The sequence below is a fragment of the Vulpes vulpes genome, chromosome 15, assembly GCF_048418805.1.
Source record: "Vulpes vulpes isolate BD-2025 chromosome 15, VulVul3, whole genome shotgun sequence".
Classification (NCBI taxonomy): Eukaryota; Metazoa; Chordata; class Mammalia; order Carnivora; family Canidae; genus Vulpes; species Vulpes vulpes.
The window spans coordinates 80,307,830-80,431,256 of NC_132794.1; the positions used below are offsets into that span (position 1 = coordinate 80,307,830).

At 46.8% G+C, this 123,427-nt stretch overlaps 1 protein-coding gene across 3 annotated transcripts; it reads left to right on the forward strand.

Annotated features, from left to right (window-relative positions):
- The first annotated feature begins 14,715 nt into the window (after positions 1-14,715).
- On the forward strand, positions 14,716-89,572 carry CXCL12 (C-X-C motif chemokine ligand 12). Of its 3 annotated transcripts, none has more exons than XM_072739406.1 (4): positions 14,716-14,916; positions 19,007-19,124; positions 21,294-21,380; positions 26,582-29,812. In XM_072739406.1, the coding sequence occupies exons 1-4, from the start codon at positions 14,856-14,858 to the stop codon at positions 26,595-26,597; spliced, it is 282 nt and encodes a 93-aa protein (XP_072595507.1). In that variant the 5' UTR covers positions 14,716-14,855; the 3' UTR covers positions 26,598-29,812. The 3 variants fall into 3 exon arrangements, with proteins under 3 accessions (XP_072595507.1, XP_072595506.1, XP_072595505.1); XM_072739405.1 differs by having other exon boundaries at positions 14,740-14,916; positions 24,004-29,812; XM_072739404.1 differs by lacking the exon at positions 26,582-29,812 and adding an exon at positions 89,419-89,572 and having other exon boundaries at positions 14,762-14,916.
- Positions 89,573-123,427: the final 33,855 nt, after the last annotated feature.

Genomic DNA, 123,427 nt, shown 5'->3' on the forward strand with positions numbered 1-123,427 from the left:
AGGGGTCCTCTGAAGCCAGGAAGCCCTGATATGGCCCCTCCTCCTTGTCTCTCTGCCTTTTTGCCACATTTAACTCCAAGGATTCCACATCCTCCTCAGGGTCCCAGAGAAAGTGATTTGTATGAACGACAAGGTAAACCAAGAAGGTTATATGGCAGAGCATGATTGATTCCCTGGAGCTTTATTGTAATAACTTTAATCTTCTGGAACTCATCTGGTATGAATTTAGGAACTGTGCGGCATTTCGCTGAAATTCCCCCTTAATGCAGCCCTCGCTCAGCTGGCCTTGGTGGTTACAGAGTTTGCCATGTTTATGATTTGGCCTCAGGCCCCTTATTAATGGGCCTTGAAAAGAGGGTGTGGAATGTGTGGGCGTCTTTAGTTTGCTTTTCTTGGGGAGGAAACAAACAGAAATATCTACCTTGAAGCGCTTCTTGGCTCTGTCTCCCTTGAAAGAGGAGTAAATCAACTTGTGTCTCCCAGGCCTCATTGGGGTAGAGAAGCATCTGGCCCCTGAAAAGTCTCTGAGCTCCTGGTGTTGGCAGAGAAGAGGGCGCAGGATTTCTCAGGTCTTTATGACAAGAAACGCAGATCCTTCCACTGCTGAACCCACCAGGGTTGATTTAAAAAAAAAAAAAGCCATAGGTTTTGAGGACCTGCTTCCTCTACTTTATAGCCTGGTCAAATCTGACTGCACCAGATATCAGGTGATGTCCCCCAGCAAACTTGTCACCTAATCTCTCCCTCCACATCTACCCCCAGTCCATTCAGCCAGTCCTTCTTGGAGTGGCCTTACAGAGAGGTCGTCTGTGCTGTGTATCCCCTGGGCATTGAGGTATCCAGATCAGAAAAGCAAAAGCTGGACCCCAGGATTGAAGGGTCGAAGAATACTTTCTGAGATTCACTTTCAGAGCCTCCTCTACAAAACCTCTGCCTGATGACAGGCTCCGCATTAGCGGGATGAGGAGTCAGTGGCTCACATTATCCTCTCCAGCCAGAGGGCACTGGGAAATAATAGAAAAGCCAACGAGACTTGCCCTTGTCACCGGATACAGCTGTGTAGTGAGTGACTAGCTGACTTGGGGAGAACCAGGACAGCCCACAGTGCAAGGAGTCCACCGCTTCCCAGTTTCCAGAGCACTTTCACATCTACCTGTTCCTCGCAGCAAAAACGGCTTTGGTTAGCTCTGTGTGGGGGGATGTTGGTGCAAGACTCAGGGCTGCAAAGTGACTTTCCCTGGAACCCGGAAGGAGCTGCTGCCTCATAGAGACAGGCAGTGTGGCCCCCGCAGGCTTTAATCAGACAGCCCAGATTTGAATCCTGGCCACTCACCAGCTCTAGGGCTGAGCAAGTTACTAATGTTTCCTAAGCCCGTTTCTTTCTCAAGCTAACAACTTGCAGTGCAATTGCCTGCTTTGTGGAGCACGTGTCAGTTAAAGCAGACGATGGCCATCTACTTCCCAGGAGGGTCCCACATGCAGTGGATTCTCAATAGACCTACATTCAGCTGCCCACTCTTTCCACCACTGTTTCCACCACTGAAGGTGTCCCACCCATAGGAAAGGACAGTGGTAACCAGAAGAGCATGGCTAATCCGTACACTTGCTGTCATGTGTGTATGAGTGCTAGCAACACACAGCCCTGGCTCTCAGGGCACCTGAAGGCTGTTGTCATCCATGCCTTCCTTGTCTGGCACTGTCTTCTGCGTGCTCAGGATTAAGTGGCCCTTTGGGATCTGGAGTTTCCCAAATTCGCAAAGCAGATATGCGAACCGACACCACTCTTTACCCATCCTGACCTGGCCCAGAGGAAGGGCATTATTGTCTCTGACCACACATGCCGAGTATCCTACTAGGTTTTGAAGAAATCCAGCAGTAAGGAATGGGGAGGGAAAAAAGCCAGCGGCAAAAGCCTAAGTCAGATGGTGAACCTGGCCAGGTCCCTGCTCCAGTTTTGGCTAGATCCCTCTCTGGCCTGGGTGGCATCTGCGTCCCAGCAGCTGGGGCAGGAAAGGAGTGGGAGGGGAGCTAGCATGCAAGGGCCCTCCAGCAGCATCAGCACAGCAACCGCACGACCCAGATCTTCAGCACCACTGGCTGAACTGCTGTCACCAAGATCCATGGGTCCTGGACCCCTCCCTGGGCAGCTGGGGCTGGGCTCAGTGCCTCTCTAGGGGCAGTGGGACCCAGGGAGCACTTCCTGCCATTCCCCATGCTGCCACTCCCCTCTCCCTGCTCCCTGAAACCAGACCCAGGGGCAAAATACAGGAGGGGGGGGTCTAAGTCCTCTTCTGTGGAGCAACTATTCTTCCCCCACCCTCAAATATGTGGAAGGGAAGAGAAGGGGAAGGAGGGACATCTAGTCTTCCCTACAGTAAGTCTGCCTTCCTTTCCTGGGTCTGTTTACAAGAACCAGTAAATTTCCCCACCTTGGCCCAAGTTAATTCAGTTGGGTTTTAGTCATTTGCGACTGTAAAAGACAACTCATACAAAAACCCCTGTAAAAGGCTTGTAGACACTCTGCTCTAACAAGCTGGTGGAATTTTTACATCCCTGCTGTTTTCATTATTAAAGTTTCTCAAACTTACATTTCATGTTAAACCAGTGCAAACTGATTGCCTGAAAGGCTTTGCAAGGGGCCTGTCCTCTTAGCTCATCCTACTTGGCTGCCCACACCCCGGAGCCTCCTGTGTGCATGGAATCCTCTCCCAGTCCCTACCCAGGGACTTAACTGGCCAAGTTCTTCTTCCAACACAAAACTCTTCCCAGCCATGGCTTGGCAAGTCAACGGAGGGGACTGCAGTAAGTGCTGCAATGGGCCAGCAGGCTCCCCCTTTGGGCCTGAAGGACTCCTTTCTCCCCAGCCCTGGGAGTGCCATTGGCTGATGGCCACCCATGGGTCACCCCATCAGAAGCCACCCTCTGCTGGAGAAAGCAGCCTCACCCACAGTTAGACCTCTTCCCAGGGCAGAGGCCCTGCAGGTAGGAGTGTGAGTGCCCTGCTCCCTCAGGCACGGGGTTCCCATGAGGTTGGCTACAGCCTTCCTCAGGCTACATCACAGGCTAACTCCCTCTGGCCAATCCTGCTTCCTCCCCTTCATTTCCACAGGCGTCAACCCTGGGAACAAACCCGAATAAATGTTGTGCATGTTAATAAAACACTTGGATAAAAGATTTAGGCTCTGATTCCAACAGTCCTGAACTCAAATGTTGTCAGCAGCTCCCTTTTGCCCCTAGAACTCAGCAGTGATCCAAAGGGGCTAACCGTGGGGGGTTCAGGTCATCCTGGGCATGGTCCTGTCAGAGTCCAACAGCCAGGAGAGCACCTGGAGAGAAGAGCAAAGTGACACTGAGCTGCAGGTAGAGGGACAGGAGGAGAGCAGGAGGCATTTGGATTCCTGGACAGGCCCCTCTAGTGAGTCTGAGACAGCTGGAAGGGCTACTGCAAGCAGATGGGAGCTCTGCAAAGCATGTCCTCCTGGTGGCAGTGTGGCGCAGGTGAGAAAGATGGGCCCTGCTCACACTGCACAAAGGAGAGCCCACCTCTGCCTTGGCAGCTAGAGATGGGCAGCTTGCCAGCTATGGGCCTCAGCATCAGGGGCCACGGCATCAGGGGCCACTTTCAGGTTGGTCCAGCAGCGGGACCAGTGTCAGCATGTCCTCCAACAACTCTCGAGGCTGGACATGAAAGAACAAGTGAGTGGAACTGGAAGCCCCCAGGGGTGCTCCTAAGAAGACCACCCTCCCCACCCCCCCACACTCCCCCCAGCAGGGGCAGGGGATTTGTGGGGCCCAGTGAAGAGGGGGAGAGGTACTGTTTCTCCCAGATGCAAATCCCCCCACAGGCTAGGAGGGTAGGGACACTGAAGACTGAGATGAATTCCTTCTCCTTGGTGGGACACTTAAGGACTCTGGGACCTGGTCACAACCTGCCTTCCCCATTCAGCCCATGACTGCCCCTCATGCATCTGCTACTTCACCAAATTCCCCTCCTTGCTGACTCCAATGTGCTCCCGGTGGCCACACACTTCCTTTGCTCCCCTCACCCTCCTCTACACCCACCTCAGCTCTTTTTTAGTTCTTATCAATCTTCAGCATCTAGCTGGGATTCGTGCTCCTCCATCCAACCTTTGAAATTGCCTGAGATTTGCCTGTGTCTTCTGCCTTCACCCTCCACCCACTCCCCTCCTGACTCCTGGTATTCTTGTTGTAACTCAAGACCCCATCTATCCATCCCACTGAGATGCCTCCTTCACCTACCCTGGAGGGGTTTGTGTGGCAAGAAGGGAAAGGAGAGCCCAGGACTGGTGGTTCAGTGTAAGTTCAAGTCCCATCTTTTCCATTTACTGGTGACAAACTCCCCGAGCCTCAGTCTCCTCGTGTGACAGAGAAATGTGCAACAACATGCAGGCCCTAGATGCCATGGCAGGTGCTTTCTCCTGCCTCCATTATTGCTAGGGCTCTAGGGACTTCTCCTCCCTGAAGTGGAAGAGCTGTTTGGAGTCTAGGTTGTCTGCCCTGATTTCTACATGAAAGTTGCACCCTTGGGGTCCCCCACTGGGACTTTCAGTCACCCCCTGAAAGGGAATGAGGAAGAGCCCAGGTGGCCACTGAGAAGAGAGTGTGCTCCCACCACAACACAGCAGAGTGGACGCAAGGAACCTTTGGGAATGGTGCCAGGTGCCGGGAGGGGCAGTCTCCATGCTCAGATGTGGCCACTGGGACTAGAGACGTGCCATCACTGAGATGACTGGCTTTGTGAAGTCACTTGTGGAAAACAAATACTAGGCTACAGAGAGAGGGGGCAGGGAGGCTGCTCAGTGCCCAAGGATAGTAGAGATGAATCTCTAGATCCTTCCCCCAAATAGAGAGGCAGGGGGACTTCTGGCTAAAAGCACAGAGCCTTCTGTGGCTGCTGGCTGGGCTTGCCCACCATTACTCCACCCTTCCTGGGCCAACCTTCCAGGGGGTGAAAAGCATGGGGCTCACACCCTTCATGCTATGCTCCAAAGCATCCCAAATCTGCAGCTGCCTCAGCCAAGTGGGTTCTGTCCAAAGTGCCAAGTGCTGGGCGGAGACTGGCTGGCTAAAATGCTGAGTGCATCTCATCCCTCCTTGGCCGTCATCAGAGCTGAACTTAGCATCTGTTAAGCAGTTCACTTGGTCCTTGGTCATTGAAGTCCCAGACAAGGCTGGAGAGGTGGAGGGGATCTGCAGGGGAGGGGAAGTGAAGGCTCTTTTCTGGGCATACTGGGTGTTGCTACCCTCTGGGGCCCTTCCCTGATAGGTGTGCACCATGTCCTTCTGAGCCCAAAGTGGGGAGTGGGCACTATGGGGCTTCACTGGCGGACTGCCATCCACTCCAGCTCCTTCTTTTTTCTTGTCTACAAACTAAATACATCTACCACCTGTCAACCTGGAGGGATGGAGATCAGAGTTTGCACACATGATACATTTCAGCCTGAATAAACAAGTTCCTTTTTTTTTTTTTTTTCTTTTTTGGTCCTCTTTCATTCCCAGAATGCATCCAGCTGTTCACATCCCTGGCTACCTCCTGACCCCAGATGTACTCTGAGACGAGAAAAGGAGCACACATGGGCTGTGTGAGTTCACAGTGGGGAATTCACTTCTTCCCCAAGTCGGGAAGGCAGGAGGAGAGTCTCCCTTCTATGGTCTGGAAGGAAGCACCTGCCCTTGTTCCGGGTTGGAGGGCAGAGCAGATGGCAGCCCCCCGCCCCCATCCAGCCCAGTGCCCTGACTGTTCTCCCTGGGGATCCTGGGTGTAGGGGCCGGTCCCAGTGAGACTGACTGATGGGCTATACACAGGCACTCGCCTCCTCCAACCGTGATGAGGCGTCTAGAAAATGCCCTGTCTCCCTGGACCTCAGTGGGCTCCAGCCCCTGCAATTTCTTTCTGACTCCTCTGCCTTCTCCTCCCCCTACCCCAACGCCAACAGACAGCCAACCCCTGAGCAGAGACCAGCATATCTTCACCTCTCCGTCCCATCACTTCCTAGGCCTGCAGACAGGCTGCTTCTCACCAAAACCATGATTGCCCCAGTCCCAGGGGTTGAAGCTTACAGAAAATAAGCTCCCCTTTAAAAGTCTGTTAAGGGGCCAAGCTGAGAACAGCAAGGGAAGGAAGTGAGCAGGGTGGGCTTAAAACCCATTTTCCTTGACATAGGATCTGACTCGGGGACCGGGTATATACAGACACACCTGCCCCTGTGTTAAGAGCGAGGCGGCAGGCAATGACTATTGGGAGCCAACTGGTTTTCGAATGTCTTGGTAAGGACAAAGCACTCTGGGTGGACGTACCTCCACCCCAGAATGAGCTGTTTCTTCCAGACAGCACTCTCAGCCATCTCAGGGTCTGCTTCACTAGCCTTTGGAGGTCATACACCCAAGGGTATGACCACCCCCAGGACCCTGCATCCTCACCCACCACCTGAGCATGGTCTTTCAACTCTTTGAGTCCTGGATACCTCCTGGGCAGAATGAGGAGGAAAATCCCTGCCTCACTGCAGTCCAGAGGGAGAAAGAAATGCATCTGAGGGCTGCTCCATAAACCAACAAGAGCTATAAATTGGAAAGGAGTAAAATAACAATAATAAAAAATGCTGGTGTTCTCGCCCCTACCCAGAGCACAGAGTGTCACCCTCAGAGTTTCTGGCTCCGCCAAAAGGGCAAAGCAGATTGTGGCCCCTCTTCCAGCTCCATTAACCAGCTACATGCCTTTAAATTGTTCTGTTCTAAAAGCCTGGCATTTAGGTATGATCTTAGTCATGAGGATTCCAGGTCTGCTAGGGTCTGCACAGTCAAGGCAGCCCCTCTTCAGGAGCCCAGACAGCCATGTCTAGAACCCCCAGGAAGGCATTGGTAAGCATGGAAGAGTGGAAGCCAGTTCCATGGCCCTCCAGGTCACTTGGCCTATGGTCCTCACCATATGCTCCCAGCCAGCCTGAGCCTCTGAGGCTCTGCAGACCCCATGGCAGGCTGTGGACACAGCCAAAGGGACCCAGGCCTCATTCTGGTCTTTGCAGTCAGATCTTCTATAGGTTTATTAAACTGCCTCCTGTTGACTTTCTAGAGAGCCTAACAGTGATGTTATAGACCCTTACTGCACATCAGCAGATGCACCCTGCAGCAGCCTACAGGAGGGAGCATGCACTTCTGCATCCAAAGAAATCAAAGGCCAAGCACTTCCACACCTAGATCAGGGGCATGAAGGGGAACATGCAGGCCCTCATGAGCCCTTGCCAGAGTCTAGACAGCACTGCCAACTCACATTGTATTGGGACGGCCCTTCACTCTCTAAGCATGGGTATCTACACCTGAAGAAAAGGATACACACAATACTACCCTATAATACTGCTGGGGGACTCGGTGAGCTGGCCGTGAGACCTGTCAAACGTAATTGTCTCACATCTGTCTGAAATTCAGCCATACTGTGGTTGTCACCACACACACAGGACCTACCAGCTAACTCTGGCCATTGCAAGAGGTGTTGTGGTGCTTGGCCCCTCAAAAGGGATATGGTCCTCATAAGTTGAGGCTTTACATTCTCTTCAGACTTCAAGATCTCTGCTAGGTCTAGTGGACTCTGTCTACCGAGGTTGCATGAGACAGTCATCCAGTGAAGACTATCATCACTACATGGTGGTATACCAGAAAGGTTGGATATTCTGGAAGCACTGGGACAAAATACAGCTGACAACTGCACAAACCAGTGGCACTGTTGGGCAAGGTACAAACAGGGGCCATTGGTCTCTGTTGACAATGGCTTGGGTGTGCAGAGACCCTCACTCCATCCGGCCAAGACAGTACAATGTGCTTTTTTTGGCACGCTCCAGGCAAGGATGCCTGACTCCTCTTGAGTTATGAGCGCTCAGGGTTTGGGCTTCCTGCTCAAACCTCAATTCTAGTCAACTGGTAGACAAAATTATACCCACACTGACCTGCTGAAGAAGCCGCAGAAGTAAATATTGCCTCGGGTCAGAGCCACTCCTGGAATCTCAGTGCTTTGTTGAAAGCTGTGGAGGCAGGGGCAATACATCACCACAACCCGCCTCTGTTTACAACCGGGTAATGCCTTTTATGACCGCCTCTCTCTATCCCTGAATATTTGTTTTATTGCCCCTGTAGGGAGATTTTTCCATTTGGCAAAAATCTTCAGATGGTTTTACTCATGTTAACAACTGGTCATTAAATACAGAGGAGTAAACAGAGAAATAAAGGTTCGTTTCTTTGCTACTTTTTCTTGCTTTTTCTCTCTCTTTTTAAAAATAACTTATGGAATAAAATTATGAAATGAATAATGGGGCGAGAAGGGGTGTTCGTATGTTGCTCTCAGCTTCTTCCTGGGTGGGCATTCCCCAGGAAACCCTCCCTGCCTCTCAGAAAGGTCATTCCTTCAGTGAGGGAAAAGCAAAGGTTTCATTCCGTTTCAAGGTGAGGGCTTGCTCTGTGATCTCTGGATTTGAGGCCCTTGATGCTTGATTATTCTTCCCCTGTGGCCCAGGAAGCAGGAGGCACATCTGCTTCTGGCAGAAAAGGCATCTCAGGGCTAGAGCACCTGGAGAGGATTGGTGGGGAGTGATTGAAGGGGAGAGCCAGGTGGATGGATGGTGGGTGGGATGTTTGGCTGGTTGGCTAGATGGATGGATGGATTGGTGAGTAGATGGGTGCATAGATGTGTGGGTGGATGTTGGATAGAGGATGGATAGATGGGTAGGTGGTGGAAGGGCAGATGGATGGATGGAATGTGGGATTACAGATGTATGAAGGAAATATAGCACCTCTGGGTGGCACAGCCTAGGGCTCTGAGGCAAAACTTGTGTACCCTACAGGGAAAAAGGGAGCATTAATGAGCAATCAACCTGGCTGCAAACATAGAAACTTCATTCTGGGAATCTAAGAAGAGAAAGATTGCTTAGAAGCTGGAAGCCAGTGAGACTTGATGGATGAAGCCCAAACTCCCAATAGACATCCTGGGTCTGCATTGTTAAAAACAAAAACACCTAGTTTACAAAATTTTTGTTTGATAAATTATCCCCAAATAAAACCTTTCAATATCCCCAGTCTGCTTCTGAGAAGTGGGGTGGTCCAATGAGTACCTTTAGAGGTGTCCCAGCTGAGTCCATCCCTGACTTACATCCCCTGAGCAAGGCAGCCAGTGGGGCCTGCCTTTACACTTGGCCTGGAAAGCCTCTCTGGGCAGCCTCCGTGTGCGGTCTTATCCAGCGCATCTGTGCTACAAGACTGTAGACTCCCAGCCACGGGGAGGTAAAGTAGAGAAAAAAAGTACAAGTCCCTCCTTTGAAAAAGGAGGGCCAGTGAGACAGGAATCCTGGCTTCTCTGACCAGGGGACCAGCTGTGCAGGCAGCAGGCCCAGAGCCTCCTCCATGACCCACAGCAGCGCATAACCTCTTCACCTGCAGATCCCTCCAGAGCAGGATACCGCTCATGTGAGGCTCACTCCTGGCTGAGGGCTCCTCTTCTTCCCCCATCCTCAGCCCCTGCCATCTGAAACAGAAGGAGGGGTACCAAGAGTGGGCTTCAGGTACCTCTGCCAGGGCCAGAGGAAGAGGAGGGCTGGTGATACTGGGGAGAAAGCTTATCTCTTCTCACCTCAGGCATGACCAGACTGTTGGAAAATGAGAGTTGGAGTCAGGGTAGTATTAAAATGTTCATGGCAGAAAGGAGAGAGAAAGGGGAAAAAAGATCATTCCCATACTGCTTTAATGCACCGTTTCATACCATAATAAAACTCTGTAGTAATAAAACTCAACAAATCCCCTCACCAAGAAAGCGGGGATTCCAGAACTTGCCTTCCCAATACCCTTCACTCCCTCTGCCCACATGTCCTGAAGACCCAGGGAGAAAGCCCCAGAAAGAGGGCTTTCTGGGTTGTGAAGAGTGTAGACTCTGGAGCAGGGTTACCAGGCTCCGCAAATAAAAATCCTGAACATCTAGTTAAACTTAAATTTCAGATGAACAACGAATGATTCTTTTTGGTATAAGCATGTTCTGGGCAATATTTGGAACATATATACAAAAAAGGGAAAAGATTCATTGCTTATCTGAAATTTAAGTTTAACTGGGTTTTCTGCATTTTGCATGGCAAACCTACTCTTCTATCCTTCACCAGATACAGTCCTACTCCAGAGCCAGGCTAAGATGATTTAAATCCTTACTCTGAAGAATGGCCGAGTGATCTTAGCTCCCACAACTGGGGACTGAAACCATCTCAAAGGTAGGTGTGAGGATAAAAGAAGTCAAAGGTGTACAACACTAAGTAACTCATGTGTAAATGTTATTTATCCTTAAAGGGCTCACACTTCCCAACCCCTAGGGGTTTACCATAGAAGCTGGTGCACACTCCCAATTCTAGAAACTGATGGAGCTCCAGATGCTGAGACCAATCTACCCACAGCCAAGGGTAACAGGAGAGAGGGGAGGGGTTAGGAACAGCAGAATCAATCTGGACCTGACTCCACTGATTCTGGAGATGGGGTGCAAGCAGAATTGAGTGGGCATGAGAGAGCTAGCATGGCTGCTGAGAGCACAGACCTGACCTGAACCCTCAGAGCCCCTGGGTCTGACTTTCCCTAGAACATTAGCTCTGCTCATCCAATCTTCCTGGAGGATGTTCCAGAAAATACCACCCCGATTTAGGAGTATCCACGAGGGACTCTTTGGACAGAAGATCTGGCTTGCTGGATGTGCACACTTACCTAGGGTAAGCCTTGGCTGCATCTGTGCCCCACAGCAAGCCAGGACCCTGCAATAGAGCCCTGCATTGGTGAGCCCTGATTCAGCCTCCCTAGGGTCCTTCCCTCCAGGGGGAAATCAGGCTCTTGGAACTGACCCCTGAGGCCAATCTGGGATCCAGTTGAGGAAAACATGGCCAGCCTAAGTATAGCCCCAGCCCTGGGTACAGGCTTCCGAGAGGCTCTAGATTTCTGCCATGCAAGTGTCTTACATCCCTATGCACACTCCCATGGTGTTCCAGAATCCAGAGATGGTAGTCCAGAGAGTTGTGCCTTTGCCCCTGGCCAGATTTACCATGTTGGTCAAGGCCTTCCACCACTCTGAGCTTTGGGCTTCTTGTCTTCAAAGCTGAGATATTAGGGCTTATTTTATGAGTTCTGTCTTTGGGAGAACAAAATGTAACAAATTCAGAGAAAGTAAGCTGAAGTCCTATCTTCCTGAGGGCCTTCTCTGAGCCAAGCAGTTGCAAACTTAATAAATCCCAACACCAACCTTGAGAGTTAGTATACCTATTCCACAGATGACAGCAACTAGCTCTGAGGATTTGTCTTTTTCCCAGAGCCTCCTAGTGCCCAGGGTAGGATACCTACTTTGGAATTCTAATGTGAGGTGTCAAAAGTTAGGAGAGTAGAGGTATGTAGGTGGGGTACAGCACAGACAGTCATCTTCTGGAATCCTTCTCAGCAGAGAGTCTGCTTCTTTCTCTCCCTCTGCCCTGTTTGTGCTCTCTCTGTCTGTCTCTCTCTCTCTAATAAATAAATAAAATCTATTTTAAAAAATTAAATTATATTAAATATTTTAAAAAATGAGATCAATCCTGACTAATATATGAAATGTCTGCTTTAATGTGATAGTTATACTTTTTTTCTTATTATTTTTAAAAACAAATATATAAATCTGTATGTTTTAGAAACAATGCTTTCAGAATACCACCTAAAGTCATCCTGTGGGTTACAAGCTGGATAACAATGATTTGGTGCAAACCTTTAACCTTTACTAAGGTCCTTCCCTGAAAGGCCATCGAATTGTGAAGGAACGAACAACCGAGGCCGAGGGGCAGGGGGCCACAGGCAGGCACCTCAACTGGGCACTCGAGGTCTAGAACTCATAAAGCGAAATCAATTCTTGGAGATGCACCTCCACAGCCAGACCCCTGCCTGCCTCTTACCTTAAACTCCACATGACTGTGGTGTTTCTGAAGAGCAGTGACTCTGCATGATAAGCCAGGAGACACATGGAAGATCTCACACAGAGGGGCACCTTGCTTTGGGTGTTGACGAGGAACTGAGTTTCCCAGCACAGAAAGAAAGGTGGAGCCTTGTCAGTAGAGGTAGTGGCAAAAGCAGAGGACAGGGGAGAAAGGGTGGTGGGGTCTGTTGTCCCGAATTTGGAAGCCACCCCCCCCCCCCATGGCTGAACACAGAGCTGAGGATAAAAGGCACAGTCTAGTCTAACAGTCTCTGGCCCCTAGAGAGTTGGTCAGTACAGTTTTAAATTCAAATAGCTTGGGGAGCCTGGGTGGCTCACTGGTGAGTCTGCCTTTGGCTCAGGTCATGATCCTAGGGTCCTGGGATAGAGTCCAGCATGGGACTCTCCACAAGGAGCCTGCTTTTCCATCTGCCTATGTCTCTGCCTCTCTCTGTGTGTCTCTCATGAATAAATAAAATCTTTAAAACAATAAAAAAAATATATTTTTTAAAAATTCAAATAGCTTGCCAACTGAAAACCTGTGGAGATTTTACCTAAAATGCAGATTGCTGGTATCCCTATTCAAAATCCTAATTCCCTCCCCTTCCCTCTTCTCCCTTTACCCATAGCACCTAAGAACCTTCTATAGATTGTGTTTAATTACTTATGTTTTGTGCCATATCCTCCTCTCCTCCCCCTAGATGTAAACTCTGGGACAGGAGGCTTGGGGTTTTCTTTTTCTTTTTCTTCCTTTACTAAAGTACTTCACTTAGCCAGTGTCTGTCACTTAGTGGGTGCTCAATAAGTATTTTAATAAATTAATAGAGGAAGCAGGGGACTCTGATGTGTCCCACACTAATGTCTATCCTGGGGTGGCAGGATACAGCCAGGCAGGAGGCCTCGGTTCTCATTTGCCCCAGCCCACGCGGGCACCTCCAGGCACTCCCTGAGCTGCGTGAACAGAACCCGCCTTGAGGCAAAGAAGCAGCAAGCAAGAGACTGGCATTTGCTTTAGCGGGATTTGCAGGCAGGTTCCCGCAAGAGTGTAGGTTCCAGGCTCCAAGTCATGCCAACTGCTTCTCCATGTACCGCGGAGCACCGCGGCTTCCCTGGGCTGCGCACAGGTTTCAGCCGAGGGCCTGAGCCTGGGTGCACCCAGCCCCCGGGCGCGGCGGGAAAGCGGGGAAGGACGCCCAGGGCGCGGGAGACTTGGCCAGCAGAGGGCGCGCGCGCTCAGTCGGCCCGCGCGTTCCCGGAGGCGGCTCCGGCCAGTGGCTAGTTTCGGGATCACGCCTCGCTCTCCTGAGATGGGGTGGGGGGGGGGGGCTGAGGAGCGCCTGAGGACTGTCCCCCCCCCACCCCATGGCTACTCCGTTCAAGGAAGGGAGCAAGCCCGTGCGTTTCCCGGCTCTACGCCCAGTGCCCAGAAGTCCGCCTGGCCTGGGGTGCACAGTGCAGCTAACTGAGCGTGAGAGCAGTTTTGGAAGAAAGGCACAAAGGACACCCATCGTCGCGACCTGCGTCCCGGAGTTCCTGCAGCTTCCCGCTGACTGCCCCCTCCTGTGGGCCCTGACTGCAGCTGCTGAGCCCAGGCCCCGCGGGCCCCACGCATCCCCCTGTGGCCGGGACTTCCCGGGTACAGGCCTGTCCCCACCGCGTGCTCCTTGGGTGGGGCGGGGGATAGAATCTGGTCCGCTGTCCCGCTGTGCCGTTAAGGGCAGGAGGAGGTGGCAAGGGAGCCCTGTGGTCACTAGTGAGGTCCCCAGGCGTGCTCCCCCCGGGCCGCCTGCCTGCGTCCCTCCCTACCAGGCTGGGGCTGCGCGGGTGTCCAGGTTCAGGCACGTCCTGCCGAGAGTTCAGACTCGTTTCCTGGACCAGAAAGGCTGACGCTGGGGGTACTGCCCTGGGCTAAGACGGAGAGGGGACGTGGGGGGGCGGTGGGGTGGGGTCTCTCAACACTCTGGGTCGCACAGGGCCTCCGCTGGGAGAGGGCGCATTTGCGGAAATCTAGATTATTCTCGCTTCCATTTGCCGAGCACCGGCCGGCCCTGTGCCAGACCCAGTGGCGAGCACGTGGCGAACGAGGGTCTCGATCATTCCCCCAGGTACTGCTCGGCGGGATGGCAGCTGCGGTCAGCCCATGGCCCAGGTGAGCCAGCGACATTCGCGTTACGTTCACGGAGCAGCAGAGCGGACTGACCTTGCGTCCGCCGCGGCGCGCGGTGCTGTCCGCTGGCAGGGTCAAGCCGGGAAACTGAGGCTTGGCCACCGAGCGAAAGCGTTGGCTTGGGGCGGGAGTGGTTCTGCCCACAGCGGTCCCCTCCCTTGGGCAGAGCTTGCGGGGAGCTCAGCACAGCGGGCCCAGCCGGTGGGCACCCCCGGGCGCTGGGCTCCCGAACCGGGCGCTCGTCGCTCCCTCGGGCCTCGCGGCGCACTCCGGCGAGTGTCCTGACGGTCGGCGCCATTCCGTTCCCGCCTCTGGGACTCCATCTCTCCACCTGCCAAGTGGGCGCAACGACCAGCCTTTGTCGCAGCCTCACTGCGCGTCGGGGTCCTCGCTGCGGATGGAGCTTGACGGAGCGGGGCCCCGCGGGGCTGGGGCAGGTCAGAGGCCCGAGCGCCCCGCCGCCGGAGCACCCACGGAGGAGCGGCCGGGTGGGGGGCGCCCCGGGTGCAGGGGGGCGCCCCGGGCCCCAGCCGCCGGCGGGCTGCGCCTCCAGGCCCGCCCCTCGCCGCGCGCCCCGCCCCGCCCCGCCCCGCCCCGCCCGCCCGCTCTCGCCTCTAAAGCGCCCGCCGCGCCCGCCGCACTTTCACTCCCCGCCGCCGCGTCCGCCCGCGTCCGCCCGCGCCCGCCCCGCGCCCGCCCGCCCCGCGCCCGCCGCCCGCCGGTGCCATGAACGCCAAGGTCGCCGCCGCGCTGGTCCTCGTGCTGACTGCGCTGTGCCTCAGCCACGGTGAGTGCGCCGGCCCCGCGCGGCCCCGAGCGGACCCAGTTGGCGCCGCTTGGCGCGGGGGAGGTCGAGGCAGCCCCTTCGCGGGGCGCGCGCCCTCGGGCGTGGCGCTGAAGCCCGAAGCTTAGCGGCCGGCCCCCGCGCCGAGGCCTCGCGCTCCGCAGCTCTCTGCAGCGGAGCCCGGGTCCGGGACGGTGGGCGGCCGCCTGCACGGGGGCGGGCGGGATCCCTGGCCGGGCGCGCGCCCGGGGCTCCGGGGAGCAGAGCGCAGTGGGGAGCCGCTGGTCCCGGGCCGGGCCGCCCCCCCAGCCCCCCCAGCCCGTGCGCTCCAGCGCCCCCCCAGCCCCCCCAGCGCCCCCAGCCCGTGCGCTCCAGCGCCCCCCCAGCCCCCCCAAGACCCCCCAGCCCGTGCGCTCCAGCGCCCCCCCAGCCCCCCAGCCCCCCCAGCCCGTGCACTCCAGCGCCCCCCCAGCGCCCCCAGCCCCCCCAGCCCCCCCCCCAGCGCCCCCAGCCCGTGCGCTCCAGCGCGCCGCTCGTTTCTCGAGGCCCCGCTGCGCCGGGGCCGGAGCTGCGTGTGCGAGAGGGCGCTCGGCGAACCTGCCTGGCGCAGCCTGCCTGGCGCCGCGACGCACGTCTGGTGGCGGTGCGGCCGGGAGCTGCTTCGCGGCGCCCCCCTAAGCGAGGCCGCCCCTATCTGGCACCCACCCGGCGAGGCTTCGCGGGCGAGCCCCACAGCGGCTGTCGGCTTTGCGCCCCCCGCCCGGCCGCGCTTCTGCACAGCTCCGCGGCCCGCAGCGCGCAGCAGACCCGGGCGTGCGTCCAGCCTGCTCCCCGGCCTCCTCCCGGGGTCGCGTCGAAGAGAGGCCCAGGGCCGCGGGGGTCGCTCCTGCCGGCTCCCCTGCCCCCAGACACACCTGCAGGCGGGCGCCTTTGTCACCGGCCAAGCCTTAGCTCTTCCCTCTGAAGGAGCGCTGCAGAGTTCAATCGCCAAGGCCTTAGGCCACTGGGAAAGGTGGTGTCCTGTTTCACTGGGAGAGGGAGAGCCCGTTTTTGTTTTTTTTTTTTCTTTTGGAGCTTAAGAGAAATCTCGCTGTCCTGTCACAGGACACCACTGCTGCAAACCAAAATAAACTGTTGTCTTTAAATACATAAAACAAGCCATGTTAGGCCGCACTGTCCTTTCTTAGCTGCAAAGTTGCCAACAAACCCTGCAAAGGGTTGAAGGACCCTGGGAGTGCTCTTGGGGCAGCCACGGTCCATGCAGAGCCTGAGCCCCCACAGTGCTAGGCTGGGTTCCAGCTGCTGACCCTCTGCATCCTCACAGGCAGTGGACTGGGGGCCAGTGTGGGTAAGGTGAACATGCCTGTGTCTGGGCCAGGGAGCACTGCAGGGACTGCCAGGGGCTCACAGCTGGCTGCCTGGAGAGTTCTCTTTAAAAGTGTAGCAGGTTAATGGGTGCCTGGATGGCTGGGTTGGTTGAATGTCAGACTCTTGATCTCAGCTCAGGTCTTTATCTCCAGGTTGTGATTGTGAGTTGGGGGCAGGGGGTGTAGTAAGTTCCTGGGCAGAGGTGCAGAGGGACTGGATGGAAGGCATTTAGTCCACGGCCTAGCCTAGAGGTATGCTAGGCTGAGTCTCCATACTGACCCCCTAGGTCCTGGGGGACACTCTGGTTTGAGCATTAACAACTGAGTGGTGGGAGTGGAGCTGTCATCCTGCACTTTGCTAGGGAAATGGTGCCGCTCCGGTTCCCTGGGGAGCTGCAGAAAGGAGGGGAATGCAGGGACCCACCCTGGTCCTTGAGCCCTAGGCGTAGCTGACCTGGAAGGAGCACTGAGGGAGTGGGGGGTGGGGTCTCATTAACAGACTCATCCTGACCCTGAAAAGGGTTGGTTGCTTGCCTCTCTGAGTTGCTCTTTTGGTAGCCACATGGCCAGGACAGGGTCCTGGACTCAAGGCTGGTCTGCGTCTCCTTGCATTCGTAGGCCGGAATATACTTCTTTGCCCTTCTTGAGCCTGGGTGCCCATACTGAGTTCCAAAGCTACACCTGGAGACCTTGGTCAGGGGCTGGTGCAGGCACAGGCTTCTGTCCTTCCACTGGTGACCTCAGACAAGCAGCTGGGCCCCTGTGTGCCCTGGGGTGGTGAAATCCAGGCTGGGCTTTGTTCTGAGGCCTGGTTGGAGAGGCAGGCCAGGACTCCCTTTTCTGCATTAGAGTGGAAGGTTCTCTCAGAACTGCTCTTGAACAAAGGCAGGTTCATCAGGTCCCAACCCCTGGTAAACATCTAGACCAACCAGGTGCCTTGCCTATACAGAGTCACATCCAAACCAGTTGGAAAAGTTAGTAATATTGACAAAATAAGCTGGAGGAGAGGACACCAGGTAGACATAGCACTGTATTCTCTAGGTAAGTGACAGAGCCCTGGGTGCTCTGTCACTTTAAAAGAACCTGTGGAAATTCCCCCACTTGACAGTCAGGCAACTAACTAACTGGGTCCTGGGAGTAGGAATAAGAATTGCCTTTGAAGGAAATGGATAATTCCCAAGGGGTGGGGTGGGGAAGAAGAGAAGAGAAAAAAAACCTGTATTTTGAGCTCAGAATCAGCTCTGATTTCTGGCCTGATCTCCACCAGTGGAGCCAGAACAGCTTCCCTGACAGAGGAGAGCAGCCTCCCCAACCCGCCAAAGCATTTCACACTGTGTTCCTTTCATGTGCTGCTGCACTGGGGTTGGGACCCTTTATGTCACCACCCAACAACCCCAGTTCTCCAGTCCCTGCTCAGCTCAGGAGGATCCAGGAGAATTCCAGGGAGACCAGAGGCAGGACACTCAGAGGGGAGGCTTTACCCAGACCCCCTCGCCCCCAGCCCTGGGGTCACTTTCCCAGGCGATCTGGTTACAGGGCAGTATGGGCAGTACAGTAGAAACTGCCGCAGCGGGGAACTGGGTGCCATTGCTGAAGGCCAGGCCCCAGCAGAGACTTTCTGGAGTCAGTTCAGGGATACAAGTGAAGGCTGCTGTAGCTGCTCTGCAGTATCCTGAGTGTGAGCACCCTGAAGCCAGGCTTTTCTCCTTACTGGTTTTTAGGGAATCAGGTTTGATCCCAGGGGGCTGGGCAGCCTGCTTTTTCCCTGACTTGGTGGCTAAATAGGCTGGTCTTTACAGGCCCTGCCATCTCTCAACTCAATGCAGCCTGTAGAAAAATAAAGAAATCCCTCACTCACAAGGTTTAATGTAGCTTCCCTAGCTCTCTTGCCCCAAAGTGCAGGACTTCAGGACCAGCAGGAGGCTCTTGGGAGCCCTGTAAACAGGCAAACTTTTTTTTTAAGTCTCTGGACTAAATATTCTCAAATATAGATTTAATCCCTGATGAAAGGATCCACAAATTCAAATAATTTGGGGTATTAAGTAGGGCTTGGATAAAATCTGCAGAAAAGAAAAGAAAAAAAAAACACGAATATCCCAGCCCCCCAAGGCTTGCAATTCTAGACTTAAATGGTGAGTGGTGGTCCGCAGGAGCCCTTTGCTTATTTAAACTAATGAGTGTCAATTATGGCATTTTGCAAATTGGTGGATTGGCAAACAAAGAGGTAATATAACCCAGGAGGCTGCAGCATCTCTGCACAATGAAAGCCACATTTGACCCCAGCCCTGATAATCTCCCTGCCTTCAGGGGAGTGCTGCGGAGAATGTGGGCCCTTGCCCTGTCCTCTGGGGACTCCCAGGTAGGAAACCTGCCAATGGGATTCTTTTGTGGTTGCCCGGGTTTAAGGTGAGTGTGAGGAGAAGGTGGGGAGGGCAGCACTCCCAAGGGAACTGTGGTAGCTCCTGGGACCAGAGAGAGCCTGGAGGCTCCTGCTTCCCCCTCCTCCTTCCCTGAGTGAGGAGAGCTTTCTTCGTTGGCTCTGGAGGAGTTTATTTTGCAGAGAGTAACTGGGAACCCCAGTACCTTGGACTGAAACACTTCTGTCCTGGGATTAATATATGTTATCCTAAGACACCTGAGCAGGGGCTGCTTGACCCATACGCACACGTATCCCCAAGGTTTGGCAGGATCATAACAAACTGCACTGCTGTCACTACCTCTTCTAGGCAAACCAGTCAGCCTGAGCTACAGATGTCCCTGCCGATTCTTCGAGAGCCACATTGCCAGAGCCAACGTCAAGCATCTCAAAATCCTCAACACTCCGAACTGTGCCCTTCAGATCGTGTAAGTCTGAACATCATCCTCCAGGAGGGTTGCATCCCATGGGTGTAGTAGCACCTAACTCAAAACTTGTAAAAGCTGGAGAACCCACACATGCAGAGCAGCTAGCCTGGAACTTGCATAATTAGCGGCATCTCTGATTACCAGGAGGCCTTTGAGGATTCCACCAGGCAGGAGTTTCAGTGGCCAAGCTTACCCTTGGCACCCTGGTTCTTGCCTCTTTTTTCCCAAATTTCCTCCTTTAGCACAGGAGACGGCAGTACAGTGGGATGCCTCCAGACCAGAGAAACCAGGAGTTTCTTTTGCTGAAATCCAGTAAATGAGGCCGCCCTCTGCTAGTCACGGTGGTCTGTCCTGCCAGTTTCTAGGCTTTGGTGTTCTAAATTCATCCTTTATCACATAGCAAATCTCACAAGACCCCAATTCAGTTTAATTTGTCTTCAACCTTTGGGCAAAACTCAAAATTTTCAGCTCACTTAACTGTTTTCTCAAACACAACACATGTTTTTTCTGATATTGATGGGAACTGCTGATATTTGATGTCACTCATATGGGAAATGAGACACACAAGAATTACACCTATATAACACATAAAAACCTCTCTCTGGGGTTGTCGGAGGCTGGGCGAGGTTCAGGAAGAGACCTTCATGTGGCTGTTCATTGCTTGGCCCTCGTGTGCTAGAGTGCACCCCTGCTCACACACAGTGAGTGTGCTCATGTGTCCAGATGCAGGGGTGCAGAGTCTCAGGTCTCTTGTGAGGGAGCTCACCTCCTGTAAAGTCCCAGTGCTGAGAATGGGGTGGAGACCCAGAAGTTGAAATGAAAGCCGCCCCCTCCCGAAGCATTTGCCACCTAATACCAACTGTTTTTAAGTTTGATTTTGTCTTTTTTTTGGCTAGTCTTTGCTGCCTTGAATGTGTTTGTCATTTACAGTATGTTTTAGGCCACTAGAAGGTGAATGTGTTTTCACTGGCTTTGCTTACAATAAACTGCTCTCTCCTTTGAGAGGTGTTGTATCAAATACTGAATTTAGTTCCATAGACCTGCTTTGCAGTTCACATTGCACTAGTCCACTTGCTAGGAATGCCCCCTGAAGTTCAAGAAACCAGATAGAATGTGGGGGTGTGGGCAGACGCAGAACCGATAAGCAGTGACAGCCAGATTGAAACCCATTGCTCTGAACCACACTCTTCCTCTGCACCTGTCAGTCATTTACCAGGAAGGCCGCATGATGCCCCTGGGTGTCCCCGGGCCACAATGCTGGCCTTCGTTGTCCTTACAGACCTGTGAATGGCTGGGCAGGCTGCTGCTTGAGGTCTTTATGGAGAGGGGCCCAGAGAGAGAAGTCTGGTCTGCCCCCAGGAGTTGTTGGGTGGGGGAGTGTGAGTGTAGTGGAGAAGTGGGAGGAAGGTGCCAAATGAATTTTTAAGAAACAAATGCAACTGTGGAGCATTCAGTGAACTTGTAAAATCTCTCTGAGAACCATTCTCTGGCAAATTACCTACACCAGCCCTCCCTCCACCTGCATTGTCCCTCCCTCACTGCCCTGTCACCCCCCACTGCACTGTCCCTCCCGCACTGACCCATTACCTCTGTTCCCCAGACTGTTGTAATACCTCTTTACAGATCGCCTATTCCAGGTTTACTCTTCATTCTCTCTCCCTTGTATTTCAAGATGATTCATCCAAAGAACAAATCTGCCTTTGTCACTCTCCAGCATAAATCCCCATAATCTTGCAGGTGAAGTCCCTCAATCCAGCTCCTACATCTGGCCACCTGCTCCTTGGGCATCCCGTCTTCCTCCACCTCCTTGGTGCTGTTACCCCTCTAATGCCTTTGCTCTTGCGTTTCCCTCCCCTTCTATCTCACTCACCCCACTCCTTTGCACCCTTCAGAAGCCAACTCAGAGGTTCTGTGTGGTGCATGCACTCTCCCTGGGCTCCCCCTGCAAACCCACCTTTCCCCTTCCTGTATCTGTACAGTGGGACTTGCCCACTGCTAGGGATTTGTCTCCCCAGCTCGCCCCAAGTTCCTTCTAAACACCAACCTGCCAAGCTAGGCACTTGGTGCGGGAGAGGATCCTGACATGAGTTTGAGATGAGCCAGTGCCCAGATCATGTCCCTGCCTCCTGCCATTCGGCTGCACACCCATAGCCTCTTCTGTTTTGGCAGGGCAAGACTGAAGAACAACAGCAGACAGGTGTGCATTGACCCGAAATTGAAGTGGATCCAGGAATACCTGGAGAAAGCTCTAAACAAGTAAGCACAACAGCCGAAAAAAGACTTTCTGCTAGATCCACTTGAGGAAAGCTAACAGCGTATGGCAGATATGGCAGATGGAAAGGCGAGGTGCTGGGGAGGTGGGCCTGGATGGGGAGGGCCAGGTACACCTGGGGGGGGTAGCACGCTGACCTGGGATCTCAGCCTTGAGGTTTGCCCAGAACATAGACACCTGCATTTATAGTGTCTGGTACGATCCTGCAGCTTATATTCACCAGTGCTCCAGACCCTTGCACATTGGCTGTTTTAGAACTGGGGTTTTTCTAAGAAATTACATTGTCCCAACAGCATTACCCACTGTCTGCTCTCTCCTGATCATCACAATCCCCATCATTCCCATTATCTTTTTTAAAATCTGTGATTACTTCAAGATCTGTATTTGGTTTGTTTTGGAGCTTTTCTTCCTTGCTCCCGGGGTATCTGGGCACAGTCAGGTGATGGCCAAACATGGAGCTCAGAAAAGTGTCCTTCCTCCAGACTCACAGGCTTGGAGGAAGGCCATGGACAGCTTCTGTGGGGGGTGTCCCTCCTAAAATGACAACCCCAGTGACTCAGATACTGGCCAGCGTCAGGCAGCGGCCACTGCCTCCACCTCCTCTTTCCAGCTGGGTGATTGGTTCTGTAGGCTCCATGTACTACTGTCACTAGGGACTGTGCTCAGAGGCCCTTTGCCGGCCATTCCCAGGCCTCTCCCTGCCTCCAGTAGCATGCTTTCATCGTGCTTCTGCTTCTCATTTCTGTACATGCTCAGTGGGGAGGAGGGTGATTGCTGGGGCTCTGCCCTGTAGCCTCCTCCTCCCTTTGCCCTACCCTCCTGTTCAGGCCCTCTGTGAGAATCTTCTCTGGCCTCCTCCAGAATGGGGCTGGCCCTGTCCTGGAGGGTGGGAGATCATGTCTCCACCTTCTGTCGAAAGGCTGGTCTTTGCAGAATCAAATGAAATTTTCAATCTGAGAACTTGTTTGGAGGAATTTGGTTTCTGTGATTGCCTCTGAGGCTTATATAGGCCACGGAGGCTCTACAAACTCTGAGGTCTCTGAAATCAGAAATGAAAAAAAAAATGAATAAATGAGCATCTTGCCACTAACCCTTCCTCCTGAAACCACAGCAGGGTTTCAGGTTCCAATCAGAAACATTGGCAAGGTGACATTGCCACGCATAAATGTGATCCACAGATGGGCCTGGTGGTATTTGTAACTTTTTGCAAGGCATTTTTTTATATATTTTTTGTGCACATTTTTTTATGTTTCTTTAGAAAAAAATGTATTTCAGAATATATTTATAGTCGAACAATTCATATATTTGAAGTGGAGCCATATGAATGTCAGTAGGTTACATTTCTCTATTATCTTGAACTACTGGCAATTTGTAGAGAAATATATATGATCTATAAATGTGATTACAGCTTTTTAATGTTAGCCACAGTGTATTTTTTCACTTGTACTAAAATTGTATCAAATGTGACATTATATGCACTAGCAATAAAATGCTAATTGTTTCATGGTATCAAGCTCCTACTGTATGTGGGAATTTATTTACCTGTAGAAAAATTCATCAGCTATTAGACATGGGGCTCAGATGCATTTGTGGAGTCGATGAAGGTAAGGTGGCCTGCAGGTCAGGTGCCTTAGAACCCTCCTGCTGACTTCACATGTGAGCATGGGCCTTGATCAGGAGCCGAATAGAGCTGCCACTCAAGTTTTTATGCCTTTTTTTTTTTTTTTAACTCAATGGAAACAGCAGTGCTAGTTTTCTGAAGAATAATATTTGACTCACTAATTCCTCTTCCTCTTCCTCCTCTTCCTTGGTTCTCCTAACATCCCCATGTAATCTCCAGAGACTCAACTCTCATAATATCCAGCTTTTACATTTTCCCCATGTAAAAATCCCATAATTCCAGGCCATGGTTAATAGCAAGCTTTCATGGGAACAGGTGGCCTTACCCCATAAATCATTAAATACCATTCAGCTTGAATCATTAAAATGTGACAGTCATGAGCCAGTTGCTGTAATCAAATTCTGCTAACCAGCTCTCTCCCCTGCTCTCCAGAACAATCCCAGTCATTCCCAAGGGTTGTCCCCCGGCATCCAGAAAGGAGAAGGTGGGATGAGGCCCCGCTGCCTTTCTCCTCTCCTTGGATGGCCGCCTGAATCTTGAGTCTTTAATCTCCAGAGCACGATTTGATTTGAAATGCAGGTATTTTTTTTAGCTAAAGCAGAGTTCAGCTCCACACTGAGAAGGAAGGAAGCCAGAGGAGATGGGATTGAGGTGAGTTAGAAGGCCAAGTCCAGCCTGGTCCTGGGTGTGCCTTCACACCCTTTCGGATGTGAATGCCGTTCCCGGGCCAGGCTGGCAAAGTGGCCGCAGCTATAACCAGTTCACAGATATTCTGGAAAGCCAGCTAACATTTTTCTTTGAATTGGGGAAAATGTTGGATCTATTTTAATGAAGTACTGGTGGACAGTGCTTTGCCCAGGGGCCTCCAGGACTAAGACTGAAGACAGGGTTAAACCGATAGCCAGTCCAGCATTCAGTATTGTGCAGACTGAAACAGAGCCCTGTTTATTTCAACATCATTAATGGTTCTACTAATTTTATCTAAGGGGGCGCAGAGAAGAAAAAATGGGGAAAAAAGAAAAGATAGGAAAAAAGAAGCGACAGAAGAAAAGAAAGGCTGCTCAGAGAAGGAAAAACTAGTTATCTGCCGCTTCGAGATGGACCGCAGTGCCCGCTGCTCTTGTATCTCCCGGCGCTTTGTAAATTTGCTCTAAGCCTCCTCCCCAGCAGACCCCCTGCCTTCTGCGCAGGGGCTCAGACCTCCGTGGAGGAGCAGCGCTCCTGTGGCCACACGGGCTCCTGTCTTTATGTGCATTTTAAGGCCCTTCCTGGTCTGCTAAGTTATGAAGAAAGTAGGTGTGCGGAGACTGGGGTGCGGTCTGGGACGAGGAGACTATGCTCAGGACTCTAGTGTGGCCCGGGGTCGCCAGCACTGCCCCAGGCTGCCGAGCTCCCCACTGCCCTCCACTCCCTCTCCCAGAGGGCCCGGGATGCTCCAGAGCTCTCACAGCTCCACACACTCAGTCTGCCTTCCTGCTGAGGCCAGGGCCGGCTGCCCGGCCTGCACCGCGCCATCGCTAGCCCGTGGCGGGAGCCTAGGCCCAAAAGGCCTGTGCCTCCTGCCCTTCCCCTGACCACTGCCAGTGCCACACATCACCACCTCTGTGGGGCAGAGCTGGCGATGGACGGGCCTTTTGCAGGTGATACCTGACTCTTCTTTCCCAAGTGCCTGCTGCCTGGCTCTTTACCCGCCACGCATGGGGGGCGGGACCTCTCCATACCGCCTCCCTAGGCCTGGGTCTGGGCCAGCAGCTTTACCCCTGAGCAAGGGTGGTGTCTGCACACCGAGTGGGAAAAGGGGGGGTGGGGGATGTGCTCCACATTCCCGGGAAGCAGCTGTGGAAAATACTTCTCAGGGAGCCTGTTGGCCAGGCAATTCACTTTATAGATTCTTGAAACGGGTCCCTGACATGGAAGAACTGTGTGAAGGGCCTGTCCCCACCCATCTGCTGGGAGAGGCTCTGTGACCCTGTGCGATTAGGTCCCAGGACTCAGCTGTGTCAGTCCTCTCTCATGAGCAATGTCTGCTTAAAGTGAACATGTTGTTCTAGAAAGGTCTAGAACTTTCCTCATACCCTCTACAGATTTAGGTCTAAGATTTCTTGCCAAGTCTCTCTAATTTGGACCAGAAGGAGAGGGATCACGTAGGAGAGCAAGGCCCTGATTTCAGTAGTACTTTGAGAAAAGACACCTCGACTCTGGACTGTTCTCCCCATCCTCCCATCTCTCATAAACACTCACCCTGCACCCCAAGCCCCTGGTCATAATTCAGCATGTGGATCCAGAAAGATGAAGTGGTGGAGGATAGAACAGATGGAATCAGAAGAAAATCCAAGGTCCCTGCCGCTGGTCAGCCTCACCTGGAACACTGTGTTCCCTCATGCTTTCAAGCCCTCCCCTGTGATAGCAGCACAGAGCCCTGTGGCCATTGCTTTTCTCCGTTAGAGAAGTGGCCTGCTAGGGCGCTACAGCCAAAGACCTTTCATTCCCCCTTGCCATCCCTTTTATCTGGCTGACCCTCAGCCTGCACCCCTCTTGCTGGCACCCTCCCTGCCCTGGAGGTCACTAGCATGTTTGCGGGTCTGCCCAGGGCTGCAGTCTTCCTTGGAAGCCAGCAGCAGTCCTGGACTGGGAACCGTGGCAGAGTGGTCCCCCTTTTACAAAGGCACTCAGGAACTGGTCAGAGCTGTACCCCCATGCTTCCCATCCTTCATACAGCAGGATCATGCATCTCTGCACCTAGAGAGTGGTGGCAGTCCATCCTGGACACCGTGGAGGGCTACTTGCCATCTAGCAATGGTGGGTCAAGCTCTTGCTGCCCTGAGGTGACAAACTGCTGTCTGTGGGGCTCAGGGAGACAGTGCTCCCACTCCTGCTGGGGGAGTGGGGCTGCAGGGATTCAGACAGTTGGCCCCACCTTCAGAAAAGCAAACCAGCTCCAGTCCTGTCCTTCTATGACTCGACTGGCCACAGGCCCTCACTGTGTCTGATAAGCCAGCGTGGTGCCAACCTCCCTGAAGACAGGGTGGCCGTGGAAGAGAGAAGAGCCGGACTCCATTGTGGTGGTTGAAACTAGGCCATGCGCAGTTCCGGCACTGACCAGGGCCACCCCTGCCATGCTGGCCAAGAGATCCCGGGGCCAGTCGGGGGTAGATGGAGGTGGCTGGTGAGGCCAAGGCCTCGGATGAGTGAGCCACACTCAGGCGGGGGGCCACCAGCCCTCCGTCTGTGCTGGGCTGAGACAGTGTGACCCGCCTGCCATGTCATGTGACCGCTGTGCCATGCTGTCTGTCAGTGTGCCCTTGTTTGTCTGCTGTGCACCCTGCTGGCTGTGCCCGTCCATCTTCTCCACTTCCCACCTTCCATCCCTCCACTCAGCCCTGGCTGCCTCTCTTGCCATCCTCCCCCTTCCCAGGGCCTCGGAAGGGAGGTGCACGGCGGCGGCTGCGATTTGGAATTCAGGAGTGGGGAACCCTGCTGCAGCAGGGCTTGGCGTCTCAGGTGAGCGGCCTGGCCGCTGTGGGAACCCGCCTTAATGGTGTCTCCCTCTGTTCTTGTTAACAGGAGGTTCAAGATGTGAGAGGCGCAGGTGGGGTCAGACGCCTGAGGAAACCTTACAGTAGGAGCCCGGGTCTGAAAGCAGTGTTAGAAAGAGCCCAAGGCAGCTCCCCTGCACCCAGGCAGGGCCCAGTGCATTTCCAAGGGCTTCGTTTTGCACAGTTTGCCTTACTTTCACCATTTGATTATGTAGCAAAATATATGGTGTTTATTCTTCATTTAGTTTGATTATCCTGTGTCACTGCTGACAGATAGGAATTTAGACTAAGGCCGTTATTTTACTTGCTTTCTTATCAAATCTTTCCCATGGAGCCCCTCGCCTGGCCAGAGGTTCCTGAGCATCATATCTCCCTGAGCTATGTGCAGGCTGGGACCCCAGATCATCCTGTCCTAGGATGAAGAGCCACCAGGAGGCATTAGAGCCAGTGGGCAGGGGCAAACCCTAGTGAAGACTGCCCTGGGCAAGGGGCGGAGGAGGGTTAGGTTTAGAGGGCCAGGCAGGAGCCTTGCCCTTCCCCAGAGTGCCAGCTGGGGTCTTTCCCTTCAGTGAGCATCACAGAGCCCCCCAAGTTGAGGCAGGCAGGAGTATGAGGCCAGGGGTGAGGGAGATGCATCCCTCATCCTGAGCTCTTCTCTACATCCCATCACGTTCTTGTCATCATTCTCTCTCTCATCCATCATCATGCATATCCACGACTGTCTCCATCACCCCGGAAAAAAGAGTCTCTCAAGACCAAAGCTTTAATTTTAACTGGGCAGCCAGAAGCCAATCAAAATGTCTTGTGTGAGTTCAGAAAACACTGTGTACATCTGTGTCTTGTTCAGAATATGGTCTGTTGTCCAATCCTGTGTTCTTGTTCAAAGCCAGTGTCCTCGGTGCGTGTGCTGTCAGCTTCTCGTATGCAAAGGCTCAGAGTCAGGAGATGTCTTTTGACCAGGTTTCTGATCAGGCCTATAGTCCTCTCGTGGGGGACAAGCTAGGTTTCTCCACTGATCACAAACCCAAGATGGATCCACAGAGCCCAAGGGAATTCGTTTCGCAGCAATGTTGACCTGTGAGGACACCAGCCCTTCATGCTTCCACAGGTGTCCGTATCAAAACTATGGAGAGTTTTGTCTCCGTTTCACCGAGTATGTGATTGTTTTGGGAATCACAGGAAAAGAATCCTCAACGCTTTTTTGGTTTTTGAAAACCCGATCCACAAAATGATGAGTTCTGGATGTGAAGATTCCTTCTCAATTAAAATCTAACTTCATTTTTTTGGCCTACTTGGCGATCCCATCACCGACTACCTTCTATTCTATGGCCTCCAGACTTGGCCACTGTTGTTATCTTATGCTTCCAGAATGTCCAGCAGGGCATTCCTCTTAAAAAAAAGGGGGGGGGGGTATTTGGAAAGGTAGATGAAAACCCCACATGTAGAGTGTTTTCCTTTACTGAGACCAGTTTGTAGAGTTGCATTAAACAGTTTAAAAAGATCTCTTTTTGAACAGGTAGGCACTTAAGGGGTTTTTTGCTTATTGTGCTTTGTTTTACATTTTATCTCTTTATACTTTGTCCCTTTGGTTAAATATCCCAGGAAGAAATTTTAAATTACAAAAGTGGAAAAAAGAGGCATAAATAGGAAATGTATTAATTAACAGGACACTGTAAATAACATGCAGAAAGTATATTATGGTAAAATAATGGTGAATTGTAGGTGTTCTTAGATGTAATAATCTTTGGGTTATCAGTAACATGCTTAAAGCATTCGTAAATATTCCTTTATAGGATCTTCATGGTAGAAAGCCAATCCGTCAGGCAAACAAAAATTTTTATCTTCAAATCAGCTATATTGAATAAAATCGAGTACAGAAATCTTCGTTAGTTTTTAAAGGATACTGAACTGGTTTCAGACCCTCTTTTGAAATTAACCTGTCACTACAGGTCTCCTGAATTATATGTGAAAGGATAGCATTTTCTGTGGCATGGGCATTTCCTGAGCAATCCAAGATATTAAAAACTCTCATGGAAAATGTGTCACCATATTCCCCTGGAACCCATGAACCAGAACCATTAAATCTGTTACTCCAAGAAAATAAACGTGGCCCAAAATCTTGGTCACAGTTAAATAAAGAAGCCTTTGCTTCTCTGCAATAGGGGAAAAAGAGATTAAGAGTAGAAACTGCTGGGAAAGTTATCTGCGTAACAATTGCTCTCCTTGCAATCTGCTCTGAAATAGAGACTGCCCAGCTAAAGCAAATGTGCATTTAAATAGTCTATTTGCAAAGGAAAAGGCTCTCCCTATCCGCTTTTGCTTTAAAAATACAAATCAAGTGCATCCCAGATTAGGGGTCATCCAGCTATTCCTAGCTGTTCAGTGCTGCTCCACCTGACCTTCCCTTGGGCTCCATGTCACCCTCAGGGCAGTCCTTCTCTGCCAGCCTTTGCATCAGGACCCAGGCAGCTGCGGGCTGGGGTGGGGACCTGGACCCACCAAAGTGCTATGTGTTTATATCCCAATCTGTACCATGTGGTGTTTGTACTGGTCTCTGTCAAGCCCCAGCCAGTTGCTGAGACCCCAGCGAGGAGGCTCAGGAAGGGGACCCTCTGCATGTGGGTCTGTCCTCCAAAGAGAGGAGGTTCAGCTTTGAGCAGAGGACCTGAATAGCCAAAGGTTGCAGTCTCCCCCACCCCTGAGAAGTCCAGAGAACTTCTCAGCGTTTTCATTGGATCCGATTTGACCTTCCTTTTCTGACTGCGGTCTGCTGTTATGGCCATAGGCTGCTCATCACCTCCCTGCAGGCAGTGCACCCTTCTGCAGCTGGGTGAGAATTGTGGGGGTCCCTGTACACATCCTCCCTGACCCATTCCAAGGGAGCTCCATCCCAAGGAAATGCTTCCATAAAATCTCAAGTCCCTTAAGCAGACCCCTGACATTGCCAAGTTGAAAAAAATCCTCCCAGGCAACTTTGTGAGTCAGTAACCTCGCTGGCTTCTCGGTCTCCGGGCAGTGATGGGTTCAGTGTTAAATGTGATGAATACTGTATTTTGTGTTGTTTAAATACATCTCCCAGATAATGTGAAAAGGGTCCAGGAGAAGGCAGCTTCCTGTACGCAGTGTGCTTTTTTTTTTTTTTTTTTTTAACAAATAACAAGTCCTTTTGAGAAACCACCATTTCTACTCTGAAGTCATATCAATGAAAAGATGTATATGCACTTACAATTTTCCTAATAAAGACATGTATTCAAATGTAGCAGCCAACAGTTTGAAATTAATGTTGCCATTCAGAATTTTCCAGACTTGCTTTTTCTTCCTCCAACCCAACACGGAGGGATCACATAATCCTAGCCGCCACACTGGTTGGTGGAAAACAGGCCCTTGCAATCATGCTAATCATAAGGAAGAACTCTGGGGGCATGTCTCCTAGTCACCTGATTCCTAGCACGGGGAAAGCTCTCTCTTTTCTCCGAAAGTTGGTTTTGCTGGAATCCTTTCCTAAGGCAAGCCAGTCCTCTGCTCCAGAAGGGATTGGTTTGTGCAAGGGCCCACATATTTGCCTGTCAGCTGTGGGGAAGGAAGCCTCCATTCTCTGCTTCCACGGTCTATCCCTGAAGGCAGTGTCAAGACCCAGCCGCCTGTGTATTTTCTGCCCTGCGCTGGGGCCCTCCAGGAAGCTTACTGAACCTCTCAACAGCTGCCTGCCCGCACTGTCCCGGATACTGGGACCAGGGGATGGGGTCTGATAGGGTTCTGTCCTCACAGAGGTCAGTCTGGCATACTTTTCTCCTATATCCTTCTGCTTCACGATCAACCACTTTGGAAAGGAGGGGCCAGGACACGAGCCCCAAAGTCGGTGCAGATTGCTCTGTCCTCCAGACCCCCTTGCCCAATGACTCAGACACGAACATGTTAGTCCCATGCTCAGAACCTCGATATGGTTGCTCAGTTGCAGATGCTTTGGAGGAAGAGAGAGTATTCCAGGAGGCCCTGGCAAGGGACAGCATGGTGTCCTGGGATGAGCACGGTGTGCACATTAGCAGAGCAGGGCTCCAGTCCTGTTCTCTCTGCTCATTCTGACCCGAGATGCACCACTTACCCTGAGTCCCAGCCTCCACAGCTGGAAGCCAGAAGCTTAGTACCCCCAGTGATTGGGCAAACTAGACTCAGGAAGCGTATGTTCTGCTCCTCTCTTCACCTGCTGTTGCCTGGGGTCCACCTGCCTCTCCTCAGGCCTCAGCAACGCTCAGATACCCAGAGCTAGAAATGATATTGAAGGATGAGCTTCACCCTCTTAGCTGACAGGTGGGGAAAAGCCTCTTGCTTGGATCTTGTAGGTTCCCTGAGCCCCTGTGAGTGCTGGTTCCAGCACACTCCACCACTGTTCTAGCACCAGAAAACAAAACCCTCTGGGTTAACTACCAGGTCCTCAGAATGACATTGACTCTTCAGAATGATGTAGCATAAAACAGAAAAAGTCCACGGCCTACCGTGCTTCACAGGGTTGCTGGCCCCCTGTCCAGTCAGGCCACAGCAGCTGCACCAGGCCCTGTGGTAGGCAGTGTGGATGCTGTGGGGATCAGGACAGCTCACCCCCTGATTTCACAGAGCCCACAGTCTGAGGGACTGACTCGCAATTACATGAGTCTTTTGGTAAAGCACGGAAAGTGGGGGACTGTGCACATCCTGTGCTCAGAGCATTGTCAGAGGCTCTGAAAAGCTCTGATGAAGGCAGGACCCCAAAGTAGATTCTTTTGGGATGACCTACTGACCCCCAAGGCCTGGCATTCAGAGCCCGTGTGATGAAATGGGCGCTTATTCTCCCAAGGGTGCTGCTCCCCTGGGGAGCCCAGCAGGAGGGCAGGGGGAGCTAGATTTTAGGCCCCTCATTCTGCTTGGCGGCACCCTCGCGTTAGGGCACAAGCCACAGGATGCAGCTGCGAAGAGCTGGGCCCCCCATGGGGAGAGGATCCCAGCAGCTGGAAGCGGCATGAGCAGGGACCTCAGTACAGCTGATGAGTGAGCAAGCCCGTGTTCTGTCCCAGGAGTGCTGAGCTGTGGCTCAGCTGAGAGCCTTGCACTTGGCAGTGGGGGTGTGGTTAGCCAGGATACAGAGAAGCAGAGGGGAGCTACAGGGGCATGAAACAGACTCAGAGAAAGAAGCCCGGGTGGGAGGCCAGGTGGCCCCACACAGACATGAGCTGTGGCCACCTGCAGAGGGGCCAGAAGCAGCTGGGAAGGTCCCTCTTGAGGTCCATGTGGTCCAAGTAAATCCCCCTCAAGAGCAAGAAAGAGGATTTCTGCGCTACACCCAAATCCCTAGAGGCAGTTAGGTTGGCAAAGCGGGCCCCGCAGGCTGGGAGCAGGCAGGGTCAGGGCATGGGCTGCTGCTCACACAGGATTTATGTTGGAGAGACTTCACCAGCCTCCCTGGCCTCCCCAGGGGTCTTTCCCAAGCCCTTTCCCTGGCTTCAGCTAGCACTCCAAGGAAGGACCATTTAAGCCTGTTCTTACTGCCTGCCATGTTGGGATTGATCAAGGACCCTGAGGCATCCCCTAAGCACCCGCCACACACAAAAGGTGCACAGATTCTGTTTAGGGCCTAAGTGCTCTTCCACCCTTGAAGGCACCCACCAGCACCAACCCAACTTGCCCTACATCACTTGTCATGAGGTAATGTGGAGAGCTTCCCTGAGAACAAACTGGGAAAATGGAATTCTCAGATGGAGTCCATCCCTATGGTATCCACAAGAGGCTGCGCGGAGTCCTCCTGGGGATGCAGGGAACCATGTTCCCAGTGCCCCTAAGAGGGCTTGTCAGAGTGGGTGTTTCACAGACTGTTGATGTGTGAGCAGGTTGTGAGGCATCAACAGGGTCTAGGCCGGCAGCCTCCCCAGACAAGCCACAACCAACCCCCAGCGTTCCTACCTGGGCCTGGAGCTACTCTCAAATTTCAAGGAGGTTGTTCCGCTAAGCTTTCAGGAGTCAGCACTCATTTTAGAGCAAATGAGTTGCAGCTACCTCTTGACCCATGAAACCAAACAGAAACAAAGCCCCAGCCGAAGCCCCTGACTCTCCTGTGCCTTCTGTCCTTCCCGGTAAGTGCAGGGGGCCCAGTGGAGCACCTGACTGGGAGAAGCCCTGGACTCACAGGGAATGTGGCTCTCGGCTGCCCATTGCTGCTGACCCAGCCCTAGGAAAATCAACCCAGTCCGCGCACGATCCCCACCACTGTCGGGTCTCTCTGAATTCATGACACTAACTAGAAGTGGATCCTCAGTGCTGCCAGGACCCTACTCATTTTCCTGTCCCATCTGCCCCTCCTCCTCCCAGGTGCTCCCTGCATACTTCCAGCTCTCCCTTTAACTCTTCATCCTCCACCCTCCACACTCAGCTGATGGTCTGGCTTCTAAGTCAGAAGGAAAGACAACAAGAAAGGGAATTCATGAGCTCCACCTCTGTTTCATGCCACCACCGTCACCTGGCAGAAAGCACTCTGCCCCCCTGCTGTCCTACACCCAGCCCTGGAGCCCAGCTTCTCACCTGCCCAAGGACACCTCTCCTGACACCCCGTCTTACCTGCACCATAAATCTTTCACCCTATGTCAACACACCAACAAGCTATAATATTTCCCATCAGAAACCAAATGAAGCAAAAATAAAGCCAAACCTGACATGGTATCTTCCAGCCCTTTGTCCCCTACCATGTCTGCAGTATTCCTCTGCTTCTTGTCACACGAAAGTCCTCAGAAAAGTGGTCTGTATTTCCCGTGTCCACTTTCTCTCCTTCCCTCTCTCTTATCTTTCTTGAAAAACCCATTCCCAACGAGAATTTTGACCCTACCATTCACTCCACTAGAACTACTCTTTGTCAAGATTATCACTGAGCCATCGGGAAATGCAATGGTCAGTTATCAATTTTCAGCTTCCTTGGTCTATCAGCAAACCTGGCAGCATTGGTCACCCTCCTTTAAACACACTTCCTGGTCTCCTCCTCATCCTCCAGACATTTAAATACAAGGACACCCCTCGGTCAGTCCTGGGATAGTCCTCAGATGCTCTGTGTTCACAGCAGGTGACCTCATTCACTCTCCTGGCCTGGAACACCATGCAGAGGCTAAGGAACCCAGGCTGACCTCTCTCCTGGGCTCCAGGCTTGGACACCTGCTCCTTCTCTGAAAGTGATCAATTTGCAAAATGAAACTCCTGTTTGCCACATTTCTCCCAACCTGTTCATCCCCCCACCCCCATTTCTATGAATGACAACTCCTTGCCTTCCAGTTGCTCAGGCCAAAAGTGAATAGCCATCTTTGATTTATTTTATTCCCTTACAACCCTGAACTAAACCATTAACAAACCCAATTAGTTAACCTTCAAAATATACCCACAATCCAATCACTTCTCACTGCTGCCATCTTGGTCCCAGCCCCCCTGCAGTGTCCTCTCGAAGCAGCAAGAGCAGCCTGCCATGCTGCCTGGCCATGCCACCCCTATTCAGACCCTCTAGTTTTTAACTGACAGAGGTCGATGCCCACTGGCGCCTGTCACCTCTCTGACCTCACCCCTCTCTCTGCTCCAACCACAGTGGCTTCCTCTCCCTGGATCAGGCCAGGACTGCCCCTGGCAGGGGACATTCGTACTGGGTAGCCTCTGCCCAGATATCACATGGCTTACCCCTTCCTTCATTCAGTCTCTGTTCGCCATCACCTTATCAGAAGAGACTGCAGACTCCCCAGCTTGCACAGCAGCCCTCCCCCGATGCATGTGGCCCCTTTACCGTGCTGGGCTTCCTTCCCAGCCACAGAACCTTCCGCCATGGTTGCCTGTGAACTGCCTGCTTCTCCCCCATGAGAAGGTTAATACCACGTGGGAAGAGAGGGGCTTCATCTGCTTTGCTCACTTTGTGGCTGGCACAGAGAAGATGCTAAAGAAATATTTTTGGAATGACTGCCAAATACATCAACAGGTTGTTAACACATGGGAGCATCTCTGAAATGAAAATAGCAGTACCCACCTTACAAGGCTGCGTCTTCGTTTCCACACTCAAGGGCACATTGTGAAGTCATTATTTGGAACCAAATCCACCTCCACTCTGCACCTATCAGTGGTCACACACACACACACACACACACACACACACACACACACGCTGCCTCTTATCTAGAATCCCCTGTGCTTGACCCTGCCCCCTAGAGTCTTCAGAGCATGAAAAACCAATCTGTGTCCCAGATTGAAGAATCATCCCTGTCCCCAGGGGCACCTCCTTCTGAGTGTTCCTCACTCCTGTGGGGACCTGCACACATCTCCTATGCAGACTATAGGGGTGTCAGTGACTCTACTGCTGTTTCATCCCAGGCCTGACCTGGGGCAACGGATGGCTGGTTAGTCCTCAGGGGAGGAGGTCAGGGAAGGAGCCGAGACCTCAGGGAAGGCTGATGGCAGCAGGGGCAGTGTTCCATTCTCCTGGGCAGCAGCCCGGCTCTGCAACACAGCGGGGGAAGTTGCTCGGGAGGAGTGACTGGTCTTGGTCAGTTGGAAGGTGCTTAGATGCAGCCACAGGCTCACCTTGTCCTGCCTGTTCTAGGCATTTCCCTGAACATCAGCCCAGGTCACATGGGCTTGGAGGCCGTGAGGAAACAATCATTTGGGGCATTCCTGAGCTCCGGGGGGAGGCGAGCCTCCTTCCGGCCACTCTGGGAACCCTCGAGAGCCATATCCAAACCTTGATACCTGGGAATGATGCCTGCCAGGGACCAGCTCTTTCCAGTTCTCTGTGGGAACTGGAGGCTAATGCATTCACTGTACTTCTCCTTATGTAGGCAGGACAGAGTTCCCAGTGGGGACAAACAAACACCTAGATCAGGTGCTTTCCATCCTGATGGCATTTCCGGAGCAGACCCTGCCTGCCAGCCCACAGAGCTGTTTTTCAGATACTTTCTTCTTTGGGGTTCCCTACCATCCCACAAGATTACAGCCCTGTCCCATGTGACAGACACAGAGACAAAGTCCTAAGTGACCACGGAGTCTCCACATCTCAAAGCTGGGATCTGGGGGCCCAGACTGATGCTAGGCTATTTGGCTCCTGTGCACCTGGCAAGCCCTTCCTGCAGTTTGCAGAGCTCCCCAGGCAGAAATGGTAGGCAGGGGCTGCTGGGCTCAGGCGGGGTCTGACCTCTAAGGTCCACGGGTATGTCTGGGGCTTACATGAGAGTCCATCTAGAGGAGGTGCTCAGTGGGCTCAGGCTATGACATCACTGGAGACTGTCAGAAGCAGGCATTAAAAAAAAGAAAAAGTGAAATAGCACCAAAAAAGAATAGTATAGAAAACATTGGCATATGTCATACCTACTAGAAAAGTTAGTACACACACACGTGTGTGTTTTACAATGTCAAATCCAATTTTTATTGTAGATTATCCTCCTAAAATGTACCACCCTTGTGCACATAAAATCCGACGATGAATGTGGCTTGCCTCCCTGAGTAAAAGGAAAGAAGTTACAAGAAGACACCAGATTTCTTTGACTTAATGATTTTTTAAAAAAAAAAACACAAATGTTGCATACATTAAACAGGACACATATGATAGCATTTTTTTTCCTTTCCTAAACAGCTGTACAAGTAAATGATGATATTTCAGAACCAGAGCAGCATGGCTGTAATCGCTACCCTGGATTGAGCTCTGTGCTTCTATATTGACACTGAAGGCTGTCCTTCACGGGGTGCCTCTGCTCCTAGCACAGACGAAGCCAGGGAGGCCCAGAAAGGTGCTGGGGAGCACCCGGAGCCTAGGTGCATGTGCTGGGCTGTAGCACTGGAATCCATGCACAGGTATCTCTGACCGGAGGCTCTTTCCTTGCACTCTGGAAATGGCTGGATATGAGCTGTCCCAGGAAAGGCACAGTGCTTACTCTGTGCTTTTCTAGAACAACTGAAGCTGCCAAGGCCTGTGTTCTCAAGTGGCCTTGTGAGACAGCCTAGTTCCAATGTGGCAGGGCTCATCAGGCCCCTGCTCATCTGCCCAAAACTGCTCACTGTGGATCTGGGCTGCAAGAAGCAAGGGCCTGGCACCCGGGGTCCTAGAAAGGGAGGACTTGAACCTGAAAATTCTTAGAGAGGAACCTGAGGGGGTCATTTCTTGAGCAATCAAGGGTACCAGGGATACTGTTCAGATGCCCTTTCCAAGTCCTTAAAGAATGCAGTGTCCAGTAATCTATATGCACCTAGACAGTCCCAGTGGCTGCCTGTTGTCCTAGCACCGTGACTAACAGTGCCCTTTCTCTCTCAGAATGTCCTATTTCAAATGATAGATCCTATGGCCACCTCATCAAATAATGAATAAGTGTGTGGAATCTGCTAGGCTCGTGCCAGAATGGCAAAGGGTCCTGCTTCACCCAGCCCTCTTCCTCCTCTGTCTCCTGCTCTCCTTCTAGCAAAGCCTGGACAAGTCTTGGCTCCATGTCCTCCTTCCTTCCCTGGCCTTCCTCTCTTCACCCAAACCTGGAGCTGCTTTCTGGGACACCCAAATCCCCAGCCCGGCCTCGGGCTCCTCATCCTCTCTGGAGGTCAGGCATGAGACAGGGAGGCCAGCTGAGGAGTGGAAGGAGCACAGGGCCTGTGGTCAGTGCCCACCCCATCACTGACCACACATGAGACCTGGGGAAGTCTCCAAGCCTTCCGGAGCCCGGGGCTCCTTATCTGCAGTTCCTCCTCTGTAGCTCACTGCACAGGGAGAAGGGACAGCTCTGGACGACTCTGGGGGTAGCTGGGCTGCTACCGGAGTGCAGGGAAGGATACCAGCCTCACATCCATTGCAACCCTTCACATGCCAGGCATGTGACACACTGGTGCTCCATGCTTCCTGCAGGGGAGCTGGAATTCCTGATTTGCAAATGAGAAAAGTTGAGTTAAGCACTTTCCTAAGTCATGTATATAGAAGTAGCAGATTTTTTTTTTAATTGAGCTATCCATATCACAGTTATCTTTCCTTCTCGTGGGTCTCAGACTTACCCTTGAGGGGTAGACGGGAGGTGCCAGGGGATGGAGGGGTGATGGTGACTGGAGGGAGTCTCTCCACCATCTGCTGGACTGGGGGCTGCCCTGGAGTGGAGGGGTGACAGGAGTCACCCTCGAGTCTGGCACACAAGGTATACACAAGTGTCTCCTGGGTGTGACATATTGGCTGACAGGCTCTCATCATGAGCAGCCATGGGTGCAGGAGGGTGGATGTAAGAAAAACATTCTTGAGCTGGAAAAGGGAGTTAGATTCTGCCCTGACCAGTCAAGAAAGGTGCTGGAGGCTGATACAGAGTAGCAAGAATGATAAGCATAAGAATGATGCCAGGTAACATTCCCTAAGTGCTGATTATGTTCCAGACTCAGCTGGCTGCTCTAGGTCCATGAGCCTATTCAACCTGACATGCTCAGGGGAACCTGAGTGATGTCTCAGGGCCTCCTGGGATCAATAGCAGACATGGGCTCAGAACCCCTCCTCTCCGTCTCCACATGGCTTTGGTTTGAAGGCTAACATTTGGGATTTTGTGGATAGGTAAGTTGGGTGCCAGGGAGAGCAGTGCTAAGTTAGGGTTCCCCTTCCTGGCTTTGCCATCACACCCTGCCAGAATACGGATGTTTCCCTCCTTTCTCGGGGCTGCCTCCCATTTATAATCTCAGCAAAGTGCCAGAGCCAGATGCTCCCGGCCATGCTTGTCCCTTCTGCTGTCTGTGTGGAGGATGTTCCTTTGCTGGAGGCCATGCTGGAATAAAGGATTTCAGTCCTCTCCTTTCAGCTCCACCCCCCCCCCCATCTCCCATTGTGCTCCTGTTGGGGGTACTTGAAGTGCTCCAGGGCAAGACATTGTCAATGAAGTCAGGGTTTAGGAACTTTTCCAAATTCCTGTACTTAGGGGGTCTGGGCTTGGCTGTAGGGCATTCAGCCCCACAATCCACCCACCTTGGGCTCAGTCTGCCACCTCCCTTCCATTTGCCACCTTCAGGGTCCCCCAGCTCCGAGCTCAGCCCTCCCACCAGATGCCCCACTTCTCCAGGGCTTCGGGCCCTACTCCCCTTGGCCCTAGATCCATCAGCAAGAGTCACCGCTCTGCCCAATTTCCTGGAAATATCTAACTCCTAAGTCTCCATCCTTGGGTCACAACTAACTCAACACAAGGAATTCTAAGTACTTGTTGACCAGAATACTGAAACAAATGCCAGAGGTTATGCAACTGCCATGTGCTACAGCTCCCAGACCCACAGCTTCAGAGTGGTTGGGCCAGCCACGTCTCTGGGCTGGGCCAGGGGATCCTGAGAGCCGCCCATCCCTGCGAAGTTTTGGCACACGGGGCACCTCTGATTATAAATCTGCTGCCGAGGACATGGTTTGAAAATCATTTATGCTCCTTTACCTGTGAACTGAAAATTTTGCAGGATTTTACTGTTTCTTAATTTTGCTGATGGTTCACAAACCCCAGATCTCCACAGTTTTGAACATATGTGTTCTTGGGATTTGAGCTTCCAATCATCCTTCCTTCCCAATTGTTCTAGCTTCAGCAAATTCATTCCCCCAGCTGTCCTGCCAGGGGGCCCCAGCACCAGCAGTGCCAGTGGGGCAAAGGCAGATCCCTCCATGGAGCAGACAGATGGCCACCTGGCCAAAAAGAAACTCATAAATACATAAGATTTCCAAGTAAAATAGGACAGGTGGTGCCCTCCTCTAGGGTCCCCGTATACCCACTCCTTAGCCTGGTCCCCACTCAGAGGTTGTTTTGAAGGATATAACAGAAATGTTCGATGCAGCTTGGAAATAATTTCCATTTCCTCTTTTCTCCCCCACACCAGGAGCTATTTTACAGAGATCAGATCAAAGTAGAACAAATTTGTGACATCCGCAGCACAAAAATGCTCCTTCTCCACACTTTTTGTTCACACGTTCATACCCTCCAGTATCAAAGTGAAACAAAACAAGACAGAAAAAGGCATCTTCAGTGGGTTTGGGCTTGGAATTGTGGCAGGAACTAAAGACATTTATGAGAAATCTCACCTTAGAGACTTAGCCAAACCCAAACACTCAAGCAGCCAAGGGGGCTACACCAGCCTTTGGGAGCAGCTCCAGCCTCTCTCTGTGACTCCTCAGGTATGTCCTCCCATGCCTGGTGCAATGAAGGGTAGGTTCATGGACCTTGCATTTCCCAGAACCCAAAATGGAAGTAGTCTGACTCTCTGGACATGGCCAGTGGAGGCCATCCATGGTAAGAAAAAACATGCAGAGATTTAATGAGAGTCTGGGAGAAAAAAAAAACAAACTGAAAAAATAAATGGAAAACAGAATTTATAAAATAATATCAAACATTTCATTTTAAACATGTGAGGGATGCCTGGGTGGCTCAGTGGTTGAGTGTCTGCCTTCAGCACTGGGCATGTTCCTGGGGTCCTAAGATCGAGTCCCACATTGGGCTCCTTGCAGGAAGCCTGCGTCTCCCTCTGCATATGTCTCTGCCTCTCTCTCTCTCTGCATCTCTCATGAATAAATAAATGCAATCTTTAAAATAAATAAACAAACAAACAAACAAACAATGTGAGAAGGGCTTATGATGCCCTTCAACTATTTAAGATTTTGGAATCCATTGACTGAAAAGGATCCCAACAGGAGAAACGTATTAGATTCTGGAGCAAAAACGTCAGCCTCCTCTTGCTTTGGGTTCCCCATTGTGCCCAGTAAAGAGTGAGCTTTTTATAGGCACTAAATAAAAATGTTCTGCTTGGATCTCACCACTCCTTTATTTGAAACCCTCCAAGAACTTCCGAGGGCATCCCCTCCACCCACCTTTCCCTTCCCCATCCTCAATCACATGGGCTCCCTCCTGCCTCCACCAGGGTCCTCAAGTGCACCTTTCCTTTGTCCAAGTCCTCTTCCCAGACCTTCCACCTGCTCACCCCACCCCCATGCCACCTATCCTTCAGCTGGATCCTCCCCTCCCCGGGATGCCTCCCTGATAGCCATGCACCCGGTTTCCTTCACACCCCACAGGCCTCTGCATCATCTCTGAGGCAGACACTTCCCTCCAGCGCACCCAGCCGTCCCTGCTAGGACACCCTCTGAGGGCAGCTGGCCTTTCTCAGGGTCCCCTCCCTGAAAGTCCTCTCCCATCTTCCAGCAAGATCTAAGTCTGTTCATCTTCTCTCTGGGGAAAGCCTAACTCACTACTGCAGGGAGGAAGGCAACAAAGCTGTCACATTTTAACTATTGACAAAGCAGGGCCCTGTTTTTGTTACTTGTTACCCATATGCCCTGAGGATATTTCATTGATGGAATTATCATTTGAATAATGTGGCAAACTCATGTTTTTCTAAACAAGTAGTTGCATTTGCAATATATGTTAATATATTGAACATAAAGCATAGTATTCATTTTATTAAAAAAGAAAAAGATTTCGTTTAGCAAGCTTAATACAGAATACTGTAACTCCCCACGATTATAGACTGAAAGCATTTAGGAAAACTGGAATATACTATTTTTAGCATGCTTGTGCAAAACCCCCAAAGGACTTACTCACAAGTGTCTATCTTATTTGGCACTCTCTTGCCCATCAATATTTAGAAAGGAGATTGTTGCCTTAGCGTGTTTTCAGTGAGTATATGAAATAAAAGAGAAGGTAAATCTGAGAAGGGGATTTAGTAAAAGAAATACAGAAAAGCAGATGTGAAAAGTTAAGTGGAGAGGTGCAGAGCATTCCTGGGGCAAGTCCTGGGCCAGGGGCTCCCAGTGAGAGCTGCACGTTACAACCCTGATTCCCAGGCTGGGACCAGAGAAATCAGTCTTGGGAGTGGGATGCAGACAGAGTAATTCTTTGTTCTGTGGGTAACCTCATGCTGCAAAATAACTGCTCTGGACCAGTGGTTCTCAAATTTAAGGGATTAAGAGAATTGCCCAAGAACTTCTTAGGACGCAGATTTCTTGGCTGTACCCCCAGAGCTTCAGATTCAGCAGGTCTGGGTAGGGCCGAAGCAGGCACATCTCTAACAGGTCCTGGGGATGTGATGCTACAGGCCCGGGACCTCAGGGTAAGAGAGAGCCTGTGCTCTGGGGCTTGGGGCACTCAGCCTAAAACGTTAAAGTATTGGATGATGAGCAAGCAGTGACCATGTACTGTTCCAGGAGCAGGAGGGCAAGAGAACTGTGAGATTTCAGGATTAAAAAACACACTCATCCTCTAGAATGTTAATCCTGCCTCTTGGTCTCTCCCTCCATGTGCACAACTCCCCTCTGCTGCAGGGAGATCCCTGTCTCCTAGGGGAGTCCAGGACATTTCTTTCAGATTCTCCCTTAAATGAAACTGAGATTTTTGTGCTATATCTTCTGTTCATGGCTCTCAGCATACCTGTGAGAGAAGGCTGTGTCATCCAGGTGATGTGAAGACTAGGGGAGTTATCATCTTGATTTCTTATTCAAGTTTCTCCCCAGTATCTCTTTGGATGGGGTACAGTACCCGCCCCCCAGTTCTGGGCCCATGCTAGCCCCTGTCTGCATGCTCCAATGTTTCCAGAGCATCACCTGCTTACACTCCAGTGCCTCATCTCTTTGAACTCTGGTATTTATTTGCATTCAGATTAGTTAACATATAGTGTAGTATTGGTTTCAGGAGTAGAATTTAGTGATTCATTAGTTGCCTATAACACCCAGTGCTCATCCCAACAAGAGTCCTCCTAATGCCCATCACCTGTTTAGCCCATCCCCCTATGCACCTCCTCCCCAGAAAGCCCCAGTTTGGTCTCTACATTTAAGAATCTCTTATGGTTTGCCTTCCTTTCTGTCTTTATCTTGTTTTTCCTTCCCTTCCCCTATGGTCATCTGTTTTTATCCCCAAGGAGGTAAATCCCTGTGATGCCTTCACTTCACTCTGACTAGACTTCCACAAAACCAAATAGGGTGGATGGGAAGGGGAAGAAGTGGCATATGAACTTGGGCACCAGAGGGCATAGAAAATCTGATCCCATCTCTGCCACCAGCTGTGAGACCTTAACAAAGCCCATCCGTGTCCCTGATATCGAGTCACCACCAAATGCCTTTGTGGCCAGAATCTGAGGTAGTGACTTACTACCGAAGGAAAGCTCTCTCGATTTGGGGTCCACCAGCTCTTTGAAGCATCTTTTTTCTCAGCTTGTGGAATAAAAGGCTTTGTGGGGCTGGTGGGGTTGATCCTGCATTTTTCTCAGGGCTGGGGACCTGGTCAGACTGCCCTTCTGGGGGCTAGACAGTGAACCCAAATGCCCAGAAACAAGGCATCTGGGACCCATATGGTGTGTTCTCTCCTCTCCAGGCCTCACATTCCACCTGCCTTGGGACCTCAAGAATGAGATTAGATAGATGATAGATGATAGATAGATAAATAGATAGAGAATGACTTCACCAAAGAGAAAGAAGATGAATCTACCCAAGCTCCAGCCACTAAAATCATTAGGGCTGGGCAATGCCAAGGTCCAAATGCTGATGTCAAAATGCTGAGAATCTCCCATGCATATCTTCCATCCTGCAAACTCATTGATTCAATTACTTGCTTGCACATCAAAGGCATCTCAAATTTGCATAGACAAAACTGAAGTCTTGATTATCTCATTTGCCTTACCCTAGTCAAGTTGAGTAATTCCCCTCCATTTTCCTACCTCGGTAAACCATGGGGTCACCCCAAAAACCCAAAGTCACCTGTGATTCCTCAGCGGCAGCCCCACCAACCCACCCACCCTCGTCTCCATCCAACCCATCAGCAAAGCCAGAGGGATTGTGTAAAAACCAACTCAAACAAACAAACCAACCCAAAAAAACCCAACTCAAACTCAGACTCTCCTAAGAGCTTCCCATAGCCCTCAGCCTCCATACCTGATCACACCTGCCCTTGCCTGTCGCCTCACCTGGCAACACAGAGAGCTCTTGGTGAATGTGCAGAGAGAGAGGGGCGAGCTGGGAGGGGTAGGAGGGGCATCCAGAGGTGGAGGGCTGAACTAGTGCTGGAGCCTTGAGGACACAGGCATTCTGCCCATTTGCCACTTCCAGGCTGTGGACCCAGCCTCCCTCATTAATGTCTCCATTGCTCTCATTCCATTAATGGGACTCCCTGAGTGTAACCAGTACCCAGGAGTATCATTCTACTCAATTCCCCATGGAACTGAGGGCAGACAGCTGCAGGAGCTTCAGTCTAAAGGAACAATCCGGGTTTAGTACATATCCTGGAGACTCAGGCCCCAAGACCATGTTTAGAGACATTGCCACCAAAAGAGGTTACTTTATGGGTTGGACTCTGGGGGACTATGTGGACTATCTTCTGTCACCTTCCAGACCCAGCCCCACTCTCTTGGGCCTAATCTCTGATGCTCTCTGCGTCCCCAGCAGGAGGTCAGGACAGTGACAGTGGGAGAGGTAGGGTCAGGAGGTTAAATTCTCTGGAATCTGTAGACCAGGTCAGTCCTGGTTTCTGCAGTTGGAAGTCTGGAACTGCACCCAGGGTTACTTCCTGACGTTGTACCAGGTGACTGCTCCCTCTCCCTCCTCAAGGGGAGGTAACTCTGTGTCCTGCCTGCACCTTTCTAAGGAGTCTCCTTATTAAACTCTTCTGAAATGACCCTACCTTGAGTGTGCCATCTCTTGTCTGCTGGGATCCTGATTGCTACACTCACTATCCCATTTTAACGTTACATTTCCCCATGATGTCTGCATTTCATATAACAAGCCAGTGTCACATTTTAGTAAAAGTGAACAGCAAAGATAGAGAACAAGAAAAAGTAGCATTCATTGCACCGCATGGTCAGGGTGGGGGTGAGGGGTGCTCCCTGACCTGGCTCACTCTGGGCCTATGTTTCAGCCCCAACGAGGACACAGGGCTGACCCAGGCCCCTGCATCTAAGCATAAAAATACCTAGGGGTGGATTCTAAACTCAGTAGTTATGATGACACCAAAAGGATTTGCTGAGCACGGCTCAGTTCTCACTCTGGAGTGAGGCGTTCTAGCCTTAGTCTACATTACTTCCATAGCTAGACCTGGGCAGACCTAGGCTCCAATCAGGCTTAACCTGTGTGACTTCAGACAAGTCGCCTAAATCCTCTGTGCTCCAACCTTGTCATTGGCAAAGTATCACCTGCGGGGAGAAATAAGCGAGATCATGTATTTAAAATGTTTAGCATAATAAGCCCCCAGTAAGGGCTCAAACATGGAGATGATCTACATTATAATTATAAATGCTACTTTATATAGAGAGCAACCTATAAGCCCAGTAAGGTAGGTTTATGGTATACCCACTTCTAGTCTCTTTTTCAGAAGGGGATTATGGCAAGGGGGCATCTGTGTCCCAGTCCGGCCTGGGCTCTTTATTCTGTCCATCCTCTCCTGTGTGACCCAGACTGCCTTAGGCCCAACTTGCTCTGCCCTAGAGTTGTGGAGCCTTCCTACCCAGGTCTTTGTCACAGTTGGCAGAAAATCTACAGTCTGCACATCTGTGATCAAAGTGAATTCCATGTACAGAGGCATTACCACTTGACGTCTGAAGAAGAAAGATCCCTTATTGGGTCCCTAGGGCATCAGTTGCCAGCTGGATGGTCAGTGGGAAAGCATCTTGCTGTAGGTCATCTGAGGGCTCTGTGACTCGCTCAGGGTGGTGTGGGGGCCCTTTTAAATGTTTGCTACTCAGGTAAAGTTTTTTCCCAAATGTGATTCAAGCTCTGTGCCTCCATTGGGCCCCTACTTGAATAATTTCTCATAACGGTACCTTGTCCTTGCTGGCCACCCAACCACTCTGCCCACCATTAAAGACTCCACCAAAGCCTTTGTGAGTCAGAGCAGTGAGTTGGATGGCCACTGTGAAGGCATCAGCAGATGTGAAGGTAGGAGAGTAGGCCTGAAGCTCTATGTGCCCTGGCCTGAAACACCAGACACCCATCGTCCATCTCAGATGGGCCAATACTTGCTAGGAAGTCTTTCAGGATGGCACTCAAGGGACAGCTGGAGCACCACAGACTTTGCCTCTCCCTTGCATCTGTCCACTCCTTTCTGCTCAAGTGTGGCCCAAGTCCACAGGAAAATCACGAAGACCACATTTGCAATATCTGTGTAGCTTGGGTTCCATGGTCTCCACCATATAGCCCTGCCTCTAGCTACATGACACATAATGAACAACAGGGTTCCCTATGGCACCACACCTTCTACCCACCTCTATTGGGTGTTCAAGAGCTCCTGCCAGCTAGTTTGATCTTTAAGACATATTAATTCCAATCCTTCTTCCCAAGTGAAATTCTCCAATTTTGTGTGTGTGTGTGTGTGTGTGTGTGTGTGTCTGTGTGCCTTTGGAGTAAAATCCAGACACCACTCCAGAGCCCAGCAGCCCAAGGAGCTCTGCCTCTGGTTACCATCCAGTGTTCACCGAAACTACCCCTCTCTCCATTTTCTGCCATCCAACCTCCTCAGCTGCTTCTGTGTCCCCTGGCCAAGTCCCGCTGGCTCCCCTCTCAGGACGTTTGCACTGACTATTTCCTTTGCCTGGAGCACTGACCCGTCCATGTTCCCACAGCTGGCCCCTCTTCACCCTCAACTTAAGGTAACCCCCTTAGAGAGGCCTGCCCTGATTGTACCAGGCAGACCACCCTCTCCACGTGAGCGCCTTGCCCCATTTAGGCAATAAGGGTGCAAAGGCATTTCCTTAATAATTTGGTTTATCATCTGTCTGTGAACATAAGCATCTAAGGACAGTTGTTTTCTGTCAGTGTCAACAGGGCCCTAGAACAGTGCAGAGCACATAGTAGGTATGTCATGAATATGTGAGGACTGGATGGATGCAGGATTCCTCAATGTAGAGACACTGGGTCCCAGTTCCAGGACAAAGGAGCCAGGAGAACCCAGCAGCCATGCTGCCCTGTGGGTCCACTGTGCAACAGGCCTAACGGAGGCAGAAATGGCCACCCACCCTGTCGAGTGCAGGCCCGGATGCCCCCGATTAGGCAGACTGGGGTCCGAAAGCAGCACATGCTCAGACACATTCATTCAAGTGGGGGAAGCATGGGGGAGGCATGGGCACTGGGGATTCCAGCAGGCCTGGGACCAAGGGGAAGAGGCCAGGCTCGACACCGACTGGTGGGATCCTGGGCTTTGGAGCTAGGCCGCTTGCCCAGACCACAGCTGGCTGGGCTCTGCTGGGCCTCCCCGGGGAAGGAGAGCTGTATAAACAGGAAGTCCACTGCCTTTGATAAGTCTTAAGTCCTTGTAGGTCTCTTTGTCCCAAACATTTTCTCTACTGGTTTGAGGCCTAGGCTCTGGTACAGGAAAATGAATTTCACACTTGTCCTTCCTGACTCAATCACTGTGCAGGAGGGGCCAAGGGAAGAGAGAGACAGAGGAGGAAGGGGAGGTGGGGGGGGAACTGAAGACAAGAGAGAAAAAGATGAGAGATGGAAAGACAGAAGGACAGGGAAGGAAAGGGGAGGGTGAGTCATGGAAGAAGCAGCGAGGCAAGAACTAAGTGATCATAAACTTCCTCTAAAGTCACCTGGCTAAACAGAATAGACTTCTGAAAGCTAAAGGTATTTTGAAGGCACTCACCTAACCTAGGAATTTCTGTGCACTCCTTGCTTGCAAAACACCCAAGTAAGAGACACTCTCCTTCTGATGAAAAACGAGTCTCATCAGAAATTCCTTCTTCTAGCACATACTCTCCTCCCAAGGAAGGCAGCCAGAGCTGGGGCAGTGGGAGGGTGGGTAGGGGGTGTCGTGTCCCTCCCCCCCCAGGAACCAGCATGTGGTCTTGCTGGCAGCAGCAGCAGCCCACCCTGGGCCCTCGGAAAACAGACACCAGATCAGGAGTTTCTGCCACGCTGGGCCGGTCATGCTGGGATTCACACGGGTCCTGGCCACTCGCTTCTCTGAGAGAAGGCAGTGTTGATGACCAGCAGTGAGACCACACTGCTAGCAGCTATCTGCGTGGCCTCCGGGGGGCCTTCAGTACTTTAAACCCCAGTTTCTTCATCTGTAGAATGGAGAGAATGAGAATAGCTGAGAATAACACTGAGAATAACCTCTCAGGAGGAACAAGGCAAGGGCAAGTTACCTGGAAACAGAATGCGCGTGCCACCCGGAAATCAGACAGCAATGTTGTCTACTTCACATCGCATGTCCGAGGAGGCAGGTGGGTAAGGTCACATGGCCACTAGACTTTCCACTTGTTCCAAGTGTCCAGCAGAGGGCAAAGATGTATCTTCCAGGTTTTCAACAAGAATTCATTGAACATAAACAGGGCATTGGCTGGCACTTGCTGGAGTCTGTGCTCTATGCAGGGACTGTTGCGAAGAGTAACAATGGTCACTGGTTCTCAACCACTTGCTTCATCCATCTATCTCCTTTTATTCTTCCCACAGTCCTGTGTGGCGGGTATTATTCCCATTTTACAGATGGAGAACCTGAGGCTCAGTGAGGTTGAGTCAAGTCCAAAGGCCATTTAGTCATTAGGTGGCAGGGCCCTCTAGCACTGGCTAATTCTCCAGCCTCACTGCAAGGACAGATCCTTGACTCTGAGGACCTTGGGGAATGGGTAGAAAACAGACATGAAAATGAGTAAGATGTTGTGAGATGAAGCTGTGGGAGTAGGAGAAGAATGCTGTGCCCAACCTCTCAACCACCCATGCCATGGGACAGTCCCATGGGCTTGGCTCTGGGGTAGAGAGATACAAAGTGCAAGGGAGGGAAAATCCTGGCTCCTCTGAGGACAGACAGGGAATATGAAGTGGCAGAGGTAGGGTTCATAAAAGGACATGCTGGGGGAACAGGTCAAGCTGTACCCTGAAGTATCTCCCTCTATCTGACCTCAGGAACTACTCCAGTGACCTCACATCAGTGTGTGCACACCTGTAATCCAGTACATTGGAGACTTCCCTGGCACCTCCACTAGGATGATGGTAACAGGTGAAGCTGGCTCATGCTGACCTGGTCGAGATGTGTGCCAGCACTTGTCTCACCACTTTACTGAATAGCTCTTACTATTATCTCAAACAACTATAGAAAGGGGGTATAATTATTAGCCCCTTTCACAGACAAGCAAATAGAATTTGTGATAGTTCATTTTACGTGTTAACTTGACTAGGTCATGGTGCCCAGTTGTTTGGTCAAAAACTAATCTAGATGTTGCCGTAAGGATATTTTTGGGTGTGAATGACGTTTAAATCAGTAGACTGATTGGAACGAGTTAGTCTCCATAACGTGGGTGGGTCTCATCTAATCAGTTGAAGCACTTAAGAGAAAGGCTTGAGGTCCTCTGAGAAGGAAAGTGTCTGCCTCCAGGCTGCCTTTGGGCTCAAGACTGCAACATCAACTTCTGTGGGAATTTCCAGTCTGCCGGCCCGTCTTGTAGATTTTGGGCTTGCCAGCCCCAACAATCACGTTTGCCAAAGCAAACTTCCCTTCCCATGGGCCCCATTAAGAAAGCTGGTTACCTGCCATGGATCAGCAAAATAGCCCAGAATCTTCTCTCTTGGGTAAGCTGATAGCTGGCACTTGCTCAGCAGTGAGTCAGAGTCCATCAGGTGAGGTGCTCAGGTGGTAGGGTTTTTGCTACCTGGCCAGGCTCCCTAAGGAGACCACAGAAACCCTCCTCTACTCAGGATCAGAGGCTGCAGGGCCTGTGTCCCAGGTCTATGACTCTCTCTTTCCCTTCTCCCCAGGTCGTGGAGTTCCCACGGTGCCCAGGTGATGTCCCAGGTCCTAGCAGCACACCCAGAGCCACCAGCTCTTGGGGGAGGGCAATACTGAACTCCACACTGTATTTCCATGGCCAACTTGGTCTTGCAGAATGACTCAGAGGTTGGCAAAGACATAGGGTTCTATAAGAAAGGAATTAGAAAGGACCTAGTGAATGAGGCCATGGCATTTGTCAAATCATTCTTCAATGAATTTCAAAGATCTCTTCTAAAGTGACCACCTCCTAGGAGCACAGGCTTTCCTTGTGGGTTCTCTGGGAGGCTCATGTGCTGTTTCCCAAGAGCTTGGATTGCTTCAATCTTTCCTGGAGGCCTCTGTGCCTGAGCCAGGCAGGGCCTTGGGTTCTCAGCTTGGCCCAGGGTCTGGGCTGCCTATGAAGATCTCCTTAGATAGCCTCAGTGAATAAATTGCTGTTTTCAGATATCCCAGCATCCATTCCCTCTTCCTAATAGCACAGAGGTTCCATTTTGCAGAATCTTCTCTCTCCTTCCCTAATCCCACCCATGGCATTTTGCTGGCAGGGTATCTGAGAATTGAGGGCTTCCTTCCCAAGCCGGGCCAAGGGATGCCCTGTGGGAGATGGAACCTTCAGGAGTAGAGAGGCAAGGGCAGAAAATGTAGAGGGATGGGGCTCCTCCTAGTGCTGGTATCTGGAAGAGAAATTTGGGGGCTACTGAACCCCCAAGGCAATGCTGGTCCTGGTGCTATTTTTTTTGGGGTTTTTTTTTTGGTCCTGAGCTGATTCTCCATTGCTCTTTCCAGCTATGCATCTAACACAAACAGCCTCAGTAAAGGTTCCTGTTGCCTGAGCGGGGTGGGGAGGGGCAGGGATGGAAGATACACCTTTCCAGTAGGTATCTGAGACCTGAATGACTTTGAACATGGAGGCTAACAGAAACTTTTAAGTCAACCAATATATACGCCGGGGATTATACACGTTTAAACACACAGGTGTGTTTTGTTTAAGAATTTAAAAAATTATTTAATTAAAATAATTAGGAAAATTACTCTCGTGGCTGCCAAGCAGGGAAACCTGTGTGGGCCCCAGCGGGATGGAGAGCTTAGAGCTCCTGAGACTGAGGGTGTTGCAAAGGAGATCATCCCAGGAGCGCCGGCTGCAGGCATGAGGGCCGGTAAGCTGTCCCGTCCCCTCCCAGAGCTGCACGTGAAGCTGGGGAAGAGCATACCGGGCTTTCGTCCCACCCTTGACTGGCCCCCTAGCCCTCTTCTCCCTCCTCCCTCCACTCTCCACCTTGCAGGGCTCAGCTATACCAGTCGTCCATGTGACTCACTCTTAAATCTGTCCCATTTCACTTCCAAAATTCAGTCTCACATTTTCCATGGCCACCTCCAGCTGATGCCCCACTGACACAGCAAACTTTCTAAAATCTGTCCTCTACTCATCAGGTGATATACAGAGATAGAGAGGAATACGTCAAAGACAAGAAACAAGAGAAAACGTGCTTTGGAGAAGCAATGTCGTGTTTCTGCCGTATTCCCCTGTCTCCCTACACATTGCCTGGTTCTTCACGTGTGGGCGGCGCTCGGTGGCTGCTCCCCGACCACGGACACCACCACCCACCCACTGGCCATCATGCAGGTTTGAGGCCAGGAACCCTGAAACCTCTGCCGCCCTAACTCGTCTTCACTTTCTTTGAACCACATCAGCAGGAGTATCTTCATTGTCCCCCTCTTCGGATTTTCTCTTCAGTTCCCCTTTGCCTGTTGAATCCTCCTCAAGCCAAGGTTTTATGTTATTTGACACGTACACACATGGCCTCCTGCGTGTGCCTGGCCCCATGCTCATCAGCTCACACACATCAGCTCCCTCGCTGTTCCAGGTCACCCCATGAGGCAGACCCTTCTCTCCCTGGCCCAAAGCCCTCCACCCGGCCCTGGGCCCCCTCCCCACCCCATGCCATAGGACCAAACTGAACTGAGAGGGAGCACAGCTCACCAGCCTTGGAGCAGGGAGCAGGTGCCGACACCACAGCCAATCACTGCCCTGTTCTCTCTCGCCTAAGCACCATTCACTGCTCCCCAAACCAGGAAGCATATGAATAGGCCCTTCAATCTGATGGTCCAGGACTTTTCTGGTCTGTGCGCACCCTTTCCGGTGGATCTCCTCTTTACCTTCCAGTTCCCACTGCCTTCTCCCTGGCATCCAGATCAATGGCTAAGAGGCAAGTCATCCTTAGAATCCACTGTGCACCTTCCTTAAAAGAGAAGGGTCTCTAGGGAGGAGAGCTCACCAGCCCCTGCCCAAGGTCAATACACTCAAGACCTTTCATAAGACATACAGAGCAGAAATCAATAATTGCCCTTCAAATGTGCACTATGACTTTATTCCCAGTTAAGCCATTGTGGTATTTTAAAACCTCGCATCCATCATCCTAGCTCATTAAAAATAATTGTGAGTTATAACATTCAATACAATAATTAGGAGTTCACAGGCAGGTTCCTTGAAGTCCCTGAAATCCAAGTGCCCTCCTTCCCTAGTTTATTGAAATTTGAAAGCACGTCTTGTTCTTCAGGTTCCAGGTGACCCCGTGTAAAAAAGCCACTTTTTCAACCTAGAAGATAGTTGGTATGCATCTGACTATAAGAACTATTGATTAATTTTAAAAAGTGTAGGATGTTTATTTTTTTTAACCACTGAGAGTGCCCCCACCCCCTCCAAAAAAACCATTAGGATTCTTCCCCCAAAGAGCCCCAGGGACAACTTAACAATGTATAGGAAATCCAGAGGAATCTGTGTTAGTTGGATGCTTCTGAGCCCTACCTGGAAGGAAAGAAAGAGCAGAAAGTTAAAAAAAAAAAAAAAAAAAAAAAAAAAAAAAAAAAAAGTTATGCCCCAAAGCTGTGCAAGTAACCAAGGTAGGAGAGATGGTAGGTCTGGCTGTAGGTCTGGGGGGCTCCTACACCTCGGTACATGCCCAGTTGGCACCCTATGCAGAGGGACTTGACTTCCCATGGGTTCAGGGTCACCCTGTCCTCTGCCACGGGGACCTACAGTCCCTGTGGGCATGGGAGTGTTGGTCCCTGAGTGGTGCAGAGAACTCACATGCATTTGGAGGACTGCAATGTATCTATATGCCCTAGGATCTCAGAACCTTCCAGTCAACCCTCAGAGGCAAGGTCACTGGATACCTAAGACTTTCAAGTTGTCTCTAGTCTTCTCCTCTACAGGGGGCGTCTGGGAACCTGTTCAATCCCAAGACACTCTCTTTGCATTTTCGTTTTGCTACTTTTTCCCATTTTTCTAGGTTGGCCAAGTTAATTTGGGGATCTTGGTTCTGTAACCCAAGGCATTTGAAATTCCTCCCAGCTTCATGCATTCAAAGTCTTGATCAGAGTGTCTACAGTTGGCTGGTATCTCGAACGCCTTTTCAGCAGCTTGCCATTCTGCCTGTCTTAATAAATGGCACCAAGAACTGAGTCTGGACCAGAATTTAGGGCTCTGAGATCCCCCCAGAGAAAGGTGGAGTCAGGATTCTCCTTCATGCGAACTGTTTAACAGTCATCCCTGCCTCTCCCAGCTGGATTATGACTCGTTTATGCTCAAGTAGAATGGAGCATGACTTTGTCTACTGCATTTTTTCAATTTCATCGATGTTTTCATATGTTAAAGATACACCGCGTCTGTAATGACAGCTTTCCAAAAGTGTTTCCCAGAAAAACTTCAAGAAATGAGCCCAGATGAATCCTTCTGTGTCAGAATGTGGCGAACCAGGTTTATCATCCCTACTTTCCCACTTTTTTCCCACAAAAGTATCATGGCTCTTTCCTTCCTAAAGAAATGCATTTCCCTCCAAAGCAATCTTATTATTTTGTATATATTCCCAGTGTCCTTCATTACAGGTGGCTCTGGGCCAGCACAACACTGACTGAAATCCACAAGAAAGCCCTCTGGATTGGAAAGGATCCCTTACTAACTCCAGTAATTATGACATTTCTTTCTTTACATTAATAAAGCAACCCCTAATGTGTTCTCAGCTAAGTTAATTATCAAATTAGAATTCTATAGCCTGTACATTATTGGATTCTTTAAGCTTTAAACTGATCCATCCTATAGGCCTGGTTTGTTGAGGATTCAGGGGCACATAAGAAGATGAAATGAGGGGGACTGGGGAGTTAATGCTTGACAATTGAGACCTCTTGGGATGGTTCAGAGAAGGCCAAATTCTGGGGAAGAAAAACAAAGAAAGATGAGACAGGAAGAGATGAGAAGCCTTATGATTTGGTTTAATGAGGACTGTTTGGGGAGCTGTGGCTTTCCGCCATACCAACAAAATCCTCCCTTAGCTAATCTGAGGGCTACATCAGAATTTTTCTCCTAAAGATTTTAGTATTCCAGTTATGTACTACTCTCTATCAAATGTTCCCAAAATGCAGTGACATAAAACCACTCCCATTTCACTATGCTCACAGATTACATAGGTCATGAGTTTGAACAAGGCAGAAAGGAGTAGCTTGCCTCCTCTTCATGATCTCTGAGGCCACATCTAGGAAGACTTGAATGGCCAGGGGTGACGCTAACAATGTGGGGCTGCCCTGAGCTCATCTGGAGATGCCTTCACTCAATGTCTGACCCTGAGCTAGATGGCTGACAGCCTGCGCTCTGCTGTGCCTGCTGACCACAGTGCCTCCTCCTTGCCATGTGGTTTGGGTGGCTTGCAGCGCAGTAGCTGGATTCCAGGAGAGGGTTCCTGTGATGATTAATTTTATATGTCAACCTAGCTAAGCCATGGTACACAGATATTCAAGTGCTAGTCTAGATATCACTGAGAGGCGGGTTGTTTTTTTTTAATTTTTAAAGATTTTATTTATTTAAAAAAAAGATTTTATTTATTTCTTCATGAGAGACACACAGAGAGAGGCAGAGACACAGGCAGAGGGAGAAGCAGGCTCCATGCAGGGAGCCCGACGTGGGACGGGATCCCAGGTCTCCAGGATCACCCCTGGGCTGAAGACGGCACTAAACTGCTGAGCCACCTGGGCGTCTAGGGCTTTTTTAAAGATGAGATTAACATTTAAATATAAATAATAGTGAAAGGGAATAGAAGGGAAGGGAGAAGAAATGGGTAGGAAATATCAGAAAGGGAGACAGAACATAAAGACTCCTAACTCTGGGAAATGAACTAGGGGTGGTGGAAGGGGAGGAGGGCGGGGGGGGGGGAGGGTGACTGGGTGACAGGCACTGAGGGGGGCACTTGATGGGATGAGCACTGGGTGTTATTCTGTATGTTGGCAAATTGAACACCAATAAAAAATAAATTTATTATTTTAAAAAAATCAGTAAACTGAATAAAGCAGAGTACCTTCCATAAGGTGTATTGGTCACATGCAATCAGTTGAAGGCCTCAAGAGAAAAAAGACTAACCTCCCCCCAGAAAGAAGGGATTCTGCCTCCAAACTGCCCTGAAACTCGAAAGTGCAGAACCTTCAACCTGCCCTTCTTCAACCTGCCCTTCTACTCTGATTGTGGATTTGCGAGCCTCTGCAATAGTGTGAGTCAATTCCTTAAAAATTTCTCTCTCTATATATATATATTTTTTTTTCTTTTTTCCCCCTAGGAAATCCTAATATGTAGGGACCAGAGAGAGAGAATCTCAAGGGAACTCACTGGAAGAAATGAAGGCTGAAGTACCCAGGCCTTCTTTGGCTGAGCCCCAGAAGTCACAGAGCATCACTTTCCTGTGCTCTATTAGTTAAATCCAGATTCATGGCAGGGGCAGGGCGGGTAGCCTACCTTTTGACAGGAGGAGTGCCAAGAAATATGGGCCAATGTCTTACAACTGCACACTGTAAAATTTGTAATAACCCTTTGAGAACTAAGACTGAAGACAGGGTAAAGTTTCCTGACAATTGTCTAGGAAGCTGGGTGAAGAAGCACATCTGTGCCAAGAGCCCTAATACCATGGGATGGCCTCTGTATGCATTTCCCTTCTAGAGACAAGATGAAGACAGTCAGGGTCACATTAGTCTTAGGTCTCAGGTAAGACCAACTGCCAGGTGAACTGCTGCCTTGCCTTGAGTTTGGGAGAAGCCTGTAACACATGGACCATGGATCTAAATATCTGATCGACCTAGGCAACTTGGAAGAGCACATGGGGACAAACCCTGACATTCTCATATGGGTTAGTTGGTGGGGTGGGTGAGCACATGAGCCACAAGATGACTCCTCTCAGTGTGTTTCCTGTATGCCAGGTTGTACTCTAAGTTCTTTCATTGTCTCCTTTAACTTTTAAAATAAGTATGTAAAGTAATTATCTGTCGTTGCTGCACAAATCACCCCAAACGCTAGTGACATGAAGCAACACCAATCGTTTCATCATTTATTCTTTTGGCTCTGGGTGGCTAGGCTCAGTGATGAGGGTAGGAGTCACCTTGAGGGTCACTTACTCACAAGTCTGGCTGTCGATGTGGAACTGGATGGGACCTCAGATGGGTTTGTCATCTGGAACATCTGCATTGGCTTGCTCATGAAGAGCGGCTGGATTCCAAGAGAGAATATCCCAAGAGAACCAAGCAGAAGTTCTATGACCTCTTATGACCTCACTTTGGAACCAGGTAGCATCACTTCAACTGCATTCTATTTGCTACAAGTGAGTCACTGAGGCTAGATCATACTTAACAGGGGGAGTGTCAAAGCATTTTCAGACAGGTCTAAAAACCACTGTACATTCTACAAATGAGGAAACCAAAGCCTTAATAGGCTGAGTTGACCACAGTGGTTCACACAGATAGTAAGTAGTGGAGAGACCTGAAACCAGCCTTGCCAGCGTCCAAAGCCTGTGCGTTTAACCACTGTACTGCCCTGCCTCTGTGTGAGCCTACGTTCTAGCAGGGCACACAAGACAGATATGTAAGGACAGAAGTTTTTATAAGCACCAGAAGAAAGGGGCTGATAGGCTACCCCAAAAGCAAGGAAGGATGAACATATCCTGAGGCAGGTAAACTAGAGCGGAATGGGGGAGGATCTACGTAAAATCAGAATGTACAAAGAGAGGCGCCTGGCTGGCTTAGTGGGTTGAGCACCCGACACTCTATTTCAGTTCAGGTCATGATCTCAGGGAGGAAGGTGGAGGGGTCCAGGCATTCCTGGCAGACACAGAATGAGTGGATATGCAGAGGCAGGAACACACATGGCAGCCCTGACTAATGACTGACTGTGCAGAAAAAGATGCGTGGAAGAAATGCAGTAGACATGGACTGCCACCTGATTAAGAATGTGCTCGAATGCCAGGTCGAAGCCTTTTGCTTTCATTTAGAGCTATGCTTTTCAAAATGCAGTCCCTGGACTGGCAGCACGGGCAGCAACAGCATCATCTGGGAACTTGCAAAAAATGCCAATTCTTTACTCTACTTCAGCCTTACTGAATCAGAAACTCTGGGCATGGGGCCTGCGTTTTAACAAGCCCTGTAGGTGATTCCAATGCAGGCTTGGGTTTTGAGACCCTCCCAGCTATCTGGGAATTTCTTGGCAGGTTTGATCGGAGCATGCTATGATCTGTGCTGCTCTTAAAGCAGATCACCCTAGTTGCGGTGTGCGGGGCAGGCTAAAAATAAGAGAGCAGACTTGGTCCCCAGGAGAGAGGTAATGCACAACTGGATTAGTGTAGGAGGAGAGCCCTCCCTCACAGCCTCCCATACAGACCTCACAGGCACAGTTGGTGACCTAAAATTTCTCTAAATATTTGAACCACGTGGCCCAAGAATTGGACTACAAACTGAGGACCCAGGGGTTAAGTTACAGACGCGGTTTCCTGTTATGCAATCAAGCTACTCTCTGCAGTTTGCCTGGGGAAGAGCATTGCTTGATCGAGCATTTTCTCTTGGCTTCCCATGCTTCATTACAAAGTCTCCTGGCTCTGCCTGAAGCCCATTGATTTTTCTAAACCACCTCCGCAGAAGGGATTTCATAGTATGATGTATCATATATGGTTGAACATTAAATGAGATAATTCCTGCAGGCTCCATATACATATTAGCTATTTTTATTATTATCATTCTTCTTAGCACCATCATCATTTTTAATCATTAATTTATTCAAGATACATGTGCTGTGTACTACTGTGTATAAGGCACTGAGAACACAGTGGTAAATTAGACAATCCCCGGCTCCTCTAGATCCTCCACTGTGCATTCATCTCTGAGACAGGCCACAACATAGATAGATCTTAGTGCTTAAAGAATTGACACTGAGCTCTAAGGTTTTTATCATCTTGGAAATCCACATCTCTTGGCCTGTTAATTCATCTGCAAATGGAACGAAAAGACTTGCCTTCCTTCACCAGATTGTGTGAGGATCAAATGAGGAAAAGGATGGGAAGACTCCTCTTGATTCTTTGTGACTAGAAAAGGCTAGGCCCCCTCAGGTGCTGAGAAACTAATACTTCTCCCTCCTTTCTCCCCCAGCCCTCCACGATGTGGCCACGCTCTCCTGGTGCCTCTCTCTCCCAACCCTAGGCCCAATTCCCCACTTCAGTGCTGCAGATTTCATGGTCTCTTCTTCCAGGCTGCTACTAGCTGTTCCTCTGCTGCAGGAAAAGCCAATTATGCAATAAATCAATTTGCCCAATGACTAATTCAGCAATAGCAAATATGACAAATATCAGATTTGTCAACTTTTTTTTTTCTTTTGGCTCTTTATAGAGTGTTTGGCAGTTCTTACTGAATGTGATGATTTTATCAGCTTATCAATAGTAAGGGATGTTCCGTTTGTGCCACCGAGGGGATCCTGGAGGTTACTGAGGCACAGAGCAATTCTCTGATGGAGAAATAGCAAAGGACAGTCAGCACGTGGTCCCCCTGAGTAGCGAGGGAGGGGGGGGACTTAGGGAGACCAAGTGCTGACTGGAGGGAGGGACTGGAGATATATCAGTAAAATATGGAGACCCTCGGTCCCCAGAGCCCTATCTCCTACATTCTCCTTAGGCCCTGCCCAACCATCCAGTATAAATCACTGGAGACATCAATAAATGTCTTTATTGATATAAAGACATATATATATATATTTAAAAATCATTTTTAAATGATTTTTAAAATGTTTTTGGTCAGTCTGCAAAATAGAAAATTAGCCATTCCAGTACCAAATGTTCCAGGCACTGATCAGGATGTGGTCAAGTGGCTTCTAATGAATCGTTGAGGTCCAGACAGACTCTCCCCAGTGGATTTCCAACTACTTATGAGCACAAGTGGCAGAGCTTGGTCTTTAATGCACTGTGGTCAGAGCTGTCTCTGACAGCTGCCTGCCTGCTGACCTGAACTGACAGCCCAGCACACTTACCAGTGTCCCAGCACAGGCCATCAAGTGAATGGAACAAGGGCTGCTTTCCAGAATGCAGGTTGTAGGACTCGTTGCCACCTGAACAGGTCTGATCTGGAAACATTTTAAGTAACATCTCTATTTTTTCTTGCTAACTTTCCTCAGTTATCACGTCCCTTACCAGTTTCAACAATTTTTCTTTTCTGAGCCAAGAATGAAGGTCAAAGAATTTTACCCATTAGCAGATGTTCTCTGTGTAGGCTCAGCTTCCAGGAAAGGCCCAGAGTGGCTGGATGGCTGACCTTTATTTCCTTTCTGCTCAGCACCAGTGGCTGGGCTAGTCGTCCCCAGGGGCCTGCACCTGTGTGATACCTTACTGTGGTTCCCCTGAGCATGCGTGCCCTGATGCTGGAGCATCTCTCCACCAGGAAGAAGATGGAGTTCCCAGAGTGGAAGTGACCACCAGGGCCCAGTGGGCTCACTCTGGGTAAGGCTGAAAGCATCCCACCCTCCCCCTGCACTTCCTTAGGAGGAAAAGAGGGGTGTCTGGTAGAGAAGTTCAATGCTGGGGTTCTGTCCTCACATTCCACATGTGAACTCCATGGGAGGACCCTACCCCTGCCAGAGTAGTGGACCGTGGAGGTAACACCTCATGGTTTTGTTCACCAGGAGGAACTTGCCTAAGGCACATATCAGTAAGAGACAAAGCTGGAAGCGAAGCGCTTCCTGTGGGATTCTGAACCACTCTATTCACGGCAGCTGGGTCTTTCTGTTGGGTCTCTCTAGGCCCATTGCCCCAGCAGGGGAATCGGCTGAAACTCAAACCAGATCAGATGTCTCAGGCTCCATATCCCATTCCAGAATCCTCTTGTCCTGAAGACAATTCCCAAAGTCCCCAGTTCTGCACATATGGCCTTCATTACTGGAGTTCTGTGTCTAAAGGCTAACCACCTAGTTGGGCATTTCACTAAACCACAACACCACGTGCATGTTCCCTCACATGCTGGGCCCTTTGGACAAACGGTTCTTCTCTCATCTCAGGACTACCTCTTGCCAAGGGTATGAGTTTGCAAGAGCCGCCGTAACAAAACGCCACAGACTGGGGGGCTTACACAACAGATATATTTATTCTCTCACAGTTCTGATGGCTGGAAAGACCGAGATCAAGTTGTGGGCAAGGTTGGGTCCTTCTGAGAGCTGTGAGGAAAGGATCTGTCCCAGGGCCCTCTGCTTGGCTTGCAGACAGCCGACTTCTCCCTGAGTCATCACATGATCTCCCCTTTGTCGTATCTGTGTCCTGACCTTTGTGTCTTGGCCTAGGGCCTACCCTAATTGCCTTACTTTAATGACTTCAAAGACCTTATCTCCAAATACAACCACATTCCAAGGTCCTGGGAGTTAGAACGTCAATGTAGGAATTTGGAGGGACACAGTTCAGCCTATAACACCAAGTCCCAAATAGGGGGAGGAATTGCCCTGGTTTGAAGATGCCTGAAGGGACTTGGGATGCTAAAGCTGGGGCAATGCTGAGCAAACCCAGACTGTAGGTCCTTTCAGGCCTCAGTGTGAGCGGTATGATTCTATTGCATCCTCCATTCTCTGTTCTCTGCCTGCTTCATAGGAACTCCCTGACCGTAGGGACCATTGCGTACTTATCTCCACATGCACCTAGCCTATATTAGGTACTTGTATATGCAAAGGAATGAATGCATGTTCCCTGAGTCTGTTCTGGATCCTTCCTTGCCTCGGTCTTCTTCCTGGAATTCCCTTCCCCCTTCCCTTTACTTGCAGTTTCTTATGTTCAGCCCCCAACAAAAGCCCAGTTAAGATGCAGAAAACCATTCCAGATTCTTCAACCAGAGCTGACAGAGAAGGTTCCTCCTTCCTTTGTGCCTGGCCCTCCTGACCTGCTGTCCTCTGCCTGTGGCTATGTCTCATCCTCTCCAAAGGCTTGAGTACAAGAAGCTCACCCAGCCATAAGGAGACATGCTCACCTTGGTTAAAACAATGCCTCCTGCAAAGCTCATCCTTGACTTAGTTCATTTTGATCCTCTCAGAATGTGAGGAGTGAGGTCCAGAGAAGTCACACAGGGGGCAAGGGTGGAGTTGGGAGGTTGATTTTCAGGTTGCAAATGTGCTGTGGTGGCTGGACTCCCCTGGACTCTAAGCCTGGTAGGCAGCCCACCTACTCCTCCTGCCTTGCATCTTGCTTCCTCATGGGCACCATTCAAAGCCCTCACTAGTCTTGGGCTCACTGGGGGTGGGGTCACCATCTCCACCAAGTATTTTTCATGATCTGGGCACAGTGCCTGCAAGATCTCCCTAGAGTGTCCTGGCTGATTTTGGTCACCTGCTCTGTGCCCACCTGTGACAGGAAGGTGATGCAGCTGTCTTAGGAACAAGAGAACTCAAGGCTCTTGAACTATAGCTAAAGACCTTCATAGATATATGAAGATATATGAAGATATATAGCTAAAGACTTCTTCTGTGCCAGACCCTATGCAAGGAGGCTTCTATGTATTCATTCAACAGACTATAATCCAATCAGGTCGGTTCTCTTGTTTTACTGCAGATGAGGAAACTGAGTCACAGGGAGGTTAGACTACTTCCTCAAAGACCAGGTATGGTGGACTCAAAGTTACACCCATGTCACCTCTCCAGCCCTCACAACATATCTTAAAGTTTCTGTTCCACTCTAAACCATGATTGACATAGAAACCCTCACACTGAGAGTTTACAAGCACACACACCTACAGGACAGGGCCACTGACACCCGTCCAGCACTAGCGCTGTGTGGATGTATGCCAGGCCAGCAGCTCACGCAGACAAGATGCACCCTGCAGGTCAGGTGCACCTGCACACCACTGCCCTCATGCCTGCCCTCGACCTTCGCCCTGCCGTGCCCTCCCTCCCCTTCCCCTGCACAGTCTCTCTATTCTGTGGTCACGCCAGCCACACTGTGGCCTGTTTCACCGCAGCTGTGGCCAGGGCCATGGGATTTAGCAGGGAATTAGTCTCTAATTGTATCTTGTGAGTCATGAACATCTCCCGGCTAATAATAACTACAGTTAACCCCTGCACAACTCTCAGAGCTGTCTTACCCTAGAAAACCCAGTTGATCTTTTTCATCGGAAAAGCAGGTGGTTTTGCAGATTCTTGTCTTCTTGATAATCCAAAGGCCAGGCAAAAGGATGGAGGGTAGTGGCTTCTTTACTGTGTGACCGGAAACCTGACGCCACCCTCAGTGTGGACTGGTGGACTCTGAGCAGCTGCCTCTGTTTGGACTTTCAGAGAAAACACAGATGGGACAGACACATACCCACAGTGCGGGTGATTGCAGAAGGCTTAGAACAGAGTCCTTGCAAAAGAATCGGGAAAGGGACAGCGAGGAAAGAGACAAAACAAAGTGCAGAGTGATGGGCACTGAGGGGGGCACTTGGCGGGATGAGCACTGGGTGATATGCAATATGTTGGCAAATTGAACTCCAATAAAAAATTTAAAAAAAAAGACAGAAAGGAGGCAGCACTGCTCAGTCGGCACATGGAAGTGATTGGGGCATTAGGGGATCACCTTACAACTTCGGGAAATTAAGCAGGTAGTGCACCTGAGGGGGGCTTGAAAATAATTATTCCCAGTTTATTATTTGGAATGGCATTGTTGATAGCTGAGCAAGAAGAAGAAAGTAAATCTTCCCTTTCTGATCTTTGGCCTCCTTGACGACACCAATGTTGGGAGTGTAAACTGGGTGGTGAAAACAACTGGATGGGACAGTAGGGTCTGACAGTAAGGCACGTGTGCTCAAAGGAAAGATGCAAATCTCTTGCCTAAGAGAAGCTCAGAGATGTAAGACAGAGCAAGAGTGTCTCAGTGTCTTGATTTGCCATGTGTGGAATGGATATATGAGCTTTTGAGAGTTAGGAACTGGCTCCCTGTCATCACACAGATGCAGGGGCAGGGCTGGGCATGGGATCCAGAGGTGACCTCCCAGCCCCATGCTGGGCAGGACCCCTGGGACCAGGAAGAGCTCCTCATCTTGAAATGCCTTTGGGATGGTGGCTGACTTGACCTTGAGCATCTGAGCTCAGCCTCTCTTGGACAACTTGGCACACGTCTTTCTCTCCAGCCCAACCTGTGATCCGCCTTGCACAATGCAGGACATAAGAAAAAGATTTTTTCCCCTTTCTGAAGAATAACATCAGGCTTTGTTTATCTATTTACCTTTTTCTCCCCTGTGTTTCTTTCCCTGTGTTTCTTTCTCTGTTTCTTTACTAACAACAGATCGGCACCAGGCATGTAAATTTCCAACAGACGGCTCTTAAGTATATTATTTTATTCTTCTGTGATTATGGAATTAAACACAAGTTCACCTGTAGGAAGTCTTGAAAAAATAGAAAAGTGTAAAGCAGAAAATAAAACTTTAAATTTCCATAATTTAGATACACACATGCTAACATCAAAGCATATCTTCTTCCGGTCTTTAGTAGACACATACCTTTGCAAATATAGTTAACAAACTTGGGTCACCATTTATACACAGTTTTTTATATCTTTATAGTCTCAGTTATATACAGTTGATTTTTTACTTATCATTTCAACACAAGTATTTTCCCCACATTATTCAAGTTTCTTTGGAAAAAAATGCATCCTATGGCTTTCTCACAATTCCATCCTATGAAGGGTTGTAATTTATCTGACACATCCCTTCTTATAGACACCCCTGCAATGAACAACACCATGCACAAACCACTGTGTGTCCCCCAGGGGTTTCTTTGTCATTCCTAGAAAGCAAGAGAGCGGGGCAAATGGCATAAGCTGCTTGGGGGCCCCTGTGCACACTGCACCCCAGATTTCCTGAAGATGTTGCAGGTGGGTTTCCATGACTTGCTCACAACTCTGTAGCTTGAGAACATTTTGGGCCTGTGAAGTTCCTTGAGTACTTAGCAATCTGTGCTGTAGGTCATTCAAAATGTCATAAAATGAATAAAGGAAGGTGGAACAAAAACATGGAATGTGAGAGAGGACAAAAGCAAAGAGCACACGTCCAGAGTCTGGCTTAAGGACAATGAACACTTTGTCAGGGTTGGTCCTCCCAGGGCGTAGACATGCAGATGCGCCCATAGTACTCCAACGGCCACATTTGTATTCAATGCCTAGAAGGGCGCCTATCTCCTTGTAGCCAGGACAGCTCAGTAAAATTAATATTAAAATAAATCCCAGCAGGGGCTCTCTGCTTGGAAAATGCCCACGGTTTTCACTTTCACTTTCGCTGATTTTATCAGCGTTTTATCAGGAGTTTATCTTTCCGGCATTACGTTTCGCTTATCCACTTGTGCAAGTTTCAGACTCCAGCTGAGAGACATCTCTCTGTGATCCGCCCATGCCCCCTGGTTTTCCTTTCTGACCTTATGGAGACAAATCCTGCTCCTAGAAGGCCACTGCTTCCGTAGTTCCCCTCGCCTACTACAGCAGTTCGAATTCCTCCAAACCTGGGAGTGACTCAGAAGTCTGGTGTCAAAGGCCTCACATGGGAGCTCTACTGTGCCAAGAGTCAACATATCTGGGGCACACCAAAAGGTCATCTAACATCTAGCACCAGAGGAAAGGCACAAGTAAGAAAGCATCCCATGTCACTGTTTAATTGAGAAGGAAACAGGGGACGCAGACTAATGCTGGAGGCCAAAACGGGATTTGTCAGTCTCACTTCACCTGGGCTTCTGCGTCCCAGGCTGAAGCAAGACACACTGACAGATTCTCTTTCTTCTGATGAATACGCTCCTCATTACAGCTGAGAAAGGAGACTTTGTATGGCATGAAATTCAGGATTTGGACCTGGGTGGCCCCCAGATTTATTATTCAATCTGAACCAGTCCCACATGGAAACAGCAGCACCCACCTGTAAGTAGGCCCTCACACCCTCGGACTTTCCACAAGCAAAGTGCAGAGATGGAGGTACCTACCTGGTTGACCTTGATTTCTTTCCTGTGGAGGAGGAGTCCTGGAAACCTGGAAAGTATGACAGGAGGTGACAGACCTCAAAAGCTCAGGCCAGGCAGAGACTATTTGGACCATCAAACCAAAGTGTTCATCACCAAGCCAGGTCGAGAAGGGAAGGGTTCAGCTATAAGCAGAAGCACAGATATTGGGGAGAAAATATCAGAGCAGAGGTTTCAAATGGGGATGGGGAGAGTTAGTGGAGGGGGGAGTGGAATGGGGAATTCCAGAGGTGTTAAGGAAACTGGAGCTAGTTCTTCTTATTTATTTACATATTTTGAGAAAAAATTCAAAGTACAATCAAAAGCTGAAAATCAAAAAGTAAACAAATGCCTATGATCCAAGATTAACAATTGTTTTCAATATTATTTTGTTTTTTAAGGAGAATAGATATTCTCAAACTACTTTTTTAAAGATTTATTTATTATTTTTGAGAGAGAGGGAGAGAGAGAGAGAGAGAGAGAGAGAGAGAGATAAGGGAAAGGGCAGAGGGAGAAGGAGAGAGAGAATCTCAAGCAGACTCCCCACTGAGTGCAGAGCATGACTTGGGGCTCAATCTCATGACCCTGAGATCATGACCTGAGTCGAAATCAAAAGTCAGATGCTTAACTGACTGAGCCACCCAGGCATCCCATGAACTAAAACATTTCTTAACCACTTACCTCTGTCTTATTTCTTTTCTTTCTGTCTGTGGCAACAACCACTGCTGTAAGTGTGGTGTGTTTTCCAGTCATTGCTTTTTACATTCTTGCAAACATATATCTTCATGACCAATATTGTCAATAGTATTGGGGTGTCTGTGTGCATAATTTAAACAATAGTATTCCATATGCTTCATTCTTCATCTTGCCTGTTGTCTCAACAGTATTTTGGAGCTCTTTCCACACTGACATATATGAGGTAGTTCATTTCACTTAACATCTGTGTATAGGTCCTATCATATGAATGGACCTATCATATGAATGGACATATAAAGTGATTTATAGAATTTATACTCCTATCAGGAGTGAAAGAGATGTCAGGTTGCTCCACATTCCTCCAACCTCTGTCTTTTTCATTTTAGCCATTCAGATACGTGTATTTCACTGTGGTTTTTATTAACACTTGCATGGTTGCTAATGTTGTTGACAATTTGTGTATGTTTGTCATTTGGATATTCTCTTTTGTGAAGTATCTGTTCCAGTCTTTTGCCCTTTTTGTGTGTGTTCAATGCCTTATTTCTTACTAATTTGTAGGAATTTATATACTCTGGATATAATCCCTTTTCTGTTTTGTTTTATGGCAAATATCTTCTACTGCTCCATGACTTGCCTTTTCATTTTCTTAATTGTACATTGTAATGAGCAGGCATTCTTAAATTGAATGAGGTCCTATTTATCATATCAGTCCTTTATTTTATGATTGGTGCTTTTAGCTTCCATTTAAGGAATATTTTCATCTCCAAAATCATGTAATCTTGTCTTATTATTTTCTGGAAACTTTATTTCTTATATTTATAGTCATAATTCACCTGGGAAATATTTGTGTATGTGTGTGTCTATGATGTGAGATAGGGATCAAGGTTCATTTTCTGCCTAAAGGAAATTCCACTGGCACCATTACATGAAAATCTATTCTTTACCATTGTCCTGCAACTCCATTTTATCATAAATTAAATACTCAAATTTAATCGAGTTTATTTATGAGCTATTTTTCCATTTATCTGTTTGTCTATTCTTTCCTGATATCAAAAACTCTTAATTATTGAAGTTTTGTAGGACTTGACACTGACAAGAATGATTCCTCCCACTTAGTTCTTCTATTAAAATTACCTTGGCAAAAAAAAAATAATTAATTAATTAATTAAAATGACCTTGGCTACTTCGGCTTTTTCATATAAATTTTCTTTCAGCTGGTGAATATCCATCAAAAACCTTACTTGAGGGGGATCCCTGGGTGGCTCAGCAGTTTAGCGCCTACCTTTGGCCCAGGGTGTGATCCTGGAGACCTGGGATTGAGTCCTCCGTCAGGCTCCCTGCATGGAGCCTGCTTCTATCACTGCCTGTGTCTCTGCCTCTCTCTCTCTCTGTGTCTCTCATGAATAAATAAAAAAAAATCTTAAAAAAATAAAACCTTATTTTATTTTTGTAGAGATTGCCTTAAATTGTAAGTCGATTCAAAGGAGAATTAGAATCTTTACGATGCTGAGACTTCCAGTCCATGAACATGGTAGATCTTTCCATTTATTTACATTTTATATAAATTTCTCTCCATAATGTTTTAGGCATTCTTGTGTAGAGGTTTTGTGCATCTTTTATTCAATTTATTACGAGATCTGTGGCATATATTAGTTAAGTGGAATGTTTTTATATTTAATTATCTAATTTTTTGTTACATATAGATACATAATTGTTTTTTAACCTTAGCTATTTCTCTTTTACTGTGTTAACACCACTGTATTCATTTACTAAGGCTGCCATACTAAAATATCACAGACTAGATGGCTTAAACTACTAAGATTTGTTTTCTCACAGTTCTAGAGGCTATAAATCCAAGATCAAAATTAAGCAGGTTTCCTGACTTCTCTCTCTTGGCTTGTAGATGGTCACCTACTTGCTGTGTCCTTACATGACATCCCTGTGTGCACATATCCTTAGTGTCTCTTTGTGTGTGTCTAAATTTCCTCTTCTTGTAATAAAACCGGTCAGGCTGTAGGGACTACACACAGATTATACTTCTTATAAGAAGACCATACTAGCAGTCTCATCTAAACTTAATCACTTCTGTATAGGGTGCATCTGCAAATACAGTTCAAGCACTGAGAGTTTAGGCCTTCAACATATGAATTTGGGGGTACATAGTTCAGTCCATAACAGCCACATTGGTATAGTTACAATTACTATAGTGTTATAATATGAATTTCACATGTTTTAATGCATTGCTTGCTTTTCTTCTTCCTTTTTAGAATTATTTAAACTAGTCACTTAGTTTTAATCTTCCAACAGAAAGGGAAGCAGGAAGAAGAAAGGAATATGTGGATGGTTGAAAGCAAAATCTGGTGGAATACTGTGAAGTGCCAAGAAGTAGTACTCATGGCCAAGGATAGAGCTGTTAAGCATTCTGAGTTCCTCAGATTTCTCTTTTTTAACCTCTTATTGCAGGTAAAATAAGGCAATGAGTGACTTGGGTCCAATGGATGGGAGACCCTACCATTTTCTGGAACAATCTGAATGTGGGAGAGGGTTCCTATTTCCTTTAGTTCGAGTCATACTCTTCCCAGTGGACCAAGTAGTAGAGTTTCTTGTAGTTTCCCCATGGGTCTTGTACCTTTTTCACTTTACTACTCTACTCATAGCAGCCATATAATAACACTAAATTGGGATCTAATTTAATCCTTTCAATAACCTTCTGAATTACTCATTCCCCATTCTACAGGTGAGGGAACTGAAGTTTATGGAAACTAAATAATTATCCCAAGATGTCATTAGTTGGTAGTACAGCTGAAAACGAATCCCAAGCTAATCTTATTCCAGATCTCATCTTGCCCCCTGACTTATATCCTCTCCTGGCTAAGTAAGGGTCTTACAGCACTAGGTCCATTGTCCCGGGAACAAATCTGAAGGAAAAGGACTTGCCTAAGGGTTTTGAGTCATGGGGCAAGAAGGTGAGTCCAAGGATTTTCTAACAGAGATTTCTGTTAGGCTAAGAAGTACACTATGAGAAAAGTGTATATCAAGGCAGAAATTTGGGAAACTAAGTAGTAGTCATGTTGGTAAGAAGCAAATGCATGGGAAGCCAATCTAGATGTTCTCTGATTTCTTTCCTACTATAATGTCCCTCCAAAATTATCTGCCTAGAATCTTGGAATGTGATCTTATTTGGAAATGAATATGTAATTAGTTAAGATGAGGTTATAACGAATTAGGGAGGATCTTAAATCCAGAATGACTGGTATCCTTATAAGGAGAGCACACACAGAGGTGCATATAGAGAAGAAAGCCATGTAAAGAAAGAGGTAGAAATTATGCTGCCACAAGCCAAGGAATGCCAAGGACTAATGGCAACTACCAGAAGCTGGAAGAGAAAGAAAGATCTTCCCCTAGAGACTTTGGAGGGGGTATGGCTCTGCTCATACTTTGGTTTCTGACCTCTGGCCTCCTGAACCATGAGAAAATACATATCTGGTATTTTCAGCTACACAATTAGGGGCACTTTATTATGACAGCCCTAGAAAACTGGAAGTGGGAAGAGGTATCTCTGATGAAATAATTGAGGTGACATCACAATACTTCTAATTTCTTATTCTTTTGATTAGTTGACTGCTTCTTGGTATCTGAGATGTAAATAAAACAAAAATCTGGAGCTAGCGCTGCTTCTTGATATCTTCATTTTAGGCTGTGATGGACTTCTCAAAACGAACCTTGTTTGGCATACAGTAGACTGCATATATGAGTTTGTTGAATGTATGAATACATTTATGAATGATGCACATGGGAGATAGGAGAGATGATTATACCTCTTTGTAGAAGTCAGGCTCCTTCATATTTTTCTTTGATTCAGTTGACTGTCAGGGACAGTCTAGTCTGATGAATTATAGGGAATGGGCTGGAGAGTCAGACAAACCAAGAGTCACCTGCTATGTGACTTTGGGCCAGTAACTTAGCCTCACTGAGCATTGTTTCCTCACTTGTGAATGAAGAGAACAATGGCTATAGTCATCAGGGCACCTGGCCTACCATCTAAGTATACATGGTCAAAAGCGCTAGAGTGCTGAAACACCCTCACTCCTTTTCTCAAGTAGGAGATGCATAATGGTAGCACTTGTAACAGCCTTCTATAAATAGGAAGCTCTTGCACATATTTTGTGATGTGTATATGCGTAGATATGTGTGATGTGTATATTCTTAGATGTAAGATGTGTACAAAATAGTGTGTGTACATCAAATGTCTTTCTTCAGATAAACCTGAAAAACTGTGACCACCCTTGGAGCTGCTGAATTAGCTCTAGGAAAAGCAAACTTTCTTAATAATCCTCCTCTGACAGTGGAGCATCAAAGAATTAAGTCACTAAGTCAACACTTTAAACCTATAACATTTCCTCATTTTTCCCAGGACTGTCAACACAGCTGTTATGCAGCTTAGGTGTAGAGAGATTTCTTTTTTTTTTTTAAGATTATATTTACTTATTCATGATAGACATACACACACAGAGAGAGAGAGAGAGAGAGAGAGGAAAGAGAGAGAGAGAGAGAGAGAGAGGCAGAGACACAGGCAGAGGAAGAAGCAGGCTCCATGCAGGGAGCCTGATGTGGGACTCGATCCCAGGACTCCAAGATCACGCCGTGGCCAAAGGCAGGTGCTGAACTGCTGAGCCACCCAGGGATCCCCAAGTAGACAGCTTTCTAAACAGAATGGTAAGTCTATTGGTTCTGGTTTAATAGACACAGTATTAGATGTTTTCCAGTTTTGGCTACCATATTCAATAAATCATCTTCTCTGGAGGAAACTAAAAAAGGAATTAGAAAAAGAGAGAGAAGCAAAAGATATCAGTCTTTGGTAATGATCCCAGATGCTTCTCTCCCAGAGAAGAGCTTGGAAAGATTAAGTGGATGCTAGTGCTATCAGTGGACACAATTAACCTGTTTCAAGATCGATATGCCAGTGTCCCTAAAGCTGAGCTATGACCCTGGGGAACATGTTCCCAAGATATTTTTAAGGAAACACTTGGAAGTCTGACTCCTGAAGGTGGTGGCTCCAGGTATCTTGGAAGCAGATGTTGGCAAACAATTACTCTGCAGGGCCCATCTCCAGCCAATTTCTTAAGCTTCACCAGATCCTACAACCAGAGCAAAGGGGCTTTAAGGCCCTGTTGGCTAATTTTAAATCCAGATACATACACAAACCATTAGATGACATCGCATCAGTGTTTTTATGACTTGGTAAATCCATTCTTTGTCTAATGCCTTACATACCTTGGACAACTATTTGGGTGGCTGGGAGAAAAGGAAAGCAAGAAATCCCAAAAGCAATGCAGCACTGGCACAGAAGCTAGGTCTGACTCCAATGCAGTCCCTTGGAGGTGGCAGACACTCATAATCTGGCCTCAGCTCTTCTTCTTGGTCTTATTTCCCATAAATCTATGCTTGCCTTCCTGGTCTCCAGCCACGCTGAATTCCTCGCCTTTCATGGATGCACATTAACACTCATATCAATGTCTTTGCACTTACTTCCTTCAATCTGGAACACTCTCTGCTTAGAATAGCTTTTACTCTCTTGGCTGCCTGCCAAATTTCTAAATAAGGGCAGCCACTTATGAAAATTTTTCTCCAGCCCCCTTTTCCTATGTCCTGGCTTTTCATAGTTCTTCTTTCAATAAAGTGCTTTCCTGTCTCTAATCGTTCACCTGGATGCCTTCCTCATCAAACTATCACATTCACCTTTGTAGCTCCTGATCTGGGAGCACTTTGGGGCCCTGGTGGCATTTGACAGGGATAGTTTAATGAATGGAGAAAGTAATGAATGGACAAACCCAATAACAAAATATCTGTGAGAGCCCCCAAATCTTTGGGATGAGGTGAGCTATTATCATTACATATCACACACATCGTTACATAGCATGCTCAAGAAACCATCAATGAGCCAGGTCTCTCTGAAGCAGACTTCATGCTTCTCTCTGAGAGGGCAGAAGTCCCAGTTTGGTTATAAATTATCAGAAATAATCAGCCTTTCAGTCATTAGCTGGTACAGTCAATTATCCCATATATCCAAGGAGGGACTTTAACTACTAATTCAACTACTGGCTTAGCATGTGACTTTGAGCAAGTATCGGTTGTTCTTTCATCTCCCCACTTATACATGAGCGATAAAGACTTTGATTTTTAATTTAGGGACTAATGAGACTGAGTTTGTGAAGGCTCTGAGCATCTTGAGGGAAAAACTTGCCACAGGACTTGTGACCATGCACTCTCATCTTGTGTGGGGCATAGAAGTGGGTGGTAGAAGTTGTCACCATTCTTCTCCCTCAACTAAGGCAGATAATCTGGATTCAAAGCATCACTATGGGGAAGGTTGTGGTTAAGAGACACATTTCTGGCTAAAAGAAAAGAATTAGCATTTTGGGAATTTTCACTAGCTTGGGGGTACAAACTGAAGCCAACACAGCTTTATAGGGCTAAATTTGGAGCACCCATTTTGCAAACTATAGGAAATTCCATCTTCCCTCTTGGGTACCTCCCTCCCATGATGAATTTGGGAAATTCTTTCTTGGCCCCTAAAGGTTGGTCCTGGTGATTATTGTTATCCAGAGATTCCATTGCTGTAGGCACTGAGTTCTGTCACGGGCTCCTCATGCTGAAGGGTGGACAGAGCCATGCACCCAATTATAGGTGCTCTACTCCAGAGAAACCTGGGGCTTGGATGCTGTGCTTTTGCCTTAATCACATGTGGTGCCTGGAATGAGCCTTTCCCAGAAAAAAACAAAACAACAACAACAAAAAACCCTCATGATATTTAGATGGCAGCTTCTCTCAATTAAAAAAAAAAAACCCACAACTATAAATGAATCAAGATGGGATATTAAAATATGGTTCAAGTAACCCAAAGGAAGGCAAATAGAAATAGACAAAGGAACAGAAAATAAGGAAAACAACAAAATGATAGACTTAAGTCCTGTCATATCAATGAGTACCTTAAATGCAAATGATCTAAATACCAATCAAGAGGTAGAAATTGACAAAGTGAATTTTACAGTGTGGTCAAAAATACACTGTCATGAGACATGTACATATACAATGACATACAAACATCAAATACAATGACATAGGTAGGTTGAAAGTAAAAATGGATAAAAATATACCATGAAATCGTTAATTAAAAACAAAACAGGGACGGCTATATTAATATTAGATACTGTAGGCTTCAGAGGAAAGCAAAGAATGAGACAAAAAGGGACCTTGCATAATGGTAACAACATTTACTCACCAGGAGGACATAATGATCCTAAATGTGCATGTAACCAATAACACAGCCTCAAAATACATGAATCAAAAACTGTTGGAGGTGAAAGGAGAAACAGACAAGTCCACAGTTATAATTGAAGACTTAACACTTTACTCTCAGTAATTTATAGAACCACTAGACAGAAAACCAGAATAGAACACCATGATCAACTGACAGGATTTGCCTGACATTTATAGAGTATTCTATTCAATAACAGCAGAAGGAAAATCTCCAACAACTTGAAAATTAACACACTTATAAATAGCCCATGAGATAAAGAGAATGTCTCAGTGGAGATTTTTAAAAAATACATAGAACTGAACCAAAATAAAAATACAATGCATCAAAATACATGAGATATAGCTAATGCAGTGCATAGAGGAAAATCTATAGTCTAAAATTTTGAGTCTAGAAAAGAGGAAAAATCTTAAATTGATAATTTAAGCTCCGACCACAAATAACTTGAAAAAAACAAAACAAAATAAACCCAAAGCAAGCAGAAGAAAAATAATAATAAAGAGCAGAAATTCATGAAACCTAATACAGAAAAACAATAGAGAAAAATCAGTGAAAAAACAAAAAAAGTTATTTGAAAAAATCAATAAAATTGATAAGCCTCTAGCAAGACTGACAAAGAAAAAAGACACAAATCACCAAATGGGTAATGAAACAGAGGATGTCATTACAGATTCTGAAGCCATTAAAAGGATAAGAACAAAATAACACGAACAGCTTTACTCTAATAAATTCAATAATTTAGAAGAAATGGACCAATTCCTCAAAAACCTAGCTAGCAAAACTCAATGAGGATAAAATAGACGAGTAGCCCTGTAACCACGGAAGACATTGAGTTTATAATTTAAAAATTCCCAAAAGAGAATCTCCAGACTCAGATGGATTCCCTAGAGAATTCTACCAAACATTTAAAGAGGAATTAACATCAACTTTACACAACCTCTTCCAGAAAACAGGGAGGAGAGAACTCATCCCAACTGATTTTACCAGGCTAGTATTACACTGATACAAAACCAAAACAGTACCAGAAAAGCAAAGAAAGAGAGGAAACTACAGATGAATACCTTTCATGAATTCTGATGCAAAAAAAAAAATCCTCAACAAAATATTAGCGAAGCAAATCCAGTAATGTATAAAATGAATTACAAACCATGACTAAGTGGGATTTATTCCAGGTATGCAAAGCGGGGGTTTAACATTTGAAAATCATCAGTGTAATCCACCATATCAGCGGGCTGAGGAAGGAAAGTCATATAAGTATATAAATTGATACCAAAAAAAAAAAAAGCCAGAAAACAAAAAGTGAAATTCCATTTCACCAGAAAACAAGTGTGTGTTGTATTCGTCTTGTCCAGCTGTGGCAAAGATGGAGACGAACAAGCTTTGGCCCCTTGGCCTTGGAGAAACAGGAAATCCTGGGATATAACAGAGAAACAGAGATGAGTGGAGATGGAGCCCTTGTATACGGTTCAGAAGGCTAAGTCCTTTGCCTTATGCCACACTGCCAGAAATTAAGAATGAGATTGTTGGACAGCAAATCCAGAGATATGTTCACAAGGATACCATGGAATTATAATCTTGATCAAATTCTTTCATAAAATTACATACACATACATACATGTGTGCAGACACATTACCATAGAGATGAAAACAACATGTCTCAGGACAAGATTATAAACACGGTAATGTGAAATTCTTGCAATAATTTCAATTAATTACTTTCATTCTTTTAAGATTTTGGAGAGAGAATTGGCATCACAGAACTCTTTCAGATGCCTAAGTTTTCAAGGTTGAAATTGAAGTTCAGAACAGTAAGGTTTGTTGAAATCACAAAGCTGCTTAAATGCACAGAGCAAACTAAACCTAGTTTACTGTCTGGCAGAAAATGCCTTTTACCTTGATTTTATGCAGTTCACTAAAATGTTACTTATGAATGTACTATGTGTATTAATTATATAAAGAGAACCTCATATCCCTCAAAAAATGTTAATGCCATGTAAAAATCCAGCCTCACTGTATCATTAATTGAAATTATAAATCTGACTTTTACTATAAACTGTCTCAAATTCTTCTAAAATTATGTGGGAAATACTTCATAAACACACAGAATTAGATCTCATAGATTTGGTCTCTAAAATGAATATTTCAGCAAATATGGTAAATGTCCATAAATATTTTAATAACAAAATCTGGTTAGAGGATGTGGAAAGGATTGGTTTGGAGGGACTGTCTATGTTATTTACAAAAGCTGTTCATAAAAATGGGAACAATGTCTTATTTTTTCCCTCAGTACTTCTCCTCAAAGCAAACAGCTGTTCAAAATCCTTCCATGAACTGTTCTTTTCACAGGGTTTTTGAGCATTTGGAGGAAAAAGCATTTTTTAAATCTTATCTCATTAACATAATGATGGTTGGTTTTGCACCAGGCACAATTCTAGGCCCTTTCTACATATTTTTTTAAATCCTCATAACACTTTTTCCAAGGTAAGTATTACTCATGGCAATATCATTCTAATTTTATAGGCGAATTAACTCACTGGCTTACTCAGCATCACAGCGAGCAGCTGGGGAAGCTGGGAGAGCTGGGGCTGGACCCCAACCAATTCCGATACAGAATCTTGGGCTGCTCCTCACTCTCATTGCCCCCCCCCCCCACCAACATGCTCCCCAATCACCTCCAGGGATGGAAATCAGTGTGAAGTTACCTTCAGGCTCCTATAGACGGAAAGTCTGAAGGGACTGCTCAGAAGGAGAGGAAGGCCAGTGCACTCTGCTGAGGTCACATCCTTGAGCTGATGTGAATGCCTGGAATTTTGTAGAAATCTCAGGAGCAGCTAGAAGCCAAAATGGTAAAGGCTAACTGTTACCCTGGAGTGCAACTGAAATTATGCCCACAACCAAGCAGACCCATCACACAGGGCCAGCCAGGCTCTTCCAAAAGTCCATGCTAAAAGGAATGGCTGTTTTGGCAGGCATGATGGCCCCACCAACCACCCCTCCAGCTGCACCTGGTTTTGGATCAATCCTCAATTGGCATCCATTATTTTGCTTCCATTTTCCAAAAGTTAAGGAGAAATTAGAACTAGACCTAGGAGGAGCAAGTGTGTGATTAAAAGGAAAATAAAATGGCTCATTGAGGGAAAGGTTAAAGGAGGTGAGTAGACTGATGGGAAAATCACACAGCCAAGTGTTAATATCAATCATGGAGGAAATCACTGTTGACTTAACTTTGGATCAAGGTACTCAAGAGGTTATGGTTCTGAACAAAAATGGTAGCACAGATCCTGGATTAATTGCACTTTCCAGGTGACCCTAAGGAAATCATCTGACATTCGTTATGCTCAATCATTCCTGACCTGGAGTTTGGGAGAATCAAGGGTGACACTAAAAGTGCTCCATGAATCATAGTAACTTATATCTATTGAGGATCATCAAAGAATCATGGCTACCTCCTATTTGTTATCACCAGAGGTGACCCCACTCAGAAAAATGAATTTTTGTTCGGAAACCAGGAAACCAGACAGACATTGGCATGTGCTTGTGCCTCTGGAGGGAATGCCGTCGGCTTGGCTCTAGGCCACCGGGGAGTCAATGGATATACATAGAGTGCCAGGATGCAGAGTAGCCCCAGAATGTGGAACCCAGGGCCAGAATGTGGAACCCTGCAGTAATCATAACCGTTTCCATAGAAAAGCCTCCTAAACTGGATGTGTCACAGCTCTGAGCAGGGACAGTTACAGTGGGGAGGCTGATGTTGGATCCAGACTCAGCTGGAGCAGGACCATCCTGGAGAGCAGGTCTGATGATGAAAGAAAGATTGAGGAGCAGACAGCATGATTTGTACCAGGACTCCAGGCCTTCTCTGTAACTTTGGGGCTTTGGGGGCTCCTGGTGACTCACCTAGTCTTGCTTTGCTTAGAGGCTTCCAAAGTGCATTTCTCTTCCTATAGTAGGGACAGCATTGGCCATCTTGGCAATGGGAATTCCTAGGGTTAGAAAAAAAGAGAAAGAAAGCCAGAGGAATTAGTTGTCTATAGCTGATTCTCTCTGTATTTTCCCACCATGGTCCACTTGGCAGGTAACAGTCAAGACTTATTCCCATGGATCTGCCTCTAGTGCAGCCTCTATCTCTTGCTCTATCAAGAGATGTTGGGGATTGAGAGGGACATTGTTGAGAATAAAGTTGAATAACCTGTATTAAAAATTAACTGTTTTTTTCATAATTGCCCTAACTTGAGAGTAACCAAGATGTCCTTCAGTAGGTGAGTCATTCAGAATTAAAAAGAAATGAGCTATCAAGCCATGAAAAGACACAGAAGAAACTTAAATGCAAATCACTTAGTGAAAAAGCAAATCTAAAAAGAAAGCAAATACATACTGTATGATTTCAGCTATATGACAGTCTTAAAGAGTCAAAACTATAGAGAGAGTAAAAAACTATAGAGACAGTGGTTGCCAGAGGTTGAGGGGAGGTGGAATTGCTGGAATTGCCGAGGGGAGGTGATTGAGTAGATATCGCAAAGTGAATTGTTAGACACTTAAAATACTCTGTATGAGATGATAATGGTGGACCCATTATCATTGTGCACTTGTCCAAACCTGTAAGGATGCACAACACCAAAAGTGAACGCTGATGTCAACTATGGACTTTGGGTGATACTGATGTTTCAATATAGGTTTATCGATTGTAATAAATGTACCACTCTGGTGGGGATGTTAATGATGGGGAAGACTGTGCATGTGTAGAAGCAACGGATATATGGGAAATCTTTGTAATCTCCACTCAGTTTTGCTGTGAATCTGAAATTGCTAGTAACAAGAGTTTGTTTTAAATTAACTGTCTACAGGTAAATGCTTTCTTATGCATTAACTAATAATATGCATGATGCACCTCATCACCCATCAAGACAGCAGGGTTTGGATGGGGCAGGATCCATTCTCACGTATTGCCTCAGGTACGGTCTCTGACTGAAATTAGCAACTAAAAGAAGTGCTAATGAAGTGGACAGAATACGTGTTTTACCAGTAGGAGAGCTGCCACCTCGGTGGTGACAGCAGAGGCAAGCTGATGTCTCAACATACACAAAGTGGCTATGCTGGAAGGTGGGCACATAGCTCTGCATCTCCTGCCATTGGCTCAGCAAGACTCACCCCACCCCACTCGGCTCAGGAGGCTGAGGAGGCAGGGCTACTAGGAGGACAGTCCATATTCACTAATGGCAAAGGTTAGCCTCTGAACCTGAATAATAAACTTTCCAGGACCTGGGGGAGGAGGGAGCAAGAACGGCTTTCTAATATGACCAGAAAGCCTCCTCTGGAAAATGCATTTTATGTTGGACTTAACAACATTAAGGTAACCTTGGTAACCTTCATATCATTCCTTGCTTGTGGTAACCAAAGGAAGCCCTGTTATCTACAAGGGAAGCTCCACCTGGAGACAGTTGCATAACCATTGTGGTCACAACATCTGCACTCCTGTGGCAGTAGAATCTAAGCCTCACATTTCAGGAATGAGAACTCCTCATAGGATATCCAGTCATCAGATTGAAAAATGATTTCTTTTCTTAGGTGACCACGACCAGATCTTTAAAAAGTGAGCAGAAATTTCAAACTTAACACAATATGGTGTTTAGTGACACTGAAAAATATATCAACATATTTTTAGTAATGGCTTCATTGACATTTAATTCACATATCATAAAATTCACCCTTCTTAAAATGTACAATTGAGGAGTTCTTAGTATATTCATAAGGTTGTGAGATCACCACCACTATCTAATTCCAGAACATTTTGTCCCTCTCAAAAGAAAAACCATGGGGCAGCCCGGGTGGCTCAGTGGTTTATTACTGCCTTCAGCTCAGGGCCTAATCCTGGAGACCCAGGATCGAGTCCTACGTCAGGCTCCTTGCATGGAGCCTGCTTCTCCCTCTGCCTCTCTCTCTCTCTCTCTCTCTCAATCTCTCAATCTCTCTCTGTGTCTCTCACGAATAAATAAAATCTTAAAAAATAAACAAAAAATAAACCCACGCCCATTAACAGTCATTCCCCATCCCTAATCCTCAACTACCTTCCCCCTTGGCAAGGATTTTCTATCTCTATGGATTTACCTATTCTGAAAATATAATGTAAAAGCATCATAAAGATGTGGTCTTTCGCTTCTTTCACTTCGCATGTTTCCAAGGTCCATCCGTGTTGTACCCAGTGTTAGTACTTCATTACTTTTCATTGCCAAGTAATATTCCATTGCATGTATATGCCATGTTTTGTTTACCCATTCATCAGTTAGTGGACAGTTGGGTTGTTTCCACTTTCTAGCTGTTATTAACAATGCTATTATGAACATTCAAGTACGGTTTTTGTGTGGACGTGTTTTAAATTCTTTTGGACATATACTCAAGTGTAGAATTGCTGGGTCAATGGTAACTATATGTTTAACTTTTACATAAATTGCCAAACTGTTTTCCCAAATGGCAGGACCATTTTACATCCTATATCATAGTTGATATAGGATATCATATAGGATATTATATATAGGGATCCCTGGGTGGCGCAGCGGTTTGGCGCCTGCCTTTGGCCCAGGGCGCGATCCTGGAGATCCGGGATCGAATCCCACATCAGGCTTCCGGTGCATGGAGCCTGCTTCTCCCTCTGCCTGTGTCTCTGCCTCTCTCTCTCTCACTGTGTTCCTATCATAAATAAATAAAAATTAAAAAAAATATATTTTAAAAAAAAAGGATATTATATATATATGTATATATTATATAATAATATATATGGGCTCCAATTTCTCCACATCCTTGTCAACACTTGTTATTGCTCATCTTTTTTGTTATCATCCCAGTGAGTGTGAAGTGTTTTTTATTCCATTCTCAAATATGTTGAACATAATTACATATGTTCATTAGCCATTTGTGTAGTCTATTTAATAATTAATTAACAAATCTCTGCCCACTTTTATTGGGCTATTTGCCTGGATACCAGACCCTTATCTGATATATGATATGTAAATATTTTCTCCCATATTGGCTGTCTTTTCACAATCTTGATGGTATCCTTTGATGCACAAATTTTTAGTTTTCATGAAGCCTGACAATATTCTTTTGTTTTGTTGCATGTGCTTTTGGTGTCATGTCTAAGAATTCATTGACAAGGGAAGCCTGGGTGGCTCAGTGGTTGAGCATCTGCCTTTAGCTCAGGGCATGATCCTGGGGTCTGGGATTGAGTCCCACATTGGGCTCCTGTGAAAAGCCTGCTTCTCCCTCTGCCTATGTCTCTGCCTCTCTCTCTCCCTCTGTCTCTCATGAATAAATAATTTTTTAAAAAAGAATTCATTAACAAATCCAACGTTATTAAGATTAACTCTATATATTATTCTAAGAATATTATAGTTTTCAACTCTTACAAAGAAATGTATAGTTTTAATTTTTACAAAGATACACTTGTATCTTTGATCTGTTTTGAGTTTATTTTTCTATATGGTATGAGGTAAGAGTTGAACTTCATTCTTTTACATATGGGTATCCAGCCGTTTTAGCACCATGTGTTGAGAAAATTATGCTTTCCCCCACTGAGTGACCTTGACACTCATAAATTAATAGTAAGTGTGAGGGTTTATGTATGGACTCTCAATTTTAGATCATTGACTTCTTTGTCTATCCTTATGCCAATATCACACTGTCTTGATTAGTTTTTTAAGTTTTAAAATGAGGAAGTGCAAGTCATCTACCTTTTGTTTTCCTTTTTCAAGATTTTTTCAACTATTCTGAGCCCCTTGCAATTCCATATAAATTTGAGGATCAGCCTGACCATTTCTTCAAAAAGGAAGTTGTGATTTTGATAGTAATTGCATTAATCTGTAGATTATTGGAAGTATTGACATCTTAATAATGTTAAGTCTTCCAATCCATGAATATGAGAAATATGGGAAGTCTTTCCATTTATTTAATTTAATTCTTTGTTTCAATGATATCTTATTTCTTTTGTAAAATTTGTATTTCTTTTGTAAAATTTGATTCTATTAAAATGGAATTGTTTAATTTTATTTTCTGATTGCTTATTGCTAATAAATAGATATATGACTGATTTTTGTATATTGATCTTGAATACAGAAACTTGGCTGAACTCTTTTCTAACAGTTTAATGGTTTTTAGTGGATCCTTTAGGACTTTCTGTATAAGATCATAGCATCTGCAAATATAGTTTAATTTTTTCCCAAGTGGATTCCTTTTATTTCTTTTTCTTGTCTAGCACCACTCTGTTAGAACCTTTAGTGCAATGTTCAATTGAAGTGGCAAGTGCAGACATCCTTGCCTTGTTCCTGATCTTAGGGGGGAAATATCTAGTATTTTATCACTAAGTATGATGTTACCATGAGCTTCTCATGGATACCCTTCATCAAGTTATATAATTAGCTTTGTACGTGATTCCCACAACTAGTTAGTTTCATTTGCTAGCCATCACATACCTCAGAAGCTGTTTGAAGCTTTGTTGGTGTCATCAAAGTTTCAGATGACAACTTTCCCTATTATATCTATATACTACATTAATACCTGAATAATTGTGTTCTAGCATTTAATAGATTAACAGACAAATATGTTCTCTTTGACACATTCTGGTAAACTTAAAATAGCTTAGGCCAAATATCAGAAAACCTACCATGTTCTTATTTGAAAAGGCACCTGCAAAAAAAAAAAAAAAAAAAAAAAAAATGAAAAGGCACCTGCCCTGGCTTAGCATTAACCTCTTCTATAAAATGGAAGGAAATTGCCTTTCCTTTGAATTTCTAACCAGGTATATAACTGGCAAATGAGAAAAATGGATATGAAAATGCATGGTAATCTTAGAGTGCTGTGCATCTCTGAGAGTGATGACATTGATGAGGAAGACAGACCAAGCAGAAAATATAGAGGTCCAATTTGCCCCAGCCTGGAGCTGTGCTCTCGGTTTATGGTTTTCATATTCTGGCTGCAGGATGCATGTGACCAGTATCTCCATGAATGGAAACAGGACATCAAGTATGAGAAAGGATACCTAGAATAGGTAAGTTTTCTGGAGGCAGAAGAGAGTATAACACGACAACACTACAATAATGAGAAACAGGGAGAGAGGGCTCCACAGGTTTGCTCTCCTTCACATCTGCAGAAAGGAAGGCAACATTCATCACAGCCCTTAAGGGCCTGGGGCCGCTTTATTCCATGGCTTCCATTGCAATGTGCAATGGGGCCACAGGTTAGAAAGAAAGGGGAGTGGAAGCACTTCTTTGATTCAGAACATAGAGAGTACCTGACTCAGGGTGTACAGGAAGGGTAGTGAAGAAAAACAATGCTTGCCTCCCCAGCCAGGTTATTTCAGAGTGAGTACATGCTGCTCTGCTGCCAAGGCGGTTGACTTTGTGAGCCTTAAGTTTACCAAAAGCTTTCTTGATCCTGGTGTTTCCTGGAGTGAACCCTCCCTTTGGGGTGATTACCCATGATGGGACCCAAATGTAGCATTTTCTACTAAATGATTTGATGACAAAATTATAAACTCAAGTTATAACTGAGAAAATATTTCTAAGAGTAAATCTGGAAATTGTCAGGGGCATGCCACTCCAGCTATGACACTCACAGCTGCCTTGTTTAAAAAATGGAGCCAAGGGTGCCTGGGTGGCTCAGTCGGTTAAGTGACCAACTCTTGATTTCAGCCTAGGTCCTGATCTCAGGGTCATGAGATAGAGCCCCATGTCAGGCTCTGTACTAAGTATGGAGCCTGCTTAAGATTCTCTCTCTCCTCTCCCTCTGACCCTGCCCTCCACTCTCTCTCTCTCAAAAAATTAATTAGGAGCCAAAGGACTTCTTAAAATGATGACCAAAAGTGAATTGTTTAAGGGTCTTGGTTCAGTAACAGCCAACAGCCTTAGAGAAGAGAGACTCACTTTCCCTTGTCTGTCATCCTTGGAGCACAGGGACCCAGCTAGCAATGTCCCCTGAGACAGCACTGGGGATGAAGGTGCCTGTGGGGTGTGTGCTGGGACACATATAGGCTGGTATATGCACCCTGGACCCTACTAGATACAGTCCAAAGTAAAGGACCACTTTGTGTCTGTGAGTGTGCTGCAAAGTAAAAACAAACAAAACAAAACCCAAATTCATTTTTGTTGATCTCTGAACCTGAACTAGCAGAGCAATCTCACTACAGAATAGATGGTCTTTGTTGTAAAAGAGGAGGAAGTTGTTATAACTTCCAGGAAGTTATTTGGAAACAGCAAAAGGAAGAGATAGTTAAAAGATGTTGTCTAGGAAATCAAAGGGAATGTGGATGTGAAGGAGGCCAGCAATGAGAATGGATGCTTTTTAGGGGAGGGAAGGAGGAATGAGGGGACAGTCACATGGACCACTTACAAGAAATGTATTCAGTGAGAAACTCCCAAAGCCATGGGGTCGCTGACTACTTTGTAAAACAAGGCTGGTGTACCTTCAGTTTTGTTTACTACATGCCACTGGCATTTAACCCCCACCCATCTGAAATATTTAAAGGTCAACTAAACCCCTACTAACTTTTGAGGTTGGTCTTGGGAACTCAGATATGGACAGCAAATGGAGGCATTTAGGGGTCATGATCCCAGGCAGCAGTGTCCAAAAGAGAGGTCAGAAGTTCTGAAGAATCCTAAAGTCATCAGCAGCAAAGAGCTGTGGGAGTGCCTGCAGGAACTACGGCTGGTGGGAGGGCCCAGTGATGGTAGGATGGGCCAGTGCTGGTGGGTAGGGCCATTACTAACAGACAGGGCCAGTGCTGATGGACAGGGCCAATGCTGATGGGCAGGGGCAACGCTGAAAGGGCCAATGCTGATGGACAAGGGTTGTTGGAGGGCTAGGGCAGAGGGTGGTGGGAGCCTCTTCTGGTGGGAGGGATTGGGGTTGGTGGGAGAAGCACCTGCCGATTGACTAGTCAGGAGTAATTTTAAGGCCAATCTCTTTGTCTCAACACAGAAAGAAGGTGAGGCACAGGAAATCTACCCAAGTAAACTTTCATAAGTGTCATTCAAACAATGAAGATGGAGAACTGATTCAAACAAGAGCAGAAAACTGGGAATATTGGTGCTAGTTCAAGGTTGAGAGGCTTCAGGTAGTGCAGAATTTGCTCAGAATTCAGCGGCAACACAAATCGAATGTGAATCTTACTTCTGTCACCTGTGAGCTGAGTAATCTTGAGCAGAACAGACCTTCACTGGACCCCAATCTCTTTACCTGAGAAATGGAAATAAGAGCAATGATCTTGCTGGTAATCATACCCCCTCATCTCCTGCCCTCCCTCTCCTGGGGGAGAAGCCACTTTCCCCATCACCATGGCCATCTCTGGAACTAAGAGAGCCAGAGGATCTGAATGAAGGAGGCCCTGTCTAAGGGGGCACAGGCTACCTCTCTGGAGGTCCTCTCTTCCTGAACCAGTCCTCTCCCCTCTCTGTCGTGCCTGCCAGGAGCCCTTTGTCAAGCTGCGTGGACCCATGCCCCCTCACTCTCCAGCACCATGCAGACCAGTACCTGTAAGATGGCAGCTCAGAAGTAGGTATGTGGTGGATTCCAACTCAAACAGGGATTATGTCCCTTTTTTTAAGCAACCTGTTTGGAAACATAGGAAGTGGACAGGGGATGAATGAGGTGCAAAGAACCAATCCCTATAAGAATAAGACACACCAGGGAACAATGGTTATGTCTTGGAATGCATGAAAGGAGTTTCTGGGATATGTTCTGGACTCTCAGCACTCCCTGAATTATGTATGGTGCCAGGATTGGACAAACTTATTTTGGGATTAGAAGACGCTCTGTAAAACAGGGTGTAAAAGGACCAACTCTGGACAAGCCCTCATAGCAGAGATGCATTTTCCCAAACCAATACATGTTCCAGAACCCAAAGGTTACCTTGTCAGTCTTCCATTTAAAGCCTTCTGTGGTGCTCTTTTCACAGCTCAATGATGACCATTTCCTCAGCTGGTGTTCTAGACCTTTTTGGTTCAACCTTTCCTGTCCCCTGCCCCCATCTTTCCACTCGAGGCATTCTGAAGTCCTCTCCTACTCCCCAAAGGGGTTGTGAGCTGTAATGCAGCTCCCTGGGGTGTTCTCACTGCCTAGAAAACTCAGGCTAATCCTTCACCAGCCTTGTGCTTTTTTATTCCTCTCCTGCCTCCAGATTATGAGCCGCTCAAAGACAGTAACTTGATTGAGGCTCCTGGGAATGGCAATATTTTGTTGAACGAATGATTGATTGTCATTGGTTATTGTACACATATGAGCAGGCACACATGCACACACACACACGCACACAGATGTGTACATAGACACACACACATAAATATGTACTCACATGTCAGTGTTTACTGCCTTTACTGTGCCAGGCCCTTTGCTGAGCATTTTATGTACATTTTCCCATCCTAAAATCAAATTCTCCCAATTAAAAGCCAAGAAATTAAGTAATTGGCCTAAAGTCAAAGAGTGGTAAGTGGCAGAACTAAGACCAACCAGATTCACCAGATTCAGAGTTGTTTTAAAGTTTGGAAAAATTCAGGAATCTTTTCACACAAATTGTAGAGACTCAATTGAGTGCAGGGAATGTGTGCAAGCTTATTTGCCATGTGGCTTTGAACCTGAGCTTCACATTCTTCTATCTACAAAATGGGGATAATCCTTTTGAACCACAAGTCTTTTGTATGGATTAGATAAGCTAATGTAAGTAGGTCCTTAACAACCCTTCTGGTCAGGGCTGGAACTTGGTTGAAGCCAGCCAGGCACCACCACACCAGGTGCCCAACACTTAAGAAAATACAGGCTCTTGGGAGCCAATCTCCAACCAGAATGACCTTGAGCATGAACACCTACCTATGCCCTCCTTTACCCTAGTCCTGGCCCTGCTTTTGGCCCTTGGGTGAAGAGGAATTATTACCAGTCCCTCTCCAGCTTCTTAATCAAGCTGACTTTTCTTAGGCATCTGGAGGGGATTGTTCTAGCTCTATGAGGCACTCTTTCCATGAATCATCTCTCTTACCTTGTTATCATACACATCTCAGTATTATTACTGTTCTTATTAGAGCCACCACCACCCCCAGGACTATGTTCGAATCTTCATGCAGTTTCCACACACAGTGGGAGTGATTTGCCGTGGGTCTGGCTATCAAGTTTTGCAGTTGCCCTAAAGGGAGTCCTTGTGCAAATAGAGTCACTCAAGTAGTCTCTCCAGGAAACACACTATCCTTCCCACTTCTAGAACAGTTATAGCTTTCCTCAGACACCAGCATCCTTCTCAAGGCTTTGGCAGCAGCCACACTGGACTACAGATGTCATACTTGTGCCCAAGGCCCTGTACTGGGCCCAAGGCCTTTGACTCCTTTGTCACTGTTGGACAGCCAAGTCGTTCTGGGGTCACATCTGGACGGCTGGCCAGACCCTGATTACCAGGAAGCTGCTTAATGACATCCAGGGAGAGTAGAATTTGCTTCAGAGCCAGGCTATAATGGAGCAGCCCCTGGCTGCTTGGTGGGGAAGTTCATGCAGAGGGCAGCGCCAGGTGCCCTACAAGTTTCTGAAGTGCCAATTGTGAAATAATCCTGCCACATATGAGCCTCTCTATCCTGTTCAATTGTCTAGTTGCCATGTCAAGCAGAATAAAAAAATGAAGCAGGTAAAATGAATGTCTATGATGTATTTGCTTTAACTTGATACATCCAAAATATCATTTCAACATATCAATATAAAAAATTATTAATGAGATGTTTTACATATGCACAAAAATTCAATGTGCATCTCACATTTGTGGCACATTTGAATCTGGGCTGACCACATTTCAAGTATCTATAACCACTGATGGCTCCCACATGGAACACTGAACTAGTTCTAGACTCTGTATGTCTGTTCAGGATCACCGTGCTGGAGTCCTGGGAGAAGAATGTGATGGACTCACAGACACACCTGATGTATTAGCTGTCATGTAATGGTGTGTTCATCTCAGTAAGTGATTTGAGACCTCAGGCTTTCCTACCTATAAATGAAAATGGCATATCTACCTCCTAGGTATATTACAAGAATGAAGAAAATTATTGAATTCAAAGTCACAAACACATAGTCAATGAGTGTTAATCATTATTGCAGTACTAGTAGTTATAGTCGTACTGTTATAAGCATCAAGTTACAGGTGTCAGAGACAAAGAGTCAATATTGTGAGTTAGGAACCATGGCCCAGCCATTCATCATACAAGCAAGAAAACTGAGGCCCAGAGAGAGGTAGTAATCCTCCAACGACACAAAGCAGGTTAGAGTGGACTCTTGATTTCTAGTCATAGATGCTCCCACATTTTTCTGCCTCTCCACAGTCATATCTTAGGCCTCAACCACCACTTTGATATTTTTTAAAGTGAGATGAAATTCTGACTTTTATATGTATATATTATAATATATAATATATTATGTACTAATATATTATATATTATAATATGTAATTATATATATTAATATATATTATAGTACATATTATATATATAAAATAGTAACTATCTTGCATAAGGTCCTTGTCATACATATCATACACATAACACACATATTTGAGCACACACCAAAAAGATGGGTGTTAAGTTGTATTAAAAACAAAAGGTTTAAAAAAGAATAACAGTGTGAAGTCAGTGCAGGACAATTTATGACTAATATCAGGAAGTCCTTGTTAACAATACCATCTATTATTAGATGAAAATAGCCTCCCCAGGGACATCAGGGAGGCACTATGACTTGAGACATTTTGGCCTAGACAAAGTACTGGTAAGCACAGGAGAGAAATAAAGCACTATCTTGGGCTCATGAAATTGGGCCTGCATCAGGCTCTGTGCTTAGAGGGGAGTCTGCTTGAGATTTTCTCTCCCCCTCTGCCTCTTTACCCACCACCCCATCTTTAAAAAAAAGTACAGAGATTATGGCATGTCAGCTTCTGTGACTTCCCCCACCTGTGTGTTCCGCATCCCAGTCGCCAGACCTAGGAAGTGACATCCCATCTTATGCACTAATCAGACTCTACCTACAGGGTCAGGTGTACTTCAGGGTATCACAGTGTGAGAGGGTGTTTGAGGAATGGATTGTGTCCAGAAGTGAGGTGAAATTACCTCACACTGGGATGGGTGGAAGACCCAAGAGCGTTTAGAAAGAGGGTGGTCATGAGAAGCAAAACTGTGCTCACTTGGGATGACTTGAGAGGACAGTGTCAGGACAAGTGGAATGAGCAACAAAGGGCAAGTATTGGTTCAACACAAAGAAGATATTTCCAGTGGTCTCAGTTGACAACCGTGGGATGGATTGATAATGAGCCACCTGTCACTGCAAGTGTTCGATCAGAGGCAGAACAGTTTTTTTCTCCTGTATGGCACAAGTCGGGATTCACACATGGGATGAGTGACCAGTGGTTTATGTTCTCCCAAGCTTTGAGTCTTGAGAAAAGCAGCCAGCTGGCTAGCCAGACAGGAGACGCCATTGCCAGCAGAGGGCGCTCTTACAGGCGAACAAGGAGCTGGAGGCCTGGGCACTGGCTGGTGGTGCCAGGGAAAGTGAGCGATGGGATCCAGAGTGAAGGATGGCTGGGGCCTGATCACGGGGTGAGAGAAAACACGATAGATGCAAAGGGAGAAAAAATGTCTTCGCTTGAGCTAGGGTACCACTGTGTCTACCACTGGCATGAATGGGAAGGACTGAAGCTGAGGTCAATGGGGGAAGTGGCTGGAAGGTGCCATGGGAGGGCTTGGGGCCCTCAGCTTCTCCCTCTTGCTCTGCGCCATATGGCTGGAATGCTGGCTACACCACAGGATTTGCTGCTCATGGTTGCACTTTGGGGATTTTCCCTTGCACTTCTCTGAGGGTCACTCCTCTTTGCAGGCGAACCTTTGCCCTCCCAGTGGGGCCCTGTGCACCCACTACAACTCCTGGTCTCATGGTGAGCACCTACAGGCAGTGGGCGCCAACAGGGTTTTCTCTCCCTTGCCCTCCAGGAATCGGCTGCTCAGAAATGAACCTTCCAGGGCTCTGGGGCTAGGTGGCGAAGACAAGCCATTTGGCCCTGGAGACAGAAAGCATCTTTTTGGTGTTACTGTCTCTGGTTTCCTTAGTGGCTTTTCACCTTTACACACTCTGAGGTGAAAATGCCTCTGCAGGTTTTCACAGGGGGTAAGCTTAGTTGAGTCCCACCTGGATTGTACTGTTAAGCCCAAGCATCTTGCTTCCCATGGGTTTAGCCAACTCAACAATCTCGAGTGTCTTCCCCACAGGAGAAAAAGAGATGAAATGAACAGAAATGAACAGAGCCCTAATCTCAACCTTCCAGGGCCCAGTGTCTGGTCTTTCCCAGTTATACCGGGCAGCCAACTTTTTACAGAGACATCTGGACCTTTCATAAAGCTGAAACGTGGACGTCTCCCTCTGCCCCCTGGCCCACTGCCCCCCATCATGTCACCACTGGGCAGCACTGGGGTACTTGTGGTGATGCTCCCATGTGTGGGCTTTTGTCTGTGGACAGAGCATCCCCCATCACACCCCCATGTCACCCAGAATCATCAGTGAATTGTTCACCCCAAGCAGAGTGAGGGCAGCTCTAGGACAGCTTTATCTGGGGCCAGGAGGCCAAATGGGGAAGTGGAAAGCTGAAATCACTCCTTGCATACACACCAGCTCGCTTGGCCGGGGGAAACGGGAAGCTAATTGGTACCCTCCCTCCTCCTCTCTCCTCTCTCTTGAATATAAAACCATATGGATTATTCATCTAAAAGTTCTCTGATTCTTTGGCCCACGTGATGTTTTCAGTGGATAAACTGTCTGTTTATGATTAAGAGAGGCCACAGTTCATTAGACTTTGCTTGTTATAAACTGATTTTATTTCATTTTTCTAGGCAGCCAGCCGCCCCCAAGCAAGCAGCACCACAGCGTCATGCGTACCTGCCCAACCTGCATGGTTGTTTATGTTCCACCCTTAAACTTCCCGATGGCAGATCCTGGAAACGAGACAGTGGACCAGAAAAGGGGACATGACATCCATGTTGTGGGGAGCCAGGGCAGGCCTCCAAAGCAAGTCTCCTGCAGCCTGGGTGGGGGTGGGACATTCATCAAAATCCAAATAATCCACACGGCTTCCATCATAACAAGCAATCTCTGGATGTAACACTTGATTCTCAGAGGGAAAAAAGTAAACAAATCACCCAGCTGCAAAACTATACTTTTTAACAAATTATTAAGTAAACAATTTGGAAGAGTTCTGCCAACCGTTCACTGGGAAAAATGAAAAGGACTAGTAGGTTCCAGATTTTTTTCCTTTTTAACAGCAGAGGACTCTTCTGTTTGTTTGTGTTATGAAGATGTAATCGAGCTAGGTATGTCCAGAGCACAGGCTGTCGCTCTGTTTCTCTTTTTCTGGGTTTGAGGCCTTTACTCTGTGTCACGGCTATTTCATATTTCTAGGCTTTAACTGATGACAAATGACCGGTCAAAACAACATGAGCGTACACAGACAAAACATCAGATGGGACTCTGCGGCTTTAAGGAGGACAACTGTTTAGAGGTCCAAAAATATATCCCCTGTTTGTACAGGGCTTAGGAAGGGTTGGGAGTAGGACTTAGCTCATGCAAAGCAAAAGCACTAAAAGTTGATAGATAGGGAGACCTGGGTGGCTCCATGTTTGAGCGTCTGTCTTCGGCTCAGGTTGCGATCCTGGGATCCTGGAATTGAGTCCCGCATCAGATTCCCTGCATGGAGCCTGCTTCTCCCTCTGCCTATGTCTCTGCCTCTCTCTCTGCATCTATCATGAACAAATAAATAAAATCTTAAAAAGAAAAAAAGTTGATAGATAGCCAAAGTATCAATTATTAAGATGATACGAGATGTCTCATGCTCCCCTGGGTGGTGTAGGCGTATTTTCTTTTTTGGAGCAGACTAAAGTCAAGCTAGAGTATTGCTTGCTCTGCAAAGACTGGGGCCAGCAGAGTTACTCATCCTGTGTACTCCCAGGATGTGCTGCCCCCTGGACAGGCCCTGTGTGTGCTTCTGGCTCAGAGCAGCTGCTCAGCTGATGATGGGAAATGCTGGGCAAATAGCAAAGGTAGAAATAGAAGATTTTATCACCACCTATCAATGATGGTTAATGGGCTTGATGGCTTTTGAGAGCCACTACCCGGTGTGGCAGTATCTAGCAATGAGTACTTTCTTTTTAGTATTATTTTACTGATGTAGTAGTATTTTACTGATGGACACTGGATGTGTTTGGACAGAAAAAAAAAAAAAACTATTTCAAAAGATATATTAACATCATTTTTTTTTTCTTCTTCTTTAACTCTGATGCTTGGATATCTTACGGCCTCGCTGACCTGGACGCCCTGTCCCTCCTGGAGTTAGCCACTTCCTAGAGATAGTAAACGGTGTTCCTTTGAGCATGTGTGTCAAATGCAAACCAATACAATGAGTGCAAAGGCAAAATTCTTAGCCCACACCCCTCCTACCCCCTTTAATGGTTCTCATCCTCTGGGCCACTATGCACTTGCCCTAATCACTCCAAGGACAAGTACCAGACAACAGGGGACAGTCCCTATGTCCACAGCCTACTGAAATTATTCAACCTACCCAATCCTTCTGGTTCCCACAGAAACCACAAGAAAGGCTCTTACCCCTTTCCCACCACCTCTTCTTCCTGGTCAACCTCAGTGCTGCCCTGTTTCACCCTGTGTGGGTATCCCCTCCGCTGAGAACTAGAACAAATTGTCTTGTCAAAGGCAGTCATCTTCTGATCTGTTGGCCTTACTCTACCTAAATAAGAATAAAACAGATATTTTAAAACAAAGAGATGTGAGCAATGATGTTCCTGGAAGTCAAAAGTGGCAAGCCCATTATTTATAACATCCCGAGAGATTTCTCCTTAAAATGTTTTTTATGAGAAGACAGGACATATCTCTGTACCAGAAGTACAGCAAATTGGTTCTATGTCATTTTTTAAATGGCAATCCATAATTGACAAATCCAATGTTAAAAAGGGTTTCTGATACAAAGTGACCATTTCTTCCGAGATCCATCCATAGCCCAGAACTAACCTACAGAGATTTTTCACTTGCTGTTGGCAGTTGTTTTGTGGGTACCTGGGTAAGTCTCTGGAACACACGTCATCTCTGCTGGGCCTCACCCTCTTTGTGCGGCATCCACCTGCCCAGGCTCATTCCACGGGAGACCTACGGGGTCTGGTTTTCTCACAACCAACCGCTTCCCTTCCGACCTCGCTCTTCAGAATGTGCAGCATTATGTCATTACTTCTGGCACTTCTGTTGGTCATATTGTACCTTTACCATATCCATCCTTCTGCTTCTGGCTCTATTTATTTTTCACAGCCTCTGTTGCCACTGCACTTTGCAAAGTAAGTGTATTAGCTTCACTTTTTCTTCTTCCTCTCTCCACTCTTCATGTCAGTCCAGCTGCCCTGCCTCCTGCGGGCTTGTCGTGCCCACTGATTCCCACCCCATCATCCGTGTGTGTGCTGCGATGGCCAGACCAGGAGGTCTTGAGAAGGCCAGGGGGGCGATTTGTGCCCCTGACTCTCTGCTCTCCTAAGCCAGCCAGTCGATCTCTTGAGGCCTCTGAGGCCTCACGCTATTTCTTTTAGAAGTTTACAATGAGCTGAAGCAGGATCAAATGAGACCCCAGGGTGAAACCATGGGTAAGCCCCCAGCCGCCGGCCCCACGCCAGCTGCATGGAGTTGCAGGCTTATTGCAGTCTGTCCTCCAGGGTGCACAGTGATTGGGAGGGTGACCTCTTATCCCTGGGGGTCTCCTGGCACTGTCACTACCAGGCAAGAATTGACGTCCTCTGGGCCTCTGGTTGGGAAGGGAACCCTTTACAAGGGCCCCTTCCTTGTCAAATCCCAGCACCCCAGTCTCGTAAGTGCTCCTGCGCTCATGGTTTCTGATGTGTCTATTTGAACTCCATTCCTATTTCATGACTTTTAAAGGGGCAGAGGGAGTTATTTCATCATTATCCACCCCTCTGGGGTAAAATGTTCTAATTTACTGATAATAAAATTCAATCCCCTCTTTTCCTTAATATCCTTTGCAGTCTCATTTGAATCCCTTTACTGGTCTTGCAGTAAAACCTCCACTATCCCAGAAATGTTATTTATACATGGCCTTGGCTCACACTGATATACCTTGATCAGTTCATACATAGCACCTCCTTTTGTCTAGCTTTAGTTTTCTCTGTTTGAGAATTGCTCTCTATTTTTGGACTCTAAGCCAAAAAATGTTACAGTTGTTTTTTATTTTCTTCCAAATATTTATTGTCAATAAACTAAGCTGCCTTAGGCAGGTGACACTTTTTGTCACCACCCTGTTCAAAGAATGACAGTCTCAGGGCAGTAATAATAGTGATTATGCCAGCAGCCAGCTTGATGGAGCACCCCTGTATGTGGCAAGACTCTAGGCAAGGGGGTCGGTACTTGTCTGCTCCTAAAAACCACCTTGTATTCTCATTCTATAGATGTGGAACTGAGACTTGAGAGATTCAACAGCTTGAGGTTAAAGTTTTGCTCCAGGCCACCTCATAATTCGGGTGGGAGGCACCTTCACATCTCCTCTGCTGGCCCCCCAAGTGGGGTGGTTTAGAGACCCACATGGGCAGAGCCCTGGACTGGCATCACTTATGGAGTAATACTTGGCTTCCTGTGCCTTATTAACACTGTGTCACTATGTAGAGGAAATGATCATGCTAGATGGTGATGGCAGTGGAAGCACCTCACATAGCAATTAACTGCTCTTCACACATGATCACTCTGGCGGATAACCCGATTAGTTCTCTTCTACTACCTCCTCAGACAACCTCTAGGCTCACAGCACGAGAGGCACCTGGGTCATGGCTTTAATGGGAGTGGAAGATGAGTGGGACAAGGGAGAGAACACCTGGTTATTTAAATATCTTTATTTCTTAATTCTCCAATTTATTTGATGGAAAGAAATTAGAAGAAATAAAGAGGTGCTCTCTCTGTTTATTTAAAAGTTCATTTTAAACTTCTAAAAGAAATCACATGAGTCTTCTCTGTAACAAATACAGAGAGCTGGAATAATGCCAAGCAGTCATGTGTGATACAACATAGGTATTGTTGTCCTGGTCCACTTTCTGATGCCATGTTCCCCTTGAAATGCTATGTTAAAAGAATTTGTAACTGATTACATTGTAAACACATTGAGTGATTCGATCTGGAAGGATCCCCAGTGCACTTGGATGGAAGCACTGGGCACCTCTACAGCAATGGATATCCTGTCCCTGTCCCTGCCACCCACTCCAGCTTCAACAGAGATTTCCCTGATATTCTGTCTTAAACATTGACAACTGTCTTGGCCTACTTTGTCATAGGCCTTATGTTTTCCTTATTGGGGCTGTTAAAAAAAATCTTGGGATTGGCTCTTCTCTCAAGCATCACTACCCATTTGACACTTGCTACTCTGTCCAAGAATCTAGGAATATTCCAGGCTCTCAACTTTTCTCCCTCTCTTCATTATCCAAGCCTTGACTCCCTGTGCTGGCTTCTGCCTACCAACTCTGCCTGACTTACTGAGCTGAGCCTAGCCTCCCCTGCTGATGACTCAGGGCCAACAGACTTCTGACAGCAGGAGATTAATTATGTCCAGGGAAGCCAGAAGCAGGTGGCTGTGAGTAACTTGGCCATTCTTTGGCTGCTTGTTCTCTATGATAGAATGAAGCCACCACCCCTCTCCCTAACACATGTACACATTCTTAGTGTCATCATGACCATCACAATCCAGAAGACCATGGCCACAGGGAACTTAACTCTAGTAGTGATAGGTGGTTAGTGTAGCTATATCTCAAGTAAAGAAGTACAGGCCAGTAAACCAGCCCTAGAAAATCAGAACCATTGACCACACATAATTCCAGGGAGAAGATCATAGGCTCCAGGCCGAAGGCATGTCCCTCACTAAGGCTGGCCAGATGCTGAGTCATTTAGAAATTAGCAATTAGGTATCTTCTCCTCAAGGAAAAAGTAGCCAGACAAATAACTTGTGAAGTAGGCCAGTAATAACAACAGGAGCAGTAATAATAGATTTGCAGGATGATCTCTAGATCTAAAACATCTCTATTTGTTTCTATATTTATGTATCCACTTATGCATTCATTCAATAGACATTTCTAGACTCAAAGATGAATGAAGTTCTGTGCTGGGGCCTATGCTACAGAGGTGGCTGTTGCTGTCAGGAAACTCAGTGTCCAGGACATGATTTAAACACAAAGATTCACAGTCTGTTAAAATGCAATGACAGAAGTTACACCATGTGATGTGGGAACAGGGGGTTGGGGCGGGGCTAAAGAACTCTACTTCCAGATGAGTTCCTTCATGTTCATCCTTATCTTTATATCACTTATTCTCTTTATTTCTGGCAAGGCTGAATTGCCTTACTCTGCCTAACACTAGCCATCTTCCAGGAACTCTAGAAAGACATAAGACCCTGGCCTTCTTTCTCTCAGGCAGGTAAGATCAGGCATATGTTACAGGAAGAAAGTGGGCATTCAGCTGGGGGACAGACAGACCTGCAAATTGCCTCCCACTCAGGGGGAACTCTGCCTACAATGCCCCCCCCCCCAGAGCCGGAGGATAACCTCCAAGAGTGGATGGCAAAGAGAAATTACTTTATCAAAATCCCACATTGTTAGCAGAGCCTGTGTCCAGACATTTTTCTATGTATACAATATATACGCATGTATAATACATATACATAATATATAGTGAGCTATTTTAGTACACAGTTGTATAATGTAGCACATAAAATAATCTTTTGGGATGAATTTGAAATATCCCAGTTAGGGGTGCCTGGGTGGCTTAGGTGGTTGGGTGATTTAGTCTCAGATCATGATCTTGGGGTCCTGGGGCCAAGCCCCACATGAAACCCCATGTCAGGCTCCACACTCAGCAGGGAATCTGCTTGTAGATTCTCTCTTTTCATCCTCTGCCCTTCCCCCAGCTCATGTCCTCTCTCTCTTTCTCTCTCTCTCTCTCTCTCTCTCATTCTCTCAAAATAAATTCATTTAATTTATTTTTATTTATTTAAAAATAAATTTATTTATTTATCTTTAAAATATCCCAGTTACTCCCATATTAGATGAGAGATTTTACCCCAAATGCTCATATATCTCTAATGATCTGGACCTCAGAGATTGTTATGAAGATTGCTTCAGGAATTCTCTTCATGGTGCCAGGGCTTTTCTGGGAAAAGACTCAGAGTGTGGGTCAGTTCTCTGGGCATATGCATTGCTGGCACAGGCCACCAGATCGGTGCCAGCATGGTGTAGGCTCAGTAGTGCTCTTGCCCTCTTCACTCACGGCCTCTTGCTCCAGACTCCTGAGCCATGGTTCTATAGTGGGGGGTGGGTGTGCATGCTGGTGCCAGGAAGGACCACTGACCTTCTGTTCTCTCCCTCCCCCCTCTTTGTTTTAACACTTCCCTGGAATTATAGAATTGGCACAAGCCCACCTTGGAGAATTGAGGAAATAGATACAAATTTAAAGGGATAAATTAACACTGTTTCTAAATCCACCCAGAGAAAATTACAGTTAGTATCTTAGTATTTAGTATTTTATTTTATTTTCTTGCAATTTAAAAAGTCCATTTTGTATATAGAGGGAGATTTCTAGAGGGAGAGGTGACTAGAGATCATATTCTACATTTGACTTGTCTTTTTATTTTATATTACATGAATAAGTATTTCCTTATATCAATAGGAGTGTGCCATAATTGAAATATTACTATCTGGTGTCATACATTCTGAGACAGATCCACACACATCTTATTTTTTCATTGTATTATGCATGCTATTCTTTAATCAGATTTTTTACTTAACTAGTCATTATGGATAGATTTTTCATGTTGTTAAATATAGATCTGTATCATATGTAATTTTTTTTGTGTGAAATTTTATAGAACAGAGGTTACCACATACCCTTAATCCTGTATCGATCAACACTTAAAATGCGTCCTTTTCTTTTTCAGTTAAGATAAAAAGAGTACCATGATGGTTTCCTGAATTATTTCTTTGGAACAGTTTCCTGCAGCTGGAGTTCCTAGAGTCAGGGGAATGTGCTTTGAATTCCTGCCCATGACCTGCAGGTAGGTTGTAATGCCATTCCAGGCAGCAGTTTATGAGCAAGAATGGCCATAGTCCTTGTTAACAGTTAGGATTCTTTTTAAACTATGCTGATTCAAGGTTATAAATTAAATCACACTAAGGTGTTTCCATATTTATTGGTCATTTGCATTTCATTTCATTCTATTCTAATTGCCTGTTTGTATTCTCTATCCGCTTTTAAAGATCACTGTTTACCTTTTTCTTAACATTTCATAAGACTTTTCCAAGTAATAGCTATATTAATCCTTTTATGTGTATTTGGCAATTCCCTTCCTGCCTACCCCTCCGCCTAGTTTTCCTTATCTCTTAACTTTGTATTTGGCAGGTTTTTGTTTTATTGCAAAGCACATTTTAACTTTTTATGTATTAACATGTATTTATCTTTTCCAGATTTTGGTTGCATTCTTAGACACCCAGGTTTTCTTTTCTTTCATTTTTTTTTTAAGATTTATTTGAGACAGAGCTAGCAAGAGTTAGGGGGCGAGGGTCAGAGGGAGAGGGAGAAGCAGGCTCCCCACTGGGAAGGGAGCCAATGCAGGCTGGATCCTAGGACTCTGGAATCATGACTTGAGCTAAAGGCAGACACTTAACCCACTGAGCCACCCAGGCACCCCACACACCCAGATTTTCATACAGCTTTTTACTCTATTTTCTTCTATTGCCTTCATGATTTCTTCTTTTTTAAAACATTAAAATATTTAGCCCATCTGGAATTCATTTCCGTACGAGGCATGAGTTTAACACTATTTTCCCCTGACATGGTTAGTAGCTTGTCACAACACATTCCCTAGCTAATGCTTCCTCTTCCCGGAGATTTAAGAAGACACCTTTACACGTATATATCCTTGTGTGTGCTTCTGTGGCGTTTTTCAAGAGCGCCTCCACACAGTGGTGGGCATTACAGCATGATGAGAGATAGTGAAAGCTGTTAAGATAAACTCTCTGTGCCTGGACCCTTTGCTCAGCATTCGTATTGCTAATTTGGACAGTTATTTTTCCAGATGAAAACTCAGAATTGCATACTGTTGGGATGCTAACTGGCATTTGGTTAGATTTGTGGATTGCTTTCCAGAGAACCATGCTGGTCTTACTTAAATATAATAAGCATTTTGTTTTTTTCCTTTCCAATATTTGTATGATTTTCTTATTTCTCCTTCTTTTGTGAGTAGCTAAAAACATGATGCCACACTAAGACTTGATACTGAGTGTGGACATCCTTATTTTAGTCCTAAGTTAGCCATGGAACTAAACCCTCTGTGTTTTACAACTAAGTACGGTGTAAACAGGATATTTCTAAGACACTCTCCATAATGGGAAAACACAGGAGAGGTTGTTGAATTTTATTATCTGCTATAAATGAGATAACTTGGGGATTTTCTTCTTTAACAAATTGCTGCTATAAATTATATTAACGTATTTCATGCTGATAAATTACTTCCACACCCTTTGGAATAAATCTGGCTGTTTCAAGGCATTTGGTTCTTTGAATATATTCCTGGGTTTAATGTAAATGGGTTTATCTATATTCATAAATACAATTGTTCTAAGGATACTTTTTATTGTTATCACTGTTAAGTTCAGGCTTCAGTGTAGATACTAGCCTTCTATAATCAGTTAAGACAATTTCTAAAAGTTTTCTCTTTTTTAATTTTTATTTATTTATGATAGTCACAGAGAGAGAGAGAGAGAGAGAGGCAGAGACATAGGCAGAGGGAGAAGCAGGCTCCACGCACCGAGAGCCCGACGTGGGATTCAATCCCGGGTCTCCAGATCGCACCCTGGGCCAAAGGCAGGCGCCAAACCGCTGCGCCACCCAGGGATCCCCTAAAAGTTTTCTTTTTTTTTAAGATTTTATTTTTGTATTCATGAGAGACACACAGAGAGAGGCAGAGACATAGGCAGAAGGAGAAGCAGGCTCCTCACAGGGGGCCTGATGTGGGACTCGATCCCAGGATCCTGGGGATAATGACCTGAGCCAAAGTCAGATGCTTAACCACGGAGCCACCCAGGTGCCCCACTAAAAACTTTCTATGCTTTGGAAACTTTATAATAGTATCACATTTAACTATCCCATCAAGGTACAGTAAAATTGACTATGAATTATATTAGTCATAAGAGATCTGGAGGAGGAGGACAGTAATTTACATTTTTAAAAACTCTCCTCTGGAGTTGGGGTCCTTTGATAGAAGAGTACTTTTACAATTTCTATGTAATTAAATGTTGTTGTTATCCTTTGTTCTTACTTGCTAATTTTATTATGTTGTGGTCAGAGAATAAGGCTGGTAGAATTTCTGCTTTATTTAAAATAAGCCTGTGAACAGTTTTTGGGTCTAGTTCATGATAAATATTTATGAATATTGCATGAACATATTAATATTTTATATTTTAAAAGAATGTATTTTATCTCTTTGGGGCTTACAAAACTTTCTTTGTAGCCAGTGTGTCAAGTTTGTTAATTATATTACTAGTAATATAAATATTCTCATTTTTATCTCTTTGATCTGCAAAATCTTGTGCAATGCGTTACTACTGACACTAATTTTTTTTCTAATGTGTTTTGTATTTTTGCATAATTTCAATATTTGAATCAAGTACTAAAGCCAGCATTTGAATGCAAATATTCATGACTATGTGTTAATTTTGGATTATATGTTTTATGAAGACAAATATATTCTCCCACTTACCATTTTTGAAATTTTTTTCCCCTATATTTGATATAAAATGTATCTGTTAGATCCTTGCACATTTCCTAACTGTCAAAGTATCAACCTTTCTGTGTCATTTTGCTTTAGGTACATCTAAATTTGCCTTTTGAAGCACTCTAAGATACTTGGGGTTTGAGTAGAAAAGTTTAGTCTATTTATTTTTTTAATGTAGCTGATAACTGATAAGTTTGATCATATACTTATTTCATGTTTTGTATTTATCATATTTCTGGTATTTCTGTTTTATCCTCTTTTATTTCAGTGGGTTGATCCAGTAATATTTTTCCCTTTTTGTTCAGAATTTGGCGAATTATATATCCACTTTCTCTTTTCCAGTGGTTACCCTTCATACTATTAAAAACAAAACAAAACAAAACACAAAAATCTTATGTTTGATTGATCTTGATCTTGATCTCACGTTTCACTACAAGTGTAAAAAATGAAATGGTTTCCATCAAACAGGCTCTAGTAGGACAGATCTTGTATTTCTCTCCCTTCTCCTGACTTCCTATGTCAGATCTGGATATCCCATGGTTAGAAAGACAGCCAGGGAGAAGTTTCAATTTGCCCTAGCTTGGGGGGAAAATTAGGTCAGTGTGGCTTTGCCTATGCCATAGAGATCATATTCAGGAAAGAAAAATGATGAGCTGACCACATAATAACATAAAAGGCTATTATGGAAGAGATGAACATGTTCCAATGCTGTATTTTGTTCCCTTACTAGTACTACCCTTCCTTGGAAGGATAAGTGGTAATTGGTAGCTGCTCATTTTTTAATTTGGTATGCTTGTACACAAGGACCTACTTGTTGGGACCTAGCAGCAGAGGTTTGGGATGGGACATCAGGCCAAGTGTCCACTTATTATCACTCATTATTCTTCTGTACCTTTCTAGACACTCAGGTCACTACTCTGACTCTTGGGCTCAGGTACACAACTGGCCACCCTCACCTGATAGAGGGGGGTGGGTGTGGAGAAGGGGGAAGTAGTCTGCAGCCCTGGATGCTTCTGTACTCACCTTTTGCAAAAGTCCTCTCCTGGGTGAATTTGGCCTAAAGTTTCCTTCTTCAGATGGATCCCATTTAGTTTCAGATTATTAAAGATTCCTCATAGTTTCTGGTCCACTACAGAGATACGTTTTTGTTCTCTTGCTCTGTTATTGATTTTGTAAGCTATCTTTTCTGCCACTTTTCAAGATTTGGAGTGGGAGGTGGAAATAAAATGAGAGTATATTAGTTTACTATTGTTACCAAATTTCCCTTGTATTTGTCTCTCAAGATGAATTTTTGGGTCAATCTGCTGAATTTATTTTTGCAGTTTCTATTCCACTCTTAGTTACTTTATCAATTTACCAGGTTGCTGTCCCTGAAGCATGAAGATATATCTCGAATCACTCTCTTTTCTTTCCCCCTGATTGCTTGCTCTGTATGACAGCCATATCAGGTGATACACTGGTTCTTACATATTTATAAATTAAAGTAGACTGGAGGAATATGGATCTTATCTATGCTGGCAAAGGCAAGTAGAATTCAAATATCCATTCATGGAATTGGGCCAAACGAAAACAGCATTGAGGGCCGTTCACATGTGGTTGGCAGGTCATAGGAGAAAAAACAATTCATTGACCTGGGTACAAAAAGCCCATACACAGCATGATGGACTTGGCCATTAACTTCAATCTGCTTAGGGACACAAGGTTTAATGGTTCCTTAAGCACCATGACTAAGCATTATCTGATTTCCCTCAGAGGACAAGTTTAGAAAAGTGGATTGTAGAGTGGTTAAAGGCTTGATCTCCAGACAGCAATTCTCAAACTTCAGCATGCACTGGAATCACCTGAAGGGCTTGTTCTTAAAACAGACTTCTGTTCCTCCCACCATCCCCCAGACTTTGGGATTCCACAGGTCAGGGTGAGGCTTCAATAGTCGCATTTTGAACACATTCCCAGGTGAGGCTGATGCTGCCGGTCAGGGACATGCTTTGAGAACCACTGATCCAGAGACTGACAAACAAAACTGAGATCTTTCTTTATCACAAGTAATTGATCCTCTCAGCTTTGGTGTACTTTACCAATGGGTCTTAATAGACCAGAATTGTAGCATTTCCCTCACCGGGTTGGCATAAAGATCAAATGAGATTAAGTGTGAACTCAGCTCTGAATATGCACCCAGATTACAACAAACACTCCAAATCTAAATATCATCGTGATTTGCTCTGACAAAGTCAAGAATGATAATCTTAAACATGCGATTTCTTCTTGTATACACTCTTAACTTGTATTCCAGAAACTAGTTACAGGTGTTCAAGCCTGGGTAGCCACTGCCGATCTTCCTGTTGTTAGCACATAACTCCAAGCCAATTCTTGGAAAAGTCCATTAGTTGTGCATCTAGTTGATATGATATTCCATGTGTAGCTACTTACGAAGGTGAAGCAGAGACAGATATTACCAGAATATATTAGGCCAATCTTTGTCTTTTACATTATAACTTGCAAAAATCAAACAAGGATGCCATGCCCAAACTTAGAATCCATATTAAAAACTTCAGTTTTTCTTACATATATCATGTTCCCTTGGAGCCGGTTCTCAAACTATGTCCCTGACAACATTATCAGCATCTCACGGAACTTGTGAAAAATGCAAGTTCTCGACACCTCTCGTGTGTTAACTGAACCAGCAGCTCTGGGGGTGGGCCCGGGTGACCACTGGTGCCTGACTTTGAGAACCACTGCTCCCGAATGCCAGGATTAAGAGCAGGGATGGATGCAGCCTTCCTCCCTGACTTGACCGGCGGAGGAACTACCATCTGGAAGGAAAATGGTTCCCATCAGGTCACAGGGCAGACTGGTGGCCCAGCTGAGATGGGGAGGCGGGTGTCCCCCTCCTGAGCCTGCCTGCTGTCCTCGCCTGGGTGCCTTCTGCAGACTGGAGTCACTCAAGCCCCCTCAGGAAACCGAGACTCCCCTGGAAGCCCCGAGCTGCCCTTCGGAATGTGGCTGCGCGGAGATGAAGCAGCTTCCTTTGTTTCTGGTGACAGGGTGTTATCACAGCCCAGCAGCTGAGCCCGAGCCCTCCCAGAATCGAAGGCGCCAGGAAGGCGACCTCCTGCCGACACTGAGGACCTGCGGCCCCAGAGGACGGGGCGGGCCGGGAGGAAGCCCCTGGGGTGGCCTTGCCTGGGGTGGCCTTGCCCCGCTTCCTGGCTGCCTCTGGTCCCCCCGGCAAACCTGGCGGGTTTGCTGAGAAGATTCGGCTCCTCCACGACACAGCCAGCCCCGGTGAAGCCAGAGGAAGTGGGACTTGCTTAGAGATAACTTGATTTTATCAACACGGCTGGGCCCCTTCTGCTACTCTTCCTTGTCTGGGAGGCGGGGGAAAGCCCAGCCCTGTGTCCCTGCATGGGGGTGTCATGGGGCCGCAGAGGCTTCTCCTGCTCGTTGCTTTGCAGAGCAGGTAGGCTCCCAACATCACAGGATCGGGACAGTTGAATGGGGAAGCAGTGCTTCGTGTTCTCCTCTCCCACCCACACTCTGCTCCCCTCCATCTTCAACACATGTGGGAATGTATCTACATTTTGGAACACACACACACACACACACACACACACACACCCCTTTGTGTTATAACATATATATGGTACATATCGTATACACGTGTTTATACATATATATGTAGTTAAGTTGTGGAGTGGAGTTGGAGACTCATTTCTGTTCGACTCCTAAAGACTGTCCCATCTCATGTTCCTGAGTAGAGTGAACTTCTTGAGAATATAGACCCAGCCACTTCCAGCTAGGAGGTCTCAGGCAAGTCACCTTCATTTTGGGGTCACGGTTTCTTCATCTGTAAAGTGGGGATATGAGATGGTTATCTCTCCATTGCAAGGTTTAACTCTGTCATGTGTCCAGAGAGCTTAGAGACATCAAGCACTGTAGCAATTTAGTGATTATTAGTGTTTTCCTCTCTAAGACCCCCAGATGATGAACGTTAACGTCCTCTGCTTCCTGCTCTCCTTCAGAGGCCCTCAGAGCCTCAGAATGTTGTCTGAAGCTGGCAAGCAGGCCCCAGGTCACCTCTGAGCAGCTAGGTTGTGTCCACAGAGTGGTCTCCTGTATTGTGGTTATCTGCTGCCCTCTAATTAAGCCCTTGGAGGGCGTTTCAAAATTGATAGGGAAGAGTTGGCTGCTTGCATGCTCCTCTGTGGCAGGAAGACCAGAGAGTAGTAGAGAAAGAAGTGAGAGAAAAGGGAACAGATCATTGGTGGTCCCCTGCATCCTGGAGAAGAGGGAGCTGAGTGAGGTGTCATGATTGGATAGCATATAGTTTGTCCCTGCCTGAAATTCCAACCTCACTTAACTGAGATAAATGCCAGCAGAGTCTTGTTAGGGACAGAGTCTTGTTAGGGACAGAGGAGGCAAGGCACCAGAGGACCCCAACCACCCCTGTATCTGCCAAGTGTAAGCCTGAGCTCCTTATGGCACCTGCTTATGAATGAGGCTCTTCTGGAGTCTAGTGTTATTTCCTTCAGGCCTCTGTGAAGGAGAGGAGGAATAAGGGCTATGAGAACCATAGAGGAGCATGCTGCAGCAAAGACATCTGGTTCCTGCTTCAACCGTTGAGGTGTTGAAAAACAAAATTCAACCAAGTGAATTTGAAGATCTAATTGATTTATTAAGCAATTCATGAATTGTGCAGCATCCCATCCAGCAAGTAGAGATGTTCCCAAGTGTTGTACAAAAAGAAGGTTTTTATAGGAAGAAAGACAGGGCAATAGGTTACTAGTAAAGGATTGTTTTAGGTCAGGACATCTTCTTTTTGGCAAGGTGGGAAAGGCAACATTTGTATCATGCAGTTGACCCCACTAGTGCTGATCAGGAAATTTTAGATGGACTTTTATAAGGGGTTCCTGGGATGGATTGAAACTGTAATTAAGTCTTAGTTTGCTGTCATGAGGGGCAAGTGACTCCAATTTAGATTTGATTTTCTTTTTTTTTTTTTTAAGATTTTATTTATTTATTCAGTAGAGACACAGAAAGAGAGGCAGAGACATAGGCAGTGGGAGAAGTCCCCATAGACGTGGGACTGGATCCCAGAAGCCCAAGATCATGACCTGAGCCAAAGGCAGATGCTCAACCACTGAGCCACCCAGGTACACCCCTTGGTTTTCTTTTTAAACAGAGACCACTTAGCAAAATCTCAGTAATCTTATCACTAAACCTACTGAAATATTTTCCTCTCTTCTCATTTTTCTAGTTGGCAGCATGGAGTACTGTTAATCACTTTCTTCCTTCACCTCACTGCCCGTTCTTCTTCTACCCCTTCCACCATTCCATCCTGCTTTGCCTTGACAAGAGGTGCCATGTTTTAGATTACTTGACATAAGGCCCAGAGAACTTTCTAAGAGACCTCATAGCCCAGCCAGGCAGGAGCCTCAGCCGCACATCCGGTCTGCCTTGGGAGCACGGTGTGAGCCAGCCCTGCAGGCTTTCATGGCCCACCTGGCCTGGGGTCCTAGGTTGCAATGAATGATTTCTATTGATCACCGACAGATGTTCATGGAAGAACATGGAAGAAGATAGGAAAATTAACACATGACAAGTCCAGGTACAAAGCATAAACTACAAGTCTTTGTAATTTCTGTCAGTAGGTTCTTGATGAGATGGTAGGTACAAGAAGGAGAATTTTCAAGGAGTCAGCTCTTAGTGGGGCTTGAGAAAATACATGTTTTTCTGTGGCTTCCCCATCACTACTTCATGCAATAAGAGCCATCTCAGCATTGTTCAAAAGGATCCTCCCCCATGATGCATTATGCCAGCTCTTGGAAGCCCTGCCATTTTGCTCATCAACATGCTCTTGGTTATCATTTTATGAGGCAGGCGGTATTCAACCCCTATTGTTTCCAAAAGCCACAGCTCAGCATGTTTTCCATAAATCACTTTAATAAAAGACACATGAAAAGTAAAAATCCTTTTTAGTATGTGTGAAGTGAAATTAAAAAACATTTACAAAAATACCAAAGAATCTGGTGGGTGAATCCACAATCAAGGGGAAAAAGAGGAAATCTATGCCCAATTCCTAGGTGAGATATCAATTTCCTACCAGGAACAGAGTGAAGGCTGCTTTCCAGAAAGTTTCGTTATAGAGGGGAAGCAAAGAATGCCAAGAAAAATAATACAGCTTGGTTTAATTAGCTTAGTTGAATGCATGTTTCCTCCTGTCATGGCAGCCAGCTGAAGGTTTCTGGTCCAAGTTACTCAACCCTTCCATGTTTTGCTCTTCTTTGTCTTCATTCAGTCTTGAACTCCTACAGTCCCCTTAGAAAGATCCCCCATCCAGTGAATTGTCCCAGTATTTTGATGGCCTTGTCTGCTTTGGGCAACTTCCTAAATCTTTGTTTTGGTTCCTGAACTTCTGAACAGGCTAGTCTGAGTCTTCCTTACATCCTATCAATGGGGCTATAAACAGGTATAAACTTAATGGAGGGAAATATCATCAAATCTGTTATACTCTTGGACCAAGAAATTCCACTTTTATGAATGTATAATACAAAAACATGGACACAGGTATGTAAAGACATATCTATGTAGGATACATTTGCAGACTTGTTTACAAAAACCCAACTTTTCATGGAAAGGGACTTATTCTATAGATTATGCTATAACAGATAACTGAATTAATATGTGCCATTGGAAAAATTAAGACAATTCTATATGAATTGACATGGAAAGACTCAATAGGATCTTAAATGAAAAACTAGATTGTAATACAACATTATCTGCTTAAAGCATAGAACATGCATAGTAATGCAATCTGAAAGAAGGTACCCCAAATGCTGATGGTGACTTTGGGAGCAAGGGAAGGGCATGCAAGGATCATGGCTTTCCACCCTTCCCATGCATGTTAATGGGGTGTGTTTAATTCTTGCTGCCACCTGGATGATTTGTCAAGATATTTCCCTTCAAGTCTGCTCAGCTGCTTTCATTGGACATTGTAACCATGTGCAGAAAAACTCTGCTGTCTTTTTTTTTTTTACCCGCCTTATCACATCTTTTTCCTGATGAAATACATATGCTTGAATGAGGAGAAACTAAAACTGAGGGGGAAGGCAATTTGGATGAAGAAGTCACATTGTTAACTATAAAGTTTTAATTATTTTTATATTACCATAAAGATTAAAGAGTACCAAAAAATGGAAAAAGGACAAAAATCAGCTATCTGATTTATTAATTATATGAGCAAGATCCCAGGGCACAGCCATTTTGAGTCTTTGTTCCTGGAAGCCTTTGGAGGCAAGGAAGAGCAGCCCAAGATTCTGCAAATCTCCTCTGTTGTCATTTGGACCCAGCTGCATTGAAAAGGCGCTTTCAAAATGTCACAGACATTGAGATGAGTCATATCCAGCCTCATGGAGCAATGATGCAAGGGCAGGAAATCTGAACAGGAGAGCCAAGAGGGCCTGACAACAGCTGGGGCTCTCAGAAGCCAAGTCAGAGCAGCAAACCTGAGCTCCTCACAGTATGTGCTCTGCTACTGCAGAGCCCACTGGTAGCAGGTATGAGGCAGGGCCACTTTGGGGTGCTGGGAGAACATGACCAGTGGAGACAGTGCACGTGCACTCCAGGGGTTCATCCAGCCAGCTTTCCCCAACCCCTGCCCCCAGATCTTCACACATTCATGTGTCATCATCCCACCATGACATACAGACTTCAGCTCCTTCAGCTGTGCCTGTGCCACACAAGACCATCCCACCATTGAGCTCAAGGACACCTGAGCTCATATACAACCCTGGTGCTAAGATCCCAGGCTAACTTTCCCTTTCTGGGCTCCGTGTGTGGCTGAGACACATCTGAGGAGGTGAGGATTATTTTAAATTCTCTCAGTAACCTGTCCTTTTCCCTGTGAATTTTTGAAAGTTCTTTCCCTGACAGTCTTATTTAGGCCTATCACCTGATATCCTCCTGGGTAACTGCTTGTCACTTGTGGTCTGAGGCTTTGGTTCCTCTAGACCCTTTCCCTTCAGTTCGATGCCAGATCAATTACATCAGTGTTTCTCTGGGCAAAAGATGTTCTCTCTACTTTTCCAGGTTTGGTGGACAGAAGGCTATTATTCTGATACTTTAGACTAATTATGGTATTTCAACACCAGCTTGGAATCCTAATCCTAACCTTAATATTAACTCCAACCCAAACCTTGCCTTTTCCTCTTTCTCTGGGCATCCTGCAAGGAGATGCCATTAACTGTGCAAAGAATTCTAGGCTGGAACAGAAAGAAGTCCCAGATACAGTATTAATTTACAATAGAGTTAGAGGACAGCATGTTTGGAAGGATCTCATTTTCTCAGTCTCAGGCAGGCCCCACTCCCAGGTTTCCTGGTTTCTAGGCTCTGGGTAGGGGGTCCTGGGAAGCAGCTCCATGAATCCTTTGTGCTGACTGGCTGGGTAGCTTGCTTTATCTGGTAGCTGGGGATGGCCTTCGAAGCTAGCGTGGCTGACCGCTTCTTGATTTTCTCACTTACTTCTTTGCCCAGGTACAGACAAGCAGTGCCCAGCAAGACATCACCCTCCTTGGGTAAGGTTAAGTGCATGTGGACTGGGCCTTGGGGAAAGGGGCTTTACGCATTGTATTAGTTTCCTGGAGGCTGCTGTAACAAATTACCACAAACTCTGTGGTTTCAAATAACCAAAATGCATTCCCTCACAGTTCTGGAGGCCAGGAGTCTGAAGTCAAGATGTCAGCAGGGCCATATTGCCTCCAAAGGCTCTCCCAGAAGGATCTTTCCTCACCTCTCCAGCTTCTGGAGAAGTGGCTCCCCTGGCATTCCTGGGCTTGTGGCTACATATTTCCAATCTCTGCTACTGTCTTTACGGCACCTTGTCTCCTGTGTAGATCTGGGTCAAAACTCTCTCTGCTTCACTTTTATAGGGATATGTGTAATTTGAAATGAAGACAGTAATTTGAAAAGGTATCTACACTCCCTTGTTCATTGCAGCATTCTTTACAACAGCCAAAACATGGAAACAACCTAAGTGTCCATCAATGGATGAATGGACAAAGATATATATATATTGGGCCTTAAAAAAGAAGGAAATCTTGCTATTTGTACCAACATGATGGACCTCAAGGGCATTATGCTAAGTGAATAAGTCAGAGAAAGACAATACCATTTGTCTGATCTCACTTTTATGTGGAATCTAAAACAACAAAACAAAACAAAAAAACTAAGCTCATAGTTACAGAGAACAGATTGGTGGTTGCCAGGCAGGGGGTATGGGGGAGGGGCACGCAAAAAGTGACAGTGACACTTTTATTTCTAGTGACAAAATAAATGTCATGGGGATGCAATGTATAGCATGATGAATCTAGTTAATAATACTAGATTGCATATTTGAAAGTTCTTAAGAGAATAAATCTTAAAAGATCTCATCACAAGAACAAAGATGTGTATAACTGTGTGTGGTGATTGATGTTAACTAAATTGACTACGGTGATCATTCGGCATATAAACATATGCACATTCACTGTGTGAAACTAATATGTTATATATCAATTATACCTCAAATTAAAAAGAAAGAGTACATGTGCCTGCATTCAGGTCCCACTCAGATAACTCAGGATAAGCTCCTCCTCTCAAGATCATTGACTTCATCAAATCTTTTGCCCTATAAGGTGATATTCATATGTTCCAGGGATTAGAACATAGACATATCTTTTGGGGCCACCATTCACCCTACCATACCCACCGAAGGTACTCATCAAGCTGAGACAGATATCAGATGTCAAGTATTGAGGGGGGTCTGTGTTATTCACACAAACAATTCCCCCAAGTGAATGAGTGCTGCAGTGAGTCAGTACCCAGGCAAGGTTTGTTTCCCTTTGCTAAGTGCTGAGGTAAGCGACTCACCTCTGCCCCTTGTGTGTGCCTGCTGGGGCCAATTCAAGGTCCTTCTGCTGGGTTTGGCCCCAGACATCCCTCAGGGGATGTGTCAGAAACCCTAAGTGTAGAAACCCTATTTTGGGGAGGGTGTGGATACAGGGTACCACAGTGTGATAGGGAAACACTGAGCTCAACTTCTGGATCTGCCACTTACTAGCCCTCTGTTCTTCCACAAGACACTTGCTTTCTGATTTTCCAATCAGCAGAGGGACAAGGATCATCTCTACATTTTGTGATTTTGTGAGGATTAAATGATAAACATGCATGTATATTAAAGCAAACTCTTAGCACCACAGGAGCCCAGGGGTAAAGTAACCCTGCGCTAGGAGAGGGCGCGGCGGGCAGACTCATTGTCATAACGTCTACTATCATTGGAGCAATCCTACTCAAGCTCTAGTTCTCCACTCTGTTTCTCAGTCAGTTCAAGAAGTTCCAGAGACTCAGAGGGCATCCCTGCCTTCCTCCACTAACCTGAGAAAGTAGCAGTGATCTGAGGTTGGTGAAGGTAGGGAATGAACCTGGATTCTGGCAGAGGATAGTCACCCCTTGATGCAAGATGATTTCTCCCTCCTGATTACTATCTTTAATGCCCAAAGATACTAAGACTCCCAAAAGAATAGGCAAAACAGGCCTCAGAAGCTCTACAACTCCTTTCCTGCACTGAGATGTGAGAGGCATTCTCCCCAGAAGGAACAGCTCCAGGCTCGAACTGAGAGATTAAATAAAACCCTCTTGGCAAACCCTCCTCTCTTGGGAGGCCTGACCATTATATTTGCTACCATCACCATCATCACCAATGATAACAGTTATGTTAACAGACACCATGGAGATGCAGCACAAGAAGTGGTCCTGACTTGCCCCTTGGGCTCTGAAGCTGTCTGGGGCCTCTGTTCTGACCTCCCCCACCCCAGCTCCTGGACCGTCTACACATGCTCACATGCCTATCCACCCAGCCCCACATCGGCTGCCCACCACAGCTACAATGAAGTGAAACCCAACTGTGAGCTGCTGTCAATAGGCAAAGCCTCCAGGGATTTGTACTAAATCCAGTCACTAAATCTGTGGCTTACTTATGACCTCATGTGGCTTTTTGACTTCTCTTACTTTTGCCAAATTGCTGACATGTTTTTAAATTATCCAGTTTTTGTTTTTCCTTCGCCTCTGCTTCTTGGGAAGATAAAGCCTCAGGCATGTGGTCGTCCTCTGTTCCTAAAAGTGATGGTTTTCTGGGCCATTGCCTCCCACCCAGAACTCCATTCACTGCAGTTATCATTTCAACCCAGGCCTCAGAAGCCCTCAACTTTTAGGAGCACAGAAAGCAAGCAGTTACGAGGGAGAAGCTACAGTGCAAAGGTGTTTTGTTTTGTTTTGTTTTCCATTTCATCTATGTAACCATATTATAGGAAATGTTGTGGAAATTAAAGAAATTCCCAGGTAGCATATGTGCTTTTACCGGGTGATCTCTAATGGTCCAAGCAAATCCAGTCCTATTCCTTCCAGGACTGACATGATGACAAATATCAAAGACTATTTCACCCAAAGCCATGAGTTGTTTTATAGCAGAGAAACAGGGTGTTGCTGTGGGGACAGTTGGCTTTGTCTTGCTGAAAGAGTTCCAAAAGATTTTGCCTATGGGTTGTCATCTGAACTCCACCCTAAGTGTTCCTCACCCTACCCCATCTGGGAAAGTTGGGGTGCTAACTAATGCTCCCCGAATTCAGCACTCCTGCAAAGTTCAGGCTGGGGCTGATTAACACATTGTAACTTTCAAATTAAAGACAGGCATTCGCCATCCTCATCCGGGTTCTACACAATTACTCTATAGAATGCTTATAAGAGGACGTCAAAAGAGAAAAAATAAGCACCCACCTCCCACATTATAGCTGGGGTTGCCACTTCCTAAAAGAAAAATCTCGCTTGCCTTACCCGACTGTAAGGTCATCCTGCATGAGTTCACTCAAGACCCCAAAAGCACTGGCCAGCATTCATCTCTGTGTTGAGTGTATCAGCATGGCCCCACTTGCACTCACTGTTGGTCTGCGGTGCTTTGAAATATGTTCACAAATTCTTGGACACTCCCTTCAAACAGCAAACCCCTCCCCTTGAGCTTGGTGGCCTTGGTGACTCATTACTGACGAATAGGAAGATGGCAGGAGTGATGGCAGAAGTACAACGTCAGAGAATAGGTGTATTCATTTTTTATTGCCATGTAACAAATTACCATGAATTTATCTTAAATAACACAACTTTATTATCTTACAGTTCTGTAGGTCAGAAGTCCAGGCACATTGTGAAGAAGTCTTCTGCACAGGGCCTTGCAAGGCTGAAATCTGGTGTGGCCAGGACTGACATTTCATCCAAAGCTCTGGGTCCTCGTCCAAACTCATGTAGGTTACTGCCAGAATTCAGTTCCTTCCTGTTGCAGGACTGAAGTCCCTATAATCTTGCTGACTGTTGGCTGGGGACTGCTATCAACTCCTAGGAGCTGCTCTTAGAGCCTTGATACTCGGATCCCTCCACAATATGGCACTTTGCTCCTTCAAGGCCATCAGGAAAACCTCTGCTTCAAATCTCTCTGATCCATTTTAAGGGACCACCTCATTAGATCAGACTAACCCAGGGTAACCTGCTTTGTCATTAACTCAAAGTCACCTTGTCTTCACTGCAATATCCATTCTGCCACATAATGTGACAGAGTCATGGGAGTGAGATCCCATCATATTTATAAGTCCTGCTTACACCCCAAAGTGGGGTTTTACACAGAGCCTGTGCACCAGGGGGCAGAAGCTGGGGGGCCATCACAAAATTTTGCCTGGCACAGTAAGTCATAAAAGCCCCTGTGTCTTCCTGCTCATCTCACTCCCTCTCTCGGGGATCCCTCACTTTGGAGAAAGCCAACTGCCATCTAGCAAGGATACTCAAGCATCCCTGTAGAGAGATCCACCAGATGGAAATGAGATCTCCTGCTAGCAGTCAGCAAGGAGCCAAGGCCTACGAACAACAGCCATGTAAGGATCCATCATGGAAGCAGATCCTCCAGCCTCGGCCAAGCCTTCAGGTGACTGCAGCCCTGGCCACCATCCTAACTTCAGCCTCTCGACAGAACCTGAGCCAAAACTGCTCAACTGAGCAGCTCCCAGAATCCTGACCCTCAAAACTGGAGTGATATAATAAATACTTGCTGTTTTAAGATGCTATATCTTCAGGCAACTTGTTACACTGCAGTAAATAACTAATACGCAGACTTTATCAGTAAAAGAGCAATAAAAACAATGGGAAAGTGTTGCATTAAAAAAAGGAGAGTAAAAATACCAACAAAACTGCTTTCTAGTCTAAAAGACAGAGCTCTCCTCCGGGTCTTTGTCACACCAGCAAGACTCTGAGTTATACTGTGCTCACCACTGCTCAGAGTGAGGGTGGGGTGAGGGGGTGGCGGTGCAAAGCCACAGTGCCAAACCACTGGCCCCATTTCCCAGGGTTCTGGTGCTTCCTGGCTCGTTCCAAGTTTCTTCCCAACATTTTCCTTGTTTCACATTAATACTTTGCTCCAAGCTGAGTACCAAACTCATCACCCTAAGTGTCCTTGACCCTGCTGTGCATCCCAGCTTCGGGAGGCAGCCGCTGCGGGAGGAGCTTGGGTGGCCCTCAGGAGGACGCCTGTGGGGCTTCCCACACCCTGTCTTAAGGCCACTGCTTGATTTAAGCTATTTCAGGGTGGGAAACGACGCTCTCAAATCTGGGCTGTTTTCCTCCCAAGCTGTGAACTCAGCGCTGGATGACAAATCACAGCATCTCTTGGCCCTGACGGTAGGGCCACCCTGGCTCGCCTCCTCCTCTGCTGATGGAGAATCGAGCACCCAGCGGGGGCAGTCACTCAGGCTGGGAAGAGTGAGGAGGGCAGGGTAGGCTTCGGTCCCCCCACCTCGCCGCCCGTGGGAATCTGCTGCCAGCCCAGCCCGGACAGAAGAGAGGCAGAGGGTCCCGAGTGCCCTCTCATTCATTGCAAGCAGGGATGAGAGAAGCTGTTCCCTTGAGCAGAAGCAGCAGCAGCAGCAGATCCGAGCAAAGTGCCAGCTGCAGGCCCCCAAAGCCGAGGCTGCAACTCTTGCTATTTCAGGGCCTTTTGCCTCGGGCCTGGGCCTGGACGAGCAGTCAGCTGCCAGAAGGCTGGAGTGACAGAGTGCAGACCCCTCCCCCGCCCCTGCTGGCGCTGAGTAATTGGCACTAAACTCGGATGTGTCTGGATTTAATCTAACCTGAGCTCGGTTGCTAACTTGCCTGATGGAAAGCTGCCCAGGCTCCAGCGCTTAAGCGAAGAGGGCCCGGAGATCTGATCCCCGCAGCGCGGGGCCAGCCCTTCCGGCCGCAGGCTGCCAGCGAGATGCCCCCGCTCTGGGCCCAAAGGCCATTCTTCAGGTGTTCCCCAGCCATCACCTCATCGGATCCCCAAGACAGAAGTGGTGTGCCCAGAGGGATGTGGCTGAGAGGCTGTGCCCCTGTCACTGGACTGAGATGGAGGCTCTGAGTCAGTCACCGCCCTAGGGTGGGAGCAGAAGTAGCTGAGAGGACAGGGAAAACCATGCTTGTCCCTTTCGCAGCACTGTAGGGGAATAGGCTCAGCCTCCCAGCACCCAGAGAAAGGGAGACTGACCCACAGAGGCCCACTGGGAGAGACCTGGGCCCTGGCTCTGAGTCACCCCACTGTACCCTCTTTTCTGCATCTGCATTTGATTTTCGGAAGCCAGCCTGTATCTCTGAGCTGGAATCATACCAGCCTTGGACACCTCCCCTCCCATAGAACAAGGACACCTTGCACAGGACTGGAAAGGCCCAAACCCTAACCCTGTTGACCTCTTTCCTTTCCTCCCGCATCTTCATGCCTTCAGATTCCCTTCCAGCCAGCTCTTCAAAGCTTCTCTGCTCCATCCAGCCCACACCTTTGAGAGAAGGTGTCTCTGATCCCTCTAGCATCCCTCTGAGTTTGCCACCTCTTGCTGTGGCAACCTCCCCCAGAGCACATCCAGGTGCTATCAGAGGTGCTGATTCCTGAGCCAGCCATCTCTCCCTCTAGAGCATCATCCTATCCCTTGCAGGCAGTGAGTGTCAGCAGGCTTGTGGGTCATCAGGGAGAACAGAGTTCTCTTCACTCCATCTCATATAAGTGCACATCTCCCCTGTGCTGCAGCCACAGGCCTCACCCTGTCTCCCAGCCTGGCCCCTGCTAGGCTTGGGGCAAGCAGGAGAGCCCTGGTGAGCGGTCTCAAGCAGGAGGTGAGACATGTCCAGCTAGAACATGCTTCTGTTTGTTTCTGGGCTGAGTAGGCATGCCCAGGGAGCAATCAGGCTGCCAACTTGGAACTCTGCCCTGACTTCCATCCGGATGTCATACTTTTCCCCAGAGGGCTGTCCAGACCCCTACCTTGAGTTGGAAAGAATTAAAAGGACATCCAATTAGAGGGCAATCAAATCCTTTCTCATTTATTTTGCTCTTAAAACTCTGATTCCCAGCTAAGATATTGTCAGTGGGAGAAACATAAAAAGTGTATATCTTAGACATAATTTTGAATGAAAATTATGAAGCAATTGGTAATCACTAAAAGGCCACAACATAGTCAGTTAACATGATTTGGGCCAAAGTTAAAGTCTCTGGGTGTGAATTCTGGCTCTGCCATCAATTAGCTGTGCCTCAGTTTCCTCATCTGCAAGATGCAGACAATGTCAGCACCTGCATGGTTGGAATGCTGTGAAGATTGAGTGAAAGTATAGAATTAGCTTAGAACAGAGCCTGGCCTCCACTGTGCTCTCAGTGCACGTAATAACACAGGATGTGTACTCTGTGGGGGCTGAGGGAGAGTGGAGATTCAGAGGGGAGGGCAAGGCGATGGACCAGAAGTTGGGGCTGACTCTCAGGACTCTTCTTTGGGAAAAAGAAGGAGAAAAGGCTGGCCTAGGACCTGGGCTCAGGAGGGGATGGGAAGAAAGCCATGTGCCTGCAGAGCATGGAGGCAAAGCCATCATGTGGGTCCCAGGCCGAAGGCCAGGAGCTGCTCAGGCCATGCTGTCATCACGATGAGGTCAGAAACAGAAACAGAACACAGGCCTCTTTCTGGGCCACCGAAAGGAACCGCAAGCTCAGGATGTGGAAAAGGGTTGAAGACTAGCCGGGAAGGGAAGCCAAGGTGTTCTCTGGATCCCTGGGCCCAGCTGTACACACTTGAGGGGCAGAACACATAGCACATTCCTACAAAATCAGTTAAATTTGGGAATTTCTTCTAGAAATAGAAGAATTGATAACTTTGGATTTGGATTTGAGTTTTCTTGACTAGATGAATGACAACCACCCTTCTCTGTTCTGGATTTTCTCTCTTCCCAGGGTTGCTTTGCCTAATATTGAGTCAGGAGCCAAGCTCACCATTGGCCCATTTACATTCCAAGGTTTTTTCAAAATAAGGAGATTTGTGAGTCCCACTCCAGGAATCCCAAGCCAGCAGCTCTGGAAGAGTAAGTACAGGTATCTCTGATTGTAACAAGCACCCCAGTGATTGGTACTCAGGATGTAGGACGCTGAGCAACACAGGCTGGGATATGACATATTGGTAAAGCTTGATTATGAGGTCACTAACAGCAAAAGCAGGACTGAAATACCAAGAGGCACAAAATTCTTCTTTCCCAGATCTCAAATGAAAACAGTTCAAGGCAAGGAGGCCACACCTTCTCTTTATTTAAAACTTTCTAGAGTAGCGCTCCTCAAAGAAACGTTCTGCAGCAATAAGTGTTCCAGATCTACAGTGTCTGATATGGTAGCCACTAGCCACGTGTCACTATGGAACACTTAAAATTTGTCAAGTGTGAGTGAATTTTTAACTTCATTTTCTTAAACTAATTTAAGTTTAAATATTTGTTATCATGTGTGGCTAGTGGCTATCATATTGGGAGGTGGAATTCTGAAGGAAGGTGGGTTACAAAGGGATGAGACATGAGGTCAGCACTGGCTGTAACTCAGTTCCACATCCATATGCACACATGTACGCACACATACACATCTCACAAAGATAGTCCTATCAGTGGAGCTAACAAGTGAAAGAGTTTTGCTTGGAAACTGGCCCAGTGGAAAGAAGAGAGCAATGCAAGGCATCTATGTGGAGTACTGGGCCTTGCATCATGTCAGCTTCTCTCTCTCTCTCTCACACACACATAAATAAATAAATAAATAAATAAATAAATAAATAAATAAATCGAGAGAGAGAGAGAGAGAGAGAGAGAGAGAGAGAGAGAGAGAGAATGAGCCAGAGAGACAGATGGAGAAGGAGAGAGATCTCCAGAAGACTCTGCACTCAGTGCAGGACTGGATCCCACAACCATGAGATCACAACCTGAGCCAAAACCAAGAGTCAGATGCTTAGCCAACTGTACAACCCAGGTGCCTCATGTCATATCCTCTCTTAAGAAATAACAAATGCAAGAAGGCTGGCCTCCCCATGGCCCACTGTCATACCTATATTTCACTTGACTGCAACCAGACAATTGTGCTTTGTTATCATCCTACAGAGTCAGATCAGTAATAAGCCAAGGTGGCTGATATACCCAATGGCAGGAAAACAATACTAGGAGTTTCTGAAAGGTCGTGAGCTCACAGGGGGGTGGGGGGAGACTAAACCAAAACCAAAACCAGGAAAGCTGGCAGAGCACACAGGACAGAAGCAAGAGACAGTTTTCACTGCTTAAGGACACTAGTAGGTGGTATCTTTTCACCCTCAGCCACTTTGGGTCCCAGCTGAATGTGACTCTTGCTCCAAAGAGCTGATTTTTTTTCCTTTAACAGTTTTAAAAACACCAGGCACCTAACATTGTTAGATAATTTGAGACAAGAATGAACATCTCTAAATAATGTGACATGGACTAGATTAGATACCTCCTGGGGGAGTGTTTGGGAACTTGACAAGGGCCTTGCTCAGGTGAAAAATGATTCTTTTAACTCTACCATGCATTGGTAGGTGTAAAAACAGCTCTCATCTGAATAGTGGCCTATGGACAATAATGCCACTTTTTGGCTCATTCCCTAAAATTTAGAGACCAAACCTTATAAGGCATTTGTGAAAACCAAATGTCTGACACCCTTGCAGGATGTGTGAAGCCAGGGACAGACATTTCTGGCATGTTTCCTGCTTGCTGTAAGTAATGCCAGGCCTGTGATATGCTAATGAGGTCATTATGGAAATCACAGTAAGTCTATGAGGTGCATGGACTAGCTGAGCATCAGACAGTTAAGTGTCATGGGCTTGGGAGCTCTGGGAGTAGTTCCCCAAAATTCATATTGAATTCCAGGGAGAGTTCTATGTCACCTGGCAGCCTGTTGCCACACACATCCTTCTCTGAGGTCTCTGGCCTCAACCACGTGGTGAAGCCTTGAGTCAGTGCGAAAATGCACATGTGTGAAGCCATCTGCCACTAGAAACGAATGACCACTGGCTGGGCCTATTCTCTGAGAGGCGGTTTATACAAAGTGATCTGTGATTTTAGCACCAAATGCTCCATGAATCCTCACAATCTCGTATGAGGGGGATGGGTCCAAGGCTCAGAGGTTATCTGGAGGAGGGACCTGGCCCTGCATTGCGCCAGAGGGTCCCATCTGGCCAGCAGAGTGGATGCCTACATTCACCTCAGTGGTCATACACCTGAGTGGTCATACCCCCCAGTGGACATACACAGTCCATGTGGACTGTGCTCTGGGGCAGTGGTAAAGCCCTTCTCCCTGCTCTGGAGGTGTGAACACAGCCTTGTGGGTTACATGACTTCCCCACAAGCAAAGCACAGAATGTGGCACAGCAAAGACTCTAATGGGGGATCTGCTAACAATCTGTTTTGCCTCTCACCTGTGCCCTCTTTGTTGATTGATGTTGAGGGGTAGGGTGACTTTCTGATACCCCACACATCCTGATGCTCCTTCTCTGGAGTAGGAGAGGAAATGTTCTAGGCTGACACTGTCACACTTGGCCCCTCTCAGATCTCACCTGCAAGGCACGTGCCCTGCTAAGACAGGAATGGTTATAAGAGGTAATGCAAGGGATCCTGTTGATGGAACTGTTCTGTATTTTGATTATGGTGGAAGTATCATCAATGGACAGGTGATAATTTGCATAGAATTAAACACAGAGAAACCCATACAAACTGGTGAAAACTAAGTAAGGTCACTAGGTGTATCAATGTCAGTTTTCTGGCTATGACACTGTATTACAGTGCTGCAAGACATCACCATTGAGGGAAACTGAGGGATGTCTCCATAATATTTCTCACAACTACAAATGAACCTGCCATTATCTTAAAATAAAAATTAAAAACATGCATTGAAAAAAATAGTACAGTTTGGAGTGTGTTGAATTTAAGCTACTTTAAGGAACAATCAGATGAAGGCTGGGAGGATCCTCCTCCTTCATTGCCTCTGTCTCCTCTTCGGGTCCCAGGATTCACACTCACCTGCTGGCCTGTCTCCCTAGCACCAGGACCGGAGGACAGTGCTGGGAGGAGAATTCCAAGTGGATCCAGACAAGTGAGGAGTGAGAGTGAATCCAGGGGGCACTGTCCAGAGACCTGGGATATGCATGGGGTTACAGGCTCACAGTTGGGCAGGTAGGTCTGGCTTCTGTGTCCTACAGGAGAACAGCCCCATCTGTTCTCAGATCTTCACTATGTGGACTCCTTTCAGGGTGGGAGAGAGAAAGATTTAGAACTGGGATGAGGACATATTACTCTTATTTTAAACAACCACAAAATGTCTATCAACAAAAAAAAGTATATCATAAAAAATACTTTTAATTGATGGGTTATTTGTTCTATTATAGACTCCAACCATATTCACATTTTCATTTTCCTATTTTAAGGCAGGCATGATCTTGTAACCTTTATTAGTGTTTACCAGGACATTATAATTTTAAGAGCATCTCATGGTCAGATCCACTTGGAAGATACTGACCAAGCTAGCTGCACAGCACCTCCAACTTCTCCATGGTCCAAGGCTTTCCAGGATCCTCAATTCTCAGGTCTCTTTACACTTGCTGTTTTGTGGCAGGCCATGATGGCTGCGGTAGTACTGGATTGGGCCCATGGGGGTGAGCAAACCTATGTTCTTCTCATAGCTCAGTCTTGGAAGGGTAGGATAGATGATTGACTGCAAAATGAGATGGTATCTGGTCTAAGGCTCAGAAATACTGCAACCCTGCTAATGAAAGCGTGGCTTCTCCTGTGAAACCTGTTGGTATCGGTGTGTGTGTGTGTGTGTGTGTGTGTGTGTGTGTGTACTTTGTTTTGTTCAGGATTATGACATTTCTTCCATGTACCATTCATAAAAGGCAGGAATCAGTGAGATCAGATGCTATTTACCTGCATTAAGAGTTAGCCAGGCTTGATTCCTTTCCTGAGGCTCTCTCCTCTCTCCCTTGCTTAGGGAAAAACATCTCACACCCAGTGTTCCTCTACTGCTATAAGATACAAACAGAATGCAAACAAGAGTTGGAATCTTGCCTTGAGTGTATTAATAAAGACTTACTTCATAACTGCTGTCAATTAAAAACTTAAAATATAAAAAAAAAAAACCTTAAAATATTTCCCAGAGGGTCTTACCTCATCATATCATAAGACAGCAATTTAAAACTGCCCTAGGGGCACCTTCGTGGCTCAGTCAGTTAAGCATCTGCCTTCAGCTCAGGTCATGATCCCGGCGTCCTTGGATTGAGCCCCACATATGGCTCCCTGCTCAGTAGGGAGTCTGCACCCCTCCCCCTGCTCATGCTTGCCAGTGTGCTCTCTTTCTCTCTGAAATAAACAAGTAAATCTTTTAAATGAATGAATGAATGAATCAACCAATCAAACAGTCTGCCCTAAGGTCAACATCCTAAGCAAAAGCAACCAATCTGAGAAATAAGGAGTAACGCATACTGGAAGCACATGGCACACGTGATATGTGAATATGGATATGAAAATGACTGTAGCATACACGACTGGTGGGTAATTAGAAGGAAAGTTGCTTATTGGGAACTTGAGAAGTGGTAGGTTGCCATTTATGTCCATCAAATTTAAATACCTGGGTTAATACAGAAATGTGGGTTTCTTAGACCTTGATATTTGCTACAAGCAACTATTTCTGCATAACTTGGATCATGTTTTCCTTATGGCTACCTGATCAATCAATTCATTACCTACTGTGCCCCACTTATTAAAATGGGGACTTAAAAGTAGGCCCTGAAACTTCACTGTGAAGACTCTGGAACAACAGAACAAGAGACCAATAGTCTTTGTAGCAAAGAAGTTTCTCAGCTTTTAGTAATACAGGGAAATCTGAAACTCCTTTAGACCTCTAGGACTTTGGGTTTATGACTCTAGAGGAACTACTCTGGGAAGTTAAGGAACTCCAATTTAGGAAAATGTCAGAAGACATGCAACTGCTTTGAGGACATTTTTCTCAGATTAGTAGGAGTCATGTCACTAAAGAAGTCTCCTTTACAATTATCCTCCCTTCAGACAACACCAGTGAGGTCACTGCAACAGGTGTCGAATTTTGAGGGTCAAGGCCACAGAGTGTACCCTGCCTAAGGAATATTAGTATCAGAAGAGCAAAAGGGGTGGATTCAATTCAGATCCCTGGGGGTATCAGAACCCAAAACCAGGTTAAAGGGGCAGAACAGGGGTCAATTAAACATGTAGCCAAGACTTCAAAGCCACAAGAAGACTGACAGAATTGGAACAGATGAGAATGAGAAGGTCCTGAATGAAGTCTCTAAAACAGCATTGCTTATATTCATTGTAGGGTACATGGGTGCCATGGACTGAACTTTTGTGTCCCCCCAAATTCATATGTTGAAAAGCTACCGCCCCAGGTGATGATATAAGAAGGTAGGGCTTTTGAGATGGTGGAGCCCTCAGAAATGGGATTCATGTCCCCATGAAAGAGACCCAAGAGCTCTCTGGCCTCTTCCACCAGGTGATGACATTAGAGAAGTCAGCCATCTGCAAGTCAGAAGCAGCCCCTCACTGGAACTCGACCATGCTGGCACCCTGATCTTGGACTCCCAGCCTTGAGAGCTGGAAGCAGTCAACACGTGCTGTTTATAAGCCACCCAGTCTGGTGCTTTGCAGCCTAGACTGACTAAGACAATCGGCAGGTCAGGATGACCTAAAAGTGTCAGTGCAAGAATGACAAGGCTTGAGAGATTAGTCTAGGTTCTATGCTTTTTCTCAGAGCTGAGTAGGATCAGACAATTTTAAGTTTGTCTATTCTTTTAATAGCATTTATATTTGCTATGTGACAGGCACTGTGCTGAGCTCTGGATAAACAATAGTAAATAAGGCATAAGCCTTGACCTGAAGTAACTTATAATTTAGTAGTGGAAATTAAAAATGGAAAGACAATGGCAATATGGTGTTTTAAATTCCACAATAGTGGAAAGTTCTGGGTGGAACTGAAGAATCTGACACAGGCAGTCTTCGAAGGGAGAGAGAAATTTTACAGAGGAGATACTGTGTAAGGTAATAAATGTGTAGACTACTTTAAAAAGATGGTCAGGTGAACCAGTGCGGAGTGCATTTTAATGAAAGGGTTAGCATGCACAATAGAAGCTTCCTTAACCAGCTGTTACTCAGCTGCTTCTCTGGATTCCTAGACACTCATCCTCCCTTTGCAAACATGTTGAAGGCATATGCAGAGCTGACTGCTCAGCGGGCTACCCTTGCTCATCCTTTCCTAGCTTGACTCAGTACTCTTCAAGGGTCAGCTTCATTTTTCCCAAATCTGTTTATGATTGCTATGCTTGTTATCAAAGCAGTTTACTTCAAGTAAATGTTATTAAAATTGATGAAATATGATGAGTACAAAGAGTGTAGTTATGTGAAAATTAAATGGTAATGCTTGAAAAAGCTTGCTAAAGCTTTAGCCACTTAAATATAATGCTATTTAATTAGGTGTAGATGAGCAGCTGTGAATTGTTGGAGAAATAAAATAGTAACGTTCCTAGTTCTGGGGAGGGTATTGTGCTGATAAGGAGATAATGAGCAAGCCTTATCTCCTACAGATGCAGAGTGCTTCACAACATCCCAAATGTTTTTTACTCATCATAACACCTTAAAACACTTGTTTTTCCTCCATTGTTCCCTACAGTCTATTGTTCTCATATTCTCATATTCAAATTTGAGAGACATGAGCTATAATAAAGTACATGGGTTTAGGGTCAGGTCTGAGTTCAAGATCCGCTTCTACCACTTGGCAATTTTCTACTCTTAAAACTTACTTAAGCTCACTCACTTCTGTTTCCTCATGCCTGAAGCAGGAAGAATAATGCCCACTAGGCAGTGTTAAGGAGCAGCCTCAATTATTGCCAAGATGACGTTCTATCATTCACTGATCACTCTTTGCTAGCACTCTCCTAAGAACTGTACATTTACTATCCAGGAACTGTCACAACAATATAATAAGGTACTATCCCCATTTTACAGATCTGGAAACCAAGACTCATGCTGTTAAATGAGTCACTGGAGGGCACAAGCAAATAAGTTGTAAGAGACAAAACTCAAAGCTCATCTTTAAGAATGTAACTGCTTTACAACATGAGAAAACTGGCTCACATGCATCCAAAATGCTCCTGGTTGTGATTCCCTGTGGAAGTCCCCTCCTCCATGTGGATGTTCACTCCTGCACAGACATTCCTTTTTTTCTCTTTCATCTTTCTCTGTGTATGGGACACAACCAGAACCTTAGTCCCTTGCCCTCAAAGCAGACAGAAATTTCTGTGATGGCCCTGTACAATGCCGGCAGTGTACAGAAATATGAAGGCAATGTAGGGTCCAAAGAAAATGCATGGTTAAAAAATACAATTAACGAAGTTTAAAGTTAAGCCCATTGCCTTAGTAACTCTGGGATGTCCATGGCCACAGATTGAATTCCTCCAGGACAGGCATCTGGTAGGTTCTATATGGCTATTTGGCTCATGTTTCTCAGGAAGTATCCAACTCTAACAAATATGAGGAGACCAACATGAAAAAAATGAGTTCATTCATGTTCATCCAGTTTGCCTCCTCAGCATAAACTGTTATTCTAAATCCCAAGCTAGGCC

Coding starts and splice junctions, on each gene's coding strand:
- CXCL12 (XM_072739404.1), top strand. CDS start 14,856: ATGAACGCCAAGGTCGCCGCCGCGCTGGTCCTCGTGCTGACTGCGCTG. Junction 19,125..21,293: donor AACTGTGCCCTTCAGATCGT/GTAAGTCTGAAC, acceptor CTGTTTTGGCAG/GGCAAGACTGAAGAACAACA. Junction 21,381..89,418: donor CTGGAGAAAGCTCTAAACAA/GTAAGCACAACA, acceptor TCATTTTTCTAG/GCAGCCAGCCGCCCCCAAGC.